The 104,286-nt window shown below is 49.3% G+C and overlaps 1 protein-coding gene across 1 annotated transcript; it reads left to right on the plus strand.

The window, feature by feature from the left end:
- Positions 1-24,330: 24,330 nt before the first annotated feature.
- CASZ1 (castor zinc finger 1) lies at positions 24,331-93,127 on the plus strand. Its single transcript, XM_086476035.1, has 19 exons — positions 24,331-24,349; positions 44,476-45,045; positions 52,608-53,448; positions 56,263-56,331; positions 61,147-61,237; positions 63,309-63,473; positions 66,045-66,217; positions 66,944-67,812; positions 69,808-69,949; positions 71,162-71,225; positions 73,789-73,949; positions 77,365-77,487; positions 78,840-79,175; positions 80,886-81,084; positions 81,622-81,793; positions 84,644-84,792; positions 86,610-86,844; positions 88,215-88,508; positions 91,872-93,127. The coding sequence occupies exons 1-19, from the start codon at positions 24,331-24,333 to the stop codon at positions 93,125-93,127; spliced, it is 5,928 nt and encodes a 1,975-aa protein (XP_086332161.1).
- Positions 93,128-104,286: the final 11,159 nt, after the last annotated feature.

Here is a 104,286-nt window from a genome sequence, read left to right on the forward strand (position 1 = left end):
ATTATTTAAGTGAATTCGGCTTTCGTCTCTCCGACTATGGTAAGTACAGCACAATTGTCCTTTTCCTGCCCCCAACCCCCCGTCCGCCGCTCGGCGGAGCCCCCGGTCGGGGTGGCTGCCGGTGCCGGTGCCCCCCGCGCCGAGCGGCGCGGAGCGGTGCGCTCCCTGCCCCGGCCGCGCCGCCGCGCGTCTCGTCCCCTCCGCCGCCGCGGGGCCGGTCGCTGCGGGCAGTTTCTCCGGGACCCGGTGCCCGGGGCCGCCGCCGCCGCCGCGTCGAAACTTTTGCCGGCGCCGAGGCGGGTGCGCGGGTGCGGGGCGGTGCAAGGGGCTCCCGGGCCGGGCCGAGCGGGGCGCGGGGGCGGCACCAGGTGCTGCCGGGGGCTCGCAGCCTCTTTCACTTTTCTTTCACTTGTTTTACGGAAGTTGGCTTCCTCTCCTGCCGCCGCTCCGGCCCCGCTCTCCGCGGCCCCGCGGAGGCGGGCGGCGAGGTGAGCCGGAGGCTGCGCTCCGCTGGGTCCTTCCCGGCAGCGCGGCGGCCCCCGCGGGCCGAGCCGGGCCGGGGCGGCGGGCGGGCGGCGGGGCGAGGCGCGGGCTGGCCGGGAGAGGATGCGGAGGGGAAGTTTATGGGGGTTTTGAAATGATTCTGCGTTTATATTTGTTGTAAGTTGTGTGGGTTGTTTTCTCTTTCATTTCTTTCCCCTTCTGAGCTCTGGCGTCTCGCTGGTAAAGGTTGCTTGTCAGGTTCCTGTGCTGTCTAAATGAAAAGGAATTTAATTTATTTGGGACAAGGCAGTGTCAGATGAAGAGGCTGCTTATTACATTTAATGAGGGTTTTTTTTTTTTTTCCAACCTGGGCATATCTGGGATGGGTTTGTTTTTGTCCTTCCATATGAGGTATATGAGACCTCCCCCACCCCTTCACATCTCGCAGGGAGGAGGAAGGGTGGCCAGGCTGGGGCAATGTTTTGGTTTTGGATTACAGGCCCCAGTGTTGGGGCTGGGTGTGTTTTTGGTTGTAGCTTTTTGTGGCGCGTCCGCTGGTTTTTGATCAGGTATCAGGACGGGCAGCAGGGTCTGGCCTGGTGGTGGGCAGGGCTGGTGCGTGGGCTCAGCTGGGTGTGGTGGTGGACAAGGCTCCATGAGGCTGGGGTGTGATTCCAGCCGGGGTCTTGGGGGCTCAATGTGCTCGTGGGTTTTCCAGCCCTCGGCCAGTCTGGGACAGGGTCTTGTTTAGATTTGGCAAAGTGGGCAAATTCAGAGTTTTGTAAGAATCCCTTAGGTCATGTTATCTCCATCTTTGGGACCCGGTCCCACCACTTTGGCCCCGTAACTGCTAACAGGACCATACCTGCTCCTCCAAACTGGTGTAAACCATTCTCTTCCGTTTAAAAACTAAATGGCAGCGACAGGCCAAATAGGCCTGCACTGGCAGTCCGCCACAGTCCAGGTAATTACTGCCAGAGCATATGTGTACGTGTGTGTGTTGTTTTTTTTAATAAGGAGTAAGATGGTAATAAACTGGTTGATGATTGACTGGGCCTGAACTATGTACTCTGATATTTTGATTGAGAGGATAATTTTGTCGTCGTTTATTTCATTTATTTATTTATTTCTATCATTGATATCAGGAACCGAGCGGCTCAGGAACTGCTTCCACCCGCGAGCGCGACGCGCCGGCTCTGGCTGGTCCAGCCGTGGGCGTGTGGCTGCCTCCTTTCTAGATCAAGGAGCTGGGAGGCTGCGTGGGCAGCCCAGGAGTTAAGGATGTGGTGAAACTGCAGGAGGGCAAATGCTTTAAAGAGTAATAAACAGTGATTTACCCCTGATCTCCATCTCCAGGAGCAGTGGCAGCACAGAGATGGGATCTGGAGGCAGCTGCCCGGGTGTTCCTGGCCGGGCTTGGCCCCGTGGCAGGCAGGGCCCTGCCCCTGCCCGGGGAGGCAGTGCCCCCTGCCGGCTGGAGCCCTGCCCGCTGGCCAATGGGCCCCCGTGCCCGGCCCCCGCCCCTGCCCAGCCCACCCCGCCCCGCTCTGCTCTGCCAAAAAGGAACTGCGAAACCAAGACCTTTCCCCCCCCCCCCAAAAGGGACCCTCCTTGTTCTCGGAAGTGCCATGGGCGCTCAGCCTTCCTGCTGCTGCGCCCAGGTAACACGTGGGTTTCGGTGCTCCCTGTGGGAACCCAGGGCCGCAGTAAGCCATGGAAATGAGGATCTGGGAGATCTGTTTAAGTCAGCATTACGGTCTGTGTGTGGGTGAACCCGTCTTGTCATGATCTTGGGGCAGAGACCTGCCCCATAATCACCACCTCTAACCCTTATCTACTTGGGCCAGCTTATCTCCCTCAGTCGCTGCCTCTTGAATTCTCTCCAAGCCCTCAGGCTGTGGCTCCCCGAAGGCAGTGCCCGAGGGCTGCTCACACGAGCTGCCAGCTGGCAGAGGCGAGTCCAGAGGGGTTTCTTTCCCAGAGGGACTCGATATATGGGGTCTGACAGTCTGCTCTTGCCGAGGGCTTTCTCAGCTCGGTCAGTCCTTGCATGGACCTTCTAGGGCCAGAAGCATTCATAGTGGATGGGCTGGAAAGAATTCATGGACTGAGTCCATCGGCCCAGGATTGTGGCAAGATGTTCCCAACATGTGACTTTCTGCAAGTCTGGTTGTAAATATCTTGAGTGACTGGGCACCTGTCACTTCCTTTGGGAAGCTGTTCCCCAGCCTAATTGTCGTTGGTATGAGATTACAGGAACTGATCTCAGAATGGGAACCAAGAAACCTATGGTAAACGGGTGGAGAAACACCTGATTTTCCACTGAAAGGGTCGTTTTGTGATTGTTTTGTCAAATCACTGTTGTTGTTTGAAACGCCTGGTGGTTAAGAACACCTTTGGGCTGGTGCCAACCTTTTTTTTTTTTTTTTGATAGTACAGATTTTTGGAGAGTCATTGGCTCAGTCAGGGTTGGTATCATTGCTGTGCTGAGCACATGGTCTTGCAGAAGGTTTACAGGCAGTTTGTTTGGGTGTTCAGGTCACTTTCCAGTAGTCCTATGAGGTGCTTGCTGGGTGGAAAGCATTCAAGTGCTTAAGCCTGCCTAATGAAGACTCTTCCTTGGGAGAAGGATTTACGCAGGCGGGGATTAACCATCTCATCATGGTGTTAAAGCTGGTTGAAGTCCATAGGAGTGTTTCTACTGGTTTGGCGCTACAGGGCGGTAACTCACAGAAAGACCAGAAAATTGATCCCTGAGATAATAAACTTCTGTTTCCCTGCCCGCACCCTGTCTGTTGGCTCCCTTTCCTCCTAAACCAGATCTGCTACTGACAGAGTGGGGTCTGCTAATGTGTGCAGGTACTGCATCCTTCCGCTGTGAAACAGCGTCCGAGAGGGGCAGGGTACTAAACCCGGCTGTGAATGACACAGATACCTGGGCTGGAAGGGACCACATATTTAACACATAGCTTCAATATCATCAGTTTCTCTTTCTGTTTTCCTGGAGCATTTGTGCTTTCGCTCTGAGTCCTCCTTGTTGCTGTTGGAAAGGACTATCTGAGCTTGGAATTTATTTCAGGGCTTTTGCCTGTGCAGCCTTGTCTGTCCCACTTCTTGTGCTGCCAGAGCGCTTGGCTGTCCTCACAGCGAGAGCCTTTGTGGCCACTTTGACTCTCCCCTTGACATCAAATCATACCCCTGGGCTGCTGTGTAGCCTACAATTTAGGTTTCTCTCTGAAAAGTTGGTTGAAAGTATCTGGAAAGTAATGAAAAGTCCTGTGGGAGGTTTTGACAAGACAACCACTGCCTGTGCTGCATCTCCCACCTCCACCTGGGCTCCTTCCTTCCCTCCCTCCCAGGGTTTGAAGACGTGGCTGTTCCCAGGGTTTGGAGAGCTCAGGTGCCACCCAGGGCTTAGCTCCCAGAAGTGCTGACATCGCAGAGGCCACGCTGGCCGATCCAGCTGGGGTTTGGGAGAACCAATGTGCTCGTCCTCAGCTGCACTTTGCAAAGCAAAGAGGGGGCAGAGGAGGCTTGGCTGGAAGCAGGGGAGGGGCAGAACCTACAGCCAAAAGTCCCACGCGGCACCATCTCCTCCCCTCCGGTTCAATGCGGACTGGATCAATTTGGACGTCTTCAGCAATAAAAAATGCCGATGTCGTCCTAATTCACCAGGCCCCGAGATGACAGCAAATTTACATTTTTTAATTAAACTAGCAGCCAGTTTTTATGAGAGGGGGCTGGGTTATGCAAATCAAATGGTTGTGTACGAAAGATTAGGAGAGTTTGGGAATAAATTCCACAAATGCTAATAAAAAAAAAAAGAGAGAGAAAATGAGAGGGGGGAGAGAGAGGGACATTGTTCCATTAGCCCCTTTTAGACTGATTTCCCTAGGGAGAAAGCAATGGGGGGTGAGAGATGCAGGCAGCTTTCAGAGACAGGTAAAATCCATTTTGAGGATTGAGAGCCCCTTGGACCAGGACCTTGTTGCTCCCTGTTTCCTCTCCCAGGGCTCACAGGGGAGACGGAGGCAGACATCAGTAGCAAAAGAAAAACTTGCCAGCTTCTAATCCCCATTCCTGCTTGACCAGTGATCTTACAGGCTGAAACACCAAGCTGGGGCTGGGGAGCTGCCAGGGGTGACTGCAGCCTGGCTGAGGATGTAGAGGGGGTGCGCAGTGCTTAGTCGCTGGAGGGGCACGGGTGGGTCAAGAGCCAGGTCAAGTCATGATGGTGTTGCAGGAGAGTGGTCCTGGCAGGGTGACAGAACAGTTCTTGGATGGGCAAAGCCCAGACTCTGACCACGAGTGAGTGTTGAAGGGGCTACACAGAGCTACTCGGGATGGGGACCATCTTTGGACTGACAGATGGGACACAGAGCAGGGCCAGTGGCTGGGATTGGTACCCGGGAACTCCCCTCTCTCTTGGGCAGCTTTTGCCGGTGGGCTTCTGGTCCCGGCAGGGGCTGGCTGGTTAGGCAGACAGCGATACTGATCACCGGTGTGGGGCTGGGCTGCCGTTCCACGTAAGCACAGGCTTCATCTGCAGAGCAGGGTGTGTTTGGAGAGGGATGATGATGCCTTCCCTCCTCCAAACTGTCGGCCCCCTTGTTGCCCATCCATAGGGCTGTCTCTCAGTGGCTGAGTCCAGCTGTTAACTTCACTTACCAGTGCATTAACCTGGCACCAGCCTCCTCTCGTCTTTCTCAAGACTTCCCATCTCTCTTCATGTAGTGATTCCAGAAAATAAAACAGTTTGTCAAGCCTTTTCAAGAACAAATAGTTACAGTGAACCAAAAACATGCACTTCATTTGTGTAAAATATGTTCTTGTTTAAATCTCCCAAAGAATTCTGAGTTCTCGTTGCGTCTGGGAGTTAAGGTGTGGTGGCCAGGTACCAAAGCAATTGTTTGCTCTGCCATGGAGAAACACAACCAGAAAATTTCTGGAGGCTGGGAAACTGCTTAAAGCTTCCAGTCCTAAGGCAGTTTCATGCTCAGAATAAAAGCTGAACAACCCGTGTACGTTGGCAAGAGAGAGCAAGGGGTGGAGAGTGGAGATACAAGGAAAAAGGATGAGAAGACTAGAATCACTGGGTGCACTTTATGGCAATCCCCTGAGGATTTGGTGCCTCACTAGAGAATTTTGCCACCCATTCCTGGTTTTGGGGTGTGAAGTGATGATTCACCTACATGCACATGTTTTGGAGAGGTGACATTTTAGCAGAGCCTCTTGTGAAATCAGTAAAAACACCAAGCTCAACTGGAGCATTTCTGGAGGTGTTCCCCACACCCAACACCTACGTCCCCGTCGCCCTGTCCTGCACATGCACATCTGCCCCAGACACTTCCACACTCCCGGACACTCACGTGCCCTGTGTTGGTGTTGTGCTGAACTTCGTGTTCTCTGAGTTGCTCTCTCAAGATAGTGCCTTCCTCTCTACTCCGGTTCTGCGTGTTTGCATTATCGTGGCAATGAGTGGTTCTTTCTTAGCAGCAAGAGAAGATCAGTGTGGTCTGTGCCCTGTGTGTTAGGGGTCCCTGTGCTCGCACCACTGCTGCAATGTGTCCCCCGCCATTCCTGCTGCCGGGGGGGACGATGGCCTTGGTGGCACACTTGGTCCACAGCTGCAGGCAGGCAGTTGTACAGGGGATTTTTGTAACACGAGTTTCTGAGCTGAACTAGGGCCAAGTTCAACCTAAATCTAACAAAGAGAGCTCCAGAACAGGTCTGTGAGACATGGCAGAGTCTGAGGATTTGGTGTGGGATGAATAACTCCTAATCTATAAAGTGGGCATAATCATACTCCCCTGTGCAGCCCAGAGCCAGGGCTGGGCGCTTCAGTGATGGAGATAAGTGAATGAGGCCTGGCTGCTGTCCATGGATGGGTGCGGGGGTCGGGCAGCAGCACTCCTCCCTCCAGCTGGGGTGTGGTGGTTGCGGTGTGGGAGAGCTGAGCCCGCTCCCACTTCCCGGGAGCTCCTGTGCCTGCCTGACCCATGGCACCCTCAACGTCCCAGCAGCTGCAGCGCCATGGGCTGCGAGCACCCAAGGGTCCAGGGCGGGTTGCGTTGGACCTGGGCAGGAAGGTGCCACGCTCCAGCTGGGCTTTTCTGTCATAATGGTGCGGTGGTGTCAGCCCCTCTCCCGAAACTGGCTGGGCCAGGGCAGAGCAGAGGAAGAACCAGGAACTTATAGCTTCCATACATGGGAAACTGTCAAAACCCAGGTAGCAACACCAGCTTTTGTCCGGTATTTCCAGAAAAACCCGGCGGGACCTGGCATCCCAGGGCATAATTTATTATGGAAAAATAAAATAATAAAGTCCCAATCCCTTTGAGGCCTGAGTCATAGAAGCATCTTCTCATTAAAGCAGCTCCACCTCTCTGCATGGTGTTTGCCAGCACCGTGCCTGTATGAATCCACTCCCTGAGCCGGTTCGCCCAGGGCAGCCCTCCTCCTCCTCCTCCTCACTGCCTGCACTTCCCCAGCACACCTCTCCTCCAGCACCCCTTCCCCTATCTGGAGGAGCACGAGCAGCTCCAAATGTCAAGCCAACTTCTCCCCAGACCTCCCTTCTTTAGGCCGGGGGATGTTTCATTGGCATGTTTTGTAGACAAATGTCTTCATCTTTTCACCCACCTTCTACCCCCTGTGCTATCAAGTTCTCTGGGCACGGCCCTGGCTCCCACATCCCCCTTTCCCTGCCACGTGGTGTGGAGGTGTGTGTGCAGTATCTTTCCATGGCTTGAAGCTCTCTTCCAAGTGGCCCTCTGCAAGCAGGGAAAGGAGAGGAAGCTGCTCCTGGAGTAATTACCATCTGCGTGTCCCGAAGGCAGGCAGCAGATGTTAGCAGGGGAGGACCGGATTGGAAGGGGGTGAGGGAACAGAGGCTGGGAAGAGAGGGTCTGATTTTTCTTTTTGATGGCATATGAATATTTTTGACAGAAGCTCAGTAGGACAAGAATCACCGTTTTGCAAAGTTGATCCATACACTTGGAAACTTTCAGAGAAAGCTCCTTTGCTCGCTCTTGCTGTGTTTTCAGTCATTCACTCTTGCTTTTCTCAGCCTTTTTCTATGCTGCTCTATTTAACTTTTCTTGCTAAATAGCTTTCCTTTATGTCCTCCTTCCTTTCCTTATTCCCACAGACCTGTCACTCTTTGTCACTCTCCTGGATTTCCCATTCTGCTTTTGATTCTGTCTTGGTTTTCCGTCCCCCCACCCCCCCTCCACCTCCCTTCCATTATCTTACTCCCTTTATTTTTCATTTCCCCGTTTGTCTGTGGGCTGATATTCAGATGAGCAAACTTCTTCCAGTTAAAAGAGGTCATGAATATTAGGATTTTTCTATCAAACAATGAAATATGGCTCAAATTACTGTAAAGAATAGGGCCCTTTTCATAAACCACCTGCTGTTTTTTTTGAAAGAAAGCACAACCATTCGCCTGTGTGCTCCAAGCAGTTGTCTCTCATCTCCACCTCACCAAGCTTTGCTGTTCCAATTTCTTCTTCTGAATTTGTTGCTCTTGGTGGAGTAAGTCTGCTCTTCCCAGACTGCCAGCACCCAATGAGTCTGGGTTTGGACAGGTTGGGACAGGACGGTGATTCTGGCAGGATCCTCACTACTTTGAATGATGGTTTGTGATTGTGCTTTTTTGATTGTGGTGTGCTTGTTTTGGGGGTTTATTTTTGTTTTCAACAACTTTCTGGTCTGAAACTCATTACCTGTCAGCTTGACTGAGTGAGAGATCTTGTATTCAGATGTTAGCACCCAGCAGGGCACAGAGACACACAGACACCCCTGCCTTCTCCTTGTCTTGCTGCTGTGGACCAACTGTCTCCCCCAGTCATGAGGAGGGCTGTGGTGGATGTGTCCTGCTCAGGCCTGGACACCAGCCCAGGGTGTCATACCCTCATGGCTGTCACAGTAAGACCCTGCGTGTGCCGAGGCTGAGCTGAGCTCTCATTCCAAACTGATCTGTCAGGGCTGATTTTAGTACACCCCGGCTCACCACTGAGGCTGAGAGTTGACTGTCTGTCTGTTCTCAGTGAGGTGAGAGCCGTGTCTGCAGCACCCCAAGAAGTTAGAATAGATCTGTGCTGGAGGTGAGTCCCTGAGCCAGGCAGGTACCCCTGTGGGGACAACGCCGCTGTCCCCTTCCTCCCAGCCACATGGCTTCAGAGAAGGAGCTGTGAGCGCAGCGGCTGCAGACGCTCTTTCTCCTGAGACCTCAGAAAGCGAGGTATGTGCTCCATGACATCCTACATCGCCTGTGGTCCTGGCTGTGCTTGGCCAGCCGGTGCCCTGCCTTTGCCAGCACAGTGCAGCTCGGCTGTTAGCCCATCAGTGGGGATGAGGAGAGCGATGAAGCTGAGCCCCATGGGCCTGGCGAAGCGCAGGCAAAAGGGTCTCTACACTCCTTGGGAGCTGCTGCAAGGCAGGCATGGGCAATGCCAGAGACAGGGACAACAGAGGACACCAACTTGTCTCAGACTTGTGTTTTGTTTCCAGTCTAGCCTATTTATATTCATCATAGTTGCTATTTTTTCCCCAGTTACATGGATGTGTCTTGTCCTCACTATCTTTCATCTTCGCTGAGCAAACCTTGCCATTTTCCACATGTCTATCCTAGGAGGTGCACAGCATTGTCCCTCGTGGGCAGAGGCCACTCTTCTCCGAGAAGGCAGCTCTTGGCAGTTTGCTCCTTCCAGGAGCCTGGCACATCCCTCCTGCCTTCTCCCACCCAGCCCCGCATTTCCCTGGACAGAAACTGCATACGCAGCCTGGGCTGTGTGAACGCGGAGTTTGTTTTGCCAGGGTGACCTGTTTAATCATCTCATTTTCTGGTGGCCGTTTATTCCTCGTTTCCACGGTTACAGCCCCATTAAGAGGAGAAGCAATAAGGCAGCGAGTCAAACAGGTAATAAAAACATTAAAGCCATGTGCGCATTGGGAGGGAGGGAGGGCGAGCAGCACGCAGTGAGACGAGACCGGCCGTGCCAGGGAGACAGAAGGGTCGCAGGGAGCCTGTGCGCAGTGTGGTAACACCGGCTCCGTTCCCAGCCTCCGCAGGGGCCTGGCTGCCAGCACAGCAGCCTACAGCATCCTGCCCCGCTCGCTGGGAGTGTGCTGTCGCTCAGGGCAGCGTCACTGCCGCCAGCGTGCTGCTCTCGCTGTCGCTGTGTTGCTAACGCAGAGTTGCGAGTGACCAAAAGCACTTGAAAGCAGAGTATTTTTGCAACTGGATTTTATGTCAGGGCTGTGACTGCCTGGCGAAACTTGTAACTTGCTGTTTCTGTTTGGTTACTGCGATGCTGGTGGACCCAAGCATTTGCCGTTGCAATAGCTCTGCCATGGTACTTGTCAAGGTCCCTGCTACTACTGATGTCAGCTGCAGAGACCCTGAGGAGTGCAGCTCTGCAGAGTTGTGCTGCTGCACCATTCCTAAAGTAGTACTAACTGTTCAAAATACTACACTAACGTATTTACAGCTGGCTCCCTGAACCAACACAACCTAGAGTATCACAACAGTGGTTCGAGGCTTCCTAGGTGGAGTGTCTGTTTATGGAAGGCGTATTTCTGCAACCTCCAGGAGAAGGTCAGGCTCCATGGAAACAGGATAGCTAGGTCTCTGCTCCGTGGCAGCACGTGGGCTGCCAGCCAGCAACTGTGGGCTGGGGAGCGGGTGGGGACTGTTCACCTGGGAGCAGTGGGGGATGCCTTAGGGCCAAGGCTAGACATCAAGGGAGAGCTGTGGAGGGCAGGCAGCATAGCTGTGAATTACCTCTCTCCTGGTAAGAGGAATCCTAGATTGCTGTTTGTCCGTTGTGGTCTCATAAAAGGAAAGTAGCAACATCAAGCAACCTAAAGGAACTCCTCTAGAGTGAGGAGAAGGCAGAGAGCCCTGTCTCAAGACAAAGAGAGGGGTTGCTTTCAGAGCAGTGTACTTTCCTCCAGGCAACGTTCCTCAGGGGTCTTGGTCAGTGGGAGCCTTTTGTTACTATACGCTTGTTATCACAAACCTGACTGTGGTCTCCCTTGGGAAATTGCGGGCTGGATGTACTCTTGGGCATGAAACCGCAACCTAACTACAAAAGCCAGCAGAGCTACTTTTCCTTATCATTTCCCGGTGGCCATGGAGGCCAAGTGGCATTGGATCTCAGATGAAGAGATGTTAGCGAGTGAATTGACATTTTTAATACCTGTCTTTCGTGTGAGGGCCAGTAGCTGTCTCTGATGGCTGCGTGGAGATTGAAATGATGTCATTAAGAAATAATTTTAAAACTTTCTCAGACACTGCAAGCCTGAGGCTTGGATTTTTCAAAGTCATGCTGCCTTGGCCAAATTTTGTTTCTTTGGAGTTGGAGGTTATCAAAATTGCCACATCTCAGAGCAGTGAGGAAGGCTGGGCTCTCTGGAGACCTGCCCTGGGCTGGAGAATACAGACTTCGTGAAGCTGCTCTTTGTTTCAGACAGTCTGTAGGATCGGTCTGTGAGCTGACTTGGTAATTAAGTATGAAAACGATTCTTCAGGACCCACTCCCTCTTACCATACTGATGTGAAGGGCCCCATCCATTCCTGAGAGTGGGGAGAGGGGTTTGACCTTCTTTTGTGTGATCTCTGGCCACACCGTGTTGCGCTGTGTATTACCCAGGGTAGGTACAAACCCTGATGCTTTATGCAAGCTGCTTATACGTAATGGGCTTAGGAAAAACAAGCAAACCGTGTAGCTGAAAACTCCCCTGCTCCCGATGGGTTTGAGCTGCCAGGTCGCTGCTGTAAAGGAGCTGGTGCCCACAGGCTGTGAGGGTTCTGGCCTTTGAACAAGAGTGCGTTTCACCGTGGATGAAGAGAAGAGGTTAAATGTAACAGTCTCCCTCATATAGATGGCACAGCCCTAACAGCAGGACAAAAATATTCAGAAAAGCAAACAAGAAAAGAGAGCAAGAAAACAATCATGGAAATGCAGGGAAATGGAGTAAACTATCTCCAAAGGTGTTTTACCTGCTAGCTTTCTCCATTGAAATATTCTACCCTGTTACAGCCCCAGTTTCCCTGTTGGGATATTTTTTTTAGTATTTCTGATGTTGTTTTGGGTTTTATAGTTTCTTTTCTCTGGACTTTATCAGAAAGCGTATTTGTGGTGAGTGCCTGTGAAAGGACCTGGCTTGCTGAGTAAATATTCAACGTGGAAATGAGCCGCATGACCTTGAGGGGGGGAGAGGGAGGAAAGCTGAGAGAAATTCATAAAAAGCTGAAAAAGAAAAGAACAAGGAGAAGGGAGGGGAGAGAAAAAAGATTAAAGGCCTGGCCAGACTGGAAGAAGTCACACAGGAGAGAAATATTGGTCTGTCTTGTTAAAGTGGTGATTGGACATGTAGTATTAGACACCTTAAAGAGGCCCGATTCTCGGCTGTGCTAAGCACTGACACTTTGAAAAATAGGCCCATTTAAGGTGACTCAAGTTGGGCAACAAAAGTCAGTAGTCACTTTAGATCATCTTGGCCTGTTTTCAGAAGGGTGAATTTTATCCTTGGCGAAAGGCCAGCGGGAGGCCTTTCTGTGTACTGTTCAAGTTCCCAGAATAGGACTTGGGGTGGCTCCTGGACCTCGTGCCGGTCCTTCAGGGCAGGGGCAGAAATTGCTGTCCCCAAGTTCTGGTCTGAGCCTTTGCCTGCCCTCCCCATGCCAGGGGCAGCGATCACCGGCTGGACTCACGTGTCACAGCCTGGTCGCTCTTGGGTTCGAAAACTGGGCCTGAATTTATTTGTGGAGTTTTGTGGGGGCTGTGGGTGTCTGGGAAAGGTGCTGGACAGAGCAAAAGCTCCTGTCCTCAGTGCAGGGGTGGTAAGGAGCAGCAGTGCAGGTCTCCCCACCACCCACAGGGTCCCCCTGGTGTGTGAGGTTGAGATGTAGATACTTGCTTTTGGAAACTAGTGAGGATGTCAATTAGAAAAGACCACGAAAACACTGTTGCGAGGAAAACACCTGAGAAAATTTGGGTAGAAACACGCTGCCATTGCTACCAGAGACCAACATGTGAAGTCCAAATGCACTCTGGAGTTTGGGTTTCCAGAACTGCCTGGTTTGGGCTTGAAGGTTTTTACTTCAGTCCCGCAGCTATTTCTGGACAATCTAAACTGGACTTTAAAATTGTGTTGTAGGGATTGGAGAGAGATGAGTGCTGAGTTTCTGTGAGTTGGTGGTTTTTTCTGTATGGGGTGTTCCTCTAGTGTGTCCTTAGTATCTTGATGACAGCAGCACCGGGAAGCCCCTTGGTCCTGCAGCTGCAGCCGTCAGCTCTCTGCTGCCTGTTTCTGTGAGTCGCAGGAGGGATTTGGGCACGCAGGGAGCCGGCACCCAGCAGTCACAGGGGGCTGGAGCAGAAACGGTTGTGCTGGTCTCCAGGAAGCCAAGGGCTTCAGTTAGTTATTTGGTGTTAGAATGCATGAAAAGAAGTTTGGATGCATTGAGGATCCCCTCACAGCTCATCATATTGTCATTTCTTTGGCTCCCCAAATTCTCTTCATTTTTGAGAGGGGAAGTCTAACTTCACTAGCATCAGCACTCCAAAAACACTGCACACTGACATAAGCATTTCAGAGTGTGGGATAAGGACCATGCCGAAGCCAAGCCCTTGGTTGTGTTGAAACAGTGCTGATTACCGTTCTTTGGTTAAAACAAAATAAAAAAAACCCCAAAACCTAATGATCTTTGCATACACATCTTTAAATTTTTCTTCATTCAGGTGGGGGGGTGGGTGTGTGTGTGATTTATTTCTTTCCATAAGCCTGAAGATTGTAGAATTAGATTTTCGTTGCTCATGTGGGAGAGCCCTACCGTATGGAGGAGAGCTTTTTTTGATTTCTTTCCAGTTGGAGTGTGTGAAATAGTAGGGAAAAGTCTTGTCTAGTGATGACCTCAAAATAATTTCTATAGCAGTGCAACGTGATGTCAGACAGACAGTATGCAGCTGGGTGGGAAGTGCAGATGGTGGGGGCATGGGTGCCTGACACAGGGGAAAACCTGCATAAATAAAAAACGTTAGTCCAAGGCTTTGGGAGGAACTAGAGCAAAGTCACCAGTGCAGATGCCAGGGCAAGGAACTGTAACTGTACGTTTAATAGCTTTGGATGTTTGCTTTTATGTGACAGTTGCTGTTCAAGCAAACAGATTGGAGAATTCCAGACTTGCATGGATTTCAGGGATTTTATTTATATGTGTCCAGCACAGGACATGGACGGGATGGGAGCGTAGGGGGTGTATGCAGTGGGAAGAGGGGCCGGTACCCTGCTCCTCCCTGCCCTCACGCTCACAACCCCGTGCACCTTGATTTACTCACGCGTGTTCGTTCGCTGAGCTGAGCCTTCCCCTCTCCCTCCTGTTTCCTTTTTCTGCCCTGAAGTGATTCTCCTCTCAAACTTGCCCCACTCACCTGCTCCCCGCTGCTCCTAGCATTGGCCTCCACTCCCAGGAGCATCCTCCGTCCCAGTCCCATGTATGCACGTTCTCTGCCTCCCCGATGATGGTGTCTGTCACTAACCTGCTCGGCCAGGGACCTCCGCAGCCTGCAGGAGCCCTCCCCTGTGCTGATACCCCTATCTGGAAAGCAAACGGCTGTGCCCTGTGTGCCTGCCCTGCCCGGCCTCCCCTGTCTGGCTCTGGGTTCAACTGAAACTGGCCAAAGAGAACTGAAAGGCAGAGGCATGTTTTCGCAGTTTATTCTCCAAAAGGAAAGCCTGCAAGGGGTGAGGGGCAGACTCCTTGCAGCGAAGGTGTTAACAAATAGCAGGTGATTAAACATGACAAGCAGTGACATTTCTGTGTGGGGTTCTCAGTACCAGCAATGCCAAGAATGAAGCTATAAACCCTGACATTTTGTGTTATGCACTGAGGTTTTTAATAGACATCTTTCTCTCCCTCCCCCCTGTTTATTTCTTTTATTCCTTTTTTCTCTTCTGTCCCTTCTCTCTTTCCCTCTCCTTTCTCTTCCAGACCCTGTCTCTGCCCTGTCCCAAGTGTCCCCCATCTCCTCTTCCCATACCTCCCTCCCTGCCCTTATCTTTGCTCCCTTGCTATACCAGCCTCATTTGTTTGATGGCCTTCACTTTTTCTTTTGTTCCTCTCTTCCTCACTGTTTTCTTGTTACACTTTTCTAGGCTTTTTTGCTTTTCGTGGCATCATTCCCCCTTCCTTGCTCTTCTCTTCCTCCTCTTAACTCCGGTCTCTGCCATATGCACACATGCTTGCAGCCTTTCTCACACATACGCACTCCCACACTTTATTGCACACACACCACCACTTCCAGCACACTTTTCTGCTCTTCCCCACACGCTCTCGCTGTCTCCTGCACCGTCTCTCACATGTGCTCGCACTTGCTCTTTTCTTTCTGTTTCCCCTCTCTTGCTCTTCTTTGTCTCTGTTACTCCCTTCTGCTGTCATCCTCCCTCTGTTCTTTTCCACTCTCTCCCCTTCTCCCTCCCTTTCCTTTCTCTTTTTGGGGCCTGATGTAATACACTAACCATGGGCAGCCAGGCCAGTTGCTTGTCAGGGAGCAGGTGTCCCACCCCTGAGTGATGTTTTTGTTAATAACATTTTTGCCCTGACTCAGAAGCCAGCGTTTTAGAGATCGGTTGTTGGGTTTTTTTTAAGGACAGGAGCTGAGGAGGCTGTGCTTTTGGGAACAGTTGCTGGGTTTGTACTAAAAGGACTGCAACAGTTGTTCTACTGAGCAAGAAACGTTGGAACAACTGCAGATTCCCCCCCCTCCCCCCCATATCTATCCAAAGGGCATTTGGAGGTGACACCCAACGCACTGTCCCCCTTGCAGCCAGCTCTTATTGGAGCTGACGGGCTGCCACTGGCTTTTGGCTTTAGGAACGGGGCACTCCTGCCACCAGAGTTGGCCCTACCCAGCAGCTGCCTGTATTAGAAACAACTTTCCTCGTCTGCCTCTGCTGCCTTCTCCTGATGGGGTTGTGGGCACAAAATTAGCAAAATGCCAGGGAGACCAGAGCATTCAAACACAGAGCTGTCCTCCATGCCAGCAGGTCACCCGGTCTTCAGGGCTCAGTAGTAATGGCCCAGCTACACGATCTGAACATAAGAAAATGGTCTCCAGGCACAGCAAGACAGAAGGGTTCGGTGACGGTCATCTGCTCCCCAGTGCATGACCTGCCTGGCTCACTGCATCTCATCAGGCTGTGCTCTTCTTCATGGAGAGGCCAGGGGGCAATGCATGATGCTTTCCACTCGGCAGGATGGAAATTGCGTGGGCTGGCCCTTCAGAGCCTGTCTTCTCTGCTGAATCAGCCTGGCTATCAGCACTAGGGTCTGAACCTTTCCCATGTGGCTGCCCCAGTGACAGTCACACTGCAAAAGCCATCACAAAGTGCCACCTGGGGACTTGAGGCAACTCCAGAGGCTCTTTGAGCTGCATGGTGATTCCTTCTCATCTGGCTGCAGGAGTCTCTGCCTCTCCCCAGGTCCTTGGGGAGGATCTGTGGGGAGCTCCTGGAGAATTACCATGCACACACCGTCTGTGCTGTGCGTCGGTGGCTTACCAGCCCATCGCTGTAGCCAGCACATCTGTGCTGAGAGCATCCAGGGCAAGCGAGAGGCTCTCGTGGGTGGGCAAGCGAGAGGCTCTCGTGGGTGGACAGCGAGGACAGAGGCTGGGGCAGCTCCCATGTGCAGGAGGTCTCTGGGGCCCCAGTGTAAAGGGCTCGGCAGGTATTTGAAATGAGTCCAAACTAAACGGCAGCTTCGGTCCCAGTATTTTCTCTTCCTTGACTCTGCAGTCGCTCTAAAAATCAAAGTACTTCCTTCTAAAAACCCCGCCTTCCCATAAAAGTGCCTCTCCCTCCCTGTCCACCCAGGTCTTATTGATCCAGCACCACAGACGGTGGCTGCAGCTTGAGTTGCCAAGTAGGGCAGATCGATAGCGACTTGGTATGGGATTTTTGGCAGCTGGGACATCCATTTGTCCCTCCTCCCCTCCCACCATCCCTCCAGGAAGCAGCCAGCATCACAGTGAAAGCAGGTGGAGCAAAGCCCTGTCCTTGGGCTTTCCTCTCACCTTGTCCTTCCCTGTCCTCCCTGCTGCAGCGCCGGGACCAGAGGCCTCTGCAGGAACGTGCGTGAGGCCACAGAGCGCGCACGCCACGTGCGGAGCCGGAGCGGTCCCCTCCCCTGTGCTGGCTCCACCAGCCCCTCTCTGCCACTTACCCTTTGCAATGGCCAAGTTCACCCTTCTACTGGGGCAATCCTGTGGGTCATTCTGGTGTCCCCAAGAGCAGGATTTGGCCTTTATTGTTTGCACAGTCTTTTTATTTAACAAGGGCTTCTTCTCTGCCTGGATCCAGAGTAACTCCCCTCTGCCCTTCTTCCCCGCTGTGGCCATCAGTGCTGCTGTCATCTTTCTGCAGATGGGGAAAACAAGGCAGGGTGATGTGAAGTGACTTCCTGAAGGCCAGAGAGGGAGTCAGTGCCGAAGCTGGGGTTAGGGGCCACGTTTCTGGCTGTCCTTTGCCAGCGCTTGGCCCCTTGGTCGTGAGCCTGGGCCCGTGCTTCTTCCCCGGAGGAGGCTTCGCAGGGTGCCTCATCTGTGGGGGTCCAAAAGCTGTGGGCTAGTCTCCAGCAAGAACTGGGGCAACTGGAGGCAGAGGGGAGCAGTGGAGAGAGGGGTGCTGTGCAAATGGCTCCTCCTGCTCCATCATTTCAGGAGAGAGTGGTTAGCTCTGCCATAAGATGTCCTTAACCCTTGCCAACCCTCCTGGCTGCCAAACCTCTGACAGGTGCCGAGCGCTGCACACAGTGAAGTTAATGAAATGAGTGTTTCGGGAAGGGGGGAAGGGAGGCTCTGTACTGCACCCTGGGGCCCTGGGTTTATTAATGGTGACCTGCCATTAAAGACTAAAGTGCTAACCTGGTCATATTTAGCAGCTTTCAATGGTATCCCAGTGGCCTCCGCCTGCAATATCAACTCCTGCCTTTCCCCCGCAGCCCCAGGCCGGCAGGAGCTGACTCCAGAGTTTCTCTGCTACGATGAGTCTGGTGGGCAGCACTAAGAAGTCTCTGTGCTGCTGCTGCCAGACAGATTTCCACCCCCTCCTGCTGCTCTGAGCAGCTTCCCTCTCTTACTGCCAGGTCTTGCCAGGGAGTGCTTGGAAAAGAGGACCAAATCCTGGCATCTTCATGATCTCCTTTACTCAGACAGAGCCTGGGGGTCCCTAGGAGAGGGAGATGTGCCAGTATGAAGCTCGCAGGATTTGGCCATGAAGGAGGGGCATACTCAGGCTCTGCAAAGTGCTTCCACAGAGCTCTCTGAGAAGGCGCTCGCAAATTATCCCTCCGAGGTGGCAGGCTGGGGAACGAGGCAGCAGCTCTACCAGACCTGATTAAAACAGAACTTGAGGCTAACACTTCAGGTCAGACCAGGAAGGCTGCTCTCACTGCTACTGTCCCTCTTTCTCCAGTCCAAGAGAGACTTGGAAAACCCAAGCATGGGGGGATGTCCCCTAGGGGACAACAGCAGTTGGATATTGCAGTGACAGGCACTTTAGAAAGATGCTGGGGGCTGCCGCTGCTGCTGGTCCAGGCAGGGATCAGTGTTAGCAGAAGAAAAAAAAAGCCCCAGAGTCTCCTTGAAGCTAATTCTGCTCTTGATGCCTCCCCAGAAGCAAGATCCTGCTGTGCTCTGTGTGCCAACTGAGATTATTGCCTTCCCTGATCACTTCTTCCTGGATTAAAAACTCAGCACAGAGTATTTTGCCATGTGTTATTCCAGGATACGCGCTAGAAGCTCCATGTGGTGCAGACCCTGGCAGAGGGATGGGGGAATCACAGGGCATCTCCAACTCGGGCTGCTCTTGCTGCACAAGATGGGAGGTGGAGATGCACCTGCCCCCTCACACCTCTCTTTTTCCTGGGGTGAAGGCATGAAAAGCGAGGCCGTAAGGGATTTTCCTCTCTCTGGCAAGCCCTATAAGCCACAGATCCCTTGTCCTCACAACCCTGCCCTTCATGTGGGCACGTTTGTCAGTGTGGGCTTCAGGCCATTCCCCAGCAGAGCCAGTGAGGGCAGGGGCCTTGTTCCAGCAGAGAGCTCCAGCCCTCGCAGCCTCCCAACAGGACGAGTGCCGGTTTGGCAGCCAGGCTGGGGGCAATCCTCGCTCTCTCGTTTGGCTCTGTGCCCCAGCTGATCTGGAGCCAGGTTTTGCTGTAATCCCTACATCCTGTTGCAGGTCCTTAATCAGCTGGAGCCAGCCTGGAAAAAAAAAAAAACAAAAAACAAAAAAACAACAAAAACCCAGTCCCCAAACTGTTGTGTTTAAAGCTCCCCACGCATGGGTGGTGAGGAGGAGTGTGCAGCAGCTTTCCCGGGCACCAGGTGAGAAGGGCTGGGAGAGATGGCAGCTCCCTTGCTAGGGATGGAAGCAGAGAAAAGGCTAAGTGTGGGTTTCTGCTGGAGGTCTCAGCAGGACTCGCTCATTGCTGTTCCCCTGCAGAGGGGATGGGTCTGGGTTTGAGGCATTGATTCCTCCAGTTCTCCCACTGCCAGCCCAGCTAGGGATGCTGCCCCTTCAGCCCTCGCTGGGCAGGCTTGAAAACTCTCTGGGTTGTTGTTGAGTTGTTTTTTTTCCCATTTAATGCATAGAATAACACTGATGGGTCTGAACAGCTCCAGCCAGGCGACGAGGGGAAAGAATAACAAGCTCCTGAATGTCAGGCAAAATTATGGGCCATTGCTATTTAGGGTGAGTCTGGTGGATTTAGGGCCTCTCTGTTCTATTGTCCGGCTGCTCTGAGCATTGGAGCAGGCGAGACACAAGTCGGGAATTTTATTGCAGAGCATGTGCAGGGGAAGGCTGGTTCTGAGTATTTCCGGAGTTGAACAGCATTGGTGGGGAATAGGGGCCAGTTTCTGTTGGAAAGTTGGTGAGATATGATACTAGGACGAGGTAGGAGGCTGGAAGTCCTGGAGAAGAGAGCAGAGGAGAGAGCCCCTTTGTTTCCTGCTCTTTGCAGGATTCAGCTCCAGATGTTCCATCAAATTCCCCGAGTCCTTGTAGCATTGCTCTCCATCCATCGGACCTTGGCTGGCTGTCGGGCTGCGGCTCTCTGCAGGAGCTTCCCTCGGCAGACCCTGCTGGTCTCCCTTCTGCATCTCGCAAGCACGTGGCTGCTCAGCCCCTCAGCTTCTTGCCCGTCTCCTGTGAAGCATTCAGGGAGGTAGTTGATATGAAAGACAGTGCGTAAGTGTGTGTGTTGAACGGGCATTAGGGGTTTCAGTGCCTTCTCTTGGATCGCTTTGGGCTGGCGCTGGTGATGTAACCAGGGCTGGCACTGTGCTCGCATGGCCTCCCAGGTATTAGGGGGAAGGGCCCAGATGAACAGCATAAGAGAACACGGAAGGAATGAAGAAAGTGTTACACAGCATGATAGAAGTGGGTCGTCCATGGGAAAGTGAAGTCTGCCCAACTCCTGAACAGGGTGTATCCTGAGCTTCCAGATTTTGGCAAATACATTGTGTCCCATGCCAGGGTGGAGAGGAGTTGGAGAGAATAAGAAAGCCGTTCTTGCCTGTCTGTCTTCACAGGCGTGAGGCTCGACAGGGTGAATTCTTTGCTTCTTTGGGGCTCTTTTTATTTGACCGGATTAAAAAGCCTATTTGAGTTTCTTAAACCATTTAATCTAAAATCCCCAGGTAGATGCGCCATTGGATTCAGTTTTAAGCTTATAAACAAAATAGGTCTCTGTTTGTCTCTTCTTCATTTTGTTCTAAAGAAGCAAGAGTTTGACCTGTCCTCCCTGGAGTCGGGGGGGTAGTTGGGCTTCTTGTGCTTATGAATCCCCTTGAGCTTTCCGAAGGATGGGAAGGTGCAGAGACCAGGGTACTGGGGTGACCTTCCTGCAGCTCCAGGTTAGGTGTGCGTGTGGCCTGGGCAGGTGGTGGGAGGAGGGAGCAGGGGCCAAGCTCCACTGTCCAGGTTAAATGACTGAGTTGGTTCCTGGGGCTCAGTACCTACATGGAGTGCTGAGCATATGTGAAATCCCATTAAGACCATTGCTCTGCAAGTAGTGTGGGGAGATGGCAAAGTGTGAGACCTTAGGAAATTGGAGAAAATGGGTAGAAAGCGTGCTGCAACATGATCCACTGGAGTGGTCTGAGTAATTCTTTCCAATTCCTGCAATCCTTTGAGAGGAGCTAGTTCTTCTCCTCCACTCCCAGTGTGCCCAGCTCCTTCCAAGGTTCACCCTGCACCCATCCTCCCCACCTGCTTGGGGTTCTTGTCTCATTTCCAGCTCTGTATGGCTTTATGGCTGCCACTCCCTGGACTTCTGAGGAGGTTTCATGGACATGAGACCAGTTGTAACTGCTCTCAGATCAGCTCGAAATGGGACAGTGCATGATTTGTGTTCGCAGGAGAGAGGCGCTAACGATGCCTACAGGAGCTACAGGAATGTCACAGCTCCATGGTCCACAGTGTCATGTTTCTGACAGCGGCTAGTGCCAGATGCTCCTAAGGAAGGTACCAAACCCCACAGCAGGCAGATGTAAAATGATCTGTCCCTGTGTCCTCTCCATGTCCTTTCCATGTGTCCGGCAGAGTCCAGCTCCAGTTAGTGATGCCTGCATGCCTGCGTGGGGTGGCAGTGGCAGCGCTTGGTCCAGCCCGAGCAGGAGAGGTGTCCCTTCCAGATCCCGTCCCCAGCGCTGGCAGCCACAGCAGAAAGCCCAGCAGAGAGGAGGCCGTCTGCTCTCCCAGCTCCCTTGTGCAGCCGTAGAAGTGCTCATTCCGGCGCGGCCATAGGAAGGCCATGAGGGCAGGCTGTCCTTCCTACCTCTTGCCGTCTTTGCTGTGAGCAGAGAGAGAGGCCTCCCATGTGCAGGGCTCTGAAGGAGATGGTTTATGAAAGGGAATGGTGGGAACAAGACCGTATCCTTCTCCCCCACCTTCTCCTGAGGAATTGGAGACAGACAGAGGGACAGGCATCTGTCCGATGGCAGCTTGAATAGGAGGGAGCCCTGTTGGCTTTGCCGAGGGAGCCTCTTTCTATATGGAAATGAAGAATTTAGGCTAATGGAGCTCAACCATCTCTAATTTTGCGATGGCAGGAGGATTTTGATTGAAAGTAATTAAGCAAGCTAGCTGTAAAATTAATTAAAGCAAAAGGGGGGGATTTTTTTATTGGATTGGATAGCGATATAGCGGCTGTCAAATGGGGGACGGATGGGGGTGACCTGAATTCTCTGCCCTCCCTCCTCCCACTCGGGACGTTTATGTCACTTTAATCTCCTTACAGCGGCTGGTGTGCATTTGTTTGAAATAATCAAGGAAATATGGTCAGAAATTGTCAGCTTTCAGATCTAATTTACCTGACAGCCCTGCGCGGACCAGTAAGCCTCTGTGTGCGTGTGTGAGAGTGTGTGTGTGTGTGTGTGTGTGTGTGGTATGTGTGGTGTATGCGGCTGTGTGGTCATGGAGGACTCCTTGTCTCCCTTCTCCCCCCTTTTTCTTCATTCTGTCTTCTCTTGATTCCTAGCAAAAATACTCCTGACACATCTGGGACCACCCAGCACCTCACAGGAAAAAAGAAACAAGTTTGAGAATTTTCCTGCAGTCCCTTCTCCACCCCCACCTTCCCATCATTGCCTCCTCCCAACCTGCTGCCTCATCCTTGCACCATAACCAGCTTTAGGGTTTAGGCAATATAGGATTAGGGGAGGTGGCTATAATTCTTTATTCCAGATGGCTGGCAACTGCTAAACCCACTGTCACAAGTACCGAGTTATAAAAATACTTAAATTAGGCCCTTTGTTTCAGCCCATGTCCCTGCCAAGCAGCTCTCCCAGTGTCCTGCCGGGAGCTCAGCTTGCACAGAACAGGTGGGGCCCTCTGAGTCAAGACTATAATGATGCTGGGGAAAGGCTTCTCCGGGCTCGCACCTATCTGGATTCCCTTGCTCAGCTCCATCTGCTTCTTTTTGCCTTTAGCACTTAAGAGAGATCCCGCAGTAAGAAAGAGCTAGGCATGACTTGGTATATGTGTGTGTGCTCACTTAGCAGGTGAAGGTCCTGATCCAGGGACATAGGAAGGCTGCAGCTCTCATACATCATCCTGGGGCATGCACACTCTTGACAGAGATCCAGGTTTCCCCCTCTGGACCTAACCCTGCAAGTACCTGGTGACCCGAGCTCCATGTACTGCAAACTGGGAGGGAGGGCAACTGCTGTAGGGTCAGTGTTTCCTCAGAGCTGCCATGGTGCCTCTCGTCTGCCTTGCTAGGTTGGCTCTTAGGGTTATTATTTATTATTTATTATTGTTCATTAAGTGCTGACAGAGTTGGGGCTTTTGTTTGTTTTGTTTGGGTCTCCATTTGGAGGCCTTCGCTGAGGCAGACTTCAGCGCCAAGACCTCGGGCACTTTTACAATTACAGCCCGTAATCCTGTTGTATTGTTTATGTAATGACTCTCAATCCCAAGGGATTCTGCAGCCTTTCTTAGACCCGAGCACCCAGCACCTGGCAGGGAGAGTGCAGGGCAAGTGCTGGCCCCTGGTGCCAAGGAAAATCTCTGGGCTTGACGTGCTAGGGGATCATTAATACGTGGATGAATCGGGCTGGACCTTGCTGCGAGGATCCACATGCAGGGAAGTTGATTAAGCTGCTTCAGGAGGAGCAGATGATTCATCTCTGCCACGATCTGTATGATTGTGGGGTATCTTGGTGGCTCAAACCTGGTGCTCTGGCTGTTGGGTGTCCACAGCCCGCCAGTCTGTCTCCAACACAGTGAGCTCAGTGACTGGTCTTTGTGGGCCAGCTTATGTGACCAGTCTCCTGAGTGTTCCAGAACACCCCAAGCCATCTCAGCACTGGGACTGAAACCCTTACCCTGTTAAGTAGATGTGTGGAGGGTGCCTCACCAGCTCTGCAACCTGCTGGACATGGGTAGGACATGGTCTAGTCCATGACCAGCCGTATGTGGCTATGCTGAGGTGGGTGATGAGCTCATCGCCATCATTCCCGGGTTTATTTCCAGCTTTGCCACTGATTTGCTTTGTATCTGTAGCCATGCGAATGCATAGCTTTGTGCCAGTGCTTCCTCATCAGTATAATGGGTATAATTAGGCTTCCCTGATTGAAGATAGCGCCGAATACTTAGTGTGCTGGCAGATTTTTTTTTCTTTTGTTTAAAAGTCCTTTCCAAAAAAAAGGAGGTAAGACCCGATTTTAGAGTGCTTGTTCCCATACCGTATTTCAAATATATGCGGATTAAAATCTCTGACAATATCAAAACTTTTCCTTGTGGGATAGGTCTGCTGTGAAGTGTTGACTTCCCATAAACCTAGCAGAAGCAGAGTTAGGTGAAGACTAAGTGCTTCTAAGCACTCAGTTTCCTCTGTATTCAGCAAAATATGGGGATTGCAGGATGTGGCGGTGCTGATCTTCTGTGTTAATTACAAATATAACAGAATGTAATATCAAGAATAGTCTAAATAATTTCATGGCCTGTTAACCAAAAGAGAGCTTGAGTTCTGGGACATGGACCAGGCTACCACTGATAATGGTATCTGAAGTCAGTGGTGTCTGGAAGAAGGGTCATACTGTGCTGGCTGCCCCTATTTCCTTCTGTAGATTGCAAGACCAAATGATTAAGAGTGCATTAGATAATTTTCTAACATAACATTCCCTACAGGCAGTTACTGGCATTGCTGTAGAGGCATCCCGAACGACGTGTTGGAAAAGGAAGTGCACAGGACAGTCTTTCTGCACTGTGAAAATATTTGAGACCCCCATGCAAAGCTGTGCTCTGATCTGACTCCAAGTCTCCTCAGACATGGCCAAGGACAATGCACGTGAGTGCTGACCTGGGAGCACCTTCTGTTGTTCTGTTTGTACCTACTCGTACCTGTTCAACACATCTCCCCTCTCAGGCACTGTCAGCCTCGCTGCAAAGGAGTCTGGAGACCCTGACTCCAGCACAGCCAGGAGCTGGAAAACATCCTGTAGTTGGGTGAATGGGATGAAAAGTTCCAATTTGAGTGATGTGTCTTTTTCTCTCAGTTTCGTGTGAGTGGCAATGGAAAGGCATAAGCTCAGTTCCCCTGTCACTGGCGTGGTGTCAGCTGGGAAAATCATTCTTCTGAGCTCAGCAGAGTGATGTTAGCATAAGAGCAGTCAGAGAGGGTTCGAGCCTAGTGGGTGTGGAAGAGGAGAGCTGAGGCACTGGGCTGAGAGTGCCTGGGATATGTGGCATGTTGATTTTGCTTGCTTGTGCTCAGGACTAGAGATGAGCTGCTCATCTTCAGTCTGTGGGGCAGGAGAGTCCTTCAGAAATCAGACTGGCAGCTCAGATCACAGTCCAGAGAAACCTTGGGAATGTGCAAAAAGATCTCCAGGAGTGAGATATGGCAGAGGCACCTGTATCTGCCTTTCTTGGGGAGGCAGTTCAGGCTGTGGAGCTGCTGACTTTCACACAGCATCTTGCTCCAGCACTGAATTCTGGCTGCTGTTCCTGTGCATCCAGCTGGCTGGGGGCAGTGAAGGGAAGAAAAAAGCCAGAGCCAGCGGCTCAGCTGATCAGGGGTTTCAGGCAGAGGTTGCCTTGCCTGACTTGCAATGGATTCAGGGGCTTTCTGTAGAAACTGTCTCCAAGGGCAAGTCTGAACAAGCCAGTCACTCTTAATTTCCTGTGGAGACAGAAAAGCCACCAAGAAAGTAAAAATGTTGCAATAGAAGGTTTGGGGATAAGAGGGCATAGTGTTGCTGGCCAAATCAGACTGTGTTTGATGATTATTTGTCTGTATCTGTCATCCCATTTACCTCCCTGGCAGTGGGACCGGAGGACCTCATGAGGATTCAGGACAGGCTTTTGTCAGGACATCCTAGGCAGTGAAGCAGGGTGCTGAGTGGGGTGCAGGGTAGCAAAGGAAGCGTGGAAAGCCATGTGTCACATTTGCAGCTCATCTGTTAGGGCCCAGTTAAAATGCAGGTGTAAGGGAAAGGGGGGTTGGTATGTCTTCCACTCACCCTCTCCCCGCGTCCTTCCATCTCATCCTCCCTGGAGCACCATGCAAGTTTATCAATTTACTCCAGAATGCAGTAAAATCACTGAGGTTGACAAGGTCTTGGTTTCGTTAATTCTGAACCCTGATATGCCAGTCCCCGGCTCTGGCACTTGTTTGCAGGGCTGTTGCTGCTAGTACAGGGTTGCCTCACGGCTTATTAAACCAGCACCTTTGAAACCTAGGCTGCATTCACAGAATCACAGAATCATTTAGGTTGGAAAAAACCTTTAAGATCATCAAGTCCAACTGTTAACCCAGCACTGCCAAGTCCGCTGCTAAACCATGCCCCTACGGATCACATCTGTATCTGCCTTTCTTGGGGAGGCAGTTCAGGCTGTGGAGTTGCTGACTCTCACACAGCATCTTGCTCCAGCACTGAATTCTGGCTGCTGTTCCTGTGCCTCCAGCTGGCTTGGGGCAGCAAAGGGAAGAAAAAGCTGGGGATGGTGACTCCACCACTTCCCTGGGCGGCCTGTTCCAGTGCTTGACAACCCTTTCGGTGAAGAAGTTTTTCTTAATATCCAATTTAAACCTCCCCTGGTGCAACTTGAGGCCACTTCCTCTTGTCTTATCACTTGTTACCTGGAAGCAGAGACCAACCCCCACCTTGCTACAACCTCCTTTCAAGTAGTTGTAGGGAGTGATAAGGTCTCCCCTCAGCCTCCTTTTCTCCAGGCTGAACAGCCCCAGTTCCCTCAGCTGCTCCTCATAAGACTTGTTCTCCAGGCCCTTCACCAGATTCGTTGCCCTTCCCTGGACATGCTCCAGCACCTCAATGTCTGTCTTGTCGTGAGGGGCCCAAAACTGAACACAGTATTTGAGGAGTGGCCTCACCAGCGCTGAGTACAGGGGGACAATCACTTCCCTCATCCTGCTGGCCACACTGTTTCTGATACAAGCCAGGATGCTGTTGGCCTTCTTGGCCTCCTGGGCACACTGCTGGCTTGCACTTCAGATTCATAACGTCTGATTCCCCCATGTCCCTCGCTCCCACAGTGCCTTGAAAACAGCTTATTAAAAATCACTATTGGTAATTGCCTGGGAAGTCACATTTTTAACACTTTCCTTCAGTTCTTGGGAGTTGATCTGTCTTTTCCCAGACCATGAAGCAAATTACCATCCCTGCTATTTACTCCAGACTGCAGAGGACTTGAAAATGTTCCTGTAGGGCCAGTCTGCCATCAGGAAAGCCAGTAGATCCCAGTCACAGTTGTCTTTGGAGAGGAAGAAGTTCTGCATGAGGCTGAGGATTAATGATTCAAAAGCAGAGATTCCCTATTCTGGGCCATGAGCTGCCAGCAGGGAGCCAGCAGCTGTGGCGTCTGCAGGGACACTTGACCCATCACTGCTCTGTGCTTTCAGTGTCCACAAATCTCTCTCCTCTGTGGTGTCTGGAGGTGGCTTCTTCTCCTGGCCCTGGTGGAAGAGCAGATGGAGGGAGCAAAAAAGTCTGGGAAATGGGTTGCTCAGCAAGCATGCCTGGGCATTCCTGCAGGGACTCACCAGTGTTTGTTGGGGGGAGGGCAGGAGTAGCAGAGTAGCCAGGATCCCTTGTCAATATTTGTGGCTTTTTTCATGTTGGTGGGTATTTGTCGGAAAGTGATAGTCTTGAGCTCAATACCACTGAGCTGCTGGAAGTAGAATGAGACCTGTTGACTTTGAGGAATGTGTTTTTGCCCTGCAGTGCCAATATAACAGCTGCAGAAACAAGCTAGTTAGTTCACGATTGAGAAAACAAAAGGCAGAATCCTCCTTACTAGCGAGGGAACTGAAGAGGAGGATTCACCTTCATGAACTGCTCTAAAGCCGATACATTTTCATTGCAGAATGAATTTGCAGGAGCAGTGTGTGACTGAGCTGGCAGGGTAGACTCCTGGAGGTGTGAGCAGCCACGCTGGGTCTGAGTGTCCTCACTTGGGTGACTCGTATTGGTGAGATGCTGGGACATCTGCGGGTGTCTCCTGTGGTTGTTCACAGAGCTGCCACAGGCTCCATCAGCCTCCATCTGGGAGTATTTGTCTCTTCCTGCACCCCAGCAGAGGAGGGAAGGGAAGCTGTGGGCAGACTGGGAGCAGCTGGTGCTGGACGGTCTCCACACGTGTCCTTACAGCAGTGGGGCAGCTCCCCAGCCTGGGTGAGAGCCACGCTGCTCCCCAGCTGGGCCAGCCAGCCTGGGGTGCAAAGTACCAGACTTGCAGGAGGACTTTGTGGGAGAGGGCTCAGGGCAGCACTCCCTGAGTTCACCCTGCATGGGAGATACACCCTTACAGAGCTGTCTTTTTATTTGCAAACTGAGCAGTTGTACTGGAAGAGATTTAGCAAACATGGGACGGCACAATCCTATGTGTACTGAGTCACACATCAGGGCTAGAGCCAACTAGCACTGTGAGCTACTGAGGCAAACATTTGAGAATAGTTACAATAGGCACCAAAAATATCTTCAGATGAGATCTTTCTGCATTGCTGCATGTTGGGTAACAGGGAGGGCTGACAACCGCTTAAACTCTACCCACATGCTCATCCTGGGCAAGGCAGGCAACTGGAATGGGAACAAAACAGAACAAAAGCAGTTTTGCTCCTGTAAGGGGAGCCCTGGTTAGCCAATTTCACATAGGTTGGAAAAATTCTGCTCTAGTGGGAGAGATGGGATTGTGGTTCTGCACAGTGGGTTAGGCTCTAGCATTTGGCCCTGTGGTCCTGGCTCTGACTGTATTTCAGGAAGCAATGACCCCAGAATTACTAACACACTGTTGGATCTGCAGTTCAGAGCTCCCCACACCTGCATGGGGCCAGGGCATCCCTACAAGGTGTCTTCTCCTGTCTGGTTTTAAAGCTCCCAAGCAAGGGGGCTGCTACTGGAGCCTCATGTAGAAGCTCTCCCTGTTGCAAGATTTTCTGACGGGTTTGCTCTGTGGTTGCTGTTTCCTCATTGCCACTCTCTTTTAAAGTAAAGGAGCTGCTCCCCCAAAGCCCAGGTCTGGTTTCAGAGACACAATTCCCCAAACTCAGATTTTGGGGGCTTGTCCAGGCCATCTCAGCAGAATCAGAGAACAGGCAGCGGCGGCTCTCGGTGCTGTCTGGCACGTACTTGTGCAGACTGAGTGCAGGGCTGGTAGCGAGCACCAAATCCGACTCAGCCTCCTGCCAAGTGACCCTTCGGCATCTGGTCCCCCCGTACCCTTCCCTCGCGTCCTGCTGTCTGCTGCTTTCCACACCCTCATGCTGGGGCTGGGATCGCACCTTGGCCTCGCCACAGCCCTTTCCTGGCTTCGAGCACACGATCTCTCCCACTGGTTTTGCAGCCTTTTTTTCTGCCAGCGCAGGGCACTGAAAAGTGCTGGCACTGCCAAAAACCCTGTGTGCACTACGACTCCCCAAACATCCCTTTATTTTTATTGTTCTGTTAATTACTGTTTAAACTTTAATAAGTCACTTCGTCAGGAGGGGGGACCTGCAGTGAGGTTTCTGTGCAAACACTGGGCCCGGCAGTGACTCTAGTGTAACATAACCCTTTATACAATGTGGGAATGTTTAGACTGTAACAGAAACTTGTTATTTTAATGACAGTTAAAGGGGAAAAAAAAGAAAGGAGCGAATGAAAAAGGGAAGCAAGTTTGTTGGGGAAATGGCTCATCTCAATCTCTCTGTCTGGCCTCTTTTCTCTTGGCTTTAATGATAGCTGGATAAGGAGGCTTTATGGCTTCTGTTGAAGCAAGTCTTGTTCCCAGAGATGCCCTATACAAGGCCGTATGTGGTCCCCTCTGTTCTGTGGGGTAAGGCTAACAGCAGAGAGATGCTGATGGAAGCAGCATGGCTTGATTTTGCTCAGAGGCAGCAGCAGATGCCTAAAGCCAATTTGAGCTCAGTCTAATTATTCTGACCCACACAAGAGACTTTCCCCTTCTATTCAGCTCTTCTTCCACTGTTCAAGTTTTTAAGTAGCTGTGCTGAAACAGATGCTGGCGCACCATAGATGAGAGGGTCCAACATCCTATGGAAAAATGGGCCTTGAAGCTAGAAAATGCTGCCTTATTTTGACTGATCGCCTCTCAAAAGGAGGAACAATTATGGACACCTGAGAGAGGGAAAGGGAGAGAGAGAAAACCTGGCTCATACTCTTGGCAGTGGGAGGACAGAGGGTTCACGGGCATCCTTGATTTTGGATTCTGACTCTTGACATCTGTGTTGCTTTGAGGTAGTGGAGGGTGCCTGTGCAGTGGTTGGTGTCCCTGCATCACAGCACTGAAGTCACCTCCAGGTTTGGCTTGGCTATATTTAGCACTCACTATAGACAAGACCATATAGAGTGATATATAGGATCTGAAAACCTTCAACTCCTGCTGACCTCTCTGCTGCTACAGTGAAATCCCCAAAATCTGTACAGTCTGGGTGAAGAGTGGTGCAAGACTGGGAGAAGGGAGAGCTCCCACCTTTTCCCTGACAGGTTTCATGTTTCCCCTCCCCAAGTTGGTCACTGGTCCCTGGTGGTGCTGATCCCCTGGGGAGCACAACTTTCTCTGCCAGCCGTGGCTTGTAGACCCACAGGGACTGAGGGGGGAGAGTTGTGAAGGCGGTATGGGCATGTGGACTGGGGCACAAGAGGTTTGGCAGGAGATGCTGGCGAGGAGGAAGCTGGGATGGTGTTGGGAACTTGAGGAAAGAAGAGGGGAGAGGAGGAGCGTGCTAAGGCTGAGGCTGGCGGCTGGGAGGGGAAGAGGGACACAAAGGGCAAAACTTGGGAGGGGAGGTCAGAAGGATGCCGGGTGTAAGGAGCACTTTGCTGGAAGCAGAGCCTTTCATAGCATCAAGAACCTTCCTCAGGCACCAGCTCATTGCCAGGAGTCCTGTTCCTCTGGGCAGAGACCCCCTCTCTTCTCTGCTGAGTTTCTGACCAAAAAGGGAGCCTGGGGGACTTACAGTCCATAAAGCTTTTTTGGTGAGGGCGAATGTAGGGTGGAGCGGGAGGGGATTAAATCATGGGCCTCCGGGGGACTGTGTTTTCCCAAGAGGGTGAGCATGCAGGGAGCAGGCCAAAACGGTTCACGCTTTCCTCGCCCGCTGCTGGGGTTGTGATTGTTATTGATTGGGTTTGCTGTTCTCGGCACTTTGTGTTTTTCCAGCTGAGCATTGGCTGCCCCTTGAATTATTTCATCTTTTTTTTTTTTTTAAAAAAATTTTTTTTTTTTTACCTCTGCTTTAGTTCAGATACCCACAAACATTGCACGTGGGGCAGGTGTGTGCACAGCCCCATGCGGGCCAGCACTGCATGGCTGGGGTGAGCCTGCACCAGGGCTGCACACAGCTGGGAGCGTGCAGGGGTCTGTGTAAGGTACCAGTTACATGCAAACCTGCTGTCAGCAGGATTAAATTCATAGGTCTGTGTTATCTCTGGAAGTGTGTTATACAAAAAGGTAAAGAAATCTATCTGCTCTTGTAGAAAAGCCAGTGTCGGGGCTTCATGTTGAAGCAAATAATAGGAACACACACAGGGATTTCCCATGCTTGGGCACATATAATGTATATGTGGCTCAGGGTGCATAAGCTTCAGCCCCAAAGACAGAGGGCCAAGGGAACTGCGAGCTGGAGAAGCAGTTTTGTTTCATTTGCAGCGCCTGGTCATGACTTTCAGACCCGATCGAGCTCCTCGTATTGGCCTGCTCTCACTCCAGCCGTGAGCTCGTGTCCCTCCTCCGCAGAGCTGTGCCTGCTGACGGGGCCAGTGGCAGGAGCCATCCCATTAGGAATGGCATTTTCCAGGTTCCTGTGTGAGGCTGAACATGTCCCAGCTGCAAAAATAACTAGCCTATATGCCCTGTGGAAACAGGAGCAGCAGCGACACATCTGTCTGGTCTGGGCAGAGCCAGCTTGTAACTAATGCCCCAAAGGGGCATCGAGCGGCTGCAAGCTACTTGTCAGCGTGCAGAAACCCGAAATAGAGACCTTTGGGGAGGGCTAGCCCGTTGGAGGGGCAAAGCGCTGCAGTGGGCAGAGCCACAGATACCTCTGGGCCTCTTGCGGGACTGGTGGGTTCCAGCAAGACATTAATATTGACTGGCTTCTCTGGACCAGCTGCGGGGCACGCAGGCTGCTGGCGGGGCTGAGGCGAGGGGCCGAGGCTGGCACTGCTGGGCACCGGCGGCGCCAAAAGCAGCCCCAGCCTCTTGCCCCCTGGCCCCTGCTCCTGCCTCCCCCGTGGCCAGTGGGGTCACTTTGGTTGGAGAGCGCAAGCTGAGCTCAAGGATAGAGCCCCCTGGACGGAGCCAAGGAGCCGCTGTATAAAAAACGCTGAGGTTTTCCTTTTCTGTACAGCGCGTTTCCCTAAATTGCCTTTGACTGTGTGCATCGCTAATGAAAGTTTATGCCCTTGTTAGAAGGACAGGCAGGTCCGTTCCAGTTAGGGCTGGGTCTATCCTTCTGCCAACTGCCCTCCCCAGCACACACACACACACACTCTCGCTCGCTTGCTCGCTCTCCCTGGTGAATAAGTGGAGGCTGTTATAAAAAAAAAAAAAAAAAAAAGAGGAGGGGAAAAAAATTTCCATATTTGTGTAAGTTGCTTTAAAAGCATTTTATCATGTCATAAAAAAAAGGAAAGTACTCTCGGAAATTGATCCTGCACACGAGCCCATTGGACAGAAGGACGTCGGGATGTTAATGGCTATTTTGCTCCAGGGTGGCTTATTAAAAAATTTATACATAAATGCTTAAAATTGCATAAATTATTTAAAAAAAAAACATAGTAAGCAATTTGCAATCCTGATCCACTTTTCCTTTTTCTTTCCCTCGTCATCCTTTTCTTCCCTTCTTTCTTACGAAAAAAAAAAAAAAATTCCTTCCCCCTCTTCTCACCCTTGTCCCCTCCCTGTCTGAAAATGTGATGCGTCCAAAATTGTACATGTGCGTTTGTAAAATAAATATGATTTTAAATGTGACCCGCCACTGGCCAGCGGAGCTAGCTACAAGGGGGAAATAAAAAAAAAAAAAGAGGGGAGAAGAAAAAAGAAAAGAAAGAAAGAAGTTTGGATATGATGAGTGTTTCTCGCAGGCGTGGAATGTCACCCACATATCCTGGAGATTGTACTGGGGAGGTTTATGATGGTTTCCCATTGATTTGTTTCCCCGACGCAGCTGCCGACCTCTATTGAGGGACAAACATAATCAGCACTGACGCAAATTAGATGGTTATTCGTTTTGAAAATTGACAGAAAAACAATAAAAAAGATGAAATGCTCCCAAATCAATAGATATAATGAAATTCAAATAATCCGAGAGATGAGGTCTCCATGGCAACTGATAATGTGGAAAAGAAAACAATTTAATAAAGGACAGACACACTTTGAAAACAGATTGGGCAAAGGGAAGGCGGGGGGGCGAGGGAGCAAGGGGGGCCGTGGGTTGGGTGGTGGTGGGAGGGGGCAGCGGGAGGAGGTGGTGGTGGGGAGCCGGAGCCGGCTGCCTCTCCGGTTGGTTAGCGGTGCTGTAGTGAAGGATCACTGTCCATCCCAAGGACGCTTGCCATAATTAAGAGAGGCTTTCGGTCCAGAAAGTGCAGATTCAGGTTTTAATACACAAAATTATTTCAGGAGCACTGAATCGGAAAGTCGTTTGTTATGACCTTCCTGAGAGGCCTGGAGCAGGGCATGTTGGAGGCGCGGCGGCTGAGCCAGCTGAGTTATGGCATATTTGTGTTTTTATAGTGCGGAGGGGAGGGGGGAAGGGGGGAAGAAGGTTAAACAGTATTTACAGCTCAGTTGTTTTCAGAAAGGAAAGAGAAATAGAGTTCATGAAAAGATGCGAGTGGAAGAGAGAGAGAGAGAGGGAGAGGGAGAGATCCCCTGCCCGGCACACACACTCCGCTGGGACGCCAGCTCCAATGAGACACTCACCGATGCTCTTTTTGCCTTAAGGTGTGAGGTGCAGATGGGCTGGGGGTAAAGAGGGGCTCTTTGGTGGGATGGGGAGTGTGTCTGTCCCTGCTGCCGAGTCTGTCTGCAGGGTCCAGCTGGGAGCCCACTGTCTTCTCACTCCAAGCTGCAGAATAAACCGCTCCTGGCATGCGGGCTTGTGCTGAAAGCGCGTGTGCGTGTGTGAGAGTGCATGCAGGGTGCTCTGCGCTCGCACGGGTGGCTGCCTGCGTGCGGCTGCCTGTGCGGCTGCTGGCGGGCTGTATATACGTGGGTGCTCGCCGCGTGTGCGGGGCTGAGCAGAGCTCGGTGCGTGCGGGTGTGCGCCTCGAGGGAGGCGCATACGCTGTGTGTCTGTCCGTGTGTTGCGGCGTGCGGGTGTAATACTTGTACGGGCGCAGGTACATAGGCGTTTGCGTGCGTTAGCGTGTGTCCCGTGTGCGTACCACTTGGTGAGCACATGCATGGGCATGCGATTGCGTGTGTTTGCGTGCTGGGTCATGTGTGCCTCCGCATGTGATAGTGCACCTGCACGGCCACGTTTTTATACACGTGTGTGTTCCCACTGATGGGTGTTTGCAAGTAGTGCTAGTGCTAGCGCATGGATGGGCTCATGAGGACGGGAGAGATAAGAAGATGAGCCCTAATGACCAGAAGAAAGAGCAGCAAAAGGCAAGACAAGAGGATTAGTGTCGGTGTGAGCACTGGGCAGCACGGCGTGAGTGTCCACACAGCCCAGCCGCTGGGGCTTCTCTCCCATGCTGCTCTGACAGGACTGCTGAGTTAACAAACTCAGGGATGACCCACTGCTTTCACACCAGAGCTCAGCTCTCCTCTGGCCAGACTGTGAGCCTTTTCCACACAAACAGGATGGGCAAGCGTTTCTCCTAACCGTGTTGCACAGTATTTGCAGGTGCCAGGCATCTGTGGGGATTAAAGAGCCCCTGAGCTCTCAGTTGCTGCATGTGATGGGTGCCTGCTCTGTGGGTTCACAAAAGACTCCCAGCTCCACTTGAGGATTATAGAAACCTCTAAGGGATCTCCATGCCCCCTTTGCACCCAAGCCCAGAGCACGTTACCTGCTCACATACAGCTCAGGCAGCAGTCGGGGCTGTGGGGAAGATGTAACACAAGCTGGAGGGCTAAGATCCTCTAGTTTACTCTCTGTAATGCAGCTCTTGCTGAGGTCTCACTTACCTCATATGGCCTAACACACTGATTTACTTTGCAGGACCTTGAAAAACCATGATAATGAACTTTTTCTGGCCCTGTGTTTCTTAGTGATGCAACAAGCATTCAGGCTCCCAACTCCCATTTAGCTCCTGACTTCCCACTGCAATTAATTAGGAGTCTGCATTCCTTGTTGGGTCTGAGCTTAATAGTGCTGAAAGGGATTGCAAATTGCTCTTAAACTGCCTCCCAACTAGCAACAGGGTTTGGAGGGGCCTGAGCCCGGCCTGAAGCCAGGGAGCTTCCACTGACTTGGGTCATGGTGGGTTTGGATTCTCTGTAAAGTAGCTCGTTAAAGACAGTCACCACGAGGGACTGATGAAACTTTGAGCAGTTCGCCTCTGAATCTGCATCCCTTAAGAGACCCGTTGTCTTTCCCAGGTCATTTTTACTCCCTCAGGTCATTTTTACTTCCCCAGCATTTTACTTCCCCCATTACTTGCAGCTAAGTCTGGTTCTCTGTCTACCACCACGATGTTTCACTGCACGCCCTGCCCTGTCTCTTCCAGCATTTACAGAGGGGTCTGTGTGGCATTTTGAAGAGGCTCACTCTTGGCCTCTTCTTCATGCCTTGGGAGCTGGCTCCTGAGGCTTTCCCAGCCCTTTTTGCTCTCCACCACCCCTTCTCTCCCTCTCTCTGCGTCCACCGTGTCCTCCTGGCACATCACCCAGAGTGTGCATGTGTGTCTATGGAGAGGTGAAGTTAGGCACCGTGTTTGCATTTAGTTGCCCTGACAACGCGTCTGGCTTCATAGGGAGTTTTCCAAGGGCCACAGCCAGCCTGCAGGGACCTGATGGTGATGAGCTATTACTCTTCGCTCTCCCTTTTGCATCTTTCCCCTCGGTTTTCTTCACAACCTGTGGGGAGATTGATGGCAGGATTGTGATGTAGATGTTAGCAGTTCTGCTTGATTTATAGAGTTACTTAGGCTGAGTGAGGCCACTTAGGCTCGTCTGGATAGTAAACCTTTTAACTGGACTAAAAAATTAATAATAAATAAATAAATAAGACGAGGAGGAGAAACTGGATCAGAAAAGCCGATCCTCTTGGCTTTATGTTATCTGAAAGAAAGATTCTGAAGACAGAAGGCTTCCAGGGAGCAGCCTCTCTCAGCCCAGGGAGTAGCAAGACTCTGCTCACTGCGTCAAGCTGAAGCTCTAAGAGCAGGTTTTCATGGGACCAAGAGGAGGAAACTGTTGAAATGTCTCAGCAAAGATCCTGCATTGACAGATGAACTAGAAAGTTGGCTGCAGAGACTTTTGAGCTTCAAACTGTCCTGAATCAGTGCTTTTCCTCTGTTGTTACCTGAATTGCAGTAGCACCTAAAATTGCAAACAAGATACTGGGCCCACTAAGCTAGGCAAGAAATCTTTGCCCTGATGGCTGATCATCTGAAGAGACCCAGCAGGTCGAGGGCAGAAGTGGAGCCTGCGTGATGTTATTTGCCCAAAGAGAATGAGCAGGTCAGTAGCAGAGCAGGGAGCACAACCAGGGTTCCTGACTCCCATTACTCACTTTTCCCCTCTTCTTTCTACTCTGCTCCTTTTGTTAATTCTGGAAGTTCCCTGTGTTACTTGTATGCAGAAAAAGGGGCTCGTTTCTTGTCCTTTGCAGGTTCAGGGTATATGAGTGCAGAGCAGGGCAAAGGGAAGGGCAGAGGCAAAGGAGCTTTGTCTCAGCACTTGGAGGAGAGCAGCAGAGCCTTAGCAGCTCTCAGAGTAAGGAGGCTGGGGGTAGACAAGATCAAAGCAAATTTAGGATCATTTTTGAGATCTGCTCAGGAAAAGGTTCAGACGTGCGTTACTAAAGAGCTGTGAAGAAGGATTAGTCCTGTCCTTGCTCGCAGTTGAACCGCTTTCCCCACCAGCTGTGCCAAATGCCTGTGAAGAGCTGGTCGAGCGGCAGCAGAGCAGGTCAGCGGCAGGTGAGAAGGCAGTGTCGCAGAGGAGATGGGCACGGTGCAAGGGACTGGGGCCAGTTTGGAGGCTGTCATGGTTCAGCTGTGCAGGGGAGAGGGGTCTCGAGTGGGGCTGAGCTGGGGCGGGGTGAGGAGGACAGGGTCCACGCAGGCTGGGGTGGTGCAGGTGAGGAGGTCTCTGCGGTGGGAGAGGGCCGATGCGGCAGCCGAGGAGGCGGCGCAGTGCTGAGTGTTAGCAGGTGTCCGTCCTGCTCTGCTGCCTGCCAGCCGGGCTCTGCTCGCCAGCGGGGACTCTGCGGACTCTGGAGGACTTTGAGTTGCAGCCCATTGCACCATTGCAGCAGGAGCGGCTGTGCCTGGGCTGTGCTAGGGCCAGCTCACTCCTAGTGTGAGGTCTGCGCTGCCTTTCTCTCCCTGGCCAGTGATATATGGCATAAATTAGGCCTCTGAAGGGGGATACTGCATCCTTAAGAAGAAATATGTCCTCATTTTTCTTAAACACCGTTTGCACTGAGTGAAATGTTTAGAAGGGACGCTGAGGGATAACTTTATTTCTTACTAGGGAGTTCAGAGCCGTTCAGTTAAACCCATAAAACACTGGGAGTAGGGAAGCTGACAGCCTGCCCGTGCATTAGAAAAGCCATTACTCATCTAGGGGAAATTCACCCCATGCTGGAGCCTTGCGTTACCAATGGGGTGGTCCAGGGGAGGACACAGGATCATCTCCCTTGGCCATCTAAGGGGTCAGTAGGATGCTCAGAGGTGGAAAAGACTCAGTTAGTAACAATCCAGCACAGTGACAGAGTGCTGATATGGAGATCTTAAAACACCAAGTAAACATGGCTGGGTTCAGCCCACCGAGTGGGTAATTATCCTCATTCCTCCTCCTCTGCATGGGGAAACTAAGGCACAGAAAGCTGGGGAAACTGACGGTTGCACCATGATTGGAAACCAGGCTGGAAGCCAGCGCTCCTGGCCTTTAACCCTCAGCTTAAATCACTAAAACCAAATTCCTTTCCAGGGCAAGGAGTGAAAGTCAGAAGCCCTGACCCCCTACTCCATTTCTGCAGCAAGGCCATGTTCCCAGGGTGGAGCTGGGAGTCCTGGCTTCACCTTTGTTGCTCCGACGTTCAGCCCTTTCTTCCCAACGGGAATTAGAAAATCTACTGGAATATGAAGGCAGGGTCTTGTAGGTGGTAATAATGGGAATTCCTGTCTCGGGTGATGGTTGGTGGTGTGGTGGGCTACGTTACAGGTGTGGCTAGGTGGGCTTCTGCTTTTGCACAGACACCTCGCCGGTGCCGGCTGCCGTTGTACCCCCAGTGGCTGGTTGTCCCAGGGGACAGAGCCACAGGCACCCAGCATCTCAGCAGACAAGGCATTGGCCACCAAGAGGATGGTGACTTTCTAGTTGATATTTTATTTTGGAGGCTTGACACCAAAAGATTTAATATTTGTTTGAAATGAGAAACAGTTCTCAAATGAATTTGGAGAGCCTGGGAATTAATGTCAGCCCCCCCTCCCCTCCCTAAACACCCCTCCTCCCCATCAGCTCAGCCCCCCCCTTTCAATTTCTGAAGCCTGCTGATTTGAATATTTATAAATATCAGTAAATTATTTATTGTAGCAATCTGCTGTGCCATTTCACCAATCGCCGTTAACACTTTAGGGCTCGCTCTTCAGGAGGACGCGACTGGAGAAAACGGGCACCTGGGGGCTGGGAGCATGGTCCGGGGAGGGGGCTCCCATGCCAGGGCAAAGCCTGCGTGGCGGTGGTGCCAGGAGGGAGCGGCATGCGGCACGAGAGGAGTTGGGGGTGTTTCAGGAGAGGATGGGGACCCTCTGCACCCAGTACTAGGTAGGGGTAGGGGACACTGCAGGGGGACACTGGGAGAGGACGTGGCTGGAAAGGGAGGCTTGTGTTAATGGGGGAGGGCAGCAAGGAGGATTGCCTGACGGGATGGGCTGTTTGCTGCAGCACCCTTGCAGGCTTTGCCCTGCAGTGTGCAGGGAGCTCGCTCTGGCTTAGAGCTCAGCGCTAGCCCTCTTTGCTTGTAGTTCCTGTTCCCCTGAGGAGGAAAATTCCTCTATGTTTCTCCTGTCCCATCCCTCCCTCCGTAATTACACTTCTGCACTGAAAATACACATCGTGCAGAGATGATGTGGCTCTTTTCTGTTTGGGGAAACCGGGGGGGCTCCCCATGTTTGTGAGCTGTTCTGGAGAAACCCTGGCAGCAGCACCAGAGCAGCCAAGTGGCCGGGTGGGAAACAGGAGCAGCCCAGCTGGCTGGCAGCCCCAGTGCAGGGCACCAGTGCCTCCAGAGCCCCGTCACTTTCCCCTCCTATCCTCCTCTCAGGATGTCATCTGTCCTTCACTGCTCAGTGCTGGTTTCTGTACGCTGCCCCTCACTGTCACCAGAAAATTACAGCTTAACTCTGCCGCTGAGAAGGTCGAGCGAAGGGAAGCAGGACAGGCTTGCTGGAGGGAACTGGTACTGGTCTCTGCCTCTTTGGGCTAAGGTTGAACCAGGCTCTGGGAGCTGGAAATAGGGGGAAAAGTGGCCTCTTGTGCGGCTGGAGATGCCAGTGTGGCAAGCAGGAGAAGGTCAAGCAGTGCTGAATGCAGGCAGACTGCACTCTGACAAGCGCTGGCCATGAGGAGCAGAGCAGAATCCCTAGCTTTTCCTCCACAGTTTATGGACACGGTGTGTGGGGAGAGCCCTCACGGCTATGGAAAGCAGGGAGTGTAGCTGGCAGCGCTTCGGTAAGGACGGCCTGGCTGCTCACTTCGTTTCTCCTCCCACGTCTTTGATTCTCCTTCTCCTCCCTGCCCAGTGCTGAGCTGGAGCCTGTCAGGTCCAACTTTCGCACTGAGGGCTTTCCCCAGCTTCACGCAGGCACGCACAGGCGGGATCCATGCTTGCAGGGCAGAGGAGGTTGTTAAAGAGCCTTTGTGAACTCCCCAAGGTCAGCCAGAAGAGACAGCATCCACTAATCCAAGGTCATTTCCTGGGCTAAAAGCTATAAAATGTTTTATTGATAAACTGAAGAGGGGAAAATATACACACTAAATCCACTTTTACACATTGTGGGCCATGCCTGGGCTGTTGCTGCCTTTGCCCTGGCCCTGCCTAGGATAATGCACGAGTCGTTGTGCTGGAGGGGAAATGTTTTCTGGAAGGGGCTGAGCGTTTGGCTGCCTTCCCTGCCTCCTCCTGGCATGTGGTTGGGCACTGCCAGGGCATTGCTCCGGGGAAGCATGTTCCCAATGCCCCAGTGGCCTTCTGCTGTGAAGGTTTGGCTCCATCTTAGGGACCGCAGCTCAAGTGTGAAGAGGCTCCCACGTGCAGCATCCTCACCCCCACCCCAGTGATCCATGCTACCCTTCCTGTTTGGGGCTCCTGGGCAGACTGGAGTCTCTCCAGTCAAGCTTGCACCACAGTGGTTAAAAAAGAAAAGGACTGTGCAGCATGTTGGCCCTCCTTCCCTCCCCCTCCCCGCCCCAAATAATGCTGTTAATAATTAATCGAATGAGAGCTTGCAGCTCCTGGAAAGCTGGCACTGGGACCTCCCTCTTGAACGGAGCTGCTCAGCTGGGCTTAAAACTCTTCAATAGGAATATGAAAGCTCCATCTGTTCAACGTACCCGTCCCTCTGAAGTGACAGCGCTCTGTCCCTCCCCAGCCAGCACCCCTCTCCCCGCAGCATGGGCCCTCCTGCCCCTCCTCTCCTGCCCCATCCGGGGGGGGGCCCTTCACCCCTGGCTCTTCCCACACCAGCACAGCCAGGGCCCCTTCACCTCCACCCATGCCAGCTGGTTCCTCCAGCTCCCAAATGCCCCTTTTTCACAGCTGGGACCCTTTCTCTCCTCTACCAGGGTGTGTTTCTTCTTTGACCCCAAGCCAAAGCCAGACTTCAGCTCTCGTCTCCTTTTCCTGCAAAGCCAGACTTTCTCTTTGCAGCCCAGTTTGCCCTATTTCTGTCCACGCTGCAAAGCCCTTTGTTCCTGCATGCAGTGGGTCCCCCGCAGCCCCTCTTCTCCCTTGGGGGGAGGCAGAGCTAAGCTGTGCCCACCTTGGCAGCACCCCAGTGTGGAGTTCATGGGGGAGAAAGTGCTGCTTCGGGGACGGCGTGGAGGGAGAGAGCCTGGGGCTGCACGCGGGGCGCTTGGCAGCACGTGGGGGCCAGGGGCGGTGGGGGCAGCAACCTGGGCTTGTTGGCAGCAGGTTCAAGAGGTGACAAGGCAGCAAAATGGCGAGGTGAGTTTTGTCCTCCTCCTTGCCTCCTCCTGGTTGCGGCAAGCTGTACCTTTTCTTCAAAGGGAGGTTTGCTCTCAAGATGCCACAGGGCTGGGTGCAGAGCAGAGGGAGCCGGTGTCTCCTCGCAGGGTGTGGGGAGGGGGCAAGCGGAGTAAACTCCCGGTGGCATTGTTTTCAGAGGAAGTGCTCAGTGTAAATAGAGCATGTGGGAGAGTTTGTCCTGGGCAGAGATGAAAAGTCCGTGTGACAGGCTCAGGTTATAAACGGCTTCCTCAGATTGATGTGAAATCAAAACATTTCTATTTAGACGAAGAAAATGAAGGGGGATGTTTACTTAGCCTGGAATCTTTAAACAGTGTGATGGAGATACAGGGTGATTTGGGGTGGGGAGCTTGGCCTGGGTGGAGGGAACCTCTGCGTGGCTTCAGGGGTCCCTCCCTGCTTGGCAGTCCCAGCCTCAGGCAGATACGAGGGTCCCTCATTCAGCAGCTCAATTCCTCTCCCTCTGCCTGAGTGAAGGAAACACAGATGCTCTGGTCCCCTCCAGCCTGACGGCCATCTTCAGCGTTTCCTTGTAAGAAGGGTTTCCCTTCTACTTCTGAAATTGAGAGGCTGAAAGAGAGGAACAGAAATGTTGATATAGGTAGTGTCCCTCCCCTTCCCCAGACAAGGAAATAAGGCAATGGAAAGATAGAATGATGTGTCCAGGCTTGTGGAGAGTTCGTTGCAAGGTTGGCAGAAGCAGCTGGGAGTTCTGATTTCCTGCAGCCATACTTGCATAGGTGGGATGGAGCTACACAAGAGCCCTGGTACTACAGAGCAAATCCCATCTCAGGAAGGTCTCTGGGAGGGTTAGTTTTATAGATCAAGGAAAAGGTACGTTTTCAGAACTTGCTTTATTTTTAACTTAAACTTTAGGAGAAGATTCTCAAGATGTTAAAGAGCAGCATTGTTGTGCTAAAAAAAAATCCCAAACACAAGGAAAAGGGGCAAGAAAGTTGCAGAGGGCAAGGGCAGGAGCTGGGGGGCAGAAGCTGGGGAGGCAGAGGGGCAAAGCCAGGGTGTGTGAGATGGAAGGAGGCAGGAACAGGAACAGACGACAAGTTGCAGGCTCCCTGGAGTTGCCGTGTACGCGGCAAGTGCAGCGTCGGGAACGTCTGTTCCTCTCTTCCTTTGAATAAATATTTATATATTCATTTGCCGGCTGGTGCACGCACTTGGCTGCTCACCTCCAGACCAGAATAATGGGACCTGCCCTCATTGCAGAAAGGGGGAGGGCAGCGGGGATTTGGGCTGCCGCGTGTCTGCCTCCCAGTTATCTCCAGCTGCGAGTGGTGCTGATCTCACCAGTTAAGCAGGGCTGGGTATCGTGAGAACATGGATGGGGAATCACCAGGCAGTGTTGGGGAGAGCGGCGCTGGTGATTCAGTGCCGACCCAGTGCCCCAGCGCCAGGCAGGCACCGAGCCGTGCCGGAGGCACCATCCTAACCACCTGCAGCCATTGAGGCTCCGCTGGCCCCTCGCCCGAGCATACAGGCGGGAGCTGTAGGTGTCCTGGCCAGGCTCCAGTTGGAGCTCACAGCAGCCTCCTGAGATTCCCTCTGTGGTACCAGTTGCGCAGAGGATCGGCCTTCACTTTCTGCCCTAAATAGAGTGGGAATGTGGTGGGGAGGGAAGGTGCCAGCACACGGAGCCTTTTGCAGCTTCATGGGCGTCTGCCTGTGCCCATCTGTATGCGTGAGGACTGTGCGCGTGTGTTGGGGGAATGTGTGAAAGGGAAATGCGTGGGGAAACGTACAGGAATGTATTTTGGGGAGATGGGACTTTTTAACCCGTACGTGTATGACTACATTTACGGAGTGTGCCAGCGCATACTCACAGCTCTTGAACAGCTATAATTTCAAGATGGGGAGGTGTGTGTTTGGGGGCAACGTGTGCTTTCCCTTCATGAAAGCATGACTGCACGTAGGTGTTAGTGCCGGGGGGGGGGGGTGCGTTCAGAAGGTGGAGGAGTACATTTTGCCTCCCTTTGTGTGGGGGGCTGATATATTTGTCGGGGGGTTATTTTTCTTGCAGTCCTTGACAGGGAAGCGTGTCTGAAGCTGTCAGGAGTTTACGCTAAGCAGCCACTCTCTGGCTCTTGGACAGCAGGTCTAAAGTTTCAGTCTGTTTGTATTGGGCTGTCATGTTATGGGATTAGGGGCTGTCACGATGGCTTCTGGATGCATTGTAGGGGGTCTGATTAATCTCATTGTGCTTCTGTGGAGCAGCACCTCTGTGCTGGTGACAGGGAGGTGTGGGCTGAGCTGCCACGAGGGACTCCTGTGCAGTAGAGGAACCCGTTGTCGCCATTCGAGGTCTGGAGATGGTTTCTGTTTGCTGTCCGTGTGATGGGCCCCTCTTGCAGCACGACATAAAGCCCAAGAGCACATTTTGGAGGGACTTCCAGCAGTGTCCCCACAGTAACTCCAGTGGTGTGTGAGTCCGGCAAGTGTTTTACTAGGGGCTCTTCCTGAGCCGTGGGACACAAGGCAGGGTCTGCCTGTGCACGTTTCTTGCCTTGGGACCTTTAACCCTTCTTAGTCTAGGTGTCTCTCAGAGGAATCATAAATAAAGAGGGAAATGAAACAATGCAGCTGCTTTAGAATCAGATTTTTGCTTTTATTTGCGATTGAATCTTAATTGTTGGTGCAATAATTATGCAAGTGACTCTGATAGGGACCATTTAGTTCAAGATTTTCTGTGACCTTGAAGTTAAGACCTTACGTTCTTCCTTTCTCCCCCCACTTTCTCTTACCCCTCCTTTACTAGCTGTCACATATGAATAAACTACATTAAAATAACAAACCCACACTAATTAGCTGATTGTGCTGGGAAGTGTGAGAGCAGAATTTCCTGTGTGTGTGAGAGCGAGAGAGCAAGCGAGCAGGCAAAGGGGCCTGATCGACTGATACCAACCCAAGGCGATTTTCTCCCATACGACTGCCACACACCAGTCTGGTGCTCCAGCGCATGCACTTGCCAGGGCTCCTGTCCTCCATACTGGTTCTTTCTGGTGCATACTGGTTCTCTTCTCTGAGACTTAAGTGTAAACCCCATTAAGTGAATTTCTCACTATTCCTAGGGTTAGGCTTGGAAAGCTGTTCTCCCTGCTACAGGTGCTTGGTTGCAGTTACTGGCTGGTGTGGTTTTGGCAGCCAACGCAACTGGGATGGAGCTGGGGAGCTAAAAGCAGGGGGTGCTGCAGTCTGAAGGAGGGAGCCAGTCAGGCTTTCACAGACTTGATGTGCTGCCTGAGCCAGGGGCAAAGGCTGGTCTGTACCATATTCACCTGCCTGACATGTTTGGGGCCTTTTGAGCCCAGTTCAGTCCCAGCATAAATACATGCCTCTTTCTTCAGGCCAGTGGCATCATTTGGTAGCAGCAGGTTCAGAGCGTGCCTCTCACCAGGCTCAGGACAGATGGCAGTCCCACCTTTCAGAGGATGGCACTGGCCATGCCTGAAGGCCTGTTAGGTTGGGACCAGCCCTTTGCTGTTTGGGTTCAAGTTGTCTGATCCCACTAATGCCCTTCCTTGCTTCTTTCCCCTCTCTCTTTCCAGCTGAAAGAACTATATGCACTGACGCAGCCTCAGGAAAACCCACAATGGCTGCCAAGCGCAAAGGTGGCCTGAAGCTAAATGCAATCTGTGCCAAGCTGAGCCGCCAGGTCGTCTTCGACCACGGGGGATCCGAACAGGCGCGAGCGGACAAGGGGCCGCAGCGGGAGAGCAGCAACAAGGACCTGCCTCAGCCTGGGACCAAGGAGCTGGGGACAGAGTTTTCAGATGGACTCAGCCGCGTGCAGAAGATCGAGGAGGACAAAAGGAGGGAGGTGATTGAGAAGTGGGTGAACGGGGAATACAACGAGGAGCCCTTGCTGGGGCGAGCGGAGGGCAAGGAATGTAAGGGTGCCGAGAGCGTGGAGGTGCCCCCCGAAGGGGTTTACATGGTGCAGCCCAAGGGCTGCAGTGACGAGGAAGATAACGGAGACGAGGCGGATGCTCTGAGGAGCTCACAGGACGGCAACTTCTTGGATGACAGGGATTCAGACGGGCCGGCCTCAAAGGACGATGCCTACCGGTCCTCCAGTGGCGAGACAGGCTCCAAGCTGGGAGGAGGAGCTGCCTCAGGTAAGCCCTCTGCTCCTCCACCTCCCCACGTGGGGCAGCTTCACGGTCGCGTTTTCTGTGGGACAGACGAAGCTGTTGCTGTGTCTGTGCCAGCTACTGTCTGCATCTGGCAGCCAAGGAGGAGGGTGAAAGCCCCAGTCCCTTGCAGGGGCCTGGCATTTTACTCTTGGGACTGTGCCGAATTTGCCTCTGCTTCAGCCCCTGCTTCCCAAGAGGGGTGTTTGTTAGGTGGATGTGGCTGGATGGCTCTTTCCAGACCATAGATCCCTTGGTAGAGTAAATCTCCCCCCGTAGACTCCTTCACACCGTTCAGATGGAGACAGCTGTGGTGTGTGCTGGTTCCCTAGTCATGTATTTCCACATGAGGGGGGAAAAAAGGCAGAGAGTGCCCTTGTGGCAAATCCCAGGTGCATATTCACACGCATGCTGGCTGTGCAGTGCGGTGCAGTGTGTGGCAGGCAGGGTTGTGTGCACACACTGCAGCCCCCGTGTCGCATTGCGTGCAGCGGTCATTAACCCCGAGGTCACAGTTGACCAGGGGAGCCCCGGGCTGGCGGGCGAAAGCCTGTAACTCCCCGCGCATTTCAGCTGGTGGATGCCACAGCCCGGCTGCCCCCGGAGCTGCTGGGCCGCCCCTTCCCCCGGCCGTCACGGGCCGGGCCGGCGCGGCCCCCTCCAAAAGCTCGGGGGCTCTCGGGGACCCGAGGCCGAGGGCGGCTCCGGGAAGAGGCGCCAGGGTGGGGGCCCCGCCCCGGCCCGGCCCGGCCCGGCCCGTCCCTCTGCCGGCCGGGGCGAAGGTTCTGGAAGGAGCGGCCGCGGCGGCGGGAGGCAGGAGGTAGGCAGCGGCTTTCCCCGGGGGAACGGGCGGGAGGAGACCGAGCCGTGCCGGGGCAAGGCCGGGGCGGCTGCACGTCCCCGGCGGGAGCCCGCCGAGCGCCGGCCGCTGCCCTCTGCTGCTCGGGGGCTGGGCGCTGCGGCGCCCTTAGCGAGCCGCTGTCTAGCACGGCCTGCCCTGTCACCTGTCCCTGCTCGGCCTGCCAGTGCCCTTCCTGGTGTCAGATAAGAGCCCGTAACGGAGCCGTCCCACGCGTAACGCATCGGCTTCCCTTTATGGTGCTGCGTGTTCCCTCATCCCGGCCGGAGGGGCTGAGGGGCGACGGCTCGCCATGGCGTCGCTTCCTTCACGAGGCAGGTGTGGGACCCCGTCCTCCAGCGCTGCCAGCGGGGTAGCGCACCCTGAGGTTGGCCTCGAGCTGGCGAAGCTGCCAGTTCCAAACCTGTATGACTCCTACCACGTGGGTCAGGGCTGCCAACTTGCGTGCGGTTGTAGGGTGGTTCCCCCCAGGGTGTGCGTCCATTTCTTATTTTCAGATAGCTTCTGCCTTATTGCTGTGGGTCAGCAAGAGATGTTGGAGAAAGCCCTGGATGACTTTTTTTCTCACTTTCTGGTACCCAGGTTCCCCCCAGTTCAATTTTGGGGGGTGTATGAGTGCTAAGCCTTGGTAAAAGCTTAGGGTAAATTGAATTCTCTCTGTTAGGGCAGAGCAGCTCCCTCCCCCGATTTGTCACTCAGCTGAGATGCAGCTGTAATTGAAAGATCTCCCCCTAATCTGCTCCACCTGCACGCACCCCTCTCCTGATCTCAGCACTTTGTGAATCCATCAAACTTTCCTCCTTTTGTGTGCACGCATGTTTTCCTCCTCCTGTTAATAATGCAGCCAAAACTCATCTCCGTCTGTCCGTTCCCCTTCTGGAGAAGCACATTCTCTAGTCTTCACGAGTTCAGTGGCAGCGCACATAATTATGCATATAAGATATAAACAGAGCTGTTTAATTATCCTTCGCCACATCAGTGACAGAGTAATTAACAAACATTGCAAGATCAATGAGGAAAAGTGTGACCTTCAGTTTCCTTTGATAGGAAAGCCCTTGTCGTTCCCAGACACAAGGTGATTGTGCCTGGACTCTGTTTTTAGTGTGCTTAAATTCCCCCCCATTTGCAGCTTTTATTTGCTATGAAAACTAAAAGGAGGGGAACTTAAATGTAAAAAATATGTTACGAAACTGGGGAAAATTAAAAGGAATTGAGGTTTCTCACTGGGGTAGGAGTTCTCAGTAAAATGCCTTTGTAGGGCTGTAGTGTCAAAGGATTATGCAAAAATGTATAAGCATGCGTGGAGGGTTGAAGTTTCACTTATGTTTAAGGCAGGTAATGGTACATGCGGGGTCCAGTTTACATATACAGCCACATGGGATTTGACTTGCAAACAGACGTGCTGCCAGGTCTTGAGCATCTGTTTCAAGAACCCTTTTGTAAATGTCGTTTGCAATGTTTCCCTGGAAAGCACAAACTGAAATATCTCTTGCTTTGGAAAGGACGAAGTTCTTTTCCTCATCTATTTTTCTCTCAGTGTTCTAGAAAATGGATTTTAAGCTGTTTATCACCAAGTCCTCTCAGACCTGGTGTTACTGGGTGCAAGTTAAGTTTATTCCAGTGAGATCTGGAACTGCCTATAGCAAAAAGGAGGTATTTTTCCTGGGTGTTGGGGGGTAGCAGGAGGCAGTCAGATCAAAGGACAGGAATACAGCTCTGCCCTCCCTGTCAATACAGCTTCGAGGGGGTCATCACAGGAACCTGGTTTTGAAGGTTCTGAGGGCCCATTACTCCCTCTGAGGACATAGAGGATACAGAGCTGGCAGCACTCAGCAGCATTTAAAATCAAGCCCATACTTCTTTGATCAGCTGGAAGCTTGGGTAAAAAGCAGGAGCCACACAGAAAACCAGATCCTACATCTAACTGGCGTTGTGTATCAGTGGGGAACGTGATCCTAATTATATGGGGCTGAGAAAGTTCCAGCTTCCTGGAGTCCTGGGGTGTACATAGACAGTGTGCTTTATGGGACATCAGCTACTGCTTGTGTCCTCCACTAGCACCTCCTGAGGTCTAATGCCAAATCCCTGCCACCTTTGTCTCCTTCCAGAATCAGACAGTGAGGGTTGATGTGCGTCAGGCAGGAGTTTGCAGAGATATGGTCCATGCTATTCAATCCTCGTGCTTTGAAACAATATGGAGAACATGCATGTATGGCATCCCTGTTTCTTTTTCTGAGCCACCCCTTGGGAACAAGGGACGAATGAGTCGGTGCTCGGTCTTGTCTTATGTGCCTCCCTCTCTGGTACAGCTAGGAAACGTGTTCAGGAGTCACTGGCATCTGTCAGGAGATGGGCGTCAGAAGCTGATCTGGACGTGCAGATATGTTTGTTCATTCATTCACGCACCCTCTCCTGCCCACTGACTGACCCATACTTCTCTACACACGTTTGTACATAGCATTTAGATTTCCCGGTACAGTCTCCAACAGAGATCCCTTTCCACAATCTCTCACTGATGCACACATACCCAGGGAGATTTTCTTATACAGTCCCATGTTCTCTACTCTGCCTGTTACTTACATAGTGGGCTAAAGTAGTCACCAGGAGCTTTCCCCTATACAAGCTTTCAAAGTTCTCCTTGCTTTTCTTAGCCTGTTGGCTAAGTCTCTAAGGGAATATTGGCCCTGTTTTCAGCAAGGGGGGGGGTTCTCTTCATCATTTCCTGGGGACACTCCACTTGGGAGAACATGCATGATGAGTGACAGTTTCTTGCTCATTATCCTATAGCCCCCAAGTCTACATGTTTTCCCTCCCAAGCAGAATAAAGGATAGAGCCCTGGCTGGGATGTCCCATCCCCCAGTATCCAGACCTTGCACTCCATTTGGGCTGTTTTGCTTTTCCTTCCATATATAGTGTGCTGCTGCAGGCTATTTTTAGCCCCTTTTTTGCTAGCTTCGGATCCTTTGTGATACGATAGCTGCTCTGAGACACACAGATCTCTGCTCTTTGGCAATGCCCACAAATGGAGAGCAGCGGCAAGGGGAGAGGGAGCCCTTTTATTATCGCATGGAAAAGGAAAGAAAAATGCGATGCAGGGGAGGGGGAAAGAAAACCCGGGGACAATGCTTCCTGTGCCTTCCAGGGCTGTACACTTCTCACAGGGATTTGTTTCCCAACCACTGTCCTGCTTCACTTTTGTCTGTGTGTGGGTATGAGGAGGGTTTTCTGTCAATTAGGTAATAATCATTACCTCTTCACTCTTGTTTGAAAGTGTCTGTGGAATGAGTTGGCTGGGCCTCATACCATCTTTGTGGTTAGAGCTCCCTTCCGGAAGGTGCCTCCACTAGAAGAGCCTCTAGCCTTCTGGTTAGGTGCCTGTGCAAATAAGTGAAGGTTGTCTTGGCTTTAGGGGATGTGTTGGTGGGCTCATGCTGGGATGAGCGAAGGTGTGCTTGGTAGGCAGTGCGTAGGGGAAGGTGGCCAGGGTTTCATCTCAAATGTGGATGAGGAAAGACTGTGCAGCACTTGCAAAGCTGTTGATCAGGGACGGGGTTGTGATCATCTGGAACCAAATTTGAGCAAAGGAAAAGCAGAATGCAAGGTGTTTTGGGGGATGAGGGGATTAAATCCAGGGCAGTGAAACCTGAGCTCAAGCTCAGACTTTGCAAAGCTCAAAAAAAAAAGGTCTGAGAACTCCGGCTTTCCTGTGGTCTTGGGTTTTGCATCTAATGGTTTGCATCAGTTGAGGTCTAGCCTATAGGTACCAAAGGTGCTTTCCAAGACCAAGCGTGCAGATAAGAGAAGTTTGAAAAGGAGCTGGTCTCCTATAATGTTTTGTTTTCTCCAGCATTAAAAGAAAATGCTAAGTTTCCTCAAATCTCTTCTCTGGATTTGTACTGTCTGTGGGGCCTGAACCGAGCTGGGATTTGTAAAACTGATTTGAGATGTGGGATTGAAAAAGAGGGTCTCCCTTCCTGTTTTGTGTGCTGCAGGTTAGGATAAAGAAGGAAAGGGGTTGGCTGGCTTTCAGGGCAGCTGTTAAAGCTAGCAAAAATCACACTTAACAGTTTAATTTCCTATCAGATCCTCTCTGTGGTATTCTTTCTCCCCTTACAGTTTGGCACAGGCTGGCTAGAGTTTTTCCTTGCAGTGCTTGGAAGTCAGGGCATTGTGAAGGAGGCTAAGGGATTGTTTTACAGGTCCAAAAAGAGAGGAAAAGCAGAACAGGGAAGGCACATTTAACAGAAACAGTGAAGTGTTAGGCCCAATAGGGATTTCATGGGTTTAATCACTTTCGTTGGGTCATAGGGTTCCACTGAAATGGAGGTGGAGAAGAGAGAAAAAGAGGTAAAAAGGAGAACTGTTTTAAAGCATGGTGGAATTATGTCTGTGTGTGAAAGATAAAGTTGATGGCTTTGGAAGGGTGTTGGCTGGGCCATAGGAGAGGGTCAAGTGGGGAAGCACAGATGAAATGGTCCTACCTCTGAGGATGGAGTAATACAGCCTTTCCTTGTGGTTTCCTTCTGACAAGTCTTGTTATTGGACACTGTGGGGCACAATTCTGCATTCAACATCCTTTCAAATTGATAGTGACCCATGAGGTCGTGGTACAACCTGAGCCAGACACTGCAGGGGCATTGCCACCCGTTCTGTAACTAACAGGGTGCATCCCAAAATCCCATGCAGGGCCTAAGTGCCCAGAACTGGAAAGTCGTTTTGGACTAAGACAGATACCAGCACTTAGCAGTTGCATCTTTGTCCTGCTGCTTGCAGGCTTCAGGCATGTTCTTTGCATTGTCTTTCTCACGTACCACGTGCACAGGTAACTGGTCCAGTGCAGCAGCACTTTCACTCCATGAACACAGCAATACCAGGCAATACTGAAACATGAATATGACTGTCGTGGTCCGGCACATTTTAGTGCCCATTGCAGGCAGTGTCTTCCTCTGTATCATCCTGTGGAAAGTGATACGGAAGCTGATGGCTATGGAACTTTTGACTTTGCTCATTGAGTGGGTCTTGTGTGCACAGAAATGGTGATGTGTATGCACATGCCTCTGTGTGTGGCATCACTGGCTGTCAGATAGCCCAAATCTCAGGGGTCCGTTTTCATGCTTTGCGTCTGCTGGCCTGTTCTGTGGCTATGTCTTAGTGCCTTCCTTTTCCACTGTGTTTCAAGGCAGTGTTGATTTGGTTTGAGTGGGACCCAGTGCCCAGAACCTCCATTCTGCTGCCAATGTACCTGTCTGTGCTGGGTCCCTGTGGCCAAGTGTGCTTGCCCGGAGAGCTAGAGTGAGTGATTGGAAAAGATGACGAGGGAGGTTTGAAGGACTCCTGCACACAGTAAATCTTTACTCTGCAGGAGAAAGCAAGAGGGAGAGGAGGAGGAGCGCTGTGTCAGATTGAAGCCTAAATGAGTCCAAGCTGGCACGTCAGAGCAATCTTTATTTCCTCCTTTACACTGATATTGGGTGACCTCCAGATGTGTGTTCTTCCCCTCCTGGTGGCCTGTGAAACTGCCTGAGGGAGTAGGGGAGGGAAGAAGGGAGGGAGAGACCCAAGGAAGGACAGCTTTTGCTCATTTTTTCTCGAGTTCAGGTAGGCTAACCCTTTCATGCCCCTTCCCCAACCCACGCTCCAGAGAACAGGCTTTTTCCCCCTTTGTGGCGCCCACATCAGGACAACAGCTCTTTCCATCCTCAGTCCAAATCCTGATGGAGAGAAGGCTGTTCCTTACATATTTTGCACCCTTTCCTGGTCTTACTGGAAGCTGTTCCTGGCTGCTCAGGAGGCTGCCAGTTGGTGTCTACAGCCTTTGCTGAACTGTGGCCCCTTTTCGAGTGGCGAGTAGTAGCTCTCCAGTCATTGGGATTGAGAAGGAAGGGAGCAAGTTGGGTGAAAAGAACTGTTACACAATTGACAGGGAAGGGAAGGACTGCAACAGCTATGGGGAGCTATCCTGCCTTTGTCTTGCATTCTGTTCTCCAGTCGTTCCCCCCCAACTCCTCACTGCCAAGCTTCTCATGCACAGAGCCTTTGCCGCTCTTCCCCCACCTTAATTCATCTCCACCTCTGCTGCTTTCCTTCTCTACTCTGCACTTTTCCATTCTGTCCTCCTCCTGCTCCACCCCATACCTTGTCTTGCACTGTGTCCGTTACGCGTTTCACACCATGCTGTCCTGCCTGCTCCCAGACCTGCTGTTCCCCAACACACATAGCATATCTCACATAGTTTCTCCCCCTGCTTACACAGGCAGACACGCTGCCGTCTATCCCCTGTGCACCTCCTTCCATATACAAACATACACAAGGACAGAACTGTACAAACCTCGGCATATTGGCATTGGTCTCACTTCCAGTAAAATTACTTTTTCTTCATATTAGGCCAAGGCAAGAGTGCAGAGACATTTATGAAACTTTGTTTAATGTACTGAAAAGCCATCGGCTAGAACATTTAGGAAATTGATTTTCCTGGCATTGATGAACTCTTTTTATTTTACCCCAGTATTAATTACTTTTTTTTTTTAAACAAATTAATTTAAGAGTCGTAAAACCTAACAAGTGAGCCAAACGTCAGTAGATCATGTTCCCCTCTCCCCTTACTCCCCCTCCCCACTACTAGAGCTGGTATGGGAGGAGGAGAAAAATCAGCGCTATGCATGACTCTCTCACTTTGGCTCTCTGCAGGGGAAGCTTCATCGCTGCGAGATTATGCCGCCACCACCATGAATGAGTTCCTGGGCATGTTCGGCTATGACGACCAGAACATGCGGGACGAGCTGGCCCGCAAGATCAGCTTTGACAAGCTCAACGCTGCTACCTCAGAGGCCACTGCAACTGCTGCCCCTCTCCCCGGCGAAGACGCCATGAGCAAACGAGCCCGCTTCTCCAAGTACGAGGAGTACATCCGCAAACTGAAAGCTGGAGAGCAGCTTTCTTGGCCCATGCACTTGGCCAAATCTGAGGAGTTGGGCTCCAAGCTGGGCAAAGAAACTTCCTCAGTGCTGGCACAGCCCATTCGGGTGCCAGGTCCAGATGCCTCCATGCTGACGGAGACCAAAGCCACTATCCTGCCGCTGCCCTCTCCCAGCAGTTCCCAGATGCAGGGCCTGATGTCACGGGCCTCCAAATACGACTTCTTCATTCAGAAGCTGAAGACGGGTGAGAGCATCAGGCCACAAAATGGCAACACGTACAAGAAGGCCTCCAAGTATGACCTAGAAAACGTCAAGTACTTGCACCTTTTCAAGCCTGGGGAAGGAAGCCCAGATATGGGAGGAGCCATCGCCTTCAAGACAGGCAAGGTGGGCCGGCCTTCCAAGTATGATGTGAGGAACATTCAGAAGCTTACTCCCGTAAAAGCTCCAACACCCAGCCTGGCCCCTGCTCCCCTCGCCAGTACCCCCAGCAGCACTCCTGTGGCTGGGCCAGAGCAGTCCGTCTCATTGCCATTCAACACTCCTGAGTACCTGAAGTCAACTTTCTCCAAGACAGACTCCATCACAACTGGAACAGTCTCTACAGTAAAGTAAGTGTCCTTCCACTTCTCTTACCTTTGTACGGGTGGGGGATCATACCTAAAGTCTGTGTGTGGATCAGTGAGCGATTCCAGTTTGAGTGATGATAAATACTGCATTGTTGGTGTGGTGTTTCTTTTTGCTCTCTGTTGGAGCGTCAGCTCCTCTGTTGCACCCTACATCTCTATTTATCTTATTTGCACAAGGGTTTGGCCTCCCATCAGCAGACACAGCCGTGAATCTAGAGCCCACTAGCTCCTGGGTTTGTATGTTAAAATGAAAGATGAGGGAACATGGTGCCGTCAGCACCCCAAGGTCAAGGCTGTAACTATTTCACTTTCTCCTTCTTCCAGTTCCCCAGGCATCCAGCTGTGCCTGTAGGAGAACCTGAGTCTTACTTCCATTTAACTCAATGGCAGAAGTCTGCTGACTTCACTGTTAGCAAGATGGGGCTTTTTCTTTGTCCCAGAACTCAGAAGACATTTTGGTGCTTAATTCCCATCAACTTTCATAGGAGTTACAAAATTCTGTGAGGCCAGGCCTGTGTCTTCTCAATTTTTTTGTTCCTTACACAAATAGAGGTGATTCAATTACCCCTCAGACTGGGCAAACTCATTAGCCCAATTACCACTAATAACCTCCCACACATACGTTGCTGGCAGTTTGTGCAGTGATGCCATTGACTGAATGGGGATATCTGAAGGCCTTGCCAAACCTTGGATTACTTTTTAATGTGGCTTCCAGAGGTGGTAGCTTTAGAAAACTTACATATGTATGTGAGGCTGCAAATAGGGAGGAAGGGAGGGACTTCTCTGCTTTCTTGTCATGGTTCAAATTGACTTGTTTCTCACTGTGGATCTGGGGCTGCTGTGAGCTGTGAATCCCGTGGGGTCATTTGTGGTAAGTCTAGGACCTCTGGTCTGAACTTCAGTGGCAAATGTCATCAAACACACCCTACTGCTTTGCCCTCTGGTAAGGAGGAAGGCTGTTTTATGTTTAATACGTTGACCTAGGAGGCCTTGGGGTGAATCCTCACTTGAATGCTCTTTGCAGTCTCAGGCAAGTCTGCATCCCCTAGTTCCTATGTTTCCCCACCTGGAAGGCAGAGTTAATGATACCTGTCTTCCATGTGGAACAGTCATTTCACAACTGCCTGCAGACCGATTTGGGAGCTTTATGGTTAAGGTGTATGGGAAAGGGTAGAGGATTATTAACATTTGCATCTGGCCCCTGCTCAGAATGAACCCTGTGTGTGCTCCAGATGGCAGGCAGGGACGCCTATTACTGAAAAACACAGTGTTGTAAATATTCCTGCAGGCACAGTGCCTTGTTGTGATGGGTGAGTTGGCCAGGGACTCTCTGCCTGAAGAGTCTGCAGAATGCTCAGCTGCCTGGAGTACAGTGGCCGTCCTAGAGCTATGCTTGGCGGGCTGTGAGCCTTTTCTTACCTGCTTTGGTGTTGCACTGGCATCCCAGTTTGATTTCCTTTCTCTTGCTCATTTCCTGCCACTTGAAAATGTGGGTTTGCAGCACCGTGGTGATCCCTCCTTTAGCCACAGGACTTCCTCAACTGGGGCTGCAACAGGAATGGAGGTGACCAGGGCCTTCAACCTGGCAGTTCCCAGCGTCCTGGTCAGACATAGGAGTACACGAGGGGCTCTGGTCCCTCCTCCTTCAGCCTGCTTACTAGATACAGGCTTTCATGATAAAAGAAAGCAGCCCATTAATTGTGCTGATGGAGGCAGTGCTAACTGTGGTATCTGGGACCTGGCTTTCCATTCACAGTCCCCACTGGGACAAAGTAACCTGGCAGGAATTACCCCCTACTCTCACACGTACCCACATATACCCTAGCCATAGGTTTAAACTCTGTAACATCTAATGCTATTAACCTGCCCTGAACTAATCTACCTACTTCAAGTGAACTCTGTGCGAAAGTGTCCTTGTTTAAACCTTCAGAGCTGTCACGAGTAGGAGTGGAAGTTGGGTGTGGGCAAAACTGAGAAGGAAGACAGCATGCAACCTGTCTGGGGTTGTGTTGGTGTGCTACTGTCTTTTAGGTAGCCTGGAGTCTGGCCCTGTGTCTCTTTTTCCTCTTGCTGAACTCATTGAGGATGTGATTTTTGTCTGCTTGCTAATGATGTTAAGTAACCCAGGCTTATGTGGCAGCTAGGTGCAGTTGGGTTGGTTTTCTCATTGATTAAAATACATAAATACCTTTGCTGCCCCATCTGTCTATTGGAGTTGGGGTATCTGTGTGAGGAAAGAGGCAATTAAAGCCCCATCGAAGGGCCTGTAGCCATGTTGCCAGTACCGGGTAGCAGAACAGTGTGCCTGCTGGCCGTAGGAAGTGCGCAGTAACTCACAGCGTGGCTGAAGCGCAGAGACTCTTCTCCCACAGTTGGGTCTAGGATAGATATGTCTCAATGGCTTGTCCATGCACACAAGGGCAGTGTTGCAAGGTGCTTTAGGGAGGTGTTTGTTTTCATGTGGCCATCACTTGTTTGCATGTGGGTGTTTAGGTTTTTTCTGTGGAAATGGGTTTTCCCATGTTGGTCTTCTCAGTGTCTCCAACAAACTGAACTGTGTCCTGCAAAGAGAGAATTTGCAGGAGGGGTGGTAGGCGGGCTGGTTCCCTAGGAAATGAAGGTACAGGATTTGAAGGGTAAGGGGGAGGGAGGGTAAACCTGTGGGTGTCTTTGCTGGGTACTCTTCCCTGGGCCCGCATCTCCTGATGTGTCAGTGGCATGTGAGAGAAACAAGGAGCTTAGACTGTGCCCTGTTCCTCCCTGCTAACCAGCTCTGCCCTGTGTGTTTCTCATTAGGAATGGATTACCCACTGACAAACCAGCTGTCAGCGAAGACGTAAATATTTACCAGAAGTATATTGCCAGGTAGGCAAAACTCTTGACTTTCTTGGGGAGAGGGCTGGAAGCAAGAGGGTGGAGTGGTGGTGGGAGAGATGAGGTCTTGTCCATCTGGATCAACTGTTTAAACCAGTCATTGGCACTTCCATTTCTCTCTGGCATCTGTACTTGCTCTGTTCCCCTGCTTGGGAGAGTAGTAGCTGTGAGAGGTGTACAAGCATGCCAAGAGCATGCTCGGCTCCCCAGAGCTGTTAGACTTTGTGACAAATAGTGGAAAAATATTTCACTGCAGAAGCCCAGGATTTAAATGGGAGCACTCTTGACTGTCGTTCTTCTGTCCATTGCTGTGCTGTCTGCAGCCTTTTTCCCCTACCATGTCCAGGACCTGCAGGAGTCAAGCAGAGAACATCTTACCTCGGAGAATCTAGGCTGGAGGAATTCGCAAGTGACTCGAGTTTAGGCAGGTCTTGGCATCAATGTGGGATGTTTATCCTAGAAAATTTTGCAGCTTGTTTATATGAGAAACCCTCACTGAACAAGGTGCAGACTAGGGCATCTTATCACAGCTGTGAGCAAGCTTAGGTCGGGAATGAGCTGAGAGAGAGCCCAAGGCTGTTGTGGTGAGACAGAGTGAGTAATGCCATGAGAGCCAAAGGGACAGAGGAGATTATTGTGGAACACCTGCCTGGTTTATAGTGCACGGTGTAAAGGGTCCATTAGCTTTTGCCCCTGGCCTGTTGAATCCCCCGTCTGTACTATGAAAGCCCCTTGTATACAGAAAGACACCAGTCAGGGAAGCAAGCAAACAGTTCTCTCCAGAGGTAAGACTGAAGGGTTTGTTCCCACCAGCACTTGGGCGCTTACTAACAAGAAGGGAGGGAAATGTGTACTGTGCTTTCCCACCTTGCCAGAGTCTACAGAGAGTCTCCCTGTGGGAGGCAGTCAGCTGCTAGGAAGGTGGAAGGGAAGATCTTGGCACTTCAGAAGGGAAAAAGGGTGGGAACAGTGCTCTTCCTAGCTGGAGAGTGGAACGAGAGGTGATACCCTTTCCTCCCTTTTGCCCAAATCCATGATGTAGGAGAAGGGGGCAGAAGACCACATGGGAAGAGAAGACAGTTGCACCACCACATGCGGCTCCTCAAACAGCAATGCCTCTAGTGCACATGGCAACTCACTGCCTCCTGGGAGAGTATAGGAATGAAGGCAGGGGTTTAAGCCCATCTTCGTATGGGGCAGAAGGAGCAGCAGCCTTCTACTGCTGAGATTGCAGGAATCGCAGAGGGTGCAGTGAGAGAGGAGATGCCACCCCTTCTATCTCCAGTTCCCCTCTCAAGCAGTGAACTATATAAACACCTCACCCACATCCACTCTCCGCAGCACTCTGCAAGCCCCTTCCCCTCGGTCAGGCAGGTGACTGAGGGAGGCTTGTGAGATAGCAAAGGGACACCACATCCTGCTTGAAAAGCTCCGCAAGCCGCCCGTTGGCAGCACAGCCACTTCCCTTCAATTTACACACAATTTTAAAAACAGTTTAAAGCCTTAAAATCAAGGGTGGGGGGAGAGAGACACGACACTCTATGTCTGTACTGCATAATTAGCTTAATGAGTTTGCCAAAGCCACTGCCAAAAGCTGCCCAGGGATAATCCATTCTCTCACACAACAAAACAAAACCTCTTACTTAGCTAGTTTGGGTTGGGTTGTTTCCCCCCTCTCCCTGTATATTTATAATTAAAAAAAAAAAAGACCACAGAAAAAATTATTATTATTATTATTAGTGCCTCAGCAGATGGTGCTTCTGGCAGCACTTGCTTAAATATTTATTTCTATGTGGGTTTCCTCCCCCCTTGTAATTGGGGTGGGTTTTTTTTTCTTCCTTCTTTCACATCATCGTTACAGGGTAATGAGTCTGTAAACACTCTGTAAGCATGCTGACTACTTTATTTATTATTTTTATTATTATTTATTTATCTTGGTTTTTCTTTCTAACTCTTGCCAGATCAAGACTAGTTCTTTCTGGCCAAAAAAAAAAAAAAAAAAAAAGGAAAAAAAGTGAACTGATTAAAGTAAGGGAAGGGGGAGGGGATTGTTCTTGTGACAATGAATCTATGTGCCTGTGTGGACAATTTAGGAGTTTGGATTTGCATATCAGTGTTATTAAATGGTCTGTGAGTTTGCTTGTTTCAGGTGTGTGTGTTTATGTCTGTTCATGTGCATGGAAATTGTGGGTACGTTCATGTAAATTAAGAGGGGTGTTGGTGTACCTTAGAGTACGTGCATGTAAATGTGCGCGTGTGTATGCGTGTAAGTGTGTGGTGTGTAAGCTTTCCTGTTATGAAAAAGCTAAACAGATGCTGTGCTTTAAAAATTAATAGCTTTGAACTGTTTCAAGTGTCAGAAGAAACACAGAATAAATATAACCCTTTAGCAGCCTAACCTACAGACTGAAAGAGCAGAATTTCCCCTTTGTACTGTGTTTGCCGCTTCCCTCCTTCCCCAAGCACACAGTTTGGTAGAACACTTGCCTCTCCCTTCCTGCGTGTAGACACCACACACACACACCTTTCCGTGGCACGTGGAAGGCAGGGTAGGAGTTTGAAGTGCTAGAGTGCTTGTTTAGCTGTTGATTTTAAAGCTTAGCCTGTGAAGTTACTCCTGCTAGGATGTTTCAAGTAACTCATCCCAGACGGTCACATCTCTTCGGTGTCTGGCCCTTCTTATACTGCAGTTGGCATCTCTGGTCATTTTGCATCCTCACTTTCGATAATATTTTTGACTACTTTGCTTCAAAGCTGTATATTTGTCAGCAAGGTCTTTATCTTCCTTTCCTCTCTGCCTGGCCTGCACTCTGCAGTTCTCCAGCCCTGCACAGCCCTTTGCTCTCTCTTCCCCGTCTCTTCAGTGGAATAGGGAGGAAGTTTTCCATAGAGGAGTTTCTTTCCTTTAAATCTGTTGGTGGTGCTACTGACATAAAGCCCTGGACTAGCAGGACCAGTTGGTTCGATCTGCTGCTGAGCTGCGTGTACCTGGTTAATGCTGTGGTGACTCAGGCTGCTGCCTCTGCTCTGTACTAGCCTCACAGTTGCCCAGGCGTTGAGCAGGAATCGCTTCCTCTGCTTTCAGCTCCACACCTTTGTTTGTGCAGCCAGCCTTGCTGTTTGCCTTGTGGTTTGTTTCTTCTCAGCTGCTGAGGTTTGTTCTAGTTTCTCAATCACCTGTTCTGACGTGATCCTGATTTCCTGCAGTATTTCTTCTCCTTCCCCAGGGAAAGGCATGTCTGCTCCTGGCATCTGTCCCTGTCTCCCTTTGTGAATGCTGAGGCAAAGAAGTCATTTAATTTTTTAGCAATGTCTATCTTTTCTGTCAATTAAGTCCCCTTTCCATCTCCTAGAGGCCCTGCTGTCTCCACAGTTGACCTCCTCTTCCTTACTGTGCTTCGGAAATGCCTTATTTAGTACTGCTTCTCAGCCTGACTTTTTTCTGTCCTGTAGCTTAGCGTTACCTCACCTTATGATGATCCATAATCTTCCCTGCTTCTGCCCCGTTCCTTGATTGCCCCAGGACACCCTCACTCCTCTCTTTTTTCCTTTTTACCCATTGCCTGCCCTTGTTTCTTTCCCATGCCCTTTATCGCATGTACTCCTGCTGTGTTCAGCACTAAGTGACGTGAGGAACCTTTGAGGAACCTTTGAGCAGATGGTGCTTTATCTTTGAATGTTTCCCCTCTGAGTCCCCTCCTCTCCACTGCTTTTCCCTTTCAAGCTCTTCAGCTCTTCCAGGGTCCTCTGGAATATACATCAGAGAGTTCATTGCACTGATTAGGATCATTCCCTTTTGCCAGTTACTGATATGTCTGTCAATCAATACATTCAATGTACTGTCTGTAGGTAGATATTATATGGCATTTCTGCCTTTCTGTTTTTTTTTTCCACCTGTATGTCAGGAATTTCCAAATTTGCTGTGTGGAATGCTCAGTGGTGGCCTGCAGAAATGGATTGAGTGCGTGTTGTTGGCTGTTGCTTTTTGTGTCCTACTTTTAATTGCACTCAAAGGCAAGCTGAAAACCCTGTTCTTTTGCATTGCACTATTTTTTGTTGTGAGCAAACACAGCATCCACATGGAAAATAACAATTAGCAGAGCTGTCGTGCATAGGAGAAGCACATGCAGGGTTGAGATGGTCTGCCTGTAACGCTCCATTCTGTTCCTGTTGGTCCATCTCACATGCCTTTCCATTGCTCTGTCCACCTTACTGAAAGTTCCTATGTAATCTTGCCATGATCATCTTCTGTCTGTGTGGCTTACCATCTAATCCACTGGTTTGCAATCTTTTCTGTAGTGTGACACCATACTGTGATAAAAAAACACCTGAGCTTTTCTGAGGGCCTACCAGATGGGCATATACCAAAAATTTAGAATCTATATTTGTCCGATGTTTATTTGTCTCCTTCTGGCATGGGAGATTTCTGAAGTTCAACTGCTATGGTGTCTGAACTCATGCAGGAGAATTTTAGAATGGTTTTATATTTAATTCAAGGAACCGTCCTTTCTTGCTCTTCCCCAAGTAAGCAACTTGGATAATGGAGATGAATTTCAAAGGGAAAGACTGACAGATTAGGAATGATCCTACTCACGAAGCACCTTTACATAGTGACAAAAAAGAAGAGGAAGGCAGGAGGGTCACCATCCTTGGAGGGGATAAAGGAGATGAGATTAAATGCCATAAACATGTGGGATGAAAGCAGGAATGGGACTTACTTTATTTGTACCTTGCTTAAAGACATTGCTGTCAGGACACTGATTCACTCTCTCTCCCTTTCTTCCTTCTGTCCTCTCATGTTTGCAGGTTCTCTGGCAGTCAGCACTGTGGACATATACACTGTGCATACCAGTATAGAGAACATTACCACTGCCTTGACCCAGAGTGCAACTACCAGGTAAAAGAATGGTAAACCGCTACCAGCACAGCTACCTGAATGTAACGGGGTGCATGGGGGGAGATGTGTGTCCTCCTGTGCTTTCCTCCCCCATGCACACACATGCCTCTTCACTTTTCCACTCTGAAAGAGGGCAAGATATATTTTGAACTTACTAGAACCTTATTTTGTTCCCTTTTAATCCAACCTAACACCGTTTAACCAAACCCAGACCACTATAACGAAGAGCAGAATACAGATCAGCTCAAGTCAGTGGGAACTACTCCAGATTTACATCAGTGAAACCAAGAGAATAAATTCTGCTGTGTTACAAATTGTGCCTGAAACTCGGGAATGCTGATCTGTTAGTCTGTCTCTTTCCCTCCTGCTGCCGAGTGACATTGTAGCAGCAGTATCTGCAACAAAACACCCAATAAGACCAGCAGCAGTCCGGGATTTGTGGGGAAAGCGTGGGGGCAGGAGCATGTGGGATGCTGTAATTGCTGGGAGAATTGCCAAGGTAGCGACGTCAAGCCAGCCGAGTCACGTGCTGTGTTTGTTTACCCTCTTCCCAGGTCTGTGCGTTTGACACTGCCATTTCTGTGGTCAGGCTGCCTGTGTGTCAGTGGGAATCCCAGAGTTCGCCTCGACTGTGCATCAGGCACAACTTCAGCCCTACCCCAGGAGACCTTTGGGTCTCAAAGGAATGGGTCTGACCACAGCATAGGAAGTTGATCTAGATCTGCTGAGCTTGACTGTGGGTTTCTGTTGATCAAAGGAGAGTTTGTCTCTGGGATGCGTGTAGTGGTCCTCCTAGCCCAGCATTTGGTAATTGAGATGGGTCTGTCCCGACTGTGACATGGATATCTCTGCACCAGAAAGGGAGAAACACAAAGGATGGAAAGACAGAAAAACTATTATTATGATTGGCCTCATGATTATTTCCTAAGGAGTCTGGAAGCTGCTTGCAAAGGAGCTGTCTGGTCTCGCAGGGAATAAGGATTTAGGCTGCTTTTTAAAATGCAAATTATTTTATGGCTGAGATATATTTTAGAATAAGTAACGCTCTGTAATAAGTGGGCACAAATTAACGATGATTGGCAATAGCAATCCTGTATGTACGCCCTGGGAAATCATACCTCCAGCCTCCAAGGGATTCCTGTTGAAATCTATATCCATATATTCCCCTGCCGATACCAACGAGATTGATCAGGATTGATATTATAGGAGGAAAGAGTGGAAGAGATAATCATTTGTTTCCTGTGAGAGAGACTAGAAAAGTTGTTAAACATTAGAATACAGGCCTTTTCAATTACTCCTCAAAATAAATGGATATTGATTTCTTTTTAAAAAACCCCAGATTTACTTTCCCACCTTCACTGTTAAATATTGATGTCTGTGGGAAATAGAAATGAAAAGCTTCATTTTAAAGGCACTTAGCGTGTTCTGACAGTGGGGTACCCCTTCATTACTTCAGGCAGGTAGAGGATGAAAAGGATATTCTGGTCATACAGATTTAGCTCTGAGCTCTAGTACCATCTTTTTCTGTGACTGGAAGAAAGTTCTGTCTCCCTGTCTTTCTAATAAAGCCATCCTACCTTGTAGGGGAGGCAGAAGACTTACAGTGGGAAGATACTATAAAAACACAGAATGTTTTTCCCAGTTTCTAGTCTGACATGAATGTGGCAGCCAGTGTCTTGCTAACCACTACAGTGAGTGATTTGGAAGCTTGGATTACTCTCTTGTAGGCTGTTCAGTTCACTGGTTTGCTTTCTAACTATAGCAGTTCTTGAGATAGTAGCAGCTAAAATTACGTTAGAAGACTTGCAGTCTTAAAGCTGCAGGGAGCATATTCTGGACATCCCCCCAGTGTCATGTCTATGCTACAACTTTTCATGTGTATATACTTTCCCTTTACCAAGAAGATACGTGCACACAGTTCCTCTTCAGTCTGACTCTCTTGGGGTGATTACAGCTGAGCTTTAAACTCGTGGTACCATAAGATTATTAACAACAACAAAACAACCCACCCTGCCCCCAGGATTACTCGCCCATCATGCGTGTCTCACTGTCTGTCTCTGTATCTCTCCAGAGATTCACTAGTAAACAGGATGTGATTCGGCATTACAACATGCACAAGAAACGTGATAATTCCCTCCAGCACGGCTTCATGCGCTTCAGCCCCTTGGATGACTGTAGCGTGTATTATCATGGCTGCCACCTGAACGGGAAAAGCACACACTACCACTGCATGCAGGTAACAGCCCAACTGGGGAGTAGGTGGTCACACATGAGGCACACGAAGGGCCGTTGTTTGAGCTGTGTCCTTTTTGGGGTGGACTGAAAGGGTTCTTGAGTTCAGGCAACCCAACCCTTCCTTGTTAGAGAGCAAAGGGCTGTCCTGAGACAAAGGGGTGACATTCGTAGCCTCTCATGCTCACTTCTGATTCGGGCACCTCTTTGAAGAGTCTGTGCCCTGTCCTCACTGCATTTGCCCTGCCAAGTGTTGGGAAGGGCGAAGGGAAGCACCATTCTCTGTTTTTAGAAGCCTTGTGCATGCGGTGAGGCAAAGCAGGTCTCAAGGTTTTCTCACGCTCTCGGACTTCACTTCTTCAAACAGGTTCCTTTTTCTGAGATTCAGGGACCTCTCTGCAATACCACTGCACTGCCTCTATCCAAATCTGATCTGTCACTCCCTTGAAATCAGACTTTTCTGGGACACATCTGCCCTTTAAGACTGGGTTAATTTCCTCCATAATAAATTTCTAAATAAATTAAACTTTAATGTCACATATCTAGACTTAACACCCCTGGTTCTCCATCTCCTTCACCAGTACTTGTCTGTGGTGTAGGCTGGGAGCTTGGTTTCAAGAACCAGCCTGGCTTCAACAGCAGCGTAACCAGAGTTGGAGCTGCTGCACAGATGTAACTGTGATGCCTTCATTGTTTTTAGACATGGACACACCAGATTGTTTGGGTCTTACCTTGATTGCTCTTCAGATTAGAGGAATTGATATGTATTTGTTTCATTAGAATTGTGGCCTAGACCATTGCCATGAGAATGTGCTGTGGTTACAAACAGAATAATGGGGCAACCCTCGGTGAAATATTTTCTGTTCTGAAAACTCAGGTCTCACTTCCTGCCCTATCCCAAACGTTTAAGACCCCAGTTAAAGTCACAAGGCCTTAATCACATGCTTAAATGCTTTGCTGGGATAGACTTCAGCATATGTTTAACTTAAAGTCAGGTAAGCTTTCTGAAGTCAATGGGGCTTAAGCACATACTTAAATGTTAGGCATGCACTCAAGTACTGTCCTGAATAGGGCTGGTTTAAGCATGTGCTTACAACATTTGATAAATTGGGAACTTCATGTGACTTGCTCTTGAGGACATTTTCTATTATGCTTCCATAATATTGATGGTTTAGTTTCTTTAATTGACCAGGATGGGATTTGTTTAATTTTTTTTTAGAGTACAAGGAGTGTTTCACAGCTTTAAGTCACTCCAAGTTCGAATAGAGACCCTCGTTTACACAACTATATATGGGTAATTCCATCCTGTGCCCGCTGTCTTCCAGTAAAATAATGCCCATGTAAGCAGTGCCTTACAGGAAAGGTGTCTGAATATAAACTCCCAATTAAAGAAAATACTGCTTAAATGGCAGAATTTGTGCCATCCATCTCATGGGGTTTTTTTCTTCATGTCCATAATTGGTGTGGATAAAATTCAGTTAGTTGTTTATATAAACTGACATTTTTTTAGGCTTTAGCACCAAGAGCTGCATTGCAAATTATTCCTAAGGAGGTTTTTGTTTAATTCTTTTTTTTAATGCCGTGCAGGGTCTGTCTTTTTTCAAGGTGTCAGTGCAGAGAGAGAGAGGCTCTTTTATATTGGAAATAGCTGGAGATCCTTTTTATTTTTTTTTCTGGGTATTTGTCATGGGTTTTGTTATTGCCTGTTTGAATCAACCTGGGCTGAACTAAGAGGTGGTGTTTTCGTTCTCTTCACTTCTGAGATGGTGCAGGCATTGGCACACGTTGTGCTAGAGAAGAAAAGAAAAAAAAAAAAGTCCTGCCTCAGCAGGGCTGAGGACGTTTTCAGATTCCAGTGTTTTTTTACTCAATATGGCAAAGTTGCCCGCTTTACCCAGAGGAAGGCAGGTTTTCAGCATTCCGTCCTCGTCACACCATTCCCATTTGCTGCACAAGTTTAAAATTATTGAAGTGGTAGTCTTGAACAGTGACAGGGAAAAAAAAAGTCACCAGTTTGCTAAGATCAGCTGAACATAGGGTTTGTGCTTTGCTAGAATGAAACCTGTATATTACAAGCTCAAAAGCTTGGCCTCATGTTGCACCACCCTGCCTTACCTCCCAGAAGGACTAAAGAGGTAAATAACTCATTCCCACTCAATTTTGTATTCCCCAAATAGATGAAAGTCCTACTTCATTCTGTGTCGCTCCAAGATAACAAAAAGTAATGGCATCTGTCAGTGTTCTTTTCTCCTTAAGAGCAGGAACCCTGCTTACTGCCTCCCTAAGCAGGCATGATTATCTGTAACTAGTCTTTCATCCCTTTGCATCCTCCCCTTTTTTTCTTACTGTTTCATGCCCAGAGTGTTGGGTTGTTTGTTTTGGGTTTGTTTTTTTTTTTCACAACTGCTCTATCAGTCTTTAGATTGGGAATTAAAGTGATGATTAATACTCCTAGGAGAAGTGCACAAATGGAACTGTTAAATGTGTGTGTGCTGCTCATGTGTTTATTATTGCTGGTAATAATGTTGGCTGTTAAAACGTTGTGCTGATGACTCCCTGTTTTGGCCCGGGGTAGGTGGGTTGTAACAAGGTCTATACAAGCACCTCTGACGTGATGACCCATGAGAACTTTCACAAGAAGAACACGCAGCTCATCAATGACGGGTTTCAGCGGTTCCGTGCCACGGAGGACTGTGGTACTGTGGAATGCCAGTTCTACGGGCAGAAAACCACTCACTTTCACTGCAGGTGAGACAGCAGGGAAGGGGAGGAATCCTGCCTCAGAGCTGTGTGGTCTGTTTGCCTCTTTCTGCCAAGTCATAAATTCAGGAGTACACACAGGGACTTGATTTCCCTGCTGTGACCTCAGTATGGCTCTTGAGAGAACTTGTGCTCCAGGGCAGATGTGATTTCCAGGATCTCGCCACAGACCACTCTGAAGGCAGGAGTGTGATCTGAGGTGGTCTGAGGAAGGGGGACCCACTAGAAAATACATCCTAGAATCGTTTGGGAAAGAGATTTCAGTGCTCTTCGGAGTTCAACTGAGTGGCACTTCCATGCTAGCCAACAGTCAGCCGGCTCGTCCCTTTCAGAGCCGGACTCTGCCTTCTGTGCACAAATGCTCTTCTAATGATTTCTCATGTTCTCAGGAAGAGTAGGAAAGCACAGTTTGTACCTTAGTGCCTTAGTCCCCTTTAGCTGCTGTTTTGGTTGGAACTTTGAGTGGTGGGTGCCTGCATCACCATATTATTGTGGCTGTTCCTCAGAGCAAAGTGAGCTTCCCAGCTCTCTCACATGGCAGCATTTTTCCTTGCCTTGGTGTCGCAGGTTAACCCACACAAAGCTCCTCAACCCCTCTGCAGCCAGGGCCATTGTCTCATACTGGCCTCAGTCCTTATTCCAGAGGCGGACAGGTGTCGGCAGTTGCATTGTGCTCCTAGCCCAACCACCTTCTCCTCCTCGATGCCCTTGCAGGCGACCTGGGTGTACATTCACCTTCAAGAACAAGTGTGACATTGAGAAGCACAAGAGCTACCACATCAAAGATGATGCTTATGCCAAGGATGGCTTCAAGAAGTTCTACAAGTATGAGGAATGCAAGTATGAGGGCTGTGTCTACAGCAAGGCCACCAATCACTTCCACTGCATAAGGGCAGGCTGTGGCTTCACCTTCACCTCCACCAGCCAGATGACCTCCCATAAACGCAAACATGAGCGCCGACACATCCGGAGCTCAGGAGTGCTGGGCCTGCCTGCCTCTCTCCTCGGGTCCAAGGATAATGAGCAAGAGGAGTCCAGTAATGATGACCTTATTGACTTCTCTGCTATGAGCTCGAAGAACTCCAGCCTGAGTGCCTCCCCCACCAGTCAACAGTCTTCCGTTTCTCTCATAGTCCCAGCTGCACCCTCCTCTGCTGCTGAGCTTGCTTCCTCACAGGCCAGCAAGTCTGCCAACAGCATGACACCAGCCACCAAGATCTCTGGCCTGCTCTCCCAGGCTCTTCCCAGCAATATACCCTTGGCCCTGGCACTCTCCAACTCAGCACTTCCTGGAACAGCTGGATCCTTCTTCCCCATCATCCCCAGTCGGGTCTCTACACCGCTTCCCGCCAGCTCAGCTAATCTGATGACTGCTGGTTCTTCTGGCACCAATCCAACATCCTCTGCTCCTACGGATTCCTCATCCCAGGCCATTTCAGGGTCTGGTGAACCAGCAGCTACTTCTTCTCCAGCTCCAGCGGCATCTATAATGGAAAGGATCTCTGCTAGCAAGGGATTAATCTCTCCTATGATGGCCAGGCTGGCAGCAGCTGCACTCAAGCCCTCTGTGGCACTTGAAGCAGGTGAGTTCCCCTCATCAGTTGTGCTAGTGGTGGGAGGAAGAGTGTCTGGTGCCTGGTGACTTGGAGAGAAGTGAATGAGAAGCCATCCAGTTGTCCATGGGACTGGAGGTGGGAGGAGGTAGTAAAAAAACATAAGTGACAGTATAAATTTGGTCTTGCCCAGTTAACCCTTGAAGAAGGCAATCTTGGCATGGTTTCCTGTGGAGCCTGGCTCTACCCATGAGGCCAGAAGAGAGGTGGGAAATGCAGCTTTGCCCACAAATGGAGTAGGCTCTTACCAGATCTGAAGGAAGAGAGTTGCCATGTGTATTGCCTAGTTCGCTGTAGGCCGAAAAGAGAGGGGCACCGTATTAGAAATGGAAATGAAGCAAAAGCTTGGCCAATACTTGCAGGCCATACAGCAGCCCAGGCCCTCTTCTGCAGACCGTATCGAGTTTTAGCTGGGCCTAGTGATATTGATCCTTTAGCTCATTGCCAGTTGTTTTTCTGATCTGGGGGGATTGGTTCTGTGCTCCAGCTCTGTTGTCCCAGCTGTGGGTTTGGAGATAGTGTTGGTACAGTCCACGAACTGGACCTTTCTACTGCTCAGGTCTTGCAAGCCGTGCTTTGTCCCTGCAGCTCCCTGAGCTGCGAGGGGCAGTGGCACCATGAGAGGGGTAAAAGATGGGAAGGAGAAGTCCCCTGGGGTAGCCTGGAGCTCCTCCTGCTGCCACCTAGACCTGGGGCAGGTCGTTCCCTGTGCCCAGCCCCACCAGCAGGGAACGTGGGGCTCCCTCAAGAGCACAGGGTACCTCCACAATCTCCTGCTGCCCATGGTCAGCTCATGGTGGGTAACATGGGGCTGTGGAGGGGAGGCTTTGCCTGGCAGGACCCCATGGCATTGGGCTGCCCCACAGCCTCCTTCCCCGGGGTGTGGAAAGACCGGATCCGGCTGCCAGCCCTTGGGTATGGGAGTGCTGCTGATGTTCCCTTGTATCCAGGAGCAAATGAGGGAGTACAACGAAGTGATCTGATTAAAGAGGGAGGGGAACTTTCACATACTTTTAAAATTATTATTTGAAAAATTGTTTCCTAAAGCAGAGAAAGGTCATTGAGGGAACTATTTTCCTTTATTTTTTAATAAAATGCCACTTGCTGTCTGAGAAGCAGCTCGCCGTCAGCTGTACTGCCGGAGGGTAAATTAATATTTTAGTCACTTGGGGATTGTGGAAAAAAGCTCTGCAGACATGTTCCTGTCAGCAACTTTTTTTCCCTCCTTTTTTCTTTGCTGTTCTTCCTAATTTTTTTTCTTTAATTTGTTCTCCCGTTTTCCCCCTTTACTCTTTTTTCTCTTCCTTTAATTTGAATTTTTCTTTCATGGGCTCAGCACTAAACCTTCTCCCAAAAGAGAAGAATTCCCCCTTGTTGTGGGGACACCGTGATGGCGGTGGCAAGAGGTCGCGCAGTTTGAGCCGATCCCATTGGCTGTCACCTTCGATAGCCCCGGCAGGGCAGATGCTCCTGCTGGGCACGCGCAGTGGCGGGCCATCGCTGTCGCTACGGCAACGCTGGGATTGGGGACGAGAAAGGGGGCTTGACTAGCAGTCGAAAGCTGCCACATTGCCTCAGCATTAACAGAGTCTTTAATAAACGCTTAAGAGGCAGCCCCGCAAATTAGTTATGACAGTTTGTGCAGAGAATCAGGTCTCCCCCACGCTCCTTCCGCCCTTCTCCTTTAAAGGGCCCATAGCCTGGACAACTTTGACATAATTTTGCAATAATTATCACTTGAAGAATTTCCACGCTAGAGTGGACGTCAGAACCCATCATGTCAGCTTGGCAATAAACGCTGACCAGCAATCCCCGCACTTCCCTTCCCCCACACTTTTTCTTTGCTTTTTCCATTTAGGCACTGGTGCTAGTGATTTAACTTACTTATTTGCCATTATAACCTCATTTTAGACCTACATTTTGCATTTAATTTTTGCATTTAATTTTGGTGTCTTTCTTGAGCAGGGAATGGACAACCAGCAGCTCCCGGACGGTTCAATCCAGTTCAGGTGAAGCAGGAACCTTCGGAGGCCATGGGATCGTCATCTGCCACCAGTCAGGACTCCTTGCAGGAGCACAGCTTGGACCTGAGCGTCAAGGATCACGGGTGAGAGAAGCGCACAGGCAGACACACTTAGCTCTGTCCAGCATCGAGCTCTGAGAAGTTTCCGTACCTGTAATGAGAGGACACAACATGTTGATGAAAGGCAGTTTCACAGTGCCTGAGGCAAACTGGAGGCAGGGAGGCTCCCTCTGCTCCCCCTCAAGTGTATGTTCTCCAGATGGGGTTTTTTTGGCTCACAAGCACCTACCGATTCTTTGACAAGAGCCTCACCTCTTGTGCTCCCCTCTGAAAAACGAGCCACTGGCAAAGCTCCTTCTTTCACTTAGATATTCCTGCTGTTATCAAGAGCTGATCGAAGGCTGCTCCAGTGCCACAGCACATTTTTAGCAGGAGCATTTGCACTGATGTACTAGAGCGTTGAATCAGGTCTAAAGAGAGGCACCTTCCAGAGAAATTGGGCACACAAAACAACTGGGTGTCAGGCTACTCTGGTCTGGGTCTGACATGTGCTCATCTATAGCTATGGTGATGAATCTTTGCACTTGTGCAGAGGTGAATTCACCTGTCTCAAAGCATGTGTCCCACTTGACCAGCATCTCTACTGAGAACAGGAGTGTTGGGGATTGTCCTGTGTGGAAAAACTGCAGAGGAACTGATCCTGGGGATAAGTGAGCCTGCTCCACTTTGTCCTTTGTATACTTTCCTTTCCATACTTTATTTAAACAAGCCTTGATTTGGGACCCCAGCACTTGTCATCAGCTACAGCTATTGCTGATGTATGTGAAGAGCTAAGGTTGCCTGTCAGCATGCTTAGCTGTGGCCCTAAGGACCATTGCCTTGCCTTCTCCTCTGCTGCCGAGGGGGCCCGTGTCCTTGGCAGTACGAGTCTTCTGTCAGCATCCCCCCTGGTTTTGTGGCATGTTTCTGAAAGTTCTAACGGGATGAAGAAGTAAAACATGGGGTGGGTTGTGAGTCAGCTAATAAAAAAGTGTGATGGTGTGGACACTGGAGGAAGAGGTCTGGACTGTTTAATAGCTGAAAGAACTGAATTCTGCAGACTTAGGACCCTCTTTCTCTCCCTCTTGGCTCTCACAAGTAAACGAGTTTGGCCTGCCCAAGGGAGGGTGGGCATCATTCTCTTCCTCCGGATGTAGCAGGTGAGGAGTGAGGCAGCTTGAAGGGAGAAGGATTAATCTCAGTGCTCACAGTCCCTGTGCACATCTTAACTAAACCCTGTTGGTTTGTGTGTTCCAGTAATGAATCAAATGGCCACACAGTCTCGGCAAATTCATCTCTTTTATCCTCGCTTATGAATAAGGTAAGAGCCATCCATCAAACGCCTTTCATTCCCCCCACCAAGAGAAATTAAAGCTGCGATGGCGGGGAGGGGGGGAAGAGATGCGTTTGTTTTTTAATGTTTTGCCTCTAATAAGATGAGTTTGTACCATTTAAATTTTGAGACCATTTTTCATCGGGTATAATTTCAGAGCCACTGCTTACGAATTAATTTAATGAACTGGCTGAAGAAATATATTGCAGCCTCTGACACCTTTTTTTTTTTTTCATCCTTTCTAGACAGAGGAGGGCTCTGAAAGATTTTTTTTTTTTTTTTTTTTCAATTTTTATTTCCAGAACCTGGCAACTTCTCTCTCGCTCTCTTTTTATAGTTACTCATTTTGTTTATTTACTTAAAAACATTTTCTTTCATTGGGGGAGGAGAATCATTTGTTTTTATGAAAGAGAAGAAAAAAATTCAAAGTTTTGAGCCAAAATCATCAATTTCTGTCTTTCTGGTTTGAGTAATGATGTCCGACAGAGCCTCCTTTACCGTATTCTAGAGTATTTATTTTACATAATGCACAGTTTCTTTTTCCTTAGTTTTTCCTTAAATTATACATCATCTCAAATATATATTTCCCTTTCACATGATAAATTCTACTGTACCAAGATTAATTTTGCTGTTGTATACAACTGCAGTAGAGATCAGGGCAGCCTTTGAGCCATGCTTTAATATTCTACTGTGTGATAGGTTTTAAAGGCATAACTATTGCCATCCCCTTGGCTCTGGGCGTTACATGCATCAAGGCCATATAACCCTCAAGAGAGGGCAAAGTGACTTTGTCTAGCAATCTCTCGCCTCCTTTCTCTCTTATTTCATCACTCTTCTTTTTCTCTGTGTTGTTTAATTTATACATTTATCCTTATGCCACTTCTCTCCTCCATTGGCTCTCTGTTACACTGGGGTTTTGATGTTCCCTTTTAAACTTAATTTCTCATTTGTTCCTGCGTATTGTCCCTTCAGTGATTCCAAGTATGCAGCTCTTTCTCCAGTGAGTAGATCTATTTAGTAAGTCTGCTGTCTGGGGTCCCGAGTCTTTCTGAAGGCCCCAGCTCAGGGAAATCCTGTTTCAATAGATACCTCACTTGAAAATCTCCAGGAGAATATGAGATTTAAGCATATGCTTAGAAATAAGCATTTGTTTGTGTGCAGCCCTGCATATGATTCTTTATGTTGCGCAAAGTAAGTGTATCACGGGTGCAAAATAGGAGTTCCTCCGGTTTGTTCCTTTTTCAAAGAAGAAAAGGGATTAACCGATGACATAAACCAGCAAAGCCCACTGATTTGAAGGAGCATGTTCCAAGACTACGGATTGCAGAATCAAGCTCAGTGTGCTCAGGGACACATCACGCTTGCTTCGTCCTCTTGCTGCACACAGTTTCTGTTTGTGGAGGACTCCTGCATTATTTGCCTAGGAAAAAGAACCCTTTACAGAAATTGAATGCCCAGCAAACACCAGTGGAAAAAGACGACCTGAATTTCTGACTGCAGCCATAAAGAGTTGCAGTCTCCACACAGCAGCAGGGGCTTTACCTTCAGGGGGCATTAAGAAAGCCTCAGACAGCCAGGGTTCCTGTAGCGTATTGCAGTTTATTTAGGGGGCTGTCAGGCTTAATTAACTGATATTTATAAAGGGCTTCATGATCCTCAAGTGGGTGGAGTTTATAAGGCAAGTATTGGGCCCAATCCTGCATTTTATTCATGCTGTGAAATTCATTGTTGTTACCGGAGGTAATTGAGAGCACAACAAAGCAAGAAAGGGTCTGGGAAATTTTGCATTTATTCTGAAAGAATTTTCTCTCATGCACTCTGGAGCAACTTCTTTTTTCTATCCTGCACATCACACGCCTGAACCTCTAAACGTTCTCTGTGTAGAATCTATTTGAAGCCTTTTGCACAATGCAGATTGTGAATCCAAGTCCTGCTTAGTGGAGGATATGTCCATTCAGCACAGCAAGTGACATAGTTTCTTTATTGAAGTTAGTAAGAATTTTCCAGGAACTTAAATGGAGCCAGAATTTTTCCCCAGTTGAATGACTTTTCCCCCCTCCCATGCCAAAACATATCTGATAGTCACTTTAAAGAAGGAGACATCCTGGTCGCTGGGACAAGGTGATTCTAAATAAACAAGAGCTTACAGTTCTATCACTAGGTCTGTACTAAGAGACCAGCATTTTGTAGGAGCTGTGTAGGGCTACTAATGGTTAAGCCTGCACACCTTTCCTGTACTCAAATAGGGTATTTCTCTCTTCACCTCAGTCCCCACAGGTGTAAAATAGACATGATGCTTCATTACTGTACACAAGAGCCATGAATATTAGATGGGCACCTGAGTACTTTGTGGTGGTTGGGTGGAGGATGCAGAAGAGTGAGGTGTTATTAAGCTTTGCTGGTGCAGTTGAGGCAGCCTGTGCAGACTTCTTGTCTTCTCCCTTAATCTTTGAAGGCACAGCTTTCTGTGGGACAGTCCTGAGGGTATCCAGACCGGCAGTGTCCACAGCTGTGTGCTGGGCTTCATGCAGTGTCTGTGTTCTTGTTCCAGATGTCCAAGACCAGTGCCAGCCTTGGCAACCTGCTGAACATTAAGACAGAAGGAGATGGCAGCCAGGCTGGGGCTGGAGAGCCAACACAGTACTTGGGCAAGGCAGTGAAGGCACTTGTCCAGGAGAAGCTCTCTGAGCCGTGGAAGATGTACCTGCGCCGGTAAGGAGAGCATGGAACTGGGAATAGAGGAAAGGGAAAATTACTTCCTTTGCAAAGTGTCTGGCTCATTAGCTCACACTTGAATGCAGAGTTCTCTTGAATTTAAAGGCCTAATTCTGTGATATGCTGATCACCTCCTGGAGTGCATTTAGTCCTCAGTCCCGGCTAGCTGCAGTAAGTGTTAATGTCCTGTAAGAAATACCTATCCACATAGAATTATTTTGCAAAGGGATCTTGAGAACCAACTACGAGCACAGATATTCACATAGTCCTGTTAGCCTGGACTTCATAGGCTCCTCTTCATGTCCCAGTCTACAAGTCCAGGGGACCCACTGCAGCTTGCTCGTGGCACCAGACTTCTCTTGCACCATGTGTAGTTGTTACACACAGAGCCCAGAAGCCTTAAAATGCTTGCTGTGGCATTTCCTCTGACCATAGGAGTAGGCCACTGGAACAAAACAAGGAGTATAAGGGCTATGGGAACTGGGATGGTTTCTGCCAGTTTTGTTGTAGACAAGAAGGCTTGAAAGGAAAATGGAACAGATACAAAACTCACCCACACAGAGACACATGCACATACCTGCCCAGGCAGACACATGCTTTGAGCACACAAAGTACACCCAGGCGGACACATACAGGTTTGTGCTCTGACACAGGTAGTTGCCTACAAATGCTTGTGGACGCTTTGTAAGTCACAGACTTTAGTGGAGAAGACTAGAAAGTCTTCTAGTCCATCTGCCCCTGGCCAGTGCGAGATCCTTCCCTGCAGTCCATTTGCATTTTGTCCAGCCTACGTGTAATTATGCCAAGCAGTGTGGCTGTTTTCTTGTCTCTAGGAGCATTATTCTACCACCTAATGCGTTTCACTGTCACAGTTTTTTTCATGGTATGCTGCCTGAATTTCCCTTTTCGTAATTTTGTTGCAGTTCTCCTGTTGTATCCCCTCGAACCACAGCAGATTATTCCTCTCTGCAATTGGAGTTCACTCCCTTCAGATAGTCACAGACTTTTAGCCTACCATTTAACCAAGCTTATTTACTTCCTTTAATCTGACTTTGCAAATTAGCCCCTTCAGCCTGCTGATCGTGTTGTTGCTGCTGTCGTTCTTGCTGTTCCTTGCATGGGTGCAGAACTGGGCTGCCATTCCTGTATCGCCACACCAGATACAACAAGCTTTCTGGCCCACATAGGCAGCGCACAGTTGTGCTACCTGATTTGCATCTATACTGCATAATGTACACGTATCCTGTTTACCATCCAGAGTTACACAGGATTGCTTTTAATGGTGCTCTCCTGAGTCCCCTATGTATAGAAATCCCCACCCCACCCCCTAGATGTTATTAGTGGTCTGTTTCCAAACGTGACTCTCGTATTCTGAACCTTCTCCCTTGTCTTGCAAGGCCTCTCTGTGTTATTTTTCTCCCCTTGCACTGGTGTTGCCAACTCCTCCCAGTTCAGTATCTTCCGTGAATTTCATTAACGCGCTGTTTACTCCTTCTCCTAGATTACTAATGAAGATGTTAAATAAGCTCAGACCTAGCTAAAGTCATCCTTGCAGCATTCACAAGATACCTCCCCCCAGCTCAATATGTTGCTGTTTGTCATTAGCCTTTGTTTACGGTCCTTCAGCCAGTTTTCAATCCATGAGGTAGCATTCACATCCAGGCCAATTTGAATTAATTCTAAGCATATACGAGACTGTATCAAAATGCTTTACTAAAATCCAAATATATTGCATCCCTTCATCCACTAATTTTGTAATTCTATCAAAAAAAGCAATTAAATTTGTCTGGCAAGATTTATTCTTTATAATCCTGATGCTGTTTATTGCTCATGGTGCCTTTATCCTCTAGATGTTTAATGATTTTCTCCTCCCTCTTAATATTTGTTCCATTACTTCACTGGAAGGAGAAGTTAGGACTAGAGGTATGATAATTGCCAAAGATCACTTGTCTTTTTTTTTTTTACCCCCAAAAGTATCAGTACTTAGAATTTAAATTTTTTTTTGCCGATTTCCTAGTTCCTCCCACTTCTCTATGGCTTAAAAAATAGCAAATAGTCATGCAATCAGTTTGCAAGTTCATTTCCATTGCACTTTAGGACAGACATCATCCAGACTGGCTGATTTGTGCATATTTATATTTTCTAACCAGTCCCTTTATCTGCTCTTCTTGAAGGTCTTCATTTTATCCCTAATTGTCTGCTTTGTCTTTAGTTTTCCTATCCAGAGCAAATTTTATAAGGCAGCCATTTTTGACTCATCACCTCCCATTCCTATTGGACCTTCCTTCTGAGTGCAATACCTCTTGTCCCTGATAACACAACCCCTTCAGCTTGCAGTAACTGCGTTTCTTATCTCTTACCACACCTTTACCTTCCTTCATCTTCTCCCCGCAAGCCGTAACCGACTGCATGTATTCTATATCCACTGACCTTCCTTCTCCAGTACAAGTTTTTTTTCCTTTTTCCTTTACCCTCAAATTGTTATGAGGTGTCTCCTGGGACCACACAGGCTGCTGTTTGTTTCTTGCTTTCCTGCTCATCAGAGCAATTGTAGTTTGTTGTATCTTAATTAGGCAAGATTCCCCTGGTAAGTTTCAAATCCTTCCTGCCAGTGTTTTTTACTTGATTTTTCTGCAATTCTGAAGTTTGCAGAAATCACATCTATTTGTGCTACCCTTAATAAGTCCAGAGAATCTCAGCAGTGGATGAGCAGTGAAACCATGCTTAGTTGGTTTTGCCCTCTTGCCCATTTCCTCCAAGATGACAAGAAGTGTACCTTAGACGATGGCTTTTGCTCTGTTTTTGCACTGCAGCATTGTTTCTTCTGTACTTCAGGGATTGTGCTTTTCAGTACATATCTGTACTAGGCCGTAATGGCTGTACAGGCTCCCATTTATGTGATACCCTGTGGTTTCAAGGCAGGGGCTGAGCGGATTCTGGATCTAGATTCCCTTGAACCACTGTTGTTTCTTCCCTTTTGCTACTCCCAGTAAAATGAAAAAGAAAAAAACCAACCTGTAAGTTTCAGCAGTGTCCTCTTGGTCTGGATTGCCTTTAATTTACTAACCTTTGGTCGTTCCTCAGAGCCTTGGCTTTTGTACATAGATGCTCAAGAACACTAATGATTTTCATCATTCATTTCAGAGTAGTCCTGTATTTTGCTCCCACTAAAAGTGTTTGGGAGTTTCTCAGTCAAGTTCAATTGGAGAGAAATCAGGTTCTTGTTCTGCATGTTCAGATGTAACAGGCAGTGATCAAGCCACAATGCCAGCAGTGCTGTTTGTGCAGCAGGGGCAGTGACGTTAGAAAACAGACTGGTGGTAGAGTTGAAAAACAAAGAAAATATGTGTGTTCCAACACTGCTTCCCTTCTGGGGCCTTCTGTAAGATATCTGCTTGTCTGCTTTGGCCAGGTTTGGCACCAAGGATTTCTGCGATGCGCAGTGTGACTTCCTCCATAAGGTGCACTTCCATTGTGTCGTGGAGGAATGCGGTGCCCTTTTCAGTACCCTGGATGGAGCCATCAAACATGCCAAGTAAGTAGAGCCTTGGGAAACCATGAGAGAACTCTACAGCACTCACACTGCAGGACGAGAGAGACCTTATGAGTAACCATTCAAGAGCAGGAACGTGGGCAGTCCCGAGGGCAGTGATCTGGGCATCTGCCTGCTTCCTGTGCAAATGTGCTCAGCTAAAATCTTTGCAGAACACTATGTCCTCTTTAATTTTGTTTCGCAACTTGTGAAAAAGTGTTGGCAAAGCTGAGAATTGGACATTTGTGTTTTTTCCGTAGCTTACTTGACAGACAGGGTGTTCAAGGAGACCCGTATTTCTCACAGCACACAAATAAGCCATACAAGAAATAAGAAAATAGGGGAGGGAGAGGACCCTGTAAACCCAACCGTTGTCACTGGACACAGACTTTTTGTGGAGTGGACAGCTCTCCATCACTGCAGTGTAGAAAGCATTTTACTGTTCATTTTCTTGTTGTGACAGATCTCTTTTAACAAGTTTTCCCTAGCCCTTATTTATAGGGTTTTGTTTAAGAGGTTCACATCAGGTGGATAAGGATCTTGAAATGAAGCAGTCAACCAGCCCAACACCAGCCCCCTTCTCTCCTTGCCATGTTCTTACATTGTAAACTCTTTGTCATTTCACAACATTTTGGAAGGTAGCATACAGCCCAGAGCGTGGTGGCCAGAACTGCAGGTTAGATAATCTGGCCTATCTTCCAGAGGCTGTACAGCACACGCAGAACTCTACGTGACTCCTGGGTGAAGAATTAATTTAAGATACACTCCCACTGTTACAGACAAGGGACTAGTGAAGGAAGGGTGGGATACTGGAAATTTTCCCTTGCAAATGTCTACAGAGCATAATCTGCAGTTCAAAACCACACCAAGTTCCTTTTAAAGGCCATGGAAGATTTGCCCAAGTAAAGAAGGAAGGCGGCCTTCAGCAGCTGGCCCCACGGCTGCTTCTGAAGGGGTTTGAAGGGAAGGTGTTGCAGATTTTAAGACAGAAAGATCTGTTAGCACAGTTGGTCTGTGGCATTGGATAGTTCCCTGTGGTTCACTACAGCAAACTACTGCCTTCTCACAACAGCCACGGGAAGCCGCCCTCATAGGCACAGCGGTCTTACTGACTGCAGCTCTCTGATTTCAACACGGGTTTGCACTCTTCTGTCTCCACCCCTCTTACTGAATTCCCTGCTCTTCACAGACTGTCTGGGAGGCCCCTAAATCTTTCCGCAAAGTTTGCAGAGCCCCTTTTAGGATTTAACCTCAGCTACTTTGTTTGCAGACTCCTGCCACATTCTCGTTGATGTTTAATCAAGTTAGATGCAATGGTCAAGAATTTATGTCTGAATTACACTGTCTTTTTGCAGTTTTCACTTCAGAACTGAGGGTGGAACTGTGAAAAGTAACTCTGAGTCTCCCTTCTCAACTACTACTGAGAATAAGGCTTCACTGGCCCCTTCATCACCATCTGCTACTTCTGTCACCATGGCAAGCGCTCCTGCCCTTGACGTGCCCACTCCAAGTCCAGCTACTGTGCCCTCTGCCCCCACACTGCTAGCTTGGAAGCAGCTGGCTTCAACTATACCCCAGATGCCTCAGATCCCAGCATCAGTGCCTAACCTGGCAACTTCACCCTTGGCAACGACTTCCCTGGAGAACGCCAAGCCTCAGGTCAAACCCGGATTTCTCCAGTTCCAGGAGAAGTAAGTTGTAGATGCTACTTGCCTCCTTACGTCCTCTCCAGCCCTGCAATCCCTGCTTTACTGCTCCTCAGAGCTGTAGTACTACATCTGTATTCACCCACTGAGAGACTTGTGTGTAGAGAGTACACTGGGCTTTATATCACAGAAAATTTACTTCAGCAAAGTCTAGACAATACCTTCAGTTATCCTAGGAAAAAACCAGGATGTTCGAGTACCTCTGGGAGCACCTGTAGGTATGAGTTTAGAGGAGAAATAAACTTGCTGACCTACCACTGAAGCCTTTTATATACCTCAAGAGAGGTGTACAGAAATATATTGTCTTTGCAGTATTTTTGACACTGAAGGCTACAGAGGACAAATAGCATCTTTAAAGTTGTCAGCATGACGCCTGACTCGCCCACCTCCAGATCTTGCTCCAAGTCTGAGACATTTAGCATGAGTGTCTGGAGTTGAGCAAAAACCAGTGGGCAACTGAGTGCTCAGTCATGCAAACGGGAGGTGTTACTGCAGTGAAGTACACAGAACTAACTAAAAGTAGATGTTTACAGATTGCTGAAAAGGAAGCTTGCTAGTTTTCTCCTGGATTTGTCCCCAGTAAGCTCCATGGCATTTTCCTAGGAATGCCCTCTGTAACTCAGGGTTGTTTTTTTTTAATTCATTTTTTTTTCAGTGAAGACGACTGGGGGTCAGATAGTGGAGGGGGCACAAGTGCTTGGACTCTGTCTTAGCAGGAATGGGTTTCTCAGAAGCTCAAGGAATAGGGAGTAATTCTGTCTCACTTCAGATTTGTCAAAGTTTTGCTGTCCTGGCTGAACTTCTGTACAAGTGTGATGACTCTCCTTAAATTCTTTGCCTCTGGTTTTGTAGTGTTAGTTTACAAAAAGTAATTCACAAGGGAGGTGTCTGGCAGAAGGTAACATACCTTGCTGAACTTCTTTTAAAACATTAAAGAAGTTCCACAGTGTTGCTGTGATGTTGGCGTTATTTCTGTTACATAGCCAGAAAGGCAGAGAAGTGACGTAGTTTACAGGAGGACACAGGAGCCCAGGATCAGGTTAGGCATTACAGCTTAATTATTCAGGCTGCTGGAGTATCAGTCTCTGGGTTGTGTATTGACAGTCATTTGTCTGCTTTCAAAGAAGTGTATTAATTCTGTTTCACATATTTGAGTAGGTATCATTTGGTACAGTGCTTGGGATCCAAGAGATCAATGTTCAGCCACCTCTGATCTGACCTCTGTTTGTGCAGCCAGAAATCCATGGAATGGGGGCGGGGGGAGTAAGGTACCAAAACCATTTAGCTGATTAAATAGGCCACTGCAGATTTTGTCTAATCAGGGGAAACCCTGGCATCTTGGCATGTGCATGTCCAAGAGTTTCATTTCAGTTACACAAAATTGAGGTGGGAGAAACGATCTGAATCCATTGAGGTAAGTACAGGCAGAAAGGGAGAGGCAGCTTTAAACTGGAAGCGTGGCCCTCAAAGACTACAGAACCCACCATGCATTGCTGTGTTTTAATAATCTTAATCAAGAAAGTGCCCTAGCTTGGTGGAATTGCAGTGTTGCCAGCATCAATTTTACTAAAGAAGAAGGTGGCTATGGGAAATCTGTAGGCCATTTCAGCTGGGCTCCCCTTGAATTAAATTTTGGCAAACAAACAAATGTGTGAAATGAGGGAAGGTGGTGATTGGGTTTTGGATGTATTCCAGTGATCCCTGCCTGGCAACGGACTGCAAGTACGCCAACAAATTCCACTTCCACTGTCTCTTTGGGAACTGCAAGTATGTGTGCAAAACCTCTGGCAAAGCAGAATCCCACTGCCTGGACCACATCAACCCCAACAATAATTTGGTGAATGTGCGAGACCAGTTTGCTTACTATTCGCTGCAGTGTCTCTGTCCGAACCAGGTAAGAGCAATTCAAAAGCAGTGTTCTAGCTGGAGTGGGGCGGGGGAGAAGAATGAGAAAGAGCAAGTAGATGACCCAGTTGGAAGTGAGGCTGAATGTTTCATTCCCGATCTAACTACGGAACCACAGAAGGGTTTTAACTACGTGCTCTAGCAAAATGTTTGGTTTCCATCAAATTAAAAATCGCAGTGCTTTTGTTTCTTTGACTTGGGTGAAGTGGACAAGGCAACTAGAATGATCTAAGAGACACAAGGCAAAATAAAATGAAAATCTATGATGAATACCAGGGAAAGCCAGGAGTTAGGTTTGGGATATTTCAACGTAGAATAGTGCAATACAGAATACACGACAGCAGTACAAAATACATGACAGGGAACAAGGTTGTGTTGCAGTTGTGGAAGATAAAATGGATGTGATCTAGAGTACCAGTTCAGGCATCTCTCGCGTGTCTCAGAGGTACAGCATTAGTAGCAGGCAGACGAGAGTGCATTTGGTTTAGACATGCTCAAAGCAACCTGCCTGTTTGCTCCTCTCTAGCACTGTGAATTCAGGATGCGAGGGCATTACCACTGTCTTCGTCCTGGCTGCTACTTCGTCACTAACATCACCACCAAGCTGCCCTGGCACGTGAAAAAACACGAGAAGGCAGAGAGAAGGGCAGCCAATGGCTTCAAGTATTTTACCAAGCGAGAAGAGTGTGGCAGACTAGGTAAGTTTTCTTCTCTTTCCCGTCACCTTTCTCATGTGGTCTGTCCCATGTCCATGCTAAGAATGCTTAAGATTGGTCATTAAATCACTAAACAAGAAATGGAACAAACAGAAAGCAGTTCCTGATCTGCCTGAGTTGAAGCATGTTTTCCCAAACAGACACAAGTTAAATGGATGGAAACTGTAATATGAAGATTTTATATACATTTTTTTATATATATATTTGTCTGGCAATACAGCTTCCCCTTTGTTTTTCCTTTTTATCTAACTGTCAAGGCCTTTTATTTGGTTTGGGGTTTTTTTTGTACTTTGTAGGTTTGTAGGGGTTTTTTGGGCCTACTGCTTGTGTTGGGTAGAGTTTAAGGGTGCACTTAGTAAAAAAAGAAGCGTAGGGGAAATGCCTGTTCTGATGAGTGCCTTGTGTGAAAGTCTTCCTGTATTAAGGAAGTTGCTGCTTTGCCTGATTCCAGGCAAATGAAACTTTTTTTTTTTTTTTTTTTTTTTAGCCATTGCCAGTGCAGCGTATTGAAAGCCAAAGGGCAAATAACTGGAGACAGAGGTACAGAGAAGGGCATTCAATAAACTTACTCCCTTCTCCTCTGAAACCATTCTCCACGGCCACTTGTGAGCAGCGGGGAATACAGCTCTGTGTCTTTGTGCCAGCCTAAGGAAACACCTGAGCTGTGGCACAGCCTCAGACTGTGGCTTGCCCAGACTATGAGCAGCACCGCAGTAGATACTGAATCCAAGTGCCTCCAGTGTAGAACTGGAAAAACAAATGGACAACAACAGAAAGGAGAATGCATTCCTGGGGGGTTATCTAGAGCTGAAATCCAGGGCTCTGAACTGTGGGGAATCCCTAAAGATAGCTCCAGCAGAGCTCCATCCGGAACGGGCTGGGTTTCGCTTAACCCTTCCAGTGGTGTTTTTGGCTTAGCAGTATCACAGACCCAGTCTTCCCTCTCACTCCTGGTTGGCACAAAGGCTGAAACAAAACAGGGTTCAGAATAACACTTCAGGGTGCTGTTCTCTCACAGGGAAACAGCCACAATAACCAGAACCAAACTTTTCTTTTCAGCTTCAAATACATCAAGAATTCATACCCAAACGGTAGCTTGTTTGTGGTAACCGGGGTAATGGCGGTCAACACACCACAGCCAGAACTTACCCAGGTCTCATTTACACACGGCAGTAGATTCAGCAGTTGCTGTTATTTACTCAACTTTAGGTGTTTCAGGTGATAGCAGGGGCTAGACAAAGCAGGACAATGATACATGACACGCAGCCTACAGGATGCCCTAGCAACAGGCGAGCCTTCACCTGCCCTTTGCTGATACTGTTTCAGTCCCGCCAGCACTGTTTGTTCTCCCTGCCAGAGAAGAGCGCAGCGTGCTGGGGAGGGCAGGCGAGGCGGGGCTGGGCTGTGGGGGAGTGCAGTACCTCAACAAACACAAACTTGGCGTGCACATAAAGCGCTGTCCGTGCGCCGAGGAGGGGCTGGGTGGTTCGGGCGCCGTTTGGCAGCGAGGCACCTCCTGGCTGTGCATGTGTCAGCAGTGTTTATTTTGGGGAGCGATGGGGTACGCGCATCCCACAGCCTGTACGTATGCCTATAGGCTGGGCTTGCCGTGCACCAAACGTGCGTTTAGCCAGCACTGCATTTGCCTCTGTAGATACAGGCAGCACGATGGGATGGTGTAGCTGGATGTGTTTGTGTAGGGGTACGAGGTGATACCAACATGTAAATGCACGTCTGCTTCGCTGTACACCTCGATGCTTTTTGCATTGAGCGTGTATACATAGCAGGTGCAGACAGCACTGCCCTGCTTTAAGGGCTGAGAATGTTTCTGAGCAAACACACATACAACAGATTTTTTTTTATATATATATATATATGTTTGTGCATGTATAAATATATACGCACATGTACAGGTGCAGAAGGAGAGAGAGATGAAAAATACATATGTAAGGGTGGATGGGTGTAGACAGATGAGTAAAACTGAGCCTGTCTGTAGGTCTGTACCTTTGTGTGTATAAGGGTATGGCCAAGGGATGATGGAGAACAGACAGAACCTGATTCTTGCTATAGCTGTGTTTTAACTATGTAAGAAGCCATTCTTTATCAGCTATAGAATGTAGCTGTTCAGCTGTGTCTGTTAACGAGATACACAAACTCCTGGCATGCATGGCACTGTCCACGAGGAGCAAAATGGACCAAGTGCTGTATGCCAGAACCCATATAAATTGCTTGTTGTTTAGTAGGTGCCCCTATTACACAACAAATTGGGAGTGGCAATAAACACTCCCTGGCTCGTTTCTATCTGACCAGAGAGCATACACTGTTCAGAGCTAGAGCTTTTAAGATACTGCTGTTCTAAGAGCACAGTTAAAGGAAAAAAGAGAAAAAAGGAACTTTTCATTTCTAATCTAATTAGGAGCATGTAGTTTTGATTTTTAACTTCTATGATCCAGTTAAATGTCTTGGTTTTGTTCTCTTTGTGAAGGAAAAGGCTCTGGCTAAGAGTGGAGCGCAATAGGCACTACTAGATGTAATGGTAATGTTCCTTTATAAAAAAATGAAGAGGGATGGACTAGTCTGTAGCCCAGGCTCACTTCTTAAACCTATGTACACTGTAATCCTCTCTTGCAGTTGCTCAGCAGGCAAAAGATCATGCTTTTTTTTTTTTTTTTTTTTTTTTTTCATTCAGGACTGTTCCTGAAGAACCCATGACCATTGATAAGCTTCAATCCACCAGAAGTCCATGTAGCAACAGCCTTGTCCTGTCTCCAGATCATCCCCTTCCCTTCTTGTACCTTTCATGTACTACATACAATGGTTTTGTGTTTGCAGGTTGCAAATACAACCAGGTGAACAGCCACTTCCACTGCATTCGAGAGGGCTGCCAGTTCTCCTTCCTGCTCAAGCACCAAATGACATCCCACGCCAGAAAGCACATGAGAAGGATGCTGGGGAAGAACTTTGATCGTGTTCCTACTCAGGTAACTCACTGGTTATTTCAGTTGTAGATCTGCATGTAGGGTTGGTCCCTTTGGTTGCTTGCTGCAGAACTGCTTTAGTGCCAAGACACTTGTACCCACACTCTTAAGGATGTCTGTCTGCATTGGGGGGATGCAACTGGGCTATGCAAGTTCAGCCAAGGTAACTTTACCTGGTTGGAATTCTCCAATACGAGGAAAGTTAATGAAGCATAGACATCAAAGCATTACTTGGTGTAAACAGCTTTTCCTTGGGAATTACGGAGAGAAAAAACCCTAATACTCATATTGACAACTTGCACTCCCTCCCTGCTCTCTCAATACACACCAGTTCGCTTATTAAAGTGCTTAGGATGTGGCAGAACTGAATGTGCTGGTTAAAGCAAACATTTCCTGTTGCAGATAAAGTATTATTTTCTGCTTCCACCCAGGATGGGAGAAATACCAGTCTCGAAATTTCCCTTCCCTTATTGATCTGGAGTTAGTTTGGCCACTCCTTGTCCTCGCTCAGGAAGTAGCAGAGCAACACAGTTCCTTCTTTTCTAACACATAACTGAGAGCAACCAGCAGGTTATGTTTGTCTGTGTCATGAATAAACTGAAGAGTTTCAACTGCAGCACTGAGCTGCTGCTCGCAATGGCAGCAGTCCTGCAACCTCCTGCTGCTTACTCCTTGGCTGCTTTAACTTCCATCGACCTGGGAGATGAAACAAGCCGGCTTTATTTAAACGCCTGTGGCTGCTCTGACCCTAAGGACATCCTCTGGTATATGGAAAAACAGAAGGGGCCATCTGTAGAAGCAAGATGGGAACCCCCTTTCATTCCACAGCACAGGAATGGGAGGTTCCTGTTAGTTACTAAGTACTGCCAATAAGTTAATTGCTCAAGTCTACGGCTGTTGGATTTAATGAGTTCACAGATGCCAAGGAACTGGTGTTACTGTTGTGGTAGCTTTTGTTCTTAACACAGAAAATTTAGGTACAAGAATCAAACTTTGGGGAGATTTAACAAACAGATTTGTCTTCACTACTCTTCTAGTACCTGCTGAGTCTAGCCCTAAGAATTCTGGTATGTGCTGGGCAGAAAATGATATGCTGACCTCCCTCTCCTTTCACTGGCAATTTAATCCTGTGTCACTTCAGTAGTGGAGAAGTAGTAATTGTGGCCTGAGCAATCATGGCAGAGCTCACCAGACTGCTGTACTGACACTGCCTTTCTGCATTAAATGTACTACCTCCAGTTTCTAGCATGCCTTGGTGCTCAGCAGGCACTTACTGCCGTGCTTGGAGATACATTGCTTCTGGGTACCCACCCATGTAACTATGCAGGGAAGACCATGCTGTGCCAGGCCACAAAGCTGCATGTGAACCCAGCCTACCCATACGTCACTGGTTCCAGTCTGGGTTCCTCTGTTGCAGTGTCTCAGCATGCAGGCACTAGGACTGTCGTGTCAGTCGTCGTATTTCCAGTCTCAAATGCAGCAGGACCTACACAGTAAGGTAGTAATGCCAAGATTAACACCTCCTGGTTTTGAATGCATCAGAATCCACACACCAGGATACTGGTGCCAAGATTAACACTCCCAACCTCTGAGCACATCACAATTCACATACCAGGCTACATGTGCCAAGTTTAATGCTCTGAGCTCCCAATGAAGGAAGATTCAGGCTCCTAGCCACAGTGCCATGGGTTCCACTCACGAGCATGTTCCAGCTATCCCTCATGAACTGTGACAGAGAGAAATAAACGTGCAGACAGATGGTTTTGGTCTTGGCATCTTGCTTTTGGTGTGAAAGTCCCCGTCCTGTTTTCTTGCTGCAGGTTATTGGCCACACTCCAAGAAATGAAAATCTCCCCCAGGTTGGCAGCATGGCACCCAGCCCAGCCTCATCAGGAACCCCAGCTTCCTTTCAGGGACCCCCAAGCATGATGGACACTGAAACAGATGAGTACATGGATTACACTGGCTGTAGCCCTGGGGGTATCTCCTCTGAATCTTCCAATATGGACCGCAGCTGCTCCAGCACTCCAGTGGGCAATGAAAGTACATCAGCAGGTAAGAGAGAAGGGGTGGGGTGGGGTGAAGTGGATTATCACTTGCCTGTTCTCTTGGGAGAGAAACCCATGAAGAGAGGCCAAAGGACAGTTGCACCTTAAAGTATAAGCTGTACCAGCTTCACAGTAGTGCCTCGTACTAACCTAGTTCCCTCCATCATTTGTGAGAAGAGATCCATCAAAATGTGCACCTCGAGAATCCATGAACTAACAGCGTATCTTTTTCTGATTTAAAAAAAAAAAAAAGAGGGGAAAAAAAAGTTGCAGGCCTCTTCCATACTTGGCATTTCCCCTGACAGCTTTTTGTATTTCCTTGTGCAGCATCTGAAGTAAGTCAGGCACTTGCTGATACTGTTGAGGTACAGAAAGACTATACAATAGCAAGTATTATATACACAGGGGAAAAAACCTACTACATCTTCAGAAAGCTACATATAAAAGCAGCTCACTGAGCTCCCTTCCTCATGCAAAAACTCTTGTTCCACTTTGTGCAGTGTTGCACAGAGACCTCCATCATCCCCTCTTTTTGGAAGTAAGTTTCTGCCATTGTTTCCCATTTGCCAGGATAACATGTAGCCATCTCCCACTGCCCTGTATTACAGGGTTGTCTTTTCAGTAGTCAGATATCTTTTATGAATTCTGTTATCGTCTAGCAGTGATCCATGGATCTCTTAGCTGTCCTTCCCAGGGTTAAGTGGTTCATTCTAGATTGCTGCCTCGCTGAGTTTGCTTTAATTTTGTACACATTTTCCTACTTTTCTTTCCCACAGCAGTTACATGAAGGTTATCATATAGCACATCTAACCATATACTGTGTGAACACTGCTGGTCATGACAGGGGTTGCCCCATGGCATTAAAGCTGCTCCAAAGAGTTCTGGTGGGACAGTGTCAGTACTTTGTCAGTACGTCATCTGGCCCAAGTCACACTGCCCAGGAAATGGCCCCCCACTGCTATGCAGGTAGTGAGCAACTCCCCCCGCCCAAAGTGTGAGACCACCCTCACAGCTATTTGTTGGTCCAAGCTGGCACCATATAGAGGAACAAGGACCAAACAAGCAGGAATTTCTGCATGAAAGCCTGTGGCTCTTCCCCCATGCCACTAAACCCACCTTACCTTCCTCAGAGACAACCCTCCTCTTCCTGTCAGTTCCTCACCTTCTGTTTCTTCTCCGTTACAGTTTTGTTTCATACATTTGTGAATGTATTTTCCATTTTTCATCATATTGCTTCTGCTCTTGGGTTCTCATTTCAGTTCTTTTGTTTTTTGTTTTGTTTTGGTTTTGTTGTTTTGTTTTGGTTTTGTTGTTTGTTTTTTTTTCTTTTTTTTTTTTTTTCTTTTTTTCTGCTTTTTTTCTCTCCACATTCTCCAGGCTGCCTGGTTCCTTCTACTGCTACTGCTGCTGCCGATGATGCTACCCACAATGCACCACAACCTCAACCACCATCTCTGCCTCCATCTTTCTCACAAGCCCTGCTTAGGTCTCCCCTTCCCACCCTCCCCTATCTTTTCTCTCCATCTTGTCTCTCATACTCTCTGCTCAGTGCCACTCTTGGATCCAGCAGAGGCATTGTCATGCCTGCCGCCAGCACCACTGGGTTTTCGCCCATCATTGCCACTCCAACTCCAGTAAAAAGTGACGTTCCCTTAGTTCAGGATGCAGCAGGTAACACTTCTTTGCTTTCTCTCTTAGTGTCCCGTGCCCACCTCCTTCCCCGCTCACCCTGCCCACATTTTTTTCTCGGCACCTTTGGGTCAGTAAAAAAAGCGTACGTCACTCTGTCTTGCTGAACTTTATCCAAGGGCCTGTCCATGCCTACTCCTTTTGTCTGTGACACAGTAACCACAGCCAAGAAGGGTAACCAAAACCACAGCAAATCACTGAGAGACATTCGGATACCGAGAGCAATTCCCACCAATTCCAATCTATGAGAGAAATCGAACAAAATCCATAGTTAAAATACACTTTCAGCCTCTTGATAACAGCAGGGTGGCCACAAAGCCAACTTTTGCTCCTGTAGCGTTAATGGGACTTGGAATTCTTGTTTAGATCTTCCAGGCCACCAAACCCAGGGCCTACCGTAGTCTGCTGCACACATCTCAGCAAGTCAGTGTCTGACAAGTACCCAGTTCCCATGGTTTTATCAGTCTTCACGGCTTCCTATGCATACACGAAGCCATAGAATTCAGGGCTGCTTTCCCCAGCACAAGTAACAGAGTGAAGTACAGTCACTGTCACTACGATGACATCATCAGACAGCTCAGGCTGTTTCTCACACTCACTGTTATTTATATCTGCTCTTAACAGCTGCAGAAAATACATCTAGATTTTTAGTTTTAAGCTGCCATGTTTCCCATGTGTGACTAAGATCAGAGATGTCTCAGGCTGGGGATTCTCATTCCAGCTGGGAATGTTTTTTAGGGTGTGTCTCAGTTTTGGCTTCTTTTCCCAACTCCCAGCTCTTTTCTAGTTAATTAAGGGCATATTTGTGCTTAAAGCTCACACTTAAGAGGGTTCTGTCAGCCTACAAATGTCCCAGTCATTCTTCTTGCCAGTTTTAGTAATGTGCAAATCCAAGGTAAAAGATTGGGAGTATGGCTGGAGGAGCAGCTCCACTTGGAAGTTCACAGGTTTTTCTCATGGGACATGGCAGGAGAAGGATCCTTGCCCTGTCCGGAGGAGTGTGTTCCCATGAACAAAATTCACAAGAAACTATATTTTTGCGTATTTTATTTTTTAAGTGATTTGCATGCAACCTGAAACATCTTAACCTTGTGCTGTGTTTTCCTCTACTTATATATTTTTAAGTTTCGTTTCTTTTTACCTTTGTATAGTTCTGGTAATGTTTACGTTAGTAGTAGTTGACAAGACAAGCTTATGGCATGCACTTACCATTGAGATTTGTTTGGGATTACATGTGTTGAGGCTTTTAATCTTCAACTGGGTGCTAAGGACCGGATGTTGTCCAGTGGCTAAAGGAGGAGAGTGTACCAGGTTATCGTCTCTCTTTTTCCTGCCCTCGCTCTGAAACTTTGTCTGTATGAGAAAACAGAATTGGTTGAACTAAAGTTTTATGCACATCTGTTTGAACGGTCGTAAAAGCTGGGCACAGACATTGAGTTTAAAACAGATAAAATTTAAATCCTACTTATTTCCCAGACTCCCCATCCAGAGTCTTTCCCCTAAGATGGCTTATCCCATACTCCTGACTGAAGGCAGACAAGACGAGCATTCATACTAATCACAAAAGACTTGATGGTTTGGCTGTAGTGTTTTTTTTTTTAAAGGAGGAGTTGATCTGGATAGCAGCGATTTGTCTGGGCAACGATGCACTTAGACTAGTCGCCTGGAAGCGGAGAACTGGATTTTACAATACCAGATGTTTAGGAGGGGAGCAGAGAGTTAATTGGTCACAGATTCTGTAGCTGAGAGCTTGCTCATTAAAAACCTACAGCGACAGAAAGTTATTCTTTCACTGGTAGCTGGTTAAATTTGCCTTAACGTGCAGTTTCCACGCGCTGCATGTCACTCAGATGGTCTCACCGTGGACACCCCAAGCTGGCATCCTTACTTCAGTCTGAGCAAACGTGCCGTGTGAGGAGTGGGGGTGGGGCACCCTTTGGTTCCCTGCTGGTCCTGCACTCTGTATAGCCCGGCCGTGCGAAGGATGCGGGAGGTCGGGTTGCTGCTGCCATGTCCGTTGGCTTCTGTCTCTCAGCACCGTGCCAGGTTAACTTCTGGAGGCTTCCTCCGGTGGTCACCACCTGCTCTTAAAGGGTTGTCATTGGAAGGGCCAGATATGGCAAAAATAGCATTCATCGCTTTTAATACCTGCTTATCAGCCAGGAAAAAAATAATTCTACAACAGTCAGATGACTGTTTCCTCGGTCTCCTAGACAAGGATGCAGGCTGCTCTGGATTCTCAGGCCCCAGGCACTGCGTGTCACAAATCATGCCTCTTTTAAGGGGATGGCAGTTTCAGCATGAAGAGAGGCAAAAAAAAAAAAAAAAAAAAAGTTTTAGTTGCAAGCTATAATTTCCAGTTACACTCACCATTCTGCACCTGGTGAGACATTCTTGCCTCCAACCTTGTCTGCGCTGCATCTTGATACTGGAGATTGTGGTTTGATTCTGAAAATAGCAAGCAGAGAGGGAAAAAAAGTTAATAGATATAATGAGGTCGAGTCCTTGATGTCAGCTTGATCCTAGGGGACATGAGCACTAGCCAGTTGTGCTGGCCCTGTGAATGGAAGTGGAAGATAGATGAGGGCTCTTTATTTACTAGGGGTATCATGTGATTTTTGAGACCCAAGGGAAAGCTGTAGAACTGGTATTTTCTCTCAGAGTCCACTGGCTAGTGATGATGAGAATTAGCCCCATTGAACATCTGTCCATCTGTCTTTCTAAGTGCACTCATCGTAATATGTAGGCTCATTACAGTGAGGGATGTTGCAGTCTCCTGGCCAAAGTCCATCCTATTTCTATAAATTCCCCCCCTTGCAGTTTTAATCACGCATGGGATCTTCCTTCACTTCCTGCCTGTCCTTGGCAACTGCACTGTATTACAAGAGCCTGGATAGGGGAAAGCAATACACACGTACCAGTTTTTAGCAGGCTTGAACTGTTTTACCGCTTCAACCCCAGTGAACTACAATAACACACCTCAGTGCTCGGACTGGAATGAGCCAGCTCCTCTGATTTGAGGAAAACAGGACTAGGGATTAACTAAGGAGAAACTGAGAGCAGCAAAAGAGAGGAGCAACAGTTAGCATTTGGACAGTATCAGGTACACCAGAGCAGCAATTAGAGGCAAGGCAGGATATGCTGAAAATTCGGGAAGCGATGTCCAGCAGGCATCAGCCAGCCCACGGGCGCCGAGTTCGGGCTTACTTAGAGCTGGAGGGATGAGCTGCTGGGTGGGAACAGTTGCAGCTTTGTGTCTTGGCAGATACGGAGCTTGCCAGGGTGGTTAGGAGCTGAAGAGAGACCTGGCTGTCAGCAACACCACTCTTCACTTTTTCTCCTCAGGGAATACCATCACTATGCCAACTGCCTCAGGGGCCAAAAAGCGCTTCTGGATCATTGAGGACATGTCCCCGTTTGGCAAGCGCCGCAAGACCGCATCCTCGCGCAAGATGCTGGATGAAGGGATGATGCTGGAGGGATTTCGGCGCTATGACCTCTACGAGGACTGCAAGGACTCCAGCTGCCAATTCTCTCTCAAGGTTACCCACTACCACTGCACGCGGGAGAACTGCGGCTACAAGTTCTGCGGCCGTACCCACATGTATAAGCACGCCCAGCATCACGATCGTGTTGACAACCTGGTATTGGATGATTTCAAACGCTTCAAGTCTTCACTGAGCTGCAACTTCCCAGACTGTCAGTTCTCTGGCAATAGCACACACTTCCACTGTCTGCGCTGCGGCTTCCGCTGCACTGACAGCACTAAGGTGACAGCCCACCGTAAGCACCACGGCAAGCAGGACGTCATCAGCGCGGCTGGCTTCTGCCAGTTCAGCTCAAGCGTGGACTGTGAGGTGCCTGACTGCAAGTACAAACTCAAGTGCTCCCACTTCCATTGCACCTACCCTGGCTGCAAACACACGGTGGTGGGCATGTCACAGATGGACTCGCACAAGCGCAAGCACGAGAAGCAGGAGCGAGGGGAGCTTCCTGCCATCTCTCCCGGCCCTGAGGGCCTTGCCCACTCCACTCTCGACTATGACATCCAGAACTCTTCCATCAACCTGGACAGTTCCCTCAACCTCAGCACTGACAACAACAGCTCCCTCTTCTTCCTGCAGAACGCGGCTGGCGTGGGCCTCAACGATTCCCTGGACCTCAGCAAGAAGCAGGCAGAAGTCACTGAAGGTCCGTCACCGAGCAGAGCCGGGACCACACCTCAGGAGAGGGGCGCAGTGCCATCTGGCTCTGGTGATGCGGAGGATGAGGATGACTCTTCCCAGGAGGATGAGGAGGACGATGAGGAGGAGATGAATGAAGAAGAGGAGGATGATGAAGAGGAGGATGACGACGATGATGAGGAGGAGGAGGATGAAGAGGAAGACTTGAACACAGATTCTGAAGAATCGCTGGCTGACCCTGAGGGCCTGGCCACTAAAGAAGATGGAGAACCAGAGGAGGCTGCTTCTTCCACAGACCATGGCAATGCTTCCAGGCCACAGGGCGAGCCAGCCCTCACTCCAGCCCCAGCTCCTGCTCCAGCTCCAGCTGCAGCTGCTGCCCCAGCCTCTACCATTGCTCCAGCAGCTTCTCCTTAACCTTAGAGACAACAGCGGCAGTGGTTTGGTTTTGCTCTTACACAGAATTACTAAGAGGACCCCATACGAGGCAAGAACAAAGATTGGGAATGGCAAGTGACAAACAAACTCCGTGCCACACACGAGAGAGCGAGAGAGAGGAAGGAAACCCATGCTCCTCCACCGGCCCCATGAGAGAGACAGGTTCGCAGCAGGACTGGTGCTGCATCACTTCATTCTGCAGATCACAGAACACGGGGGCAGGATGCAGCAAAAAAAAAACCCTTTTATACGGACATGAACCTTGAGGGTACCAGCTGCTTTTCCTTGCTCCCTGCATGGTGCGTGGGGCCCGTGCCCATCTGGGGACCCTTTGTTATGGGTGGGGCTCTATCCCCCCATTTTTCTTTCTGGGTTTTATTTTTTCCATGTTTTCAGTTGTACGATATTAATAATAATCTCCACTTCTTGGAGGGGGGTGGGTGGGAACAACAGGTAATGAATTTTAGAAATATATATTTGTGTGTGTGTCTCTCTATATATAATGTACACACACACACACATATATAAAATTCAAGGAATTGGTGTCGCAAAGACAACTAGCTCAGCTTTTGCCAGTGGGAAGGAGGGGGTGAGGGGTGCGCGCGCTCTCTCTCTCTCCACCCCTCCCCCCTTCTTTCTCTAGCATTAAATGAATGGCATCAGACAGCAAGGGTGGGAGTGGGTATTTATTGTCACATAAATGAGGACGCATTAATGAATGAGCAGGGGTGGGAATGGGACCTCCTCTGTTCTTCCAGATCCTTTTTACTATTAATGATAATAATTTTGAATGCTATTTATATTGTAAAACTTTCTCAGTCTACACTTTCTCTGTAGGACACCTCTCCTCATCCCTGCTGTTCTGCCTGTAGGGATTTAGCTGAAGTAACTTGGGAAGAACACAGCAGGCAGTTAAAGGGTCTGTCACACTGGAGGACTGGGGTTCATCTCCCATCCGGTTCCATCTCATCCCAACCCCCAGGTGCTTCCTCTCTGTCGAGGGTGAGGCGTTTTTGTGGTGCTTCAGTATCCCCATCTCAGGAGGTTGTGAGCTGATGCTCTGTCCCACGGTGCAGCACAAGGAGCACCGTGCTCACAGAAGAGCGTCCTAGCCACTAAAGCAGCCTTGAAAATACTACTTGCTCTCTGACCCGAGCAGTTGTACAATGACAGGTATGTCCCCAGTCCCCAAGCCCTCGTCCCCAGTCTTTCACTGGGGATTTCCGCGTGGACTGATACGGACCTCTGGTGACTTCTGGGAGAGGGCGAAGGCACCGCCGAAGAGGGAGGAGAAGGCAGGCAAGCGTCCAGGATCCCACTGTGGGATGTCCTGCTCAGACTGGGGGTCTCTGCTGCTCAGCACTGGGGCGGGGAGGGGGGACAACGCTGTCCTGCAGCACCCGTGTAGCTGTTGGCCCAGTCATGGGTTTTGCAGCTACAAAACAGGAGGCTGCTGCAGCCTGCGCAGCACAGAGCACTCAAAGGGGGGCGGGGGGGAAGGGATGCTGGCTGAGGCCAGGATGTCGTCCAGCTAAAAACTGGTGTATTTCTGGGTCCGTGCTGATAAATTTTGACAAGTAGGGCTAATAGCTTGGGCACCGCATAAGGAAATGCAACTGTACGGTGTTGAGACCTGCCACCTCCAGAAGCTTGGGCTTTCCCCTGGTTACAAGCTCTTCCCTGCTCTCTTTTCCTGTCCCAGTCTGGGAACACACACTACAGGATACTGTCCCGGACTCCGAGAGGTGAGACGGGAGCTGTTTGACCCCAAATCCTCGCCCGAGTCTGAGAGGGCTTGTCTCCATACACCTGGGCTCCAGAAGGACTAGCTGTATGAATGAATTCTGATAATAGTTATTTCAGTGCCAGTTTGTAAGTATACCAGCCTAGCAAAAGGTTCCTTGTGTCTAAAGTTTGTCCCTTTTTTAAAAAAAAAAAAAGAATTATTTTTTTCTAACGTCATGCAGGCACCCCCTCCCGCCCCCAGCTCCATGGGCACTTCAGCTCCAAGGGATCCCCATAATCTGTTTTCACCCTGAACAGATAAAGGCCTCAAGAAATTGAGGGGTTTGGTTTGTTTTTTTTTTTTAATTATTTCCCTAAGGAACTGGTGCAGATCAGGTCTGATTTATAAACAAGCAGCTCAGCTGTGTAAATGTGGGGACAGAATGTTCAGATAATGTTTCAAAAGGAAAGGCAAAAAAAAAAAAAAGTTGTACAGTATTTTTCCTGTAAAGGTTATTACTATATATAGAACAAAAGAGAAACCACCAATGCCAGGGGAATGAGGGGGGTCACCTGCCTTCTGGATAGCCCTTAGATATGGTTAATTGTGTGCAATTTTTTTAATCTTTCTTTTTTTTTTTTTCCTTTTTTTTTTTTTCTTTCTCCCCCCCCCCCCCCCCCCCCCCCCCCCCCCCCTTCAATGTAGTGTTTGTTTGTAGGGGGTGGCAGGGGAGGGGGGCCTTAATGCTACGGTTTGAGGCTGACTTCACACTCCTAGCACTGACCGGAGCTGCACGATTCCGAATTCTAACTTGAATTTTGTAGAGATGAAACAAATGAAAACAAAACAAATGAAATATTGTTATTACTAGTTTGTAGTTTATTTAATTCTTTGGAGTTCTTTTCCTCTATCAGCTATTTGTGTGGCTTTTATTTTTATAGGGGTTTTTTTTGTTTGTTTGTTTTCGTTTTGTTTGGTATATCCCCTGTCCTCAACTGTGTGTTTTCTAGCACAGTCCAATTACTGAACATAATGAAGCTCACGTTCCTGGGGCAGAGTGAGAGAACGAGGCCCTGGAATTTCTAGAAATGGGATGGGGCAAAAAGATTTTACTTTAACAGCCTTTGCTGCAGGTTCTGTACTTGTACATTTTTCCCCCTGTTCAACTACTTAGATAGGATGGTGATGGGCTCCAAGAGGAATCCTTGGACGTAACACGAGCCACATCTTGCAAACCAGATGTGTTTATTTTGTACCACTGACATCAACATGATGTACATCAGTGACTTTTGTGGGAGCAGGATCGAGCCGACTGCCTTCAGCGCCGCATCCTGCACGGTTCCCACGGAACCTGCCCGTGAGCGCTGTTAACGCTGCCGGCAAGGGGGAGGCTCCGGTGGCAAAGCCCGGGGCTCGCCTGGGCCACTTGCTTCCCTTCGGGCCAGCCAGGCTGGTGCCCTGCTGTTAGGAGCTGGGACCTGCACCGTGACACGGTGTTTTTACCTCTCCCCTTCCATATCCCACCGGACTCCACTGACTGAATCGCTGCACAACAGTGGGAGAAGGCAGACGTGTGTGGAGAAAAGGGGTAAAGATCTACCAGTAGCTCCGCTAACGCCGGCCCACGGGGGTTGGCGCCGGGCACAAGGCGTCACCCCGGGAGGCAGCTTTAGGCAGCTGTGGCCAGTGCAACGGCACCAGGATCCGCGCTGGAACGGGGCCCTGTTTCACACGTCCTTCTGTGCGGCTCAGCGTGCCAGAAGGGCCTGTGTTTATCTATGCACACCATTTTTCTCCCCCAAGGCACCCTACTTCTCCCTGACATCTCAGCCTCTCCCCCAAACTTTTATCACCTCTTCTCCGGGAGCTGGCCCAGGGAATGAGATTTCTCTCCCAACCAGCTACTGCTAAATGCGACAGCGAGCAGGGCCTGGCCCCCACAGAAGGTCAGACACCCTCACAGGACAGCGGCCACTCCGCCCTTCCAGGCAGGGCCACCAGCGGGCTGGCCCGACCCCCACAGCGCATCTTTCTCAGCCTTCTCCAAGTCTTGTTTCTGTAAAGCTCTTACTGTGTCTATTCACAACAACAACAACAAAATCCAAGAAAGTTAAACCCGTCTTTTTTATTCTGCCAGGTTAAGGCTTTAATTCAGCAAAACCCTTAAGGAGCTGCTCTCGGAGCGGGCACAGGGCTAAGCCCACGCTTAAGTGCTTTTCTGAACGCGGCCTCAGCAGCACAAAGCCCTATTACAGGGGGTGGTTTTGTCCCTTCGAGCGACCATATCAATCGGACTGTTAACACACCACCCTTGAAGTACCTGCTGAAAAGAATGACCAGAGGGAGATTCAACTAACTGTATGAGGAGGGGGGGAGAGGGGAGAGGAAATGGAACTATTCTGTCCAAAACGAGATAAAAACCAAACAAAATAAACCTTGAGATGGACCCTCCTGATTCTGCTACCATTCACTGCTGAAGAGCAAAAAAAAAAGAAAAAAAGAAAGAAAAGCTATTGACTAGATTGTTCATTCTAGCCACAAACTCAACTGGATTAAAGTCTGCGTGGAAGGAATTTTTTAAAGAAAAAAAATTTAAAAAAAAATAAAAAAAATTTTCCAATGTAGCAAAAAAAAAAACCAACTTTAAAAAACAAAAATTAAAAAAAAAGACAAAGAGGGAGGATTCTAGCCTTTTGTAATATCCATATTGCACACTAGGACTATAAGCCATTGCTAGCTCATTTTGAATTTTAAATGTGTAATTTTTTTTGTTTTGTTGTTGTTTTTTTTTCTTTCCGTGGGGGAGGGGGGGAAATAAATGCTTGAACCACCAATGCTCTTTTTAATGTTTTATAAATATGTATGTGTATATATATAAATATAAAAATAATATGTATGCACATATATATGTGTGTGTGTATATATCTATATGTATATACATATATATAGATATATAGATATATATATAGGTTTTGAGACAAAAATGCAGAAAGTGAAAAAAAAAAACACCCTAAACAGGATGGTGTGCTCTGATTTACTTGAATCTGGTCTCTTCAGCACCTGCGTTATTAAGAACTGAATATTTTTCCACTTGAATTTAGTGCTATTAGAAATTTAATATATGTGTTTTATTTATTTGATTTTTTTTTGCATGACTGATGCAAGGTTTGACATTTTCACTCAATAAAAACTGGAAAAAAAAACCCAAAGTTTTAAGTGATCAACTTGTCTTCTTGATTGAAGAGGTGTTTTATCTTTTTAAGAGCTAACAAGTCTTGGAGCAGTTCAGGTCTGTTAAAGCGCAGCAGCCCCGGTCACGGCCCTGCACCCGCTCAAACAGCCACTGTGTGGGCCGAGTGCCAAGGGGGTAAACGCAATAGGGACGGGGTTCTCGATGGCCTCAAGCTTTTTAAGCAGCCCTGTGGTTTTATTTGAAGCGCTCCTCGGGGCCCCTGTCAGAAGCGATGCTTACACCTCCACGCCTTGCCAGACCTGGACCTGGAACTCAAGCCGTGCCTGCTCACGTTTTGACTTTTCCCTTCCTACCCTGGCCTGCAAACTCGGGGTGGTGGAGTGGGCTCCATGGTGGAACTGTGCTTGCTGTAACCCACTAGAACCCTTGCAACAACAGCCAAAGCCCACTAGATCACTGGCTGGTTGACTATCAGTCACCTTAACAAAGGAGAGACGAGGAGCATGAATGAAACACCCCATCTGCATAGAAGGGGTGGGGGCTAATAAATCTACCAGTCTCCACTAAAATGCAGTGTTGAAGCCATATACTTTGACAGAACTTAGCAAGAACACATAAAGCTGTGTGCCGTGCATCAAAGAGCCAAAAGAATGTTCCTTACCTGGCCACTCAGTAGCTTTTTCCTGCTGCAGGCACTTGCACTGTTCAACAGCTGCCATCTGGGCTGAGAGAGTCTTTGGGGCAAGAGGGTGTCCTGCCAGCCACGGTGTGACGCAACACTGCCTTGGTGCGACTGATCCAGCAGTCAGGAGTGCTGACAGTAAAGGAACAATAGATCAGATAAAACCACTGCACCCTCCACACAGCTCGTCCCCACCCTTCTCCTACCCAAGACTCATCCCAGGCCTGGGCACTTCCACAGTGGAGGTGGGTCTAGAACAGGCTTTCAGTCCCAGCATCCCTGCTCAGAACAAGGCAGATGGGGACAGGCAGTAGACCCCATTTTACAAAGAAGTAAGAAAGTCACTTTAAAAAACAAAAACCAAAAGAACGAACAAAAAAAAAAGAGCGTGTGTGTTCATAGCACTTCAGGAGCTCTGAAGCAATTGCCCTCACGGTATCTGCCAGGTACCGACGTGCCCCCAGGCACTCGCCCCTCAGCGGCGGAGCGCTGTGAGCGCACATCCCAGCAGGCCGGGAAACCTGTACGTGTAGCAAGAGTGAACTGCACAAGAGCTGCCACCGTGTTGAACCCCTGCACCCACCCAAAGCTGCCCGTTCCCTGGGGAGGCACCAAGACCGCGCACGTCCAGCTGCCTTCCTGGGCAGGCGTGAGCGCCCTGGAAACACGAGTGGTTCCGCACCAAGGGCAGGTACTTGGGCTCTCTGTATCCGGCCCCGCTCCGCCTCGGTCACAGCCTCTGCAGTGCCAGATGAGCTGCTCCTAGATGCTGGCCTGGCATGAAACGCTGCTCTGGTGCCTCTCCTGCCAAAGTGCTGTTGGCGATGGGGGGTGAAGGGCAATGTCAATATTCTCGTTTTAGCCAAAGAAAGCAAAGAAAACCCCTCCTGTGTGGCTCTTCCCCTACCACCTCGAAGCAGCTGGGTCTTTGCACCTCTCTGCTACCCGTCGGAGAACCCAGGAGCAGCTAAGCAGCACTTGCCAAGCCTGATGCATTGGCAGCAGCTGCTTCCTTATTAGCAGAGAGGATTAGACTCCTCTCTCTTTCAAAGCCCCCTCATTGCTCTGCTGCAGCTCCCAGCCGTCCTGTTTTCAGATGTCATTATCTGAACACGCTCCTAATCCGACCTTGGAGCACAGAGGTTTGTTCTCACTGGAGCTCTGCCCGCAGCACGTGGGATATTTACATGACTGTGTTTCCGGTGGGGGACAGGGGACGTGAACGACACGGCTCACTGCTTGAAAGCTCTTGCTGGAACTTGCCTGCTCTCTGTAGAACTCTGCCTGCACTTCATAAAAGAACAACTAAGTCACGGGAGAAGCTGCGAATTGAACAAATCAAAGCCTCTTTATTGCGTTCCTTCCAAGCCCTCGCAACTGGTGACACTGCAGCTCTGCAGCCAGCCCCGGCCGTGGGTGAGCCATGGGAAGCAGCAAGCACCTAGCGAGGCTGTGCATTCTAACATCAAGACCAAAGCTGGGCAGTTGCCGCTGCTGTTATACTTCGGTTACATCAAGCGAACCCCTGTTAACAGCATTTTTTTGTGAGTGCAGGACCCTACAGTTGCACACACAGCCACAAAACTACCTAAGACACTGGATATCCACTTTTCAGCACACTACCAAGTCTTCTGCAGCACCCACAGCGGGAGTATCCCTTGGCACCAGCGCAAATGTAAAACTCAAACAGAGGAGCACTGCTTTCCCCTCTCCAAACAATTCAAGACTTCAAACCAATAGAGGCAGCACAAGTTCAATCGCGTCAAACATAAACAGGCAGCATTCGAGGTATTCTAGGATAGAGAATGGGAGACCAGATGGTTCTGCTGCTGCTTCCAGTCACCCTGGTTTTGAGATGTCATTAGCCAAACATGCCTAGTCCAGCTTTAGCACATGGAGACCTGTCCTTGCTGGAGCCATAAGGGCCAACAAGGACAGAAAAAAAGAGACAGCACATTATCGGTGTTAGCCAAAAAAAGAAGGTAATGGCCATCACGGCAGCTCAGAGAGCCAGTCATCACTATTCATCCAAGTGCTTCTCACAGACAGTCTAGCAAGGGTATTTTTAGAGAAAATAATACTTCAGGTTACACCTCTCCTTATGTCCCAGACCTACAAGGAACAATTTTTATACTCTGGCAGGCATTCATTTAATTTTCAGGGATCTTTCTTACACACTCTTATCAGCTCCAAACTTAACTCCCCTTCAGTCAAGCAGTCACCTCAGAGGGAGCTGTGAGGACCAGCTGTGAGGAGCAGTCGGCATAGGGCAGCCAGCGGTCATCCCTGAACCGCACCATCAGGGGTGCAGAGCTGGTGCACGTGCCCAGTAAAACACTCCTCATGGCTTGCTCAGCTGAGCACAGAACGCAGTAAAGCATGTCTGACTCCAGGAGGATATTTACTCCAGTAGCACAACACCTCCCACTCCCAGGCAGAAGGAAACTCAGAATTCTGATGCTTACTGGTACGGAGGAAAAGCAGCTGTTATGACGCACAACACATACTGGGCATAACTTACAGCTTGCAAGGACCAATGCCCAACACTGGCTTCCTAAGGATAATGACATTAAGGAAGACCTGGAGCCTTGCTAGGGAAATAGGTCTGTTAAATAAGCCCGTCTTTAGATCCCTAGATTAGAGAGCAACATTTGGAACTGAGCAGGGTTTTAGCATAGAAGAGCAGTGGTCAAGTCCCTGGGTACGCGTGTGGCTGAGATGCCCACAGGAGCTCTGTTTCAGAGGAATCCATAGGGCAGGAAAGGGGAACTACACAAGTGCTGCTGCAGCTTTAGAGAAACCTACTGTTGAGAAAACAGGGCCTGACTCTGATCAGGTGGCAGGACTGGAGACTCTGAGCTCTCTTAGAAGACCAGCAAGAGTTAGTCTAACACATCCTCCTCCCTGTAGCAGGACAAGAGGCCAGAAGGAGAAATTTTGACAGAACACAGTCACAAAAGGGGGAAAAAAACATTCACACGATGGAGAAAAAATTAATTGAGCCAGCTTTTGGTACTGTCCATGTTGCTCAGGTATGGGAGTGAAGATAGAAACCAGCCGTTAGCAGATAACAACTAGCCAACAGATAACAGATGCCTTGAGACTTCCTGGAAAAAATACTTTCACTGGGCATTGGGTATAATAACATACAGCAAGAGAGAAGTATTATGACACAGAAGTGGACAAGGGAGTGTGGACCAAATGTTTAAAGCTGAGACCTTCACTTGACCTCTAAAATCTCGTTCACAGTCCTGCACAAGCCCCTTCCAAGAAATAAGGTTCTGACCCGACCATCCTGCTACATGGTACAGGCAGACTGCATCAGCTGCTTGGGTCACGGCTGAGTTGTGCATTTGCACTTCTGGGCTGTTGCACGCAGGCACGAAATGGTGTTCACAAACCTGCAAGTGCCTTTGTTGAAGATCATGGGAAGCCCTTTTAAAGAAGAAGCTCTTGGGGAAAGGGAAGGAGAGGAACTATAACCAAGTAGCTCTTCCCCCCCTCAATCTGCATGCAACCTGCATAGAAGATTGAAGCTTTCACAATAAAAACCTCACATCATCTTCAAGGGGAACACAAACTTTAAAGACTTCTCTGAAAGTCAATGAGCAGCTTGTACCTATTCCAAACAAAAAAAAGCACGTAGATTGTCAGGAATGTTTTTGGAGTTTCACATACTCACACACGCGAATAAATAAATAATTTCTGCCTTTCTCTACAAATCAAGGCAGAATTTAGTTTAATATGACCAAACTTGGAAAGAGTGAGAGCATGCATGAATCTACCTGTACACAAAACTTGCACATGTGTAGCCAGAGCAAAATATACAGGTTTGCCTAATCCCCGTGTGGGGACAAGGAAAGTGTGCCCGTTCCGGTGAAAGCACGCACTAGCGTGTGAGGGAATTGCATGTGTGATATTTAGTAAATAGCTGGTATATTTTATGGGATATATAAAAAGGTAAGGACAGGCCAGATGCTTTTGAGACCCTCTGTGACAGACACTGTTAACATGGAAATCCAACACTCGGGCAGGAAGCCCCCACTTTTTGAGTGTCTGTCTGCTGTCTTCAACAAACTTCACCGTACCTGCACACTGACAACACCTAACTGTGGAGGCAACAATCTCTACCAGAGGGTGAGGGCAAAGAGGGGAGAAAGGCACTGAACAGCATTTGTAGGCACAGTAGGTGTTAGAAGGGACGACACATGCTACATGCCAGCCCTGGGGCAAGAAGTGGGCTCACTGGAGTCCCTAACGTGCGTCTTCCCTCACAAGGGCCAGGCGTTTGCTCAGAAGACAGGAACGCGGCCCCTCCAGAGGCAGATCCCTTCATCTTACCCGGGGAGGCAGCGTGCTCTGGGCCCCAGTCCTGCTCTTACCCCTGAAGTGCCCTAGACCCATCCTGGCTGAGGAGGGGTGGCCAACAGAGGCAGCTTCCCTCCTTCCTTTTGCTCTTTTTTGGCAGGGAAACTCTTAAACAAACAAATGAAGAAACACTGAGGATTTAAGTAAACAGATGAAGATTTATCTGACAGGCAGACTGGGCCTTTCCCTGCCCCCTTCCCTTCCCACAGGGCAGGGTGCTGCCTTGTGCTCTCGCTGTGAAGCCACCTACCAACAGCATTTGCCCGGAGCCCTCGCTGTCACCAGCAGCCCCCAGGACCCTGCTGTGATCCCAGGCCACAGCCAAGCTCTGCCTAAACGTCATGAAAGAGGAGAAAACAAAGCCATTTTGTCCGTGGCCAAAGCAAGTTCGAGAGCCCCTCGCAGGGAAGCAAGCTCGTTCCTTCAGCCACCAGGCACCAACGCTGCGAGTCACGTCTCAGCTAGAGCCAGTTGCGCCCGCGAGGTGGAAGGGAACCAGCTCTGGGCCGTGGCCGGAGGTGGCACCGTGTCTACCTGCCTGCGCCGAGGCCGGTACCACAGCCACCAGGGCAGGGGTGGTTCCCCGCAGCTGACACGGCCGCAGCCCCTCCGCATCCCCTCTGCAGACCCACAGAGCTCTGCTCCCGGGGGCATTCGCTGCCCTTCTCTACTTCACACCAATTAGCAGACTCTGCCTACAGTTTTTAGAGTTGGGGGAAAAAAAGTAAGAAACAGATGCAACAGTGTGATGTTCCAGTTTCAGGTGAAACACCAGGCTGCACCGAGCTCATTCTGCGGAACAGAAGAGGCTGTGAAGCAAGAGCGAGCCCCTGCCTCCATCTCACACCCAAAACTTGCTGGCTGCTGCAGTGGAAGCGCTGATATTACTGTACAGCAATGCACAGACACAAAAACACACAAGTAAGCTGGCAAATAGGCATGCAGAGATGAAATCTACTGTTGACGCTGTTAAGAGGGCAGGAAGCAAAGAATAGTTCATCTACATAGGAAATCTAGCAACAATTTAGCATACAGTGCATTTTGTGCATGCACGTATCAGTTGAAACTGCTTAAGTAAAGCAAATCTATCCAGAGAGATGGAAGAATGCCCACCCAAGAATTTGCTCTGGTTTAATTAAATCGGTTAAAGAAATTAATGTTAAGGAGGT

Source organism: Leptosomus discolor, chromosome 20 (genome assembly GCF_034619465.1).
Source record: "Leptosomus discolor isolate bLepDis1 chromosome 20, bLepDis1.hap2, whole genome shotgun sequence".
Taxonomy (NCBI): Eukaryota; Metazoa; Chordata; class Aves; order Leptosomiformes; family Leptosomidae; genus Leptosomus; species Leptosomus discolor.

Bases quoted from the DNA above. Each gene is read 5' to 3' on its own strand.
- CASZ1 (XM_086476035.1), top strand. The intron at 81,085-81,621 runs GTAAGAGCAATT...GCTCCTCTCTAG, and splicing joins AGTGTCTCTGTCCGAACCAG to CACTGTGAATTCAGGATGCG. The intron at 88,509-91,871 runs GTAACACTTCTT...TTTTCTCCTCAG, and splicing joins CTTAGTTCAGGATGCAGCAG to GGAATACCATCACTATGCCA.